This window comes from Tetrao urogallus (assembly GCF_951394365.1).
Source record: "Tetrao urogallus genome assembly, chromosome: Z".
Lineage (NCBI taxonomy): Eukaryota > Metazoa > Chordata > Aves > Galliformes > Phasianidae > Tetrao > Tetrao urogallus.
In genome coordinates this window covers 74,055,533-74,199,542 of record NC_136816.1, presented here as the reverse complement: position 1 = coordinate 74,199,542, position 144,010 = coordinate 74,055,533, and the positions used below count along the sequence as shown (strand labels likewise).

The following is a 144,010-nucleotide window of genomic DNA, read 5'->3' as shown; positions in this document are numbered from 1 at the left end:
GGCGACGGGCGGAGCGCAGAAGGAGCTCCGCGGGGACACGCGATGCTGCTCCGCTCCGCGGGACCGCGACGAACGCGCCGAGGCCGCTCCGCACGTAGGGCCGCCGGGCTCCTTTTTTAATCTCATTTTTCATCCTTTTTTTTTTTTTTTTTTTTTTTTAAAAAAAAAAGAAGTATTTTTTTAATTATAATTATTTTTTATTTTTTTAACTTCTCCCCCACCTTCTTCCCTTCTCCCCCACCCCTCCCCAACTCTCTCCCCCCGCCCCGTCCCTTTGCCTCGCCCTTCTCCATTTTTCCGCCCCTCTCCCTCTTTTAGCGCGGCGCGTTGATGGGAGCTGCGGTCCCCGGCAGCCCCAGGACTCCCCCGGGCTCTGTGCTCTCTCCGCAGCCGCGCAGGGCCGCTCCCCCCAGCGCGATGCGCCGCGGAGCAGCGCTCTGAAACCGCGCCTATTCCTCCCGTTTTCCCCTTTTTCTCCTTTTCTCTCCTTCTTTTTTCTAAAGGAGAGCGGCACCCTCGGGTTGTTCTCTTCCCCCCCCCCCCCCCCCCCCCCCCCCACTTTCTTTTCCTTTTCACCTCGCGCAGCGCGGGCAAACCTTGTGCTGCTTACTCCTCTCTCCCCCACCCAAGTAAAGCGCTGTGAAACTGCGCCGCTTTCTAACCATTTTTTTTTCCTCTTTTTCCCCTCCATTTTTTAGTAAAGGAGAGCGGCATCCCCCGAACTCTCCCTTACTTCCCCGCTTTTTCTCCACTTCACCTCGCAGCGCGGTCACCCCTTGCGGTGCCCACCCCCAAGCAAAGTGCTGTAAAACTGCGCTGATTTCTGTCTTTTTTTTTTTTTCCCATTTTTATCTTTTCGTATTTTTAAAGGCGAGCAGCACCCTCCCGCCGAGCGCTTTCCCCCCCCGCTTTTTTTCTTTTCACCTCGCGCAGCGCGAGTACCCCTCACGCTGCGCACCCCCCCCCCCGCCGTCAAAGCGCGGAGCCTGGCGCATGCCCCAGCCCGGCCGGGCCTCCCCCCCACTCGCCGCTGCCCCCCGCCTCGCCCCGGCTGCCGGCCCCTTCATGCTCGGCGCACGCCATGCCCGTGCCGTAGCCGGGGGCCCCTCCTCACGTCCCGCATGTTCAGGACCAAACGCTCGCTCCTCGTCCGACGGCTCTGGCGGAGCCGCGCACCCGGCGGCGGAGAGGAGGAGACGGGCGACGGCGGACCGCCGGCCGAGCCTCGGTCGCACTCATGCGGCGGGGGGGGCCGGGGGTGCTGCCCGGCCAAACCCGCCCGCGGGGGCGGCCGGGGGGCGGCGGAGAGCGAGCTGAAGGCGCTGACCCACGCCGTGCTGAAGCGCTGCAAGGAGCGGCAGCTGGAGGGGCTGCTGCGCGCCGTCGAGTCCCGCGGGGCGGCCCGCACCCCGTGCGTGCTGCTGCCGGCGCGCGGAGAGGCGCGGCTGGGCTCGCAGCGGGACGCGCTGCCCGCGCTGCTGTGCCGGGTGTTCCGCTGGCCCGAGCTGCGGCACGGCGCGCCCCTCAAGAGGCTCCGCGGCTGCTGCCAGGCCGACGGCGCGGCGTCCACCGAGCTCGTCTGCTGCAACCCGCACCACCTCAGCCGCCTCTGCGAGCTCGGTACGGGGCGGGGGGGTCTGGGGGTGACATGGGGATGGGGTGAGGATTGGGGGTGGTAGTGATGTGGGGATGGGGTGAGAATGGGGACGGAAGTGGCAGCGATGTGGGGATGGGGATGGAGTGTGTCCTAGAGATGGCATTACACGGGGATGGGGCTGGAGACTCTTCTAGGGATGGGGACAGGGATGGAGTTGGCAGTTATGTGGGGATGGGGATGGAGGTGGTGATGGGGATGGAGTCTGTCCTAGGGATGGCGTTAAATCGGGATGGGGCTGAAGATTATGGCATGGGGCTGGGGATGGGGTATGTCCTAGGGATGGAGTACGTCCTGGGGATGGGGTGTTTGTCCTCGGGATGGGGTTTAATGGGGTGGGAATGGAGGTAGTGAAATGGGGATGGGGCTGGAGGTAGTGATGGGGATGGGGACAGTGATATGGGGCTGAAGTACGTCCTAAAGGTGGAGTATGTCCTAGAGATGGCATTAAATTGGGATGGGGCTGAAGTATGTCCTAAGGATGGGATATGTCCTAGTTTAGGGTTTAATGGGGTGAGAATGGAAGTAGTGTTGGGGGTGGAGTATGTCCTAGGGATGGCGTTACATGGAGATGGGGCTGGAGATAGTGATATAAGTGATATGGGGCTGGAGTATGTTCTAGGGATGGGACATAATGGGGTGGGAATGGAGGTAGTGAGATGGGGATGGAGGTAATGATGGGGATGAGACTGGAGGTCCAGGTGGGCATGGAGTACGTCCTGGGGACAGGGATGGAGGTGGTAGTGATATGGGGATGGGGTATGATGGGGTGGAGACTGGGGTGGAGGTAGTAGTAAGGGTGGGACTGGAGGTGCTGATGGGAATGGCATATATCTCAGGGTTGGGGATGGAGGGAGGTAGTGATATTGGGCTGGAGCTGGGACGTGTCCTCGGGGTTGGGTATGTCCTAGGAATGGGATATAATGGGAATGATGGGGCTGGGGTGTGATGGGGCTGGGACTGTGGTTGGGGTACGGCCTGGGGATGAAGGTGGTAGTGATGTGGGGATGAGGTATGGCCTGGGGGCGGGGTTGGAGGTAGTGGGCTGGGGTCAGGGATGAGTTATAAGCCTGGAGCTGGGCTACGGCCTGGGGATAGGGTTGGAGGCAGTGATAAGGGGATGAGGGTGGGTTATGGCCTGGGGCTGGGGTTTGGGTTGGAGGTAGGGATATAGGTCTGGGAATGGGAATGGAGGTAGTGATATGGATGCTGGAGTCAAGGATGGGGATGGGTTATAGGGATGGGGTAGGGAATGGGGATGGGGTTGCAGATGGAGGTGGGGATGGAAGTTCGGATGGGGATGTGGAGGGTAGAGATGCAACCAACTTTTTTTTCCCTTTGATACCAATAATAATTCTTAGCCCCTTAGAGGTGTGGGGATGTGGGAAGGCAGTGGGAAGGGGGATGCAATCAACTTGTTCCCTCTGAATAGTGATAGTAACGGTAATATAATAATTATATAAAAAAATCCCCATCTCCGGAAAACTTTGAAATGTGGGAATGGGGATGCAGCCAACTTTTTTTTCCTCCTAAAAAAAAAAAAAAAAAAAAAAAAAAAAAGAACCCATAAGAATGATAATCCTCAATCCTCCACAAACTTGAGGATGTGAGGATGGGATTATGGATGGAGGTGGGGATGTAGGAATGTGTTGGGAATGCAGCCAACATTTTCCCCCCTAAAAAACCCAAGAGAAACGATAATTCTTAAGCCCCCAAACTTGCGGCTGTGGAGGTGGGGGTGTGGGGGATGGGGATGGCAGATGACTTATTCACCCTGAAGACCCGATTAAAAGTACAGTTCTCAACCCCCAAAAACCTGGGGAGGTGGGAATGGGTTCGGGGATCATGGAGTGGTTTGAGTTGGAAGTGACCTTTAAGATCATCTATTTCCAACCCCCTACTATAGGCAAAGATGCAACCAATGTGAAAATACTAACAATTCTAACCCCCCCCCCCCCCCCTCCTCACACACACGCACACAGAATGGAAAGCCGAAACAACTTGGCGATATAGGAGCGGGGTCACGGGGATGTGGGGAAGGAGATGGGGATGTTTGAATGAGATCAGGAACGCAGCCAACTGACCTGCCAACCAAAAAAATACCAACCTAAATCCCAACCCCCCCCATGTGGGGTTGTGGGAATGGGGGATTCCCCCCAGCCCCCGAACTCTTCGCAATGCACCTTTTTTTCCTCTTGTTTTCCTCCTTTTTTCGTGTCCCCCCCCGGCTCCGCGCCCCCCGCAGACGCGCGGCAGCGCCGGCGCCAGCGCCGCTTTGTTTACCCGACGGCCGCCCCGTCCCGTCCCGCCCGGCGCAGCGCCGGGAATGCCGCTATCGCAGCGCCTATCGCCTATCGCCTGTCGCTGTGTTTGTTCTTTCTCATGGCACGGCTTTTCATTCTCTCGGCTTTTTTTTTTTTCCTTTTTTTTTTTTTCCCTCCTTGCAGAGTCGCCCCCTCCGCCCTACTCCAGATATCCCATGGATTTCCTCAAGCCGTCGGGTGAGTGCGGATCGTGGGTGCCCTGGGGTGAAGGTTGGGGGGGTGGGGGGGAGGGAGGGAAGTGGGCAAAACGGGTTGAAGTGGGGGGAAAACGGATTGGAAGTGAGGGAAAGACGAGTTGGAAATGAGGATAAACGTGTAGGAAATGGGGAGAAGTGGGTAAAAAAAGGGGGGGAGACGGGGGTTAAAAACGGAGAAAACTGATTAAAAGGTGGCTGATTAAAAAGATGGGTTAAAAGTGGAGGGAAATGGGTTAAAAGGGAGGAAAATGATTAGAATGTGGGGAAAGGGGTTAAAATGGAGGAAAACGTGTTGAAATGGGGAAAACTGTGTTAGAAATGGGGATGATTGGGTTAAAAAGGGGGAAGCGGGTTAAAAATAGGGAAAACTGATTAAAACAGGGGAAAACCAGTTAAAAATATGAATAAACGGATTAAAGGGGGGGGGAGGGTAATTGGTTAAAAATGGAGAAAAGTGATGGAAAATGTGGGAAAGTGGGTTAAAAAGGGGGGGGGGAACGGGATTAAAAATGGGGATACCTGGTGTAGGGAACCTGCTTTGGCAGGGGGGTTGGACTCGATGATCTCTGGAGGTCCCTTCCAACCCCTACAATTCTGTGATTCTGTGGATAAACAGCTGAAAAATGGGGGAATATTGATTAAAACTGGGAATAAGGGATTTAAAGAAACGGGAGAAAACAGGCTAAACATGGAGATAAACGGGTTAAAAATGGGAGAAAGCAGGTTAAAGATGGAGATAAATGAGTTAAAAATGGGGGAAAGCTGATTAAAAGTGGGGATAAATGAGGTAAAATGGGGGAGAACAGATGAGAGATGGGGATGAGCAGGTTAATACGGAGGGAGAAGAGCCATTTCTGGTTAGAAACGTGGGGAAGGCAGCGCTGCCTTTGTCACCGCGATGGCTTTGGGGCTGCTGTGGGACCTTGGCTGCCCCCCCAAGCAGCGGGGCGGGAGGAATTTGGGATAGGTGGTGATGGCTGTGGCTGGCAATGAGATGTGACACATGGGCTGGGGGAGGCGCGCGGGGCTGCGGGGGCATGGAGCTGTGCTGTGGGCTTGGGAAAACGAGGAAGAGTTGCCGGGGAGAGTCTGGAAAATGGGGTTTTTGCACTGCCGTGTTGGGGTGGCAGAGGAAGCCCACCTGGGGTCGGCAGCAGCAGTTCTGTGTCAGCTCCTGCTTGGCAGCACGTGGGGCTGAGCAGGGGAGGGCTGGGAGTGCGGGGAGCCTGGGGGAAACGCGCGTCCCTGTGTCCCCACATCCCTCTATCCTTAAAGATGAGCGTGGCTGCTCAATGTCCCTGTGGTGATGCCCCTTGGCGGAGCGATTCCAAGATGTGTTTTCGGAGGGCGGCGCTGGGTTTTTGTTATGGTTTTGCCTGGAGTTTGTAGGGTTTATTGCCTTTTTTCTTTTCTTTTCTTTTCTTTTTTTTTTTTTTTCCTTTTGGCCAGAAGAGCAGTTTCCCTGCAATCACTGCTCTGCACTTCCCTGCAATCACTGCTCCGCACTTTTCGGGCCTGGCTGCAGGAGTTGGGATGAGCCCCATGGGATTGATTGGAATTGACCTTTTCATTTTCAATTGTTTTCTCAGAAAATGAATGGAGGAAGCCCCAGTGTCACCGTGACCTGGGTCCCGTGGTGGGGTCTCATCCTGCCCCATAGCTCTGCTGGGTTTTCCACTCTGCGAGGCTTTGGAGCAGCGCAAAACTGTAGGGGAAGGAGTGGTGCTGCTGTTGGGTTGCTGAGCATGGGATGTGAAAAAACACGAGGGGAAGGCAAGTGGGTTAATGGGAGAGGGGATGATGGGAAGCTCAGCATCCCGTGCCCCGAGGCCTCTGGGATTCGTGGTTTTGGGACAAAGCGGTGTGATTTTGCCAGGATGAGGGGATGCTCCCCCTAGAAGTGTGTGATATCTGGGCCCGTTCCTTGGTAACCTTTGTTTCTACCCATCCACGGGATTAAACTCTGCAGACTGCTCTGCCTGACGGGCAGAAGGATTAATGCTGGGATCAGTCCATTAGCGGGGTTGAACTGTCCCGCCTGCCTCCACCAGGGCCTCGCACTCAGCAGCCCGGCGACATATTTATTCATTAGCAAGTGTTGACATAAGGTAGCAAAATGTGTGTAAACAGCAAAGCCGCAGAGCAGGAATGTGCCATTTCGAAAGGAAAAGTGATGCAGATCGGCCAATAGGAAGTGATTAACGCTGCCAATCGGAAGCACGGCAGCAACTGGGTTACTCACCGAAAAGCCCTCTTTTTTTTTTTTTTTTTTTTCCCTTTTGAAAGAAAAGCCCATTTGGCAGTTGAACTGTGACCACGGGGCGCGTGGAGCTCGCGGTGTGTCGGTGCAGGTGGTTGGGGTTTCCTCTGCAGCTTGGCTTTGCACCGAGCCGTCCGATTTTGTGTCCCAGCATCTGCCTGTCCCCGTTGGTCCTCCCTCTGCTCCCACCTTCACGTTGGGGTTTTTGGGTTGGGTCAGCGAGTGGCGGTGGGACAGAGCGATGCTGTTGAGCTGGTGTGTGTTTGGATGCCGTGCGGGAACCCTGGGTTGGAGCAGTGCCTTCACTGGTCACTGGGTAATCGGATACTGGATGTCCAGTGGGCTTTTTGGAAAAAGCAGCATTGCCTGTGGAGGTGGGAATGTGCTCCCAGCATTTCTCCATCCATAGAATCGCAGAGGTTGGAAAGACCTCTGAGGTCAAGTCCGGCCTTTGACCCAACCCCATCCTGCTCGCTCATGGAGTCATTGAGGCTGGAGAGACCTCCAAGGTCATGAATTCCAGCCATACCTTGATAACGGTGATGGAAATATGGAGCTCTGCATGCCCCATGCGAGTCAACACGGCTCCTGGTGGAGGTCTCCACTACATGGTGGGATTGCCACCTTCTTGGAAGTTCTGAGGGGCCATGTCATTGGCTTGAGGAGAGCAGGGCTGGCGCTTGTGCCTTGGGGTTGTTGGGGTGGATTTGATGTTAGTACACTTCAGCTGCTGTCCACACATCTCAGGGTTGGTCTAAATGATGACTTGTAACCCAAGGCATTCTCTGCTTCTCTGCAGCTTTGCATAGAACAAGAGCTGTGTTAGATGTGAGATGAGCAGTAGTGCCCAAAGGTAATCCAAGCCAGTGCTTTGTCCCATCCTTATGTGGGACAGGAGCTGCTGGGATGTTGGCAGTGCCCCCCTGTACTGAAGGGAGCTGGAGGTTGGGTAACCTCTAGGTAGGAGCTGGCACCTTGCAAGAGTGGGATCTGAGAGCTGTAAAGCATCGATGAAGGGCTGCTGTGTCTTTCCTTTGTGTGTTTTGTAGTGCTTTGGAAGGCTCCGAGTCTGTCCCATCAGGGACCTGTGGGATGGTCCTATGTGGGGACCACATCTGTAACCCAAGCAGCTGAAGTCGTCTCAGAGACACAGCTCAGGGAATCTTCTGTCTGGGTTGGAAAGGGTTAAATAAAAGGGGGGGGTGGGAGGGGGAAGAAGCGAATTTCTTTAAAGAACAGCAAACACTTCAAGGCATTTAGAGAGTGTATAGTGTGCAGTGTTTCACAAGTAAGTCCATTTCCTGTCTCCTCTATTGTTTTCAGCGTGATTAAGTGTATCCTGTTAAACTGTATATTCCTGTGAGGGCTGCGACTTCACTCTGATAAAAGGAGGTTATGCACACAGTGTGTTCTCTTTTTTTTGTTTGTTTTGTTTTGTTTTTTAATTTCATTGAGATCTCAGGGATGAAGTCTGGAGAAGTGACTTATCAGTAGGAAGAGAGCTGGGCTCTCTTCGGTGGTGGCCCTTGTGTTGAGATAGAGCAGTGAGCAACGGGGTGTCATTAGGAATGTCACCCTGATGAGGCCAGATTCCTCCAGCAATGTACCAAAGGACTGGATGATCTGTGATGGCCCTTCCAACCCGATATTTTGTGATTCCATGATCTTACAGAGCCCTTCCAACCCGATATTTTGTGATTCCATGATCTTACAGAGCCCTTCCAACCCGATATTTTGTGATTCCATGATCTTACAGAGCCCTTCCAACTCAACATTTTGTGATTCCATGATCTTAGAGAGCCTTTCCAGCCCAACCATTCTGGGATTCTAAGAACTGAGGATTTAATTTGTCTTGCCTTCACCCCCTTTCAGGCATAGTGTTGCCTTGGGGTTTTCCCTCCTTGGCTGTGATGAAAAAGCTGTAGGATCAGGGGGCTGGTGTTGGCTGTTGTCACCTGGAGCAAGGAGAGGAGATGCTTGAATGGCTGGGGATGGAGAGGTCCAAAACCTTGGGGATGGAGAGGTCCAAAACCCAAGTAGTGCAGCACAGGTTCAGACCAATGAGCCATCTCCCTTTCAGTTCCCACTTTGGCAAGCCCAGCTGGTGACTACTTTGGTGCTCAAAGCCACGATTTTGGCAGCTCCATCACAAAGACAGCCCCATGTCCTACCCTGGTGACTCAGATGGAGAGGTGGCCGCCGGTCTGTCATTTGTTGCCGCTCTGTAATCAGCACGGGGGCAGTGATTAAGTGCTGTGCAGAGTCTTGATTGAGGTGGGTGGATGCCTCTTGATGAACTGCCGAGTCTGTGCAGCCAATTAGTAATCGCTTCCTGTTGAACGCTTCGGAATGTGCACGCTGCTTGCAGCTTTGCTTGGAGCCTGCAAAGTAATTCATGTATACTGATTCCTTCTTCTTTCCCTCTGTTACAGCAAGTTGTCCAGACTCTGTGCCTTCCTCCACTGAAACAGGGGGAACTAATTGTCTAGCCCCTGGGGGGCTCTCAGGTAAGACGTTTCTCCTTGACCCTACTCGGTTGTCTCCACTCGTGTCCTGTTGGGTCCCTTGGCCAAGGGTTTTGGGGGTATGTTGGGAAAAGTGTTCTTTGAAAGAGAATTTGGTTTAATTTCACATGCAGAGGATGTGTTGAAGTGCCGGGGAAAGCTGCCCGTCCCCAGAAGTTGATGTTTGCTTCGTATTCCAGCCTCATGCCCCATTGATTTGGGAGCGAGGTGTGTTGGAAGGCTGAACGGTGTTGGCGTTGCTTTGGTCGGGTGCAGGTGTTTTCGGAGCAGCGTGGTGGTCCCTTGCAGAAGGGGGTGGTGTCCTTTGCCTGGCAGTGGTGGCACTGATGTCCTGTCTCCAGGACAAGAACCACACCTGGTCACTGCCTTGGGCTCTGCTCACTGGGGCTCTGGCGCCCAATACTTCACGCATCTTTACAGAGTGCATTGAGTTTCTCTTGTTTCCCAATCTTCCACCTCCTCCGGGCTTGCAAGTGCCATCACGCAGTGTGTTTTTTAGAATGAACCCTCCTTGGTTTTTCCCAATGTGCAAAGCCCCCAGCACCCCGTTTCCCTCCCACATCTGTGGTTGGACTCTACGCGCCGACGTTGCCGGGATTAGAGCAGTTGTGCTGAATGTCTGACGCCATGTACCTGCAGTGTTGGAAGGTGCTTCCTTTCTCGGGATGTCTCTCTGATTTACAATTTGTGGAGCACTGATGCACCACGTTGCCCTGAGATGGAATTCCAGAAACACGTCGGCTGTGCCGTCCCTCTCTCCAGGAATGGCTTTTGGTGCGGATGGCTTTAAGCCGGCCCTGTTTGTTTTTCTTTGGGTGTAATGTATACCCCGGCTGTTATTTGAGAGGGGAGCATATTGTTTGTCCAAGGGCCCTAATGAGAATTAATCAAACAGGGGGGGGGAGAAGGAATGGAGCAACTTGTCATTTTTAGCGTTGGGCTTTCCTTTTTTTTTTTTTTTTTTTTTTTTTTTTTTTTTTTTAAATTGGAGCCTCTGGCTTTAGGGAAGAAAAAAAGAGTCTGGAAAAAGAAAGGAGACGAGAAGCAAAACAACACAATAAGGATGTTGTTAAATAGTTTTGTTTTGGTTGTTGATATTTTATTTTATTTTTTTCCTTTTTCCTCCTGATATGTGCCCGTTGCGGAGGGGAGGAGAGAGCTCAGTTCCACAGGATACCACATGAAATAAGCAGAGGAAGCACTCGCTTTTAGCAGGGGGCTTTCTGCAAGGGCCGGCGATTGATAACATCTCGTCTGGCTGCTCTGTGCTGGAGGGAAGGAGGGAGGGGGCCTGGGCTGCAGGAAATCACCCGGCGTGCTCCCCAGGGCTGGCGGGGGGGGGGAGTGGGATGGGATGCTCTGGGGTTGTGATGAACAAACCCCAAAGGAAGGCTCCTTCCAACCCCCCCCCTTCAAGTGCAGTTGTTTTTTTATATTCCTCATGGTTAGATTTATTATTATTTTTTTAAATCTAAGGCTTCTTCCCCACCAGAAAAAGCCTGGAAACAGACCCTTTTATGATCATTGCTCACTCTTTTCCCTCCACAAATGTAATTGTAGCCATTGAGCTTAATGAGGAGCTGATAGGAGAGTTCGCTCACGGAGGGACATGGTTACCTACACAGGCCATGAAACAAAGCCGAGTGCCTCCAGATGAAAGAGCATTTGTTTTGCATTTGCTCTGATTTACTGGCATCTCCGCTCCACGCACAGAAGTGTAGCACTGAAAATTCCCAACTGGAGGGACCCAGTCGAGAAAGGAAAATAAACACTGCTTGCAGCAATTCTCTAAAGCCAACTTACTCCTTTTTTCTTTTCTTTTTTTTTTTTCTTTCTTTCTCTTTTTCCTTTTCCTTTTTCCTTTTCTTTTTCCTGGCATATTTAAATTAGCAGAAGAGTGTGTTTGAAGGGGACGTTAATGAGTCAGGGCATTGTCAGGGCTCTTTAGGGCAGACGTGGGTTGCAGGTTCCTTATGGAGAAATGCATCCTCCTCTGCTCTTGGAGATCCCAGAGCTTGTGGCGGCCTTACAATGAGGAGCTTTCATAAAAGTGATGAAAACCCATTTCTGGAGGTTTGGAAGCTGGGCCAGTAGGGATGTGATGGAGAGATGCAGCTTTGCAGCACCATGAATGCAAGGACCAAGTTGGATACAGCTGGGGAGCAGTTGGGTAATGGTTGGATACCAAATGGAGTGGGCACCAGTTGGGTACCAGTTGAGTAGAAGTTGAGTACTGGTTGAATACTAAGTTGGGTACCAGTTGAGTAGACAACTCGGGTACCACTAGGGCAGCACATTAGGTACCAAGGTGGGTATCAGTTGGGCACAAAGTTAGGAGTCAGTTGAGTACCACTGGGTGCCAACTGGGTGCCAGTTGCATACCAAATTCGATAGCCGTTGGGTACCAGTGACAGGCAACAGATGAGTGGCCACATCCTGAACCACAAAGGGATGGGTGGAAAGCTCAGTTTGCTCTCCTACCAGGTGGAGTTGTGTTTTCATGTTGTCAGCAGCAGCGTGGAAAGGGACAGAGTGCGAGGGGTGGGGACAAAGGGAGGGGACACAGCCACATGATGCCTCCGTGACCTCATTGGCGTCAGTTGTAAATGGGGGGGAAAAGAAAGAGAAAAAAAAGGGTGGGGATGAGGTTTGTTCCAGAGGTCAGAACCAGAGGAGAGAACCCGTGGAACGTGCGTGTGGCATGACTGGGCATTGTGCAGCATCACTGCACCCACGTCCCTTCATGTTGATCCATGGCACAGCCCTGGCTCTCCCACTCTCCAGCCCTTGTCCCCCACTGTGCTGCTTTGTATGGGGCTTCCCTCTCTTTTTTTCTTCTCTTTATTTTTATGGGTAGTCTTTGCGTTGCCCATTGGGTGGTTGTTCTAGATGGTCTTCAGGATCCCTTCCAACCCAAAGCCTTTCTGGGTGCTCCCAGCTCTCTGTCATGTTGACACAGAGGGACAATATCCCACTGGGGATAAAAATAATTCCTGCAAACAGGAGGCAGAGGGTGGCTCTTCCTGGGTTTGGAGCTTGCTCCCAGCAGATGGGTTTTGGTGAGTGCTCTGCTTCCAAACAGAGCATGTGGGGCTGGTTCTGGGGGATGTGGTGGGCACAACACCCCTAGAAGCCCCAATCCCAGCGGGGAGCTCCCAGCGCAGGGGTGGGACTCCCATGGGTTGTTGGAGGAGATGGGAAAAGACCAGCAAAGGCTGGAGGCAGGGAGCAGACCTTGCGTGGTCTGATGGAGCACTTCCTTCAGATCTGCTCCGTCTTGGCGGCATGCGACTGAGTGACATTTCATTATGGGATGGCAGGCAGGCCTGGAATGTTGCACTATGCCTCTGATCCCCGCTGGTATCTGCTCTCAGGGACCAGCACCTTGCCCAGACCCGCAGCTATCCGCCAGCGGTCCTACATAGCTCCGGTCCCCCCTTCCACCTCCCCCCAACACAGACTTTATGGCCTCCTGTGAAATGCCTTTATTTACAAATGGGCATCCTATTATAATCTGGAATTGAGACATCTTCCTGTGCAGCTTGGGTTGTATATTTGTCCCAAGGATAAACAATTGCTTGGAATTTTTTTTTTTTTTTTTTTTTGGAAGGGGGAGGGGGGGAGAGTCACTTATTCTTGATTTATTTGTGAGCTTACATCCTCCTTTTAAATTTTTTTTTTTTTTTTTTTTTTTGGCTGCATCCAACGCTGCACAAAACTGCTGCACCCTTTCCTCCTGAGCCTCCCAGCAGAGCGTGGCCCCCGTGCTGCAGGGCGGAGGTTATCAGGGGTTAATGCAGGATGACAGCGCTGGAGCCGGCGTGCTGCAGGCTGCCTGCCAGGCGAGGAGCCTCGGGCTGCTCAGCATCAGCTGACCGCGGCACTGTCGGCCTGGCACCGACTGCTCCTCTGCTCTGGGGAGAGGGGGGGGAGATTCTATGGGGCACTCAGCCTGTAGGAGCCCAAAGGTGGTCAGCACCCGTTGGGTGGTGGCTTTGGGCTGCTCTGGAGAAGGGGAGTGTTGGGGATGTGGGCAGTAGGCACGGTGGGGATGGGTCAACAGTTGGACTTGATGGTTCTTGGAGGTCTTTTCCAACTCTGATGATTTTGTAGTTCTGCTTAGGAACGTTGTTAGTGGGTATGAGAGTGGTGGGTCAGTAGTTGGGCTTGGGGATCTTGGAGGCCTTTTCCACCTTTTGTGGCTTGATGACTGTGTGATTGTATGAGCGGGCACGGTGGTGATGAGTTGAGAGTTGGACTTCTTGGAAGTCTTTTCCAACCTTAATGATTCTGTAATCCTCTGAATGGGCATGGTTAGGATGGGTCAGTGGTTGGACTTGGTGGTCTTGGAGGTCTTTTTCAGCCTTAGCGATTAGGATGCTCCCTGAGATGTTCTCCCGGGATGGGTTAAAACCCAGAGGATGGCAATGCATCCCCCCCACCCCACTTCCCAATTACATGGTGCCTTGGGGGTGGTCTACACTAAGTTGCAGAAGGAATCCCACAGCGAGCCGTGTTGCAGCCCTTTGTTTGCTCTCACTGCAACAAAGGGAATTGGGTTTTTGGGGGTGATTCTCAGCCCCCTGTGGTGCCAGTGTGGTGCTGATGGTTCAATGGTTAGACTTGTCGGAGGTCTTTTCCAACCTCAGTGATTCTGTGTGTAGGCATGGTGGGGGCAGGTTGACAGTTGGACTTGATGGCCCCATTGCTGTTTTCAAACCCTAATGATTAGAATCATAGAATCATGGAATTGTTCAGGTTGGAAAAAGACCTTAAAGATCATCAAGTCCAACTGCAGCCTAACCATCCTATCCTAACTCTAACATCCCTCTGTTAAATCAGAATCATCCCTGAGCAGATTCTGTGATTCTATGTGGCTGTTGAGTTTTCTTCTGTAGCCTGGAGCTTTTGGGGGGAGGAAAGAGGGTAGAAAAGTGGATTTGGAAGCGTGGAGCCAGGGAGGGGTGTGTGCCTGCACTGGCAAGCAACCCAAACCACTCTGCTTGCAAAATAAAATGTCCCAATGAGCAGCGGAAACCCGATCGTTGGGGACATTGAAACCGAGACAGGACACAAACACTCATACGGGGCAGGAGCCATTCCATCCCCACTATCTGCGTGCAGGTATCGCTTACACTATGGGAACAGTGACATTAACCCCACGCACCGACCCGCCGTGGGTCACTGGGGCTACAGCTCCCAACGCCAGCACTGCGAGCGTGGTGGTTGGGTGTGCGTGGCAAATACAGGGCAACGGGGACGCGCTGAGGTCCCCAGACCCCCTCTTTGGCACAGGGCAGATGTTGGGAGCCAGGCCCTGTGCGGTGCCAACCCCCAGCAGATTGAATGACCCACGCTGCAGCCTGGCTGCCCGCCCACTGTCACAAAGGAGCTTCCTTCCCAGTTTATTTTCAGCGCTGGGATATTATTAACCGCTGAGGCACGGTCTCCGTTTTAACGTCCCCATGCAAAAAAAAAAAAAAAAAAAAAAAAAAAAGAAATCCACTTTGCTTGTATGGCCTTCTTGTCCAAATCCCGTTGGCTTGTTCCCCAAATGGCCGCTGGCTGCTCTTTAGGAATAGGGTGGCACTGGGAATACCACTCTGTCTGCCCTTCTCTCCCACTGCTTCTTGGTTGTTTTTTTTTTTCACTGGTTTTTGGGTTGCCGTTGAAGTGCGTGATGATAACTTTCACCCTGTTAACGAACAGGAAACATTGGGACAGGACAGGAAATTACATCAGGCTTTGGGTGAAAAGAGCCAAGAAAGGGGAAAGGAAAAAAAAAAAAATGCAAGAAAACAGCGCTATTAGTGAAGGGAAAAAAGTGCCAAGGAGGAGGAGAAAAAGAGAGGGAAGCAGAGAAGGAGGGACGCAACCCTACGGAGCGCAGCTTGCAGCCGGAGCGCTCTTGTTTTATTTTCATTCTGTTGAAAAATATTTTACTAGCGGGGTCACCCCTGCTTGAGTGCTCCACTTCAGTGCACTGAGGAATCGTTTCATGGCTGCTCTCAGCTTCCTTCCCCAAACGGTGAGGCCGGGGAAGCGCTTGGCTCGGAGGCGCATTTTGGTTTGGCTGCTCAGCTCTCCAAACTGGTCCCCACCCAGTGTCATTATCTTGGTTTTAACTTGCAAAAAGTAAGAAAGAAAAAAAAAAAAAAAGAGAGAGAGCAGCTTGGTAAGAGCTGGCTCAGCCCTTCTCTGCCTTTCTCACTGCCTAGGATCCATCATGGCTCCGGGTCAGCAAAGTTGAGTACATGGTGTTGGAGGATGTTGGGGTGAACCTGGGAGTGGAGATGAGCTCCTTCCCTTGTGTCCCTCATCTCATCTGGTTGGGGGGAGTCAGCACCTCATTTCTTGCCCCTTTTCCCCCTTCATCTCCTCTCCCAGTTTCTGAAACCTGCTGTCCATTTTTCCGCATCTTCTCCTCAATCTTTTCTCCTGCTTTCCCATCTTCAATGTCCCATCACTGTCCCAGCTCATGAGCACCCATAACCACCTTGGAGATGGAGTGGGACATCCGGCATGCATCACAAACCTTTTCTTGACAGCCTCCATCCCTGCAGGTGTTTGAGACCTGATGGGGGTGGTTTGGGGTTGGGCTTTGGGATCTCAGAGGTCTTCTCCAACTTTCATGATTCGGTGACTCTATGACTTTCATGGGCTTTTTAGGGCAGAGCACAACTCTTCATGATTTTCCAAGACGTCCTCTTTGCACATGGCAGGTGGGGAGGTAGATTTCTCCCTCCAAAAAATGGCTCCGGCTGTTGGGCCGTTGGAGCATTGTTGCAAGCATATCCGTGGATATGATATGTACGTAATAAGGGAGCTGGAGCTGACGAATAGTAATTTTCTTTCTGAATAGATTCTGTTTGTAGGAATGCCAGCGCTGATTCAATGAGCGCCGGCTCACGGCAGTGTGCCTTGTGGCCACGTGGCTCTGTGGGTCAGAGCTGCCGCATAGCCTCCCATCCCATCCCCTCCCCTCCATCCCAAATCTCCCAGGTCCGCATTTTTAAGACTGAGAGACATGAATCTGGGGAGGTGAGGGAAGTTCAAACACCTTCTGCTTTCACAGACAGGGGAGTTGGCGCTTGCTCCGTTGACTCGTGCTGACGAACCAATGGCACTGCCTTCGGAATGCTACAAATTCCTGGGATGTGCCACTGGTGGGAAGGTCCTGGTTGCCGCGTAGGGAAGCTCCATAGGCTGTGGAGCCCTGTGGGGTTGCTGCACTCTCAGTTTGTGGGGCAGGGGGCTGAATAACCCCATAAAGCCATCCTGTGAGCAGGAATCGGATAGCAGTAGTTTTATTTGGAAAAGGAGAGGGAGCTGAGGTTACATCACTGTGTTTGAAGCGATGGATTCGTTTTCTTTGGAAGCTGGGCCGAGACGCTGGAGCTCACGAGAAGGAACAAACCCATAAATCTTCACGCCCAGAGCCCTGCGGGTTCGCTGTGCTTTGTCACAGCCCCACAAGAGCCAGCGTGGAAAATGTGTCGCGGTGTCACCGCCGTCACCTGCGGCTTTTGGGGTGGGAGGAGCAGGGTTTAGGGCTGGGAGGATGGCACAGTGCATGGGATGTGGGGACAGGTGGCCCCAGTGCCACTGTGCAGCTGGGCAAATCCACCTGCGGCACGGGGCAAGCAGCTATTGGGGTTCTTCATCTGGGGGAAGAAGGCTTTGGGGGGGTCTTCATCCATGAGCAAGCAATTTTGGGGGGGGTCTTCATCCATGAGTAAGCAGTTTTGGGGGGTTTTTCACCCCTCGGTGCTTCATGGCTTGGGACAAGCAGCTGGCCCCATCCATGCCAACCAGGGGTGCCAGCTCCACCGCAGCGCCAAGAGGGTTAATTACTTAACGAACGTAATATTTTCTCTAATTGCTCCGCATTATTAATCCCAAGCAAAGCGAGAGGCGCAGGGAGGGCTGCACAGCCGGGCAGCTCCCGCCTTGTCAGCTCCAGCCAAGAACCCTTCATCGGCCCTCGGTCTCTATGTTGGCCAACCTGGCGGTTCCGTGCCAGTCCATCCGTCTGTCCATCCATCCCTATGCCCCAGCTCCATTGAGCACCAGGGCTGTGCCACGTGCTCCTAGGAGCGGCCGTGATTAGATTACGGAGGCAGACAGCAGTAATGATTAACTCGCTCCGTCTGCGCGCTGTCTCCAGTCTGGCGCGGGGTGCTTTTCCCCCTCGCAGGGCCCTGGCCCCGCGGCGGCGATGAAGCTGTAAAGCCAGCCGGGAGGAATGAGGGGGGAGAGAGCCGCTCTGCAGCGGATCCGGGAATGGAATTTATTGGCAGGAATGCAGTAAATGCTCCAAATGCCAGCCCCGCTCCACCGTTTTCATAATGGTTACGCAGCGGGGCCGGCGGGGGCACGGCGGCGTGAAAAGGACTTTTGTTCCGTGTTTCCATGTTTTGCAAAAGCCTCTCCCTGCCCTCTAGGAAGGAACGCGGTGCGGGGTGGGTGGTGGGCTTCTTAATTTTTTTTTTTTTTTTTTTTTTCCTTTTTTTTAATCCAAGGGAAACGTCTGTTTTTGCTCTTGCAATAACTTTGGGGAGAGCTGCAGGTCAGCGTGCTGTGGGGAGGGGATCTTTTTTTTTCCCCTGTGGTTGCAAAGGGATGCTGTGTGTGTGCGTATCTGTGTGGACTACACTCAGGAACGGATCCCACCACACATCTGGGCATTGAGTGTCCGTGTGGAAACAGTGCCCCGCTCTGCTCCGGGTTTAGGAGGGCTTCTACAGCCCTTGTAGCATGCAGCCTGCAGAGCTTCATGTTGTCGGTGAGGGGATGACACATGGGCAGCCACCATATCCCCACACTGGAAGCCAGTTCCCCAAAATTGTGGGTCATGGTTGGGTTGATGGTGATGGGTTGGGGTTGTGCTGGGTGATCCGAGTTGGTCTTTTTCAACCTTAATAGTTCTGTGATCTGGGAGAGCTGGGAGCTGTGCTGGGGAGGGTCACGTCCTACCGTGGCTTTGGTGGCTGTGATTTATGCCTGTGCTGGAAAGATGACGGGCAGGGTGCTGTCACCAAGGCAGCAGTTCTGGCAAGCTTGGGGCTGGTTGGCCTAGTTGGAAGCCAGGAGCTCTTTGTGTGCTGGTTTCTCCTTTCTCTGAAGGTTGAGGTGCAGAAGGGGTGTGCCCCACTGAATCCAGGCAGGGAGGTGTTGGCTCACCAACAGGGTCTGGGGCCAGTACCACCCCCCAGTGGTTGGTGTTTAAGGAACTTGGGGATGTGCCACCTGGGGGCATGATTAGTGGGCATGGTGGGGATAGGTTGGGGTTAGGCTGGGGGGTCTTGGAGATCTTCTTCAAACCTAATGATCATATGATTCTTTTTAGGGTCACGGTCAGTTGGCATAGTGGTAGGGGTGGTTTAGGGTTGGGCTGGAGGATCCTGGAGATCTCCAACTTCAATGGTTCTGTGATTCTGTACTCACTGAGGTTTGCTGAAATCTCCCTTATTGGCATTAAAATGAGATCACACCTGCTTGTACAGAATGCACTGCCAGAGCATCCCGGAGCCCTCAGGATGCAGTAGGACACATGTGGTGCCAGTGGGGTCTTGGGAGAGCGTTGCATTAGGATGCAGTGTATCTCATTCTTTTGGCTTGAATTCCCTTGGTCATTCCTTCCTATCCCCAGGGCTAGTCCCTGTCCCCATGGGGGGCCTCCTCCTTCTCACCCCATCCGGGCAGGTCTTGGCACGTGGCACAGGGAGAGGAGGGATTCCCATTCTGCTGCTTTGAGAAAAAGGAGCAAAGTTTCCCACACCTTTGAGGGGTGCAGCAGGAGAGGCAGATAAAGAAGGTTCTTTAAATTAAAACTTCAAAAATAATTAGGCTGACTGTATACTAAACAACAGCAAAGAGGCCCATTTACTGTAAATATTATGAATGGATTTGGCTGCCTTCTCCATCCCCGCCCTTCCTCTAAGGCTTTTCTCTGAGCTGAGTCGAAATTCGGCCTTCAGACAGCGCACTACTCTATAATTTGCATGGCTGATGAGGCCCCGAGCCTGGTGCAGAGGAAGCTGGAGTCAGCTGGCTCCGCTCTAACCGCTGCAGACGGCAGACGGGCGCTTCTGGGGTGTGCATGGGGATTTTTTTCCCCTTGTGCTGCAGCAGGCTCAGCCCAGTGGCTTGAAAAGAAAATGGGCACAAAGAAGGGTTCTTCTCTTCTCGGGTAATTTTTAGCCATGGTAATTGATTAATCACCGTAATTAGACAGTAGCAATGACTAATAGGATGTTTGTGAATCAGATTTCTGGGTTGGTGGACTCCGTGAACCCAGCAGTTTCACTTGTGCTCTTTCTTTGCTGTTCCATTAGTGTGCATTGCAGGGTTTGGTTTCTTCAGTCTGTGCTTGAATTAAGCCCCAGTGTTTGGGGACAGGTTCCAGCTGGGCATCCCAGGAGAAGGGTAGCCCATAGTGCCCCTGCGTTGGGCTGGAAGCCATAGGAGATGTCCTCAGGGACCCACTCTTTCCTCTTCCCACTCCATTTTTGTCATGATTTCATGAGGGAGTTTTGCTGCCCTGGTGAAGGTGATGGGATTTCATGCATGGGTCCCCATGGGATGCCTGGAGTTCCCATGGAATACAGGACAGAGTGCTCCCATTAGTGCATTGCACACTGCTAAGTGAGTCCAGACCAAAACCCTGGTTGGAAACATTGGGAAATCCCAAATTCTGTCCCAGTTCTGTGAACAAAACCTGTGTGGGTATGGATTTTGACACATGGTTGACTTGCTTTGCTGGGATCATAGAACCATTAAAGCATTTGGGTGTGCAACTCTCCAATAAATTAAAGAAACCATCTTAAGGCTCTTTAGCCGACATCACTGCTGTATAGGTTGGGTTGTAAGAATAGCCTAATTAGACAGAGACACAAATGTAAGGTCTAGCCTGTCTATCCGCAGATTAAGGGCTCCCTAAGCAGCCACTGACACGATGGGCTGGAATGGTTCCTAAAGGGATGTCAGGGTCTACAGTGTCAGTAATCTGCAGATTAAGGGCTCCCAGAGCATCAGGTCTGATTGAGTGTTGTGGTGTTTTAGGGCCTCAACATGGTTCGTTGGATGGGAGCATCCCTGGGGGGTTGTCACTGTGGAGTGGAAAACATATGATGAACTCGCAGTTTGCCTTACAGAAACCAGGCCAGCCATCAAAAGCAAGGGAGCTGAGATAGAAAAAGGGTTGGGGTAAACGTTCCCCTGGGCAGTGAAAGCTCCAGGAAAGGCCTTTTCTACAGTAGTGCCCTTTAATTTTGATTTCTCTTTACTCTTACAAGGCGTACCTGGAAATCTGTCTTTGAAGGACTTTTCTAGACTTTGGGGTTTTTTTTTTGTTTGTTTGTTCCCCCACTTAAGGACCTTGTGAGTGACCTGAGAGGCTAGGAGGAAAGGCACTTTGCCTATTTCCCTTAGCTTTGACTAGCTCTGGGCTTGCTTAGTGTTCTCCTTGTTTCAATTCTTGGTGGGTTCCTGAAGAAGGGCTCTGCCTAATTCATCCTTTCTCCCTCCCTACCCTCTCAGTTAGGTATCTCCATCCTTTCCACCTTGGTGAGCAGCAGAAGATAGGGGGACAGCCCAGCCCCTGGCTCACCAGTGCCACTTGAGGTCAGGCAAAGGGGATTATTGGGCACAGTGTGCTGAGCTCTGTCTCATCCTCAGTCCTGGCCAGACGACACATTGCGCTGACACCAGCCCAGCCCTTTTTTTTTAAGCTCAGATGCCCTCCGCATGTGCTGACATAAAGGAGGGGAAGCATTTGCTTCATCTGGTCTCAACACTATGTGCACGTGTTAATTCATCTGCTGCTGTTGTTTGTTCCCAGTGGGATACTGGTCGTGGGTCTGGGGTCACCACCTAACTATTCCTCTTGGGTTATGGTCATGGGTATGGCCATGGGGCCACCAACTGGTACGTGGGGCCACCACGTACCAGTTCTTGTTGGGTTATGGTCATGGGTCTGGGGCCACCACCTTCCATTTCCCATTGGGTTATGGTCATGGGTCTGGGGCCGCCACCTTCCATTTCCCATTGGGTTATGGTCATGGGTCTGGGGCCACCACCTTCCATTTCCCATTGGGTTATGGTCATGAGTATGGGGCCACCACTGTGAGTTGGTTGGGTGAGGGTACCCCAAAATGGGCAACCCTTTGTTCCCGTCAGGGCTGGTGTTTGGTGGGAAATCCCAGCCCAGGCATCCCAGAGGAATATGGGAGAGGAGGGGGGTGTGGGTGGCAGGAAGAGCATGGGAAGACCCTTGGGGGCACAGCTCTTCAGCCACGTCGATCAGTTCAAACACTTCTGCAGTCGGGTAACGTAATTAACGCGTAGTCGTAACATCACTGGGAAAAGATCCAATTAGGGGCATTCAAAGGCCTAATCAGGAGCGGTGGTATTCCCAATTCCAGATAGCAGTGACGAGGATGCAGATAGCTCCTGACTGGATCAGATGGGAGCAACTGGGCGGGCCCACAGCCCAGCGTGCGCTCTGCTTGCTGTTTTCATTAGAAGTCACTTGATTACAGGAAAACCTTTAGCTATGTCAAAACAAAACAAAGCAAAACAAAAGATCCCCTTCCCACCTCCCCCCGCTGGTGTTTGTGAACTTGGCACCGAGACAGGGCTGAGAGCTGGAAACCTATGGAGGCTTTGGCTTCTCTGCCTCTGGGCTGCAAAAGTTGCTTTAAATTCCACCTAAATTCCCTTTTCTGAGATGAGCTAAGGAGTCTCAGTTCTTCCACGGTGAAAAAGAACTTTTTCTTCCTCCTGCCCTCATTTTCCATTATTATATTTGTTCTTTACAGTAAGTTTGCACAATGGCCTTGGTCCTGATGGGGCCCCCGGGCAGCTGTCGTGCAGCCATAGAAAATAATAATAAACCACCGATAGCAGCGGATGGAGGGGCACTTAATAACGAAACAAGGGCATGCATGTTTCCAGCATTGAGCAGCAGCATTGCCTGTTGGGATGTGGGAGTGCCCGGAGCTCACTGGGACTCTTCTAGGCATTTAGCTTCGAAGGGATGTGTGTGCTCCGAGGACCTTGTAAAAACTGTGGTTTTAACTCAGTACAGGAATCCTGAAGAGCTGCTCAATCTTTGGTGTCCTGGCTGTACAGCAGCCGTGGTGGTCTGAAGGAGATCTGGCCACAAATTTCCCAAGATTTGGCTTCTTTGTGCCACAGATTTTCCAGTATATTTTTACTTTTTTTTTTTTTTTTTTTTTTTTTTTTTTTCCCACTAATTTCCCACAATTTGGGGTTTTGTATTGAAAAGTTTCAAAGATTTCCCCCCCCTCCCCCCACAAATTCGCCATGGTTTTTGTTTTTATGTTAGTTTGCAGTAGGGTTCACTGCTGAGAAAGGGTCTGGTTCCAGCCATGGCATTGGTTTTCTTGTGGTAGGTGGCATGGGAACATGAGATGAACTCAATGCAATGTCTTGGGGTATTTGAATCATAGAATGACTGAGGTTAGAGAAGAGATCAGGTGCGACTGTGAACCTATCCCCACCATGCCCACACACAAAGAATGAAGGTTGGAAAAGATCTCTTAAGGTCAAGTCCAACCACTGACTCTCCCCATCTTGCCCACTCATGGAGTCATAGCAGCACTAAGATTGGAGAAGGTCTCTAAGGTCATCGAGTCCAACCATCAACCGGTCACTACTGTACCCCTGTGATCAGAGAAACATGAAGCTTGGAGAAGATCTCCAAGGCCATCCATTCCAACTGCTGGCCCATCACCACCCTGCCCACTCACAGCATTTTCAGGGTCGGGAAAGACCTTCAAGATCCCCAACTCCAGTCCACCCCCACTGACCATCTCATCAATTCCCACATCTCCACAGTTCTTGGCCACCTCCGGGGCCATTCTTACCCCTCGCTATGCTTGGGGAACAAATGTCCATAAGCAGCATCACTGCATCATTTTTTCCTTCTTTCTTATGACCTCCTCTCTCGCCCCGCTGACGCCATTGGCTTTTCCCATTCATTCGTTCAGTGGGAAACACGGGTGCCAAGAAAAGAGGGGAGCAGGGAGGTCCCAGCAGTGGTGAAAAGCAGCACTGGTGGGGCTGGCAGAGGGCCTGGGCCTGTGTGATTCCCATGGCTGCTGGAGCAGACACCCAGCCAAGAGTGGAGCCCGTGGGCGGAAGGCGCTGTGCCGTATTTACACCGCACTGTCCAGAATCCCGGATTACCTAAGCCTTGTCCGTGAGGTCTGCTCACCCCGTGCCATTGAAAACCCGAGTGGGATTCATTCATGAGCTCCAGCCCTCCACAGAGCTCTGTTCATTCATCGCCAGGGCGGTTGGCTTCTGCTTTTTTTCTTTTTTTTTAATGCAATTAAATACCTCTTTGTACGTAGGGCTGAGCCACTCGTTAAGGGGTCTTCTCAAACGTAAGCACAAACACGGGGTGAAAAAGGCCTTTCTGCCCCTCTCCCCCCCCCCCCCCCCCACCTCCTGAAAGGGATGCTTTTATGTTAAAGAAAATAAACAGAGGGATTTTAGCAGGTCCAACGCCTGCTGCAAAATTCCCTCCACTGCTGTAAAGCAGAACGCGTGCAAGCTGCAGGCACCAGTGGCTGCACTTACTATGGAGGGTGAAGGCAGGGGGGAGTTGGTGGGGGTTAGGTTTTTATATTTATTTATTTATTTTTACAACCTAGCTTTGCTTTCCCAACTCTTTAAGCAAACAGTGAGTTAAAACATCTTGAAATATCAAATACAAAATGAAAAAAAAAAAAAAAGAAAAAAAAAAAAAAATTGAAAACAAACCCCTGGGAAGGGTGCGGCAAGGGAGGGTGGGGGGGCACAGCAGCATTTACATCACCCTGCATCATTCTGTTTTTAGGGGGGAGGGTGTGGAAAAACGCACTGCTGGGGGTATTTCTCACTGCTACCCCCCCCGGCACACCTTCCTTTTTGGGCCATGAGCCCCCATGACTTCCAGTGACTGCAGAACTCTGTTCCTTGCTGGCACTGAGATGAGGAAATGAGCGTTGCACGGCTGCGGCGCTGGAGCTGCGTTTTGTTGTTGTCTTTTTTTCTTCTTGTTTTTGATTAAAAAGAAGGCTGTGCCGGAGGAGCAGCAAGAAGTCGTAGGCGAAAGACACAGAAAATACTGAGAATAGTGACCTTAAGTCTTGGGGTGGGGAAAGAGGGTGCTGCTGGGTCACCCCCATGCATTCTTGCAGCATGGTTGCATTTTGGGTTTTTTGTGTTTTTTTTTTTTAAAGTGCAATTATAGAGATGAATGGTTCCCAGGTCCCAACATGCCTGCAAGGACTGGGAGGGATTACAGAGCAGCACCGTGTGTGGATGCTGCATCAAGGAAAGGGGTTTGGTGCTGCTCAGCACCCCTGGCCCCCTCCCCTGGTACTGTAACCCCACTCCAGAGGATGGAGTGAAGACAAAGGCAAAGGGAACCAAGTTTTGGGTGGCTTTTGTGGCTTTTGGGGCTGTTTTTCTTAACAGCACGCAGCTTCTGGCCTCCACCCCACTGCCTTCCACTTGGCCTGGGCTTCCTTCACCTGGCTCTATGAAAGCCCCACAGTGGGGCAGCTGAACCCAAGGGTGGTGTCCCGTGTGCTGCTTTTGGAAGCACGTCTTGTTTTATCACACTGGCTCTGCACAGTGGGTGGTAATTTGTTCATGGAGATGGGCTGTAGAGTGTTAGGTTGCACCCTTGGTATGCTCAGTGATCATAAAATCATCACAGAATGGTGGAGCCACAGAGTGGGGACCTCGAAGGTCACAGAACTAGAGAGTAGTTGGGTTGGAAGGGTCCTTGAAGATCACAGAACGGGAGAAGTGTTGGGTTGGAAGGGACATCAGAGATTATGGATTGATTGGGTTGGGTTGGAAGGGGTCTTAGAGACCCCCAAATTCCAACCCCTTGCCTTGAGTAGCACCATTTCCCACCAGAACAGCTTGTCCAAGGCCTCATCCATCCCGGTCATGGGCAACTCCAGGGTGCTGAGGTTGTCAGGGTGTGTGTGGAGAGCATTGTGAAAAGATGGAGCTCATGACATCGCATCACTTTTGGATCAGAACGCCTCCACAGTCCTCAATTTCTCCATCTTTTTGTCTCCCTGTAGATTCCCAAGTTCTACAGGAGTCAGGGGATAACTCACACTGGTGCGTGGTGGCATACTGGGAAGAGAAGACACGCGTGGGTCGGCTGTATTCTGTCCAAGAGCCCTCCCTGGATATCTTCTATGATCTACCTCAGGGGAATGGCTTCTGCCTCGGGCAGCTCAACTCGGACAACAGAAGCCAGCTGGTGCAGAAGGTGCGCAGCAAGATCGGGTACGGCATCCAGCTCACCAAGGAGGTGGACGGCGTGTGGGTCTACAACCGCAGCAGCTACCCCATCTTCATCAAGTCGGCCACACTGGACAACCCCGACTCCAGAACGTTGCTGGTGCACAAAGTGTTCCCGGGTTTTTCCATCAAGGCTTTCGATTACGAGAAGGCGTACAGCCTGCAGAGGCCGAACGACCACGAGTTCACGCAGCAGCCGTGGACTGGATTTACCGTGCAGATCAGCTTTGTGAAGGGCTGGGGCCAGTGCTACACCAGACAGTTCATCAGCAGCTGCCCGTGCTGGTTGGAGGTTATTTTTAATAACCGATGACACGAGACGGAGCGGACTCACGACATTTATACTACTTTGCTGCTATTACTTCCTTCTGAGTGCTTGCTTTTCATGCAACCTTTTTGTTTTTGTTTCGTTTTGTTTGTTGTTTTTTTTTGGTGTTTTTTTTTCCCCCTATTTTGAGAAATAGCTTATGGAAAGATTTTCGCCTGGGTATTTTGATAAACAGATCTATTTTTTGAAAGTGCGAACGACCAATAACTCGAGAGGAGGGCGCGTGGGGCAGGGAGAGATCGCATATGATCATCATTTCCCACTTCCCAAAGGATTGTTCTATGTGATGGATGGGTCGGGAGCCACTTGCTCTTGGGTAGCGTGAGGGGATCCTTCTATTTTTCACGCCTCCTAGTCCCAGTTCTGGTGGCACCCGACCAGTACCTCTCCCCAGCAGTGCTAACCCAACGTAGCCCCACCAATGGTGCACAAACTTCCCACCAGGTCTTACTCCACCCGTGTGGTTTTTGCCATTGGATTTTGCCATTGGGCCGTTGCTGTTGTTGGGTTCACCTCCCGCCCATCCTTCCCATCCGCCCATCTTTCCGCAGCGTTTTTCCTGTCATCGTGGATTGATACAAGGGGAGAAAATGGCGATGAAGAAACTGTGCACGGCCCGTGCTTTGTGGTTGGAGCTGAGATGTGACGTAAGCCTAGGAGAAGAAACAAACAGACAAACAGACAAACAAACAAAAAAAGAAACAAGCAGCAAAACAAAACAAAAACAAAACAAAAAAATGGGGAATAAAAAAGTGTTGAGGATAGTTGGTCTGTCGGAACCTGTTGGATCAGGTTGCCCCAGCACCATCGTATCTGGAGACGCCATTGTGCTTTCATTTCTTCTTGAATTCATACACACGTATGATACTTTTACACTGTTCTTAGCTCAATGAGCATGTTTAGACCTTAACATAAGCTATTTTTCTAAATACAAAGGTTTAAATGAACAAGAGAGCATTCTCATCGGAACATTGGCATCGTAGTGCTTTGGAAAGAAAACACACACACAAAAAAAGGACTCCTTGAAAAAAACCTGAGATTTATTAAAGAAAAAAAAAATGTATTTTATGTTATATATAGATATATTATTACTTGTAAATACAAAGACGTTTTATAAGCATCATTATTTATGTATTGTGCAATGTGTATAAACGAGAAGAATAAGAAAAGATGCACTTTGCTTTAATATAAATGCAAATAACAAATGCCAAATTAAAAACAAAAAAACAAAAAAAAACAAAAAAAAAAAAGAACACGAGATTGGTGTTTTTTTCTATGGGTGTTCTCATCCAGATGAATGTTGTTTTGTTTTTTTTTTTCTAAAGGATTTTATGTTCCATTAAAAAAAATAAAAACGTACACTTGACCCTTGGTGCGGAGTGGCTTTGTTAGAGGTGGGGAGATGCAGCAGGAGGGGTGTTCCTGTTGCTTGCCATTTCAGGTTGAGCTGACCCCCGTGGCAGCAGCCCAGTGTTCTTCCTATGCCATCCTGTCCCTAAAATACGATGGCTTTCATGCCAGCGTATCATCTGGGTTGCTCCACAGGTCCATGGGTTTGACTGGAGCTGTGCATCACATCCAACATGTCCTCAGCAGGAGAGCAGTTCCTTTAGCTGATTGAGCTCCTGCGTTTGGTGAAGGCAAATTTCTGAGTGGAAACCACCGGCCCCGTGGAGCCTGGAGGCTTTGGAGAGGTGCAGCATCCGTGTCTTGAATCCTACTGGCCTTCACGTGGTGGACAGATGTGGTAGAGGATGAGTCTTTGTGAGCATTAAGAGCAGGTTGACCCAGTACTGCCCCTTTCTGTTCAACATTCCCCACCCAAAGGGATTTGTTGAGATACAATATTCGGTCTGCTCTGAATGGACTGTGCCTCATCTGGGTTCCTTTCACTGAGCCCACCAACCAGCTTCAAAATAGCTTTGGGTCATGTGGATGTACCCACCTGCCTTGCTTGGTGTGCCCTAGAGATGCCCAAGAGGGCAGACATAGGTGCATCTTCGTCTGTGGTGCAGTTTGCTTCATTTTGTTTCCATTCTGTGCCATCGGACTTAAAACGCTCAATAACCTCTTGTATGTCCAGTGGTCAAACCAGCAGCTGGCTGGGTCTTTGGTTGGGTTTGGTTGAACCTTTTGTTTGTATCTTTGATTGGAACTTTGGCAGCACTTTTGTTTGGAACTTTGATTGGACCTTTGTTTGGTTGACAGGTTGGATGTCGTGGTGCTGGAGAATGAGCTGAAACACCCCAAATAGTCCTTCACTTTCTGGGTCCTCTGCTTAGACTCGTCTGTGAAAATATTAGACACAGCATCACTGCTGTCTGAAAGCCAAGAGATAATCAGCACAACTACAGCTTTTCAATACTTCTGCAGCTTGAGTTAAAATGTTCCAGACTTCACCTCCTGCTGTGCTAATTTTAGTCCTCTTTCAGTGAAAAAAAAGAAAAAGACAAAAAAAAGTAGAGGAAAATAGTGCCAGAAGGCTGCTGAACACCAGCTCATTTGCTTTCCCATCTGCTCATCTCTAGGGCTAGGAGATGCAAAGTCAGACACAGCTGTGCAGCCCCTCTGTAGCTCCTTGCGAGCAGTGCCATGTCCTTGATAATTCAGACATGTCCCCTATGAATGAGCCCCCCAGCTCCTTGGACACCCGTGACAACTGTCCAGCAACGTGGTGGTGGCCCCAGACCTCATATCGTTGTGCTCTGCACAGCTTAGCCGTGGTTCCCACTCCTTCAAAATCACCTTACTCAAAGCTCCTGCACTTAAGAGGCTCAGACAGGAGCTGGCTGAGACAGACTCCAGTCCTGATCTCTCTTCCCCAACCCCCCCCTCCCCCCCCCAGAAAGGGATTAATCTGGAAATTTGGGATGGCTGAAATCAGTCCGTTCTGGTGAGCTGTAATCTTGCTCTGCACCGTGGCTCCAGCTTAATTGGCATTAAAATGTCCTAATGATATCCTGCACCACCGTAAATTACAGCACGATTGCGCTTTTTTTCCCTGCGTTGCCAAGTAGTAATTAAAGAGTGCAATAAAGAAGGGTCAAAGCATGCTGCTTTCCGCTGATATATCATATGTGGAATCTGCTCAAACTGTCAACTGCTGATGAAAGATAGTGCCTGTGATGGGGACTGCAAGAGACATGAGGGAAAACTCCACTATCTTGAGACCTTTGGAGCAAGTGGTTTCCATGGGGCAGAGCCGTGATCCCTGTTTTACTTGAGTGATGCTCTATATGGAACTCATTCCCCATCTGCCCTGAGGACTCCAAGGAATCCGTGGGCTCTTGTCTCACAAGTTCATTGGGTGAAGGGACCCATTTATACATGCATTGGGTGAAGAGACCCATGAAAACATCTATTGGGTGAAGGGACCCACTGAGTCGTCCATTAGGTGAAGGGACTCATGGAGACACCTGATGGGTGAAGATATCAGCTTGGGGACAGACCCCTGCTGTCACCAAGCCTTGTGATCCTGAGCTGAGTTTGGTCCCAGCTACATCCTGCAGGTGGCCAGATGAGAATGCCAGTTTGAATGTGCTCAAAATGTGGGGAAAATCTCATTCCAGCCCCAAAGGTATTTGTCTTGCTCAAAGCTCCTACAAAACTGAGGAACAGGAGAATCTCAGATCCCATCACTTGACCAGTGAAGGGACATAACCCATGAACATAACCCATGGGTATAACATATCTCTTGAGGCTCATCAGCTCATTTCAGAGCCAATGTCCAGGGATGAATGGGTCAGAAAACAATCTTGGCCTCCCATCAGCAAGGCAAACTGAGGCTGAGAGCCTGAAAGAGGAGGAAAACTGAAAAGATCCCCATTGCAACCAGGTGCCCAAGCAGAAATCTGGTGTTAAGGCATTCTCTGAAGCATGGGTGATGTAAGTGAATCTAAGTTTCTTGGTTGCAATGGGAGCGAGGCAGCAATGTGTGGACAGAGTTCATGGATGTGGGGCTGTGGGCAATGAGTCGTTGGGTTCTGCTGCAGAACCAAAGGGCACAAAGCACTCATGCAATGAACCTGAGCCTCCAGGGATGTTTTGTGATGAATCTTTTGCACTGTCAGCCTTGCTGCTCCTGCACCAAAGCTCAGGGAGGGGTAGTCAGGTTCTGGAGATGAATTTTTCACCTGATGTCTATTCTTCCTGCAGGAAGGCAGAGCTCCAGATTGGGATCTGCTTTGTTAGGGGAAATCCATCTCCTGGTACTGCACTGCTCCTGGCTTGGGGAACTGCAGAAAACACCAACCCACGTGCACCACAGGGGTCAAAGAACCACAGCGTGGGTGACTTGGAAGGGACCTCAGAGCCCACCCAGCCCCACCTTGTACCACGGGCTGGTTGTCCCCCACCAGATCAATCTGTTGAAGCATTGTTGATGAGTTCAGGCACAGGCAGAGGCTGACAGAGTGGTGCTGGCACTCACAGCGTGACACTTCCCTTCTGTTCTCCGCATCATTTGGGTTACAGAAACCTCTCTGCTGCTCCTGGTCTTTCCGTATGGGGCGTTGTGCCTCAGGGTCCAGTGGTGTGCTGGCAGGCGTGGGGAGCTTCTGGCGTATCCCACAACCTTGAATGTCATCCCCTATGTCCCTACACCACAGGATCATGGAATCGTTGGGGATGGAGAGGACCACTCAGATCACCCATAAGCGAACACCCACTGCAGACGTTACGCTCCATCACACTCTGATCTCAGTGTCTCAATATCAGCACTGCGTCCGTCAATGGCAGGGGTGCACTGCAGTGATCACAGAGCCACTGGGGCTGGAGAGGAGTTCTGAGATCCCTGTGTCCTATCATAACCATCCTCCTGTCTCCACTGACCACGTCCCCAAGCACGGGGGTGTAGGAAGCAGCACAGGAACCATAGCATCGCCCGTCCACCTTTGGTGTGCCCTCTCCTACCCTCTGCTCCATTCCAACACAAGGTTGCTTTCAGCTCTCGTTCCTCTCAGCTGTTTTTGGACCTCATAAAGAACACTGCAAAAGCTGCTGTTAATTAACATTCCTCCAGCTGCCCCCCCCCCCTCCTGCTGCCCCTCCTTCAGCCTCTCTCATTTTTTGTGCCTCTCTTCAAGTGGAAGCTCTCCTGACCCCTCACTGTAGGACGTCACAGGGGTGGCACACAGGGGGGACACACGGGATGTCACGCATAGGGGTGACACACGTAGGGGCGGCACACACAGGGATGGGACATCACAGGGGTGTGCACAGAGGACAGAGGCCACCCGCTGTCCCACGGTGACCCCGTGCCGGCGCCCTGCGGCGGTGCCCGTCCGTCCAGGCTCCCTTCCAGGCTCGTCATGGGACTCCCAGCAAATCCCCTGGGGCCATCTGATCCCGGGGACGCCAGCACCCAGCGCTGCCGGCGCCGCTCAGGGGTTTTCCATGGTTCAAGGTGCCAAAGTTCATTGATAACGGCGCCCGGGGGCTCGAGTGTCACCAGTGCTTGGGGTGGAAATGCAGTGCTGTCGGGATAGGATTGCTTGGAATGATACGAAACTTTGAGTTCTGCTGGTTAGGAAAATAAAACCCTGTATATACTTGGTTGCATCGCTGCTGAGGGATGTCAGCAGCTCCCATTTCACGGAGCAGATGATGATGAAACTCCATCTGCAGCCCCACGGAGACGAATGCCACACATTTCCCAGTAGTCCCGGAATGGCCATCAGATGTGTCAGAGTTAGGAGCCGCCCAGGGGACTGCTCCTCCAGTAGCCCCATTCCTGGAAATGAATCTGCACGCTCCCCAGAGCCAGTGACAATGGGAGTTGCTGTTGGGTCACAGAGTAGGCGACCAGTGGTGTGTTGCAGCCCCACAGACATGCTGGGAAGGGGCGCATGGTGTTGGGGCCAGGGATGTGGCGGCTGAAATTGCCTCCCCTGTGGCCCTCCAGCATTTCTGCTAGCAGAAATCACAGAAAGCACAAGTTCAGAAGCAGAGTGCCCTCCCTCCTCACCTCCCTCCCCATGAACCCTCTTGAACTTGGGAAAACCAAACCAGCACTGGGTTCACATTCCGTTCACATTATAGGTAAAGTTCAACCTCCTCCTGATTTTGGCCCAGAGGTTCCCAGCAGAAATCGGGCTCTGGGACTGCACCGGTTCCTCTTCACCTCACTCACCCTATGTCTCACCAGGCAGGTGGGGCAGTAAGCATCCCAGCCATCCCATCCAACCATCAACCCATCCCCACCGCCATGCCCACTCGTGGAACCACAGAGGTTGGAAAAGACCACTGTGGCCATTACATCCAACATTTACCCATGCCCGTCGTGCCCAACCATAGAACCACGCCATCTTTCAAGTTGGAAAAGGCCTTGAAGATGACCTTGGGGCAATCAGGTGGAGAAGAGTGGGTACAGACTCAGCATGTCTCATGCCAGATCCCTTCTCTCCCTCCTTGGAGGTCTCCCAAAGCACCTGAGCTCCCTGCTCTGGGTGGCCCTGGTAGGACAGTGGTGGCACCAGATGGACCAACAGCAGAAAGGCAGAAATCTCCATTGGAGGCACCGGAAGGTGTGCATGAATTGGAAAGATGTGGACCAGGGATGGTTGTCTGCGCCCAGAAGATGAATACCACAGGGGAATCTCCGCATGCAACATGATCCCAAGTGCTTTTCCCCTCCCCTAAAAAATTACAATGGCTTTACCACCAGCACTGAGCGTGCCTCACGCCTGTGCTTTAGCTTTAGCCGAACACAGCCTGCACCTGCGAGCCTGGGTCTGATTTCTTGCAATGCTGTAAAACACAACACCCTGGGGTAGAAGTTACCTTTGCAGTAAAACAATGCATAGGGTGAATTTCGCAACCTGCACTTTGTGTCTTTTTTTCCCCAGAGCGGTATTTTGCAGCATTTGCCCTCAAACCAGTTCTCCTTAACGCAATAGATGCAATTAGCAGCAGACAGGTTGGTGTAACCTGTCCCTGATACACCTTCGTTCCTCTCCCCCCTTCTCCTTCAACCCTCATTTACTGGAACAGAGCTCTTCTAGGAGAGTTTGAGTTTATTGGAGCTTAAAATGTAGAAATGCTGGAAAAGTAAAGTTTCAGTTTCAGAATTGAAATCTGAGCTCTCCTTACGAGTGGGGTTGCTGGATAAAAAAGAATTCCTACAGGTTTTGCAGGACCGTGGCCCGGGCTATGGGATTTGGGAGGGATGAGCCCCAGCTATGTGTCCTGTTTGCCAGTGACCACAGAGAGGACACAGCACATGCAGAAGTTCCTCATGGAGGACTAATGGACCTCCAGGATCCAGATTGGGTCCATCCCAACCCCGCAGAACCTTGTTTTGTTGGCACCAGCTCTGGGAGAGGGACAGGGGATGCTCTCAAGGCCCACTTCCACAAACAGGAACACACCATGGGAAGGCTCTGCGTGAAGCTATTGAGAAGGGCTGTGCTAATGAAGTCCAAACACTTTGCTTAGATGTCATTGCTACAGCAACATAAAATACATTGAAATGAGGCACTTTGGTGAAAAGCTTGGGCAATCTGGGACAGAATGGAATTCTGAAATCTCGGCTTTTTTCTTCAGAGGGTCTTTGCATATTTTTGCCATTAATTCTGTGGCAGTGCTGTAATGGGTGTGAAACTGTGAGTTGCAACCTCAGGGTAAGGTGTATTTCCCTAGAATCAAATAGAGGATTGGAAAAGCCCTCCAAGATCCCCAAACCCAAGCCCAGCCCACCCCAACCATGCCCACTGACCATGTCCCCAAGTGCCACATCTCCACGGCTCTTGAACACCCACAGGGATGGTGGCTGCACCATCTCCCTGTGCAGCCTATGCTGCTGCATCACCACTCTTTGGAGAAGAAATTGTTCCTGATGTCCAACCTGATTGTCCTGCGGTGCAACTTGAGGCCATCACCTGGCATAAAGCTGACGCAGCACAGACCCACTTCTGTTTTTCCCCTGCTCTACCAACACCGTAACACAACGCAGAGCCTTCGGGTGAGCTTTTTGGTGGCAACTCCCACCTGGGGATTGCTCCTCCCACTGCCCCTGTTTGCTCGGAGCCCAGCGAGCTGCACGCGGTCACGTAGGCATGTTGCAAGAGGCACTGCCACTCTCACACAGCAGGAGTGGATCAGCGGCATCCTCCTGCCGTAGCCCGGCAGCCGATGACACAAAGCCCTCACCTCGAGAGACCCACGGCTTCCCGACCAAGGCGCACACCTCCATTGGCTCAAAAGCCCCCTCTAATTGACTCCGGCGACGTTGAGACGGGTTTTCCACAGGAAACTTCTTGGAAAAACCACAGCTTTATTTCTTTATTATATATATATTGAGTAACAGGCAGAGCGGTGCATCGGGTCGCGATGTGCTGCGGGGTTCCCCCGCCCTATCCCCATGGCCAAAACCTACTGGGAAGGGGCACCACCGAGCAGCGTTGAGCGCCCGAGTTCCAACACAAGCTGTAGGATGGATGGATGGAGCGATGTTTCACACCAGACACTGTGATTTCCTTTCTTCCCCCCTCTATCCTATGTTTGAAGCTCAACACCAAAAAATGATGGCACGTCCCAACAAAACGATGGGAAAACGTCAAGCTCTACACATTTATTACTCAGATGACGTGTTCTATAGCATACGGTGGGTCTGATGTTCTATCAAGAAGACTGCATTGCCACAAAGAGTTGTCAGCTCGTCTCTGAAATGCTGAAAACGATGAGTTTCTGTTTTCTCTAGGATGAATATCTAGTCTTTATGCTCCCCAAATCCTTTCTCCTTGTTGTTTGTTTTTTTTTTTTTAATTTTTTTTTTTTTTAAAGCGCTTCATTTAACAAATACGATTAAATTAAAAATGGTGCCTCTTCAAATGCAAATAAATACATTAAAAAAAAAAAAAGAAAAAAGAACTGCTAGTGTGAACTTCTGCAGGACATTGCTGCTCCCTTGGCGATGGACGCGGTCCTTTGTGTTTGTTCTCCTGATACTGAGTGTCACTGGGATGGGCGAACAGCTCACACCAAGAAAAGTAAAATTAGTGTAAAGCCATCAAATACCCAGCAGGGAAATATTTCCAAGAGAGGGATGTTATAAAATAAAGCAGGAGAATAAACTGTAAGTTCTTCTGACAAGTATTCCTCCGAAACTGTCAATCACGCCAACTGATCAATCCCCTTTGGGGGATGAGGGGAACCAGGCAAAACACCCTGCCTTTTTTTCCCCCGTTTTTGTTCCACCTGCATACAGACAAAAGAGTTCTCCAAATGGGGCTGAACTCTCTCATGGGGGATCTAAATGAATTGGTTGTGGGCACCAACACTAAATCTCTGGCAGTTGTTTGGCAATGGGAAGGAGGATGCTGGGGGCTGCAGTTTCGGGACATCGCCGTGGTGCCAGCCCCACTTTTGGCCAAAAGAGGGTATTCCGCACCCAAAATACAACGTTGCCCACACTGTGCCCCCACAGTGAGGGACACCAGCAGCAGAACGTAATATTGGGGGGAAAAAAAAATGACATTTTTGGTCAACTCCTACATTCTCACGCATCAACGGAGCGAGGGATGTAGTGAGTGACCGAGCGGTCTGTGGTGGGATGAACATGGATGGATTTCACACAGAAGTTCTTTGATGGGAAAAATCCCGGTGCTGGAGGGCAAATCTCCCCCTGGGATTTTCTCCTTTTTTTTTTTTTTTTTTTTTTATTTTTAAATTTTTTTTTTTTTTTTTCCTCTTTAGATTTTTTATATATTTTTTTTTTCCTTCTTTTTTCCTTCTTTTGCTCCAGTCAGAGAGCAGGGTCCAAGGGATGCTGTGGTGAGGGCTGCGGGGAGGCTGCCAGCTCAGATCCTGGTATCAGTCCTTCCATACAGGCAACCATCTCTCTGTTTCCTCAGCATTTAGGACCGCTGAAGCTCTTCTCCCCAGTTCCTCTCTCGTACTCCAGGTGTGGATCTGCAGACACACCAACAGGCAACCAACCGAACGGCTCCCAGCGCTCTGAACCATCTAACCAAGACTCTCACTTCCTCAACACCTTCACGTCAAAAGTCTCTGCTCTTCCAGCTCCCCAGAGATCCACAGAACCACGTAATGGTTGGGTAGGAAGGGACCTTGAAGATCACAGAACCATGAAACAGATGGGTTGGAAGGAACCTCCAAGCCCACCAAATCGCAGTCTACAAACTAGGTAGGAAATGCAGCCAGTGAGAAAGCAGCAGGAAATCTGTATTTTCGGCTTCTCGTTGTTTTCCTCTTCTTTTTCCTCCCTTTTTTTTTTTTTTTTTGCCATATGCTTTTTGCCTTCTCTCTGCTGGTTTTCCAAGAACACCAAGTCTTCATTTCTCCCTTGCCCTGTACATGAATAGGCCTGACTATAACAGGCCTGCTCTTAAATGTATAATTACAATGATGACAGTAATTACAATAAAGCACTCTTTCAACAGAAACAACAACAACAACAAAAAAAAAATTAAAAAAAAAAAAAAAAAAAGGGCTACTGTTAAGTGGATGGGAGATGCTGCAGCATAGCAGCATCCCGTGTTCTGCACAGCTCCTAGCTCAGGGCACGTGTTTTTGGGTAAATCTGCGAGGTTTCTGGCAAGAAGACTGTGGATACGTTTCTCCAAAAGTGGCTTTTGGGCTCTTGTAAAATCCTTCTCCTGCTTCAGCATCTTCATGAAACCATTCGTGAGCGGAGGGTGAGCACTGCTGCCCCATCTCCGCGCGGATTGCAATTGTCCGTTTTGACGGTCATAAAATAAAATAGAATAAAAACACGAGAAAAAAAACAAAACCCAGTGCAAATCAAAAAGCCATCCTATGTGCCCATCGAAATCCGGAGGAGACGGAGCGGAGGTGGGGGCAGAAAGCTGAAGAGAAGAGGAGGGCGAAAAATAAAATAACGAGAGCTCCGCTGCACAAAAGCCGTCAGTGATGAGTGTCTGTGTAGTGTGTGCCACGCTTTGTCCTCCCCAGACATCTGCTGTGTGCTGCCTGCTGCCAGTTGGCCGGAGCCGGGCGGGGGGACAGCGTGAAAACAATCCTGGCCCCATTGGGCTCGCTCCTCCGACTCACCGTCGTCTTTCTAAAGCCAAACAATAACCCGGCGGGACACGCCGATTTCAGAAAAGAAAACCCTACAACAAAAACACGGCAGGGAGGAGGGGTGGCACTTGGCGACGAGGCTGAAAGAAACATGCTTCTCCCTCCCCACCCCACGAACATAATTCTCGAGCATGCTGGGGTTTGTCTGCTTGGGTACATTAACTGGAATCCCGCTAAGGTGCACGTCTTCTCCTCGCCCCTTCCCACCCCACCCTGCCCTGCCCCTCAGGCCGTCAGTTTTTGGATTGTCTTGTTGTAGTACTGCGTGATGGTGGGCGTCAGCGGGTTCCAATTGTTGGCGTGCAGCTCGATGACCTCCAGCAGGAGGGAACGCGTCAGCATGGACTCAGAGGGACACAGCATCTTGTCGCGGGCCGCAGCCAGCAGCTCCGTCATCATCTCAGGCAGCTGCTCCTCCAGCAGCCGGCCGGTGCTCTGCAGCTGTCAGGAGAGAGGGGGCAACAGCGTTACGGCTTTGTTTTTGTAGAAAGGCAGTATCGTTCAGGGTGAAAAAGACCATCAGGTCCAACTGCCAACCCACCGCCACCATGCCCCAGTAGTCACACAATCAGTTAAGGTTGTAAAAGAATACTAAGATGATCCAGTCCAACCGCTGAGCCACCCACACAAAGGCCATTTAGCCGTGTTCCCAAACAGAAGCACAGAATCGGGAAGGTTGGAGAAGGCTTCCAAGACCCCCAAGCCCAATCCACCCCACCATGTCCACTGACCATGTGCCCAAGTACCACATCTCCATGGTTCTTGGACACCTCTGGGGATGGGGACTCCACCACTTCACAGGGCAGTCTGTGCCAGTGCCTTACCATTCATTCCAAGAAGAATTTTTACTATTTCCTCCTCTTGTTGGAAAACAGAAATGCTGCACTACGAGTGAGGTTACGAGAGGGAGGAGTGCATGGTTCATTTCCCACCAACTTCAAAGGCAGCAGCACTGGGTGCTTTGGAAAAATCCCACCTAGAACTCGAGCTATTGTCAAAACACAGCATGTGCTGTGATGTGGTGCGCAGCCCTTTACCTGATCCTACATTTGCTGCTGATTCACAGCTGTCGTCTGCCCCGGTCACTAAGCAGGGCTCTTCTGGATGTAGAACAAATCCCTTTGCATCGCAACCAGCACTGTGTTTCCAGCCTTCTGAGCATGGCCACAGGCTCCTAAAGCAGCCCCAGAAACCCCAACCTCAACTTTGCAATCCCACCTGTGCAGTATAGGTACCATAATTTCCCTACAAAGCACAGCAAAGCTCTCTGCATAGCCCACCACTGCTGCAGGAGGCAAAAGGGACAACATGATGTGGAGCTTCCCTACCTCCATGGAGCAGCACAGCACGGCATCCTCCTTCACATCCTGAGATTGTAACAACTGCAAAAGAGAGGAGATTGGAGATTAACCACTTCTCTTAGAGTACTGATGCTTGCTGAGAGCATGGGAGTCTCCCTGGTCCCTTTCGACCACCTTATCCTTGAAGCACGAAGGATCTCCATTCACCTTTTGGCATTTCAGTAGTGATTTTTTCAGCTGCTTCCCCACTGGAGCCAACCCCAGACCCAGCTCTGCTCTCCCAGAACTCTGCATTCCAAACACAGCCCATAGGCACAAGCAGCTTCTAAGAGCACCCCAACACGATGCTACAGGGTCAGGCCACAATGGCATGGGTCAGTGGCAAAGGGCAGCTCAGCCCGTCCATCCCCAAAAACAAGGAGCTGTGAGCAAAGCTGGGTCAAAAATGCACATTTTTACAGAATCACAGAATCATAGAATGGCTTAGGTTGGAAGGGACCTCAAGGATCATAAAGCTCCAACCCCCTTGCCACGTGCAAGGCCACCAACCTCCACTTTTTTTTTTTTTTGATAGTGCATGCTTCTTTGCTTCTGTCTTCACTTCACCACTGCCATGCACACAGAGTCCTCATTTCAGGCTTTCTGTTAAAGCCACAGGAGACAGAGCAGAACTGTACTGGCTGATTTTTCTGCAGATAAAAACTGTGATGTGGTGCATTGCTGTGGCAGACTCAACTGATTTCATTCATCTCTGAAATTCATCAAAAAAAAGGCAAAACGTGGAAAAGTCTTTGGACTAATTAAACTTGCCCATGAACAACACAGCTCAGTGGCAGTGAATTTGCTCCGAAGTCACACATCTTACTGAACACACTGCTCTGCTTTTCAGCCTCAGTCATCTCTTCTTCCCACTTCCATTTTATTCTGTTTCCTTTCTTTTAGAAATGAACACGTTTACAGCTCCACCACCACTGGAAAACGAGAAGTAACTCCAGGAATTATAGTAGGTCTCAAAGCTGTATCTTCGCTCTCTTCTGTTTTCAGCAGAAAGCACTCTGTTTTGAAGCTGATGTTGACAGCATCTGGACAAGCACACGGTCCCATCGGTTTGATTTCATGTTAGACAAATACCCAGCCAGGCCCTGAATGCATGCAGCAGTTCCCTCAAGTTTATCTTTCCACTGAATTGTTTGGGAACAGTGGTTAAGCCCAAGCCACAAGCTCTGAGATAAGTTCTCCTAAACAGTTAACAGATTCTTTGCAAAACAACCCAAGAGATTACATTAAACCTTCCCCCAAAAAAACAACAGCAACAAAAAACTATTTCTATTAGAGATAAATATAAACAGGCAGCAGCCCAGAAGTACACTTCAGCAGAGACTGGGATGCTACCACTGCGATGTCCCTGCTGTGATGCCACCACTGAGATGTCACCATCAGGATGCTTCCCCTGGGATGTCACCATTGGGATGTCACCACTGGGATGGTACCATTGGAACGTCACTGTTGGGTTGCCACCACTGAGATGTCACCATTGGGATGTCATCATCAGGACACTGTTGGGATGTCACCACTGGGATGTCACAATTGGGATGTTCCTAGCAGCTCACACTATCAGGGCTGCATGCAAGCGCTGAGTGTGCAAACCCAAACCTGAGCAAACTGCAAGCCTGATGTGTGGCTTTTGCACAACCAGACCCTGACCCTAAGCAATGCCATTAATTGCTTGCAATCTGATTTTTATTTACTTAAAATATTTCAAGGTAAACACACTATACTTAGTAAATTATCACTCCCACGTTGGAATTATTATTTATTTCACTATTTATAACTGCTCCTCCCTGTGGTGCCCCAACCCCACTGTGTCTCGCACCATTCCCACTGGCTGCTCAGCCCCACACACTTTGGGTTTACCTAGCAATCATCCCCTTGGGGCTGAGGCTGTCTGCAAGAACACTTCTCCATGCTCTTTAGCCGGTTCCCTGTATTGGGTGAAGCCGTGCAGCCAAAGCAGCAGTTGCTGCTGGAAAGCAGACAAAGAGTCTGCTCGATTTCCTAAGAGTGGGGGCCGTGTGCCAGGATCTGCCCGGCTGGTCACATAACACCCGGCCACGGTTGCGAAAGGCTTCTCACTTCTTCTGCTGGTGCTGGATCGAGAGCTGTGCAGACTGGTGGGAGACAGAAGGCATCGTGCTTCCATCCCTGCAAAGCTCCAGTTCTCAACTATCTGTGCTCCACTGAGTGATGGGTAAAAAATGGCTCTGGACCTGAAATACCTTGAGGGTCTGTTCCTGGAAGTGCTGTGTGTGATTGGGATTTCCTGGGAGCACTGGGCACTACTGCTTATCAAATCTAAGGAACTCTACCGACAGCAGATATGGGTACAGCTGTGAATATCCACCAGCAAAACAAAGTAGCAAGCGCATATGCCTTATTTCTCTCCACTCACCAAGATGGGCTCTGCAGAAGAGCTGAAGATTTTGCATCACCCAGTCCAACCTCTCTGTTAAAGCAGTATCCCCCAGGGCACATCCCACTGGGTTGTGTGTAGATGGCTTTAGATGGGGCCCTGGGCAACCTGGTCTGGTGAAGGACAACCAGCTCATGGCACGGAGTTGGAATTGGATGGGCTGTAAGGCCTCTGCCAACCCAACCACTCCTTAGTTCTATCGTTCTAGGATCTTCCAGGTCCCTTCCAACCCAACCATTCTATGGTACTATGATTATCCCCTATTCCTTCCTCCTCTGCTCCCAAGGCTTACCTAGCATCCCTGTGCTCCCATTATCCAGGAGAGGACAAGAAGGACCCAAAACTGCACCTGGGCTTCATCACGTATCACCAGTTTCCTCCTTCCAAGTGCTGACGGACTCACCTGAATTTGTTGCAGTCCACTGGATGTAAGCCAAACTCCCCAGTACTCCAGTGCACATCCCAAAACTATTTGGGTTCATTATCCACTTTCTACCAAGATAACCCACACCACAGCAGTGCTGACGCAGAGCTCTCAGGGTGCCCACACCACGAGCAAGATGGAGAACCTGCCTCACTTCTCACCAAATCATGAAGGCTGGGTCATGCTCTGCAGCTCTTCCCATCAGGAGATGCATACATTACCCTCTACAGCTGCAATGACACTTTTCCTGTAAGGCTTTGCACTAATTATTGTGTATGACAACGCTTGCAGAATGGCATAAGCAGCGCTGGCCACAAACTGCCTCTTAGCATGCAATGCTTTGGGACGCTTCAGTGATGACTCCAGTGTGAAAGCAAAGAGGATTTTCTGACCTCCTGGAATGATGACCCAGAGGCATGGGGTGGCTGGGGCTTCTCTGGGAGCAGCACTGAGCAGGAGTTGGTCTGTCTGGGTGGCACGGTTTGGTGAAAACAGACTGGGGAAAAAGCAAAGTGCAAATGTGGGCTCTGGGGAGGAGTAATTAACACTCCATCAGCACAGACAATTCCAGGATTCCTCCAAACAGTTCCCTGAAAAAGTATCAACTCCCCATTGCTAGGCATCAGAGGAACTTTTGGAACCAGAAGACACAAGTAGCATCTTCTCTGATGCTGAGGTTGCCTAAGCACGAAATGAGATTGGGGGAATTCCTTTCCATTACAGAACTGATGAGGTAGGGGATGCATAGGGCACACTGTCTTCCCACCCAGCCCCACTGCAGACTGAATCAGCAGCAAAGGGTGAAGCCGGACACGTTTGGAGGAAACAAGAATAGCCACCCCAAAAGCTCTGCTACTCCAGCCTCTTGCCTCCAACCTCGATACAATGAAGGTTCCAAGACCACTGCAGTTGCACAAGGTGTACCCCACACAGGAGTATCAGCCCCTTTTGGAAGATGCTGATGGCAATTCCCACTTGCTTCACTGGGAAGAGGCCACCAGGATGGGGCACTGCTGGCCTCGCAGTGAGTTAGGGACCGTATCATGCTGTATCTGAGACAGCCTGAAGGAGCTGCTTCTACTTGTCTTACAGCTTTTAGCTGAGGAGGAGACTTCTGTTCTCCTCTTACCCAACCTGGACATTTTGGGATACTGGAAGTGATTGGAGAGTAGGAGATTGGTTTGCCTACTGCACTCAGCAAATGACAACATTGGTTCTCCTCACTGGGCTCCCGTGGAGCTCCAAAAAGAGATACTTAACAGCAAATTGCATTAAGGCCAGAGAACAAAGCCTGTGCCCAGCCGTGGGAAACTCCTCCTCCTCCTTCCCACTGCAGACAAGGGAAACCATGAAGCATCTCTCTCCCCAGATCTGGGACAGCAAAAGAGACTTCTCCAAAGATGGAAACCATGGAGACAATGATGAAGGCAATCTTGTTGCTCATCAGGTCAGACCATGCATCCCAGTGGTAGCCCTATTGGGTGGCTCCCCTTAGAAAAGAGAGGTGGAAGGCATCGCCCTCACCTTGGGGACACATCCATTGGGACTGTCTGAGCAGAACCAGAGGTATGTGTGCGGGTGAGGTGGAGTGGGAGAGCCACTCTGTCAGCCTCACCCTGCCTGGCTGCAGCCATAACAGCCCTGGGAGCAGAGGATGTGACCTCATCCCAAAGGGAAAGAAGCGGCGAAAGCATCGTGCTGATTGCACAGGGCCCACCCTTGGCTGCTGGACACTCCGGTGCTCTGCTGGCTCTTCACGTGCTTGTGGACACAAATAGCATCACAGAACATCCTGAGCTGGAAGGGATCCATAGGAATCACCGGGTCCAATCCCAAACCCAACCCTGTGGCTGACAGCGGTGTCCCAGTGTGAGGAGGTGGGACCATCCCAGGGGATGGCACCTGCTCTCATTGCTCCTTCCACCCTTTTCCCAGGGAATGAATGGAGGCTTCCCCAGCAATCCCCTAGGGCAAGGAGACAGCAGTGGCCCCGGTTGTCCCTGGTGGCCTTGCTTCTCTAAATTTGGCTCTGCTTGCGAAGCTGTTCATAGTCCAAATCTATATCCATAATGGAAGATATAGAAGAGAGCAAACCCTGGGGTGAGCAGGGATATAGATGGGATTTTCTCTCTGGCACCAAAGCCCTTCCTTGTCTGAAACACGGCACTGCAGTTCCCATGCTCACTGGCTGTGACTGAGTCCTGCAGCTTTCCAGGAACACAAGTTCTGGTGCACAAAACATTGAGCTGAGCTCTGGGTATCACCATTTTTGTGTCTTCATCTATTCCCAAACACCAATTGCTTTCCAGGGGAGACACCTCCTAGGCATCCCCCTCAACCCTGTCCTTGGCCAAAACAAGGAGCACAAATGAAGAACCGCATTTGCCGTTCTGTTTTTGTTTGCCCCCACGGTCCCAGGGGCTCAGCTCCATAACCAGCACGGCTTTGTAGGCGACATAACTAACTGTTAGTTTCTTCCTTCCTCCTCATGCCCAGCTCTTCCTCCAGGACTCATTTCTCCCTATTTTCTTGGGTCAGCCCTGGCCACGTTGGAGCTCCAAGGCAGAAGGGGCGTGGGGTCAGGATCTGGACCTCTCGTTGCCTTCACTGCGCAACAGAAAAAGCCAAATTCTGCCTCGCTCTCAGAGAATGCAATCCTAAAACCCAACCTCTTATTTCACTGCCAGAGAGCTTCCAAATTCTGATGCTTTTTGAAAAGGGAAAGCCATTAAAATAAAACCCCCTCCGTGCGACAAGATGTGATTTTCTCTCCCAGCAGCACCGCCCTGCGGCTCGGCTGCAGCTGAGGGAGGTTCTTCCTCTCTTCCTCTGAAGGAGACAGCGAGAGACAGTGCCCTCCAAAGTTCAGACGTTAATTACCACGTTGGAATACTTCTCTAAATTACACAGCGTGGCCCCAGGAGATAACAGGCACTGAGAGGGGGAAGGGAGTGGATGCTGTCTGTGTGCTGCACTGCAGCTCAGATGTGGAGGCAATGAGACGGAGCAGCCCCCTCCCTGCCCTACACCTCAGGCTTGCAGGGAGTGGGGAGACAGGAGGGAAGCACTGTTCCCAGCAGTGGAGGCAGGAAACACATCATCCCCCAGTGTGGGACCCCAATGGGAACCTCCAGTGTTATGCGGACCTCCAGTGGGACCCTTCCTGTGACATGGGGACCCAATGGGATCCTCCCCGAAAACTGTGAGTCCTCAGTGAGACACCCTCAATGCCATAGGGACCCCAATGGAACCCCACACTCAAACTGGGACCCCCTCAATGGGATCACTCTCAATGGCATGTGAACCCCCCAGTAGAATCCCCCAAACTGGGGCCTCCAACGAGACCACCCATGCCCCAGTGAGACCACCCTCCATGTCATGGGGACTGCCAAAAGGACTCTCCCCCCTCAAACTGGGACCTCCAGTGAGAACATTCTTGACATGGGGTGGGACCCCATTAGGACCCATCCAACATGGAGACCCTCTCAGTGTGGGATTCCAATAAGACTCCCTCCAGCTTGGGCCCCCTCATGGCATGGAGACCTCCAGTGGGACCCTCCAGCATGGGAACATCATCACGAGATGTTTAATTAGCCTGTGATGAGCTGCTTTCTGACATGTGCTTAGAATCTGTCCCAGCAGTCCCATCCCATGCACCCATGGGTGCTGGGAGCACAGTGCTGAAGCAACATGGCAGCTTCTTGGGAAATTAGAGATGGGGAAGATGCCCAACATGAGAGAAAGGTTCAAATATGAGGATCTGATAGCCAGACTTAATGATCCTAAAGGATCTTTCTTTAATGATTCTACAATACTGGAGCTCATCAGCTTCGCACCAGGCTGTGAGACCACTGAGTGTGTCTTGGAGGAGATTAGGAATGATCCGCATGGATGTGCCTCACCTCCTGGATCTATGGAGATTTACAGATGAGAGGAGAGCTTGGTTGTCTACTGTGTTCATTTTAACAAGCGTTTGGGTTCTGTCTCCCAGTATCCAAGTAGAGGTAGACAACCAGGTTAGTTAACCTGGCTGGATGGCTGGGGGCGGAGGGATGTAAGGCAACCATTGGGCTCACTGCAGGACCTGTCCTTTTTAGCACCCCTACTAACAACCTGGAGGAGGTGAGGTGCCCACTCCTGATAAGTCTGGAAATGACACAGAATTGCAAGAACCAGTCGACATGCCAGCCAGAGGGAATCAGCAGGCTGGAGGATGGAACAACAGGAGCCTTAAGAAACCAACGTTCCAGGAGAGGAACACGGGGGCAGGAATAGAGTTATAACAGGGCAGGAGGGAGGCAGAGCCCTGTGGGACCCCACTCCTGGAGGAACCATGTACGTCACTGCCTGCAATCTCTGGAGCTGGTTTTTCCACTTTCTTGCTTGCCTGCCATAGGCAACTGCTGAGATTCCCTGGATGTAAATCCAGCTCTGTCTGCTGCACGGCGTCATACAAACAAACAAATACATCCCAAGCAGCGCTCGGCACCAACTCTGAGCTGGAGGCAGCTCAGCTGGCAGTGGGCTGGCAGCAAGGTGGCAGCTCCCAGCCCAGAGGCACCTCCTGCGTTGGCACCCAAACAACATCCCATTGAGGATGGGACAGAGATATGGAAGAATCCAAACCTCTTGACACCGCTCATCCCACGCTGATCCCATACAGCACAGAGCTGGGTGAGGAGCAGCCAGCCCAAAATGAGCCTCAGTGGGACAGAAGTGCTCAGAACCAGTTAACAACAGCTGGGATATAGCATTACTTACCATCTCTCTGCCTGCACCAGCCACAGGGCACTCGTCAACCACACACATCCCCGTCGACGGTACTTGCTGGTCCCCAGTCCTAACCCATTCTCTAAACTTTCCTGACTCAGCAGTGAAGAATAAACGTGGTTGAGCTGCAGGAACCAGAGTCCTTCTGTTGCTGGTTCCCTTGTTGCTGGAGCAGAGTGCCCCACATTGGGCACGGGACAGAGGCTGTGGAGCAGCGAGGATGTCAGCACTACCGCCTGTCATCCTTCAGGGCAATGGGGATTTAAAGAGACTGACTTGGCATTTCTGCATTAAGCTGGGACCACACGACCACAGGGCTGGGAGACCACAGCAGGACATCCCTTTCACTGTGGACACCAAGCTCAGTGGTGGGGACAAAGTCCTAAAAGCTCCCCGTGTTTGGTAGCTGCCATCGTTCTCTGGTTCTCATCTGTCTCATCTGTCAGAGGGGCTCTCTCTAAAATTCTCTTCTCCCCATAACCCTCAGGTGCCAACCTTGGGGCTGGGAGACCTACTTCCCTTCTCCAGTGCTATGACCCAAATTTCCTCTGCTCTGATGCACACCTGCTCTCATCCCTACTGTCCCCACGCTGCTCTCATCCTGGCGCCTCACTTTGAACTGGCTCTGTAATTAGTTGTGATGTTATTAAGTTTTTATCAAGGGAAAGGAAAGGAGCTGGGGAGGAAGCTCTGCAGGGGAAGGGAAGAAACATTCCTGCTGTAGCCATCAGGAACTTTCCCCTTCCTCTTCTCACTCCCTCACTGACCTTTGGCTGAGTCTGCCAAAACCATAAAGGAAAAGGGGAAAAAAAAATAAAGAGAGGAACTAAAAAGCAAGAGAAGCAGGGAAGGATAGGCAGAGCAGAGACGGTATCTTATGTTGCCTTGCCCCTGATAATGATTTATCACCAGAGGATGGGTGGATAGATGTCCTTTCCAACCCAACTGATACTATGGCTCTATGAGAACCCAGTGCTGAGCTACCACACAGTCAAGGTCCCAGCCCTGTAGTCATGGGCCAGTCACTTTGGGGCATGATGGAGAGCTGAACAGCTCTGGCTCGTCCACATCAGCTGAGCTACGAGGTCTTCATCTCCAGGAAATGGAACGGCTTGGACAGAGCTGTCCTCTTAGGGAACAGAGAGATTAATGTTTAAGAAACAAGCTTCTGCATGACATCTTGATACAGTTAGTAATAGCTTTTTATGGAGCTGTTCTGTAGCAAACAATATCTGTAATATGCGAAACTCATGTCTTTAGGGTGCCACCATGCCCCTGTGTCCCCAGTATGACATGAGCAATGGTGACATCACAGCAAGGGCAGACAGGAGCGTGTTGGGAACAATTCTGGCAGAAACAGGGCTGGGATGTGTCATGGCTGCAATGGGAAACAGGAGCAACAGGAGCTCTTCCCAATGAGGTGACGCATTGTGCTGTGGGAAGAGAATTTGGGGAAGTTCTGCTGTTCTTAGAATCCCTCTCCTACCTCCTCTGCGAGACATCTGTGCCTCACTGTGATGCCCCAACCATTTCTCACTGTTACACTCACTGTCTGTGAACTCTGCCCACAGTACTACTGCAAAGACAAAATGTTTATTAAGCGTTTGCATTCAGAGAAAATTTTCCATGCTAAAAGTCATTCCCAGCGATTTCTCTCCCTTACTTTCCCTTGTTCAAGATCTACCAGTACTGGACTGACAGTGTGGGAGTAATGGCGTAAGGGAGCTTGCTCTTCTCTCTTTCCTTTCTGTCTGCCTCATCCACTCATTGGCATGAATGCCTCCAATCACAGAACAACTGAACGGTTGGGTTGGAAGGATCCTTGAAGAACACAGAAGCACAGAACCATAGAATGGTTGGGTTCAAAGGGACCTTGAAGATCGTCCAGTTCCAACTCCTGCAGCAGGCTGGCTGTCCCACACCAAGGCTCCATCCAACCTGACTTTGGGCACTTTCAAGAATGGGGCATCCATCTGCCTTTTAGAAGTTTTTATAGCTCCTCTGGTGAGGATTTTGGCAATGGTGAGATGTGCCAACCTAAACACTGGGCTTGCAGTCCCAATTGTGGGGTTTTGCCAACCCTTTGAAAAAGAAGTCTTGCATGGACCATGCGGTTTTCATGAGCAAAATCACAGTGGACAGAAAAAGCCAAGTGCCCCTGGAGGCATCCATACTGCTAGAGTGAGAATCGTTCATGTGGGGAAAGCGAATCTCCAGGAATAACAGAGCAAACACAGAACTGTTAAGGTTGGAAAAGACCGGTAAGATCATCGAGTCCAACCCTAAGCCACCCCCACCATGCCCAACCCATCACTACGACATCTACAGATCACAGGCAATCCGGCACTGCAATTCAATTGCTTGAATGAGGACAACTTCTGAAGGCATTACCTCCCTGAGGCAGGTGTAGATGGGGCACACAAGGACTCGGAAGGGCTCCCCGGTGCTGCTCCTCATGGTGCCAAAGACCTCACAGAGGAAGGTGATGAAGCCAAGCCAGCGCTCCACGTCCCGCTGCTGCAGCTCCTCCCTCATGGTGAAATCCTTCTGCAAGAGGGATGGAGACAACGGGCTGCATTAGCAAAATCTCATTGCTGGGAAGAGGCGACAGCTGACGGGATGGAGAACTGGGAGGAAATGGAAACTCAGGGTGGGGGAGGAAGGCAGACAGACTGACTCTTTGGTAACAGTGGGGAGATTGCTCAATGTGAGCACAGTGGTTGGGATTTCAACACGGTGAAGCCACCAGAAAGTAGATAGTATAGAAACAACACCGAGATCTGCAATATCACAGCTCACGGTGCTGGTGGCCTCCTCCGCCCTGCCCCTCCCCTCGGATGGACATGGGGCATTTTTTTCCCAGTGCACAACCAACACTGAACAACAGCAAGCGGAAGGACCTCAAACATTAACATATGGGGAATGTGATGGGTGCTGTTGGCTGCGTTGAGTGTGGTGGTCCAGACAGACATCAAGTAGAGTCCCAGCTCATCCAACCCATGGACACCAACCACTCTCCCAGCTCGCTCAACCCACAGATACCAAGCAGTGTCCCAACCTGCCCAACACAAAGACACCAAGCAATGTCCCAACTTGTCCAACCCGTAGACACCAACCAGTCCCAATTCTCACAACCCATCCCAAATCCAGTGTCCCAGCACCCCCCTGGGGTCTCACAAAATGATGTGTCCAGAAGACAAAGGGAGCACAGCCTTGATAGAGAAAGGTCACCCTGCCCTGGAGCCAATGGTTGCCAGGCCCAAGGAGTATGAGAGTGCCATGATTTACAGAGCAACATCAGGAGCAAAGTAGCTCCTCCAGGCAGGGAGGAAAAAAGGCTTTGCACAAATGCAGGACCTGAAAAGGGGTGAGCGTGTTGGAGATGTGTGGCAAGGAGCAAGGAGGAAATGGAAAAACAAATAAAACACTTTCTGAAGGCCCCCAGCACCACATGGGTGGCACAGGAGTGTATGCTGCTCAGAGTCACAGCCTCTGCAAGACATCCCATGTGGTACCACTTGTCTGTCTCCATTGTGACCCTGCCTTGGTATTAAAAATCAGTTGGCACTCCAGAAGGGAAGACCAAAGAGCAGGACAATTTCATTCCCAACAGTGCATTCTCAGTTTGGCTGCACAACCTCTTAACTCCAAAACCGAATAAAGAAGCTAGGTTCATTTCATCTCCTTTTACACTGACTGGCTGAGACAGAGGCTCAGCTGCTCACAGGGCTCCAGCCATGCATGGGAGATCCAAAGAAGGAGCTATTTATACATTTCACTACAAAAGGAAAAAAAAATAATATTTGCATATGCAGGAAAAAACCTAGTAACACCACTGAACCACTGCTTAACCACACAGTGGTGACTCACTCCTCTCTACGCCTGTTTCTATTGGGCAATTTCCCAATGTGTCTGCACTGAAATCAAACACTGCTGGGCTGTTTCGAAGTCTCCAGAGGAGTCTGCAGAGCTCTTCCTTCCGTTGTCCTGGGGTGAAGGAGTTACTGGCCAGCTCAGGTTATCACCCCGGCGTTACCCAATGGCTTGGAGTTCCCGCTTGGCTTTCGAGTGGAACAAAAAAAAAACCCAACCAGAAATGGAGAAATGCACGCCTGACATCCCAAGAAAGACAGACCCAGCCTGATTCCGCTCATCCTCATTTCTTCATTGGGAATGTTTCCCCCAGGCCTTATGGGGACTGACCTCCCTCAACTCTATCCATGCTGCATCACTGGAGCGTGTTTATCTGCAACCCATTTTTATGTGAGTCCATCTGCGCCCAGGAAAGCACGAGGATAATTTCAGTGACAAGTCAACTTGGAACAACTTTATTTAACGTGGCAGCACCCACGTTCCTCATGTCCCAGAACCATTCTGCAGCTGAGCGATCCCTTGCATCTGAGCTGGGGACCACAGAGTGGGATGAGGGAGGTCCCCAGGGCCAGAAGGAGTGTCCTTTGAAAAAGTGTCCTTTTTCAGAGGTAGGGAGAGGTAAAAGAGGTAGGGAACCCTTCAGAACCGTGCTGAATCTCAATGGCATCACCACTACCCTGCCCCGTGAACTTTGTTTGCTCTGGAAATGCCTCTATTAAAAAAACACCATGGATGGGCCTGCCCCATGCTTGTGTGGTGAGGTCAGTGCAGCGAGCATGTCCTCCCTCATCAGTTTGGCTGTATTTTTAAACACACACAGTATTACTAATTTGGGGGTGCCCCAGCCTGTTGATCCGAGTGCATTTATGGGATGACCTTCCTCCTTGTGAGCTTCTGCCTGCACTGGAAACAGCAAATGCTGTAGGGCTCTCATGTCACTCAACCAAAGCCCTCATCTCTCCACGTGGACGTACCTCACGCAGTGCTGTTGTGTGATTCACAGGTATATCCCAACTGGAAGAGACCCATAGGGTTCGTGGATCCAACCTCTGTCTCCACCCATCACCACCCAAACCCAAACCCAATGTCTGAGAGTGGGGTCTCAGTGCTCCCTGAGCACTGGTGGCTCGTGGCAGTGACCACTGCCCTGAGGAGCCTGTTCCACACCCTTTCCACAGAATCACAGAATCACTAAGGTTGGAAAAGACCTCCAAGATCCCCAACCCACCCCACCATAGCCACTGACAATGTCCCACATGCCAGATCCCCACAGTTCTGGAACACTCCATGGATGGGGACTCCCCACCTCCCTGTGCAGGTGGCCCATCAATCCCTGGCCACTCTTTGGAGAAGAAATTGTTCCTAATATCCATCCTTAACCTCCCCTGGCACAACTTGAGGCCATTTTCCAAACTCCCAGTCAACAAAGTTCCGTGAGATCACTTAGGACCAGAAGGAAGCCGCAGCAACCACGAGGAGAGGAGCAGAACCCCTTCTGTTTTGGTGGTCAGCAGCAGGCAGAGGAGCAGCACTGTATTTCGAGCATCAGATCTCAACTTCAAAAGCTGCAGCCCAAAGCCATCCCTGGGGACTTGACCACACTTTTTAAAGCCAGGTCCCAAATAGCTGTGCACCACCAACGCACGGTGGCTGCGTTAGAGGGCAAAACTTGACCATGGCATAAAAATGAGGGTTAATTTCAGTTCTACCACCTTCTGATGGAAACAAATCCTCTGCACTTGGGCTTGTTGCTTGGTAAACACCGGGCACTTCCTCTGGCAGCTCTGATGTTTACTCACTGCCAAGGAGGGAGGAAATACTGAGTCAGAAATACTGCAAAAAAAGAAATATAGAACAGTGAGGTGCTAGTGATCGGTGTGACATGAAAAGCTGTGCTGAACACTTGGTGTTACTGGAAATGTGCTGCAAAGGTTGGAGCCCTGAAGGGCTCTTTGGGAAGGGGCTGAGGTAATAATAAGGGCAGGAGGAGGGATGGGGCAGATGCAGGGTTGATGCATGCAGGAGGAGGTCAGGAAAAGCCTGACAAAGCCTTGGTGGCACAGGGGATTGATCCAACTTCTCGATGCTCGAGGTCTATTTTCCAGCCTTGCGTGGGCTTCTGTCACCTCCATCACTCTGATTTCCTGGGAACAATGTGCTCATTTTCCTCTGCACAGTGTTTTGGGGTGTGTGACTGAGACATGCAAATCAGAACAATTAGTATTACTCCAACAAAAGAGCTATTGACATTTAAAGCAGATAAACCTTGTAAATTGCAGATGACACCCTGTGCCCAGCCTCGCAGGTCTGGCCTTCACCCAGCTATGAGGCACTGTTCTCCCACAGGTTTCATCACTGTGTTTCCTTGAGCTGGATCTGCACCAGGAGAGCACAGATCTTCCTCCTCCCCGTTGCTTTGGTCACTTTGGCAAGAGCAGAAGATACAACTGGTGACGTGGAGCTGGCTCCATCATCCCTACTCTGTGCATCTGTCTGGTCCTACTCCTGGGACCACCTGCCCAATCTGGGGACCTACCTCATGATGGATTGCAGTGATGCTCCTGAGGTTCCCAGTTAATTATTAATTGGACAAGTTTAAAAGCACTCGAGGGGGAGCGGAGTAATGGATCAGCAAACAGCGAAGCATTCCTGTTGATCTGGTTGCTGTGACAGATCTTGGAGCACTTTCTCAGTGATGCTCTGAGGTGGCTACGAGGGCGGAGTAGCCCAGTCTGGCCACAAGGAACAGCAAACACCATTTAGTGGTTGTCCTGGTATAAAAATCTTTGCTAATGAGTCTCTGAGTGCGCATGCTGGAAAACACAGTGCCCTGAGGGTCAGCAAATTCTACAACTGAGGTGTAGGAAATCTCATTTCTACCATAACACATCAGCATCTCTGCAGAGTTCCAAACCTCATATCTTATTAATGGAGGAGTTCTTTTGAAGCTTCAAGTGGGGTAAAGCTCAGAGCACAGCTGCTCTGGAAATGTATGAAAGAAAGAGAAGGAGGCACTTTAGGCACCCTGATTGCTCCATCAGGTGTCCTCCACTGCCACCCAGGCTATGTTAGCAAACATGTCCTCCTCCAGAAGCCAACATGTCATCCACTGGCACCCAGGTGATGTTGGCCAACATGTCTTCCTCCTCTGGTACCCAGGTGATGTTGGCCAACACATCCTCCTCCAGTTGCTCTCCTTGTTACTTAATTTTTAGCGTCACCCTACCGAGGCACCTCTCTGGGCTAATGCTGGATTCAGAACATGTTTACCACTGCTGCATAAAGCCCTTGCGTTTCCCATGAACCTGGACCTGACTGTGATAGCCGATCTTAATCACAAGCCCCCAAAGCCTTGCCAGTCTGAGAACAAAGGTATCCAAGGTCTCTGAACTGCTCTGTTTATCCCAAGAAACTCTTCACCCAGCAGGCTGACCTGTGTCAGAACCGCAGGAACACACAACAGCAATTTTCTTGGCCTTCAAATATAAAAAAAAAACTACAGAAAGACCTGGGAGCCCACAGGCAGACATCCAGATTCATAGGAGGACAGGTGTTCCCTTTGTCTGCCCAGAGCATGACCAAGGAGGGAAGAGGAGGAGATGGGGTTAACAGCTCTCATCCAGACATATTCGTGGCACCCAAAGTTCGTGTAACATTTCATGCCGGGACCCTTTTCTAAATTCTTTTGGTCATGGGAGAAAATGCTGCAACTGTTTAGTCTACGGGGAGCGGTGGCTCTGGCCCAGCACTTGGCCGCTGCTGAGCAATCATGCCGGCACCTCCAGCCTTATCTCTGCTTTCTGCCTGCCCCTCTGCACCCACAGCCAAGTGTCTGCTGGGCATGGGCCACAGTACTGCTGCTGGTGACAGTGCCAGAGGATCCACGTGATGGGGACGAGCAATGACCAACACCCATGGTCCCAAAGTGAAGTACTAGCATAGTAAGAATGTCACCATCCAGCTCTATTTACACAAAAGATTGCAGAAAGTCTTCCTTGTGTGCTAATGTTTATAGATCCTACGAAGGATCTGTAACAGGGAACTTCTGTTACAGCAAATATTTTCCTTGGCTGGTTTTTTTTGTTTTTTTTTTTTTTTCCTTTTTAAGGATGAAAAAGATCAATTAATCTGTTCCCAATTGCTCCAGTAGATGATGCTGGTCAACACATCCTTTTCCAGTGTGGCCCAGGTGACGCCGGCCGACACATCCTCCAGTGGGACCTGGATGACATTAGCTGATATGTTCTCCACTGGTACCCAGGTGATGTTGGCCAACACATCCTCCTCTAGTGTGACCCAGGTGATGCTGGCCAACACATTGTCCAGTGGGACCCAGATGATACAGGTAAGCACGTCCATACCCTACACACGCTGCAAGCTCTCTATCTCCAATTTCACTTACTGGTTCTCACAGCCCAGAGGTGATACCAGTGCTTGGTTTCCAGCAGTGCCAGACAGCATCTTTCCATACACTCCTTCCATCCTTCTTTATTAAAAAAATAATGCAGTGCATCTTGCTCCTCACCTGAGCGCACTGCACGCTTGCTCCCTGAGGTTGCTGCTGATGGGTCAGGAACCAGCCCTGGGAAATCCCTCACTTCACCCCACTTTGGGGTGCTGAAGGGTGGTCCCCATGTCTGGTGATGCTTTGTCAGGGGCTCACATCAAACACCTCAGTCCTGGGGGCACAGAGACATTGCCAGCAGCTTGGATCCACCTCTTACACTCAAACACATTTTCCGTGCCCCCACGGTTATTGATGGAGGGGGCCAACATGGGAGCAGGGATTTCTCAATCCTGCAGCAGTTTGACCCGGATTGATGCAGGGCAGTGGGAGCAGATGGCCTGGCAGGCTGCTCCATTAACTCGGCTGAGTCCCTGGGCTGGCAAACCTCATGTCCTGAGGATGGATTTGAGCCTTTTAAGAGAAAATGAGTCCTCTCCCCAACAAAACCAGTGAGATGAGAGCAGCTTTTAAGACTCCATCCAGCCTGGCGCAACGAGTTCTTAATGTTGGGAGAATCCCTGAATTTCTTTGTGTTTGGATGGATTTCCAAGCTTTTTTCTACTTTTTTTTTTTTTTTCCCAGGGTGGGGATACCTCACTCAGCCCTGAGTATCCTCACCCCAGCAGTGAGTGGGAGCAGCTCTGGGCTCCCCAGCAGGCAGCAGTTGCCTGGATCTGGCTGGGTTTGCAGGAAGGCTGTGGGCAGGCTGCACAGTCCACAGTCTCCACCTAGAGCCCAGCAGAGCCTCTGCTCAGTGCTGCAGGATCCGTCCATGCCTGATGCACCAGGAGCACGGGGAAGCTCCATGCCCAGCCTGGGGGGGGATGCTCTCCTGGGAGATGGTGGGACCCCAAACCACATCCTGAGCTTACAGGGGGGCTGAGCCCTGCCATGGCCCAGCTCACTCTTCCCACATCCCCGTGCTCAGCATGGCAAGCACTGCCCTTTGCATTCTGATTTATCAAAGGGAACCAATAAGAACAATTCAGGTCGGAAAAGACCTTCAAGATCATAAATCCAACCATCAGCTGTCGGTTGATTCTCCAGTACTAACGCCACAACATTCCCACACAAAAGGGATTCCAGCTCAATTTGACTCTTCTGCAAAGTCTCGTGTCTTACAGAAGACAAGACCAGGCTTTGCAACCTTCCTGGCTGTCTCCCTCCAGAAGTGCTCCCTCTGAACATCCCCAGTCCAGCACAGTTCACACAAACACCAGTGTGAGTCACACCAAAAGTCTCAGGATTTCAGTTCAGGTTTTGAAACCAGAGAGAAGCACAGAACCCGAACCGTGGAACAACTCTTACTGGAGTGTCAGGAGGTTAAGCAACCAGAACCTCTCAGGTCAAATTCTGTGTTTGAACAAGCATAAGGCTGAAGAGCACAGAAGAATCCCTGCAAGGATACGCAGGAGGGTTTATAATTGGGTATGCATTAGGGTATGCAACTGGTATGTAAGGGTATGTAAACATGTATGCGGTAGAGCATGCAGAAGGGCATGCAGAAGTGCATGCAGAAGGGCATACAGTTTGGTAAGCAGTAGGGTATGCAATGGGGAATGCAACTGGGCATGCAGAAAGGTGTGCAACAGCAATAGCCCTTCTGGCCCCTGGCTCTGAAGTATCTCCAAGCACAGAGGCTTCATCCCAGGCTGAGTGCACGTGTGATGGGTTGTGCTGGGCACTGTGCAGGGATGCACCTTCCATTTCTATTTTTTTTGTTGTTGTTTTTTTTTTTTTTTCCTAAGTATCAGCCTTCTGTTTGATGTGTTGTTGGCCGGGTTGCTAAGGGGAGCAGTGTAAAATTACAGCCCCAGTGATGTCCTCTCTAATAATATACTCCGCTCTGCATAGCTCGGATGCAGACACATCTCAGCTATAAAGAGCACGGAGATTTCACCAGAGGAATACTCCAACTAATGTTACATGTGGAGGGTTTGTGGAAACTGCTCGACACCTCCCCACCAAAGAGAAAAGCACCACGGCCAGCAGAAGCCAGTGGCTGATGCTATGACAGGCCAAAATCTCCTGCAGGAGCCTTCAATTTATTAAATACAGAGGGACCTACAGAGGGGCAAAGAAACCACATATCTATCCACCAAGACATTTTCCATGCCACTGTCCCCCAAGGTCCCCAGTTCAGCTGTGTCCATCACAAGGGCTCACACAGCCCCAGTTCACTCCTGGTAACAAAACAAACCCAACGAGGAGAAATCCCACATGGAACTCGACAAAGAGAAATCCCAAACTGAACCCAACAAGGAGAAATCCCACACCAAACTCAACGAGGAGAAATCCCAAACCAAACACAACAAAGAGAAATTCCAAATTGAACCCAATGAAGAGGAATTCCAAACCAAATGCAATGAGGAGAAATCCAAAGCAAACCCAATGAGGGGAAACTCCAAACTAAACCAGGCCCAGCGCCAAGCTTGGGGTCAGCAGCATCTTCCCAAAGCTGCCCAGCCACCCACCCCATAGCATCCCAGTGGGTTCCCAGCATCCAAACTCAACAGCAAGCTTGAATGTGGTACAAAAACACACAGAGAGGACAAAATGTAACCTACGGTATTCCCAACATCCATCCTCTTGTTTCACATCAAGGCAGACACCACTAGACTCTGGCACCCTAGATTCATTGGCCCTGTCTCAGCCAGGAGGGGCTCTTCAGAGGAGCTGTTAGCAGGGAGGAGATTCACAGCCATTTTGCTCCTAACAAACAAGGACAAACAAGTCCATCCTGCCCAGCCCTTCAAAACAGAGGCATCTGCCAGCACCATATGGGGGAGCGTGGCTCAGAGCGGCACCGCAATCCCGATTTATCACACCCTGGTGCAGTGAGCTCCTTAGGTCCAGGGATTGGATTAGTCTGAAAGGTGCTGGAGAGACAAAAATCCAGCCCCGGAGCAAATGTTTTATTAGAGGTTTTTAATTAATGGGAAATGATCTAGAAATAGCTGTTGGAAAACATCTGTCCGATGGTGGCGAGGTCACGGCTGGAGCTCGGCAATAGAGGGTTTTTCTAAGCACTGCCAACTCCTCAGTTTCACAGCTTCTGTTCCCTGGACACGGTTCCATCTCCAAACCCAAATGTGCCACAGAAAGACTGATTTGGGGCTGACCAGAGGATGCTTCAAAGCTGTGTGGGTGCACTGATTCTTCTGCTTGGAAAAAGAAAAGAGCCAACTGTTTGCAGAATGTCACGATGCTTCACTACCAAAACAAAGTGCTTTTCTCATTTCTGTTTGATTTCTCTGCAGCTCTCCAAAGCAGGCACTGTGCTCCCTCCCTGCACCCTGTGCACGGCAAGCTGAGTTCTGTGCCCCTGGGAAGCACTCAGGGACTCTCTGGAGAAATGAGATCTATTATTTATCCTGCTCTCGTGCCACAATGAGCTGGATGTGAATCCATTCATTACTGCACACAGTGCTGCAACACACATCAGCTCGCTGGGTCTGCTGGAAGGGGTTTCCATTATTGTTCCTTCTCTGTCTGTTTCCCTTGTTGATAAGCATCACCATGACACAAGACCAGATAATGACCTAGCCTAAAAGACCTAATAACCAAACATTAAAACCCCTTGATGTTTAAAAAATGACAAATATATTGGTTACTTGCTGCTCAGCCATAGAATTGAACTTAAGAAGTCCTCCTTCACTGCACTCTTAGGAAATACAAGCCATGTTGGCCATGGAGATCCCTTTCCAATGACACTGTGGCTTCTGGGTGCGGAAGGAGCCATCCTGCCCTCCATGGTGTGCTCTGGTACCCATGTCCACCCTCACGTGGATCCCCTCAACTTCACCCCCACCCTCCTCATTCTCAGCCCTTCCAGCAGCCAAAGCCTCAAAAGCAAGGGGCTCAGAGAAAAACATTGGGAGATACAAGAAGAAATACAAGTTGGCTTTTGCGACGCACGTGTCAAAGGTACCTGAAGAAAGCAGCAGAGCACCCTGGCTGGAGGATCCAGAACTACTACAATACAAGAGGGAAACGATGGCAGAGGGAGATGGAAGACCTGGCCATGGAAAAAACTGATTGCTAGTGCAGCAGAGCCCTGAACCTGACAGACAATAGAGTATTGTCTTATCAGCTTTCCTTTCATTTCCACGTGGAAATCTGTTGCCAAAAATAAATGCGTTTCTAGACCAAGTTTTAATCTCCAAAAAAAAAAAAAAGAAGAAAAAAAAAACACCCAAGCACAACCAAACATCCCCACTGAGCACTGCTGATGTGGGTGCTGCTGCCCACAGACCTAGAAGGCAGTGGAGATGGCAGAAGACGACAGCTAGCCATTAAGGATTGTCACCAACAAAACTGGAGGAACACTTCCCATCACGTGGGCTGGAAAGGAATTTGGTGAAAGCCCAGCTCCTGCCCAAAAGCACAGCAGGAACAAGCGGCGTGAAGCTGCAAGCACCTAACTAGATCACTCCTTCTCTTTACCTGCAGCATGTTGAGGAGCAGACTCCGGAACTTGGTTCCTTCCACCATGAAGAGGGCCATTTTGTCACAGAGCTTGGCAGCCGTGGAAGCAAAGCTGCGGTCTGTCACTGCTTTCTGGTAGATGGTTTTAACTATCTCCCCAAGCATTTCCTCAGAGTTGGTGGAGTTCTGAGCCTCCTCCATGAAGGTGGTCAGCTTGGAGTCAACGTCACTGCTGTTGTTACGCATGCTGTTAAGGATTTCAATTAATTTGTCCATTTTGTTCTTTTCAGGGTGGGTGGTTTCCACTGTGACTTCGTCCTGGTCCGTGAAAAGGGAAAGACAAGGCGTCTGTTACACAAGGAGAAAACAGATAGGTCAGCCCTTGTCCTTCCACAAAGTGCAAAGGGGGAAAGGGGTTGGGAAGACATACAGACAGACCCAACAAAATCAGAGCACCCCCACCTCAGCACTGAAAGCAAGCAGTGTATGAGCCCCCACCCATAAATGCTTGGTTTCCTCATTTAGCCCACTACTCAATCCCAGATTCTTCCTCATCAGCTCAGGGAGATGTGCTCAAGGCTCCAAACTGGAATGCCCAGCTCAGACTGGCATTCTGCCTTCTTCTGAACACTTAATCAAGCATTTGTCCATCCCTCCCCATGCATCCAGCCTGCTCTGGTCTGTTCCCTTCTCCTCCTGTAGTTCAGTCTTAACATATATTGCACAGAGTAAATCTGGAGCCATTTTTTGGACAACCCCAGTGCCAACTGACAAAGCAGTTGTGTTGACTGCACACACCCAAAAGTGGGTGCCCAAAGGAAGTCTTTCTTACAGGATTCTAAATCCACAAGACAGGCACTGAAGTGAATACTCCGAAAGTCTCTGCTCTACTCCCGTTGCTTTAAATAACATAAAAATAATGGACAAAATCTCTTCCTCCCCCTTATGCCACATACATAAATAGTAAATGCACATACACTCAAAGGTGCACATTCCCAACATGCACTCCCATGGAACTGTATATGCTCAGGTTATTTTTGCTGCACATTTTGAAAATCTCATTGGAGTTACCCCTGTGAATGCACTTTCCAGTCTGAAAAGAGAATCTCAAGAGAAGGAATTTGAGTTGCACAGGGGGCAAATGGAGATATCATCTCCAAATTCCTCAGAAATCTGAGTCTGAATATTGTTTCCAGAAAGGATTTCTCCTCCGTCATTTGCAAGCAATGGTTTTGTTATTGTTGGGTTGTTGGAAGGAAGGGGGAAAGATAAGGGAGTTTCAATTCATTACTGAGATAAATGGATATCAACTTGAGAGTAGCTGACTCCAAACATTCAGCAAAGCACAGTATTAGGCTCTAGTTCTTTAATTCCAGACACAAATTGCCGTTTTTAGACCTCTTTGGGAGCGGATGAGCCCTGCAGACTGGAGGCAGTCTGCTGAGATCACCGCTGAGGAGGGAGAGCCCACGTGGTATCTTGAAGTGCCCCATCCTTGCAAGCGATGGAAGAGTTCCTGACCTTGGAAAACTCCCCTTAGGAGCAACCTCACTGAGTGAGCCTTAATGCTGCGTCAATAAAGGGCCTCCCAAAGAAGCACAAAGACACTTCAAGACGAGCAGTGACACCAGGAGATCAAGAGAAGTTGTGTGCGCTCGTGGAAAGGTCTCCCGAGCCCAGCCCACCTCTGCATGGAGCACGGCCAACCACCAGGCTCATGGAGAAGGGGAAAGCCAAAGTTCCCCTAAGAAATAATACCTTTTCTTTTAGTCTCCTCCGCAGCCTGTCTTTAGAAGACTGAAGCAAGTTGATCTTGGGCCTTTCCCCAACGCGCTCGTGAATGCTGTCCTTCCTCTTGGTCTCCACCTCTGGGCTGTATGGCTGGGACTGCTTCTCCACCGCCTCCGGACTGCGCTGCGCCTCCACGGGGCTGTGCCCTGTGCCAGTGGAGGTGTCCTCGATTTTCAGATTCTCAGTCTCTTTGGTGCTCCTGTGCGTCTCTTTGTCATTGGGCGAGTGCTTCTGGTTGTGGTGCCATCGCCGGTTCTGGCTGTAGCCGTGGTGGCCTGGTCTACCAGAGGAGTGAGGGGCCTGACCTCCTTGGTAGAGCTTCTGGTGATCTCTGTTGTGTTTGGTGCCACCTTGCTGATGGTCTGCGTGCTGCTGGGACTTGTTCCCACCAGGAAGTCTCTGTTGTCGCCTGAAAAGTCAAAGGAAGACGTTAGTACACTCTTTATGTGTGGACTGGTAGAAAAGCAACAAGAATGAGGGACATCTTCTCTGAGCAGGGTACTAGAAACCATATTTATCCATAAAATGGCTGAATTCATGCCATGTCTCCATCCCCGGAGGTGTCCACGGCCATGGATAGAGCCCTGGGCAGCCTAAGCTGGTTGGAGAGCACCCACACCACTGCAGGGGTGGGGCTTTAAGGTCCCTTGCAACCCAAATATTCCATAGTTCTTTGGTTCTATGATCACTAGATTATCTTCCAACTCCGTCATTTTACGGTTCCATGATCTTTAAGGTCCCCCCAGCCCAACCATTCCATGGTTCTTCAGTTCTGTCATCACTGAAATCCCTTCCAACCACTCAATGATTTTTCGGTTCTGTGATTCTTCAAGGTCCCTTCCACCTAACCATTTTGTGATTCTAGGATTCTACGGTAACACGGTTTTGGTTTCTAGGAATATCTCTCCTATGTCTCTGTGTGAGATACTTCTTGCTTCCACACTCTGCCAGGGAAGAGTTGGCCAGCCCCAGCCCAGCAGTGGGACATCACATAGGGAAGCAACGTCAGGAGTTCTCCAGTGATTTGCTGGAGAGACAAGGGCCCAACCAAGCTTCTTGTTGCCAAGACTGCAGCTTCCCATAAAACCCAATAGCCTAATGGAAGAAACACTTGGGCTGCCCCTTTGCTTTTGAATCCTATCTTTGGCTTCTACATCCAACCATCTCCAGTGATCTGCCCAGCTTGATCAGGGCTCTCAGATGCAGCCACTGCTGCAGAAAGAGGGCTTAGAAAGAGGGAACTTTCCTCTTGTTCCTCCTCCAGAAAGCTGGAGTGAGAGAAAATTCCTGCCAGCAGATGTGGCTAAAGCATCTTGCACCCTCCCACTGAGCTTGGACATCACACGCTTCTACATGGGCTGTCAAGACAACATTATCATGGCTTGCAACACGTACACACGTGAGCCGAACAGTGGAGGAAGAGCAAAGGGATTTTGTCACCCAAAGGGTGAAGCTTTGGGCCATTTAATTTCCATAGTAATTCAATTAACTTCCCTGAGTGTGCAGGGAGGGGCCGACCACAACTCTACCAGTGGCTCAGCCAGCCCCAGAGCCAGCTGTCAGCTGAGCTGCCCCTCCGCTGAGCTCTAAGGCAGCCACAGGAGCTCCAGTCCCACACTGGGAAGCCAACTGGCTCCCAGCACAAAGCTCAGTGCTGGTGCTTGGCTGCAGCACGATGAACACGCAGATTCTCGATGGCAGGGGAAGGAATCTGTGTTCAGCCTCAAACCATCAAATCCGGTTTTCAGAGATATTCAACCTGTTTTCTTCACTGAATGGCAGGGAATGAAAACAAAACAGAAAAAAAAAAGAAGAAAAAAAAAAAGGAGATGGGGAAAGCTTTCCTGTTTGCTGGAGCCTATGAGCGTTTTATGAGTACAGATCCTCCACATAAAGTTTTCCTGGCATTTCTTTGTTTCCTCTCAGCGACGCAATCATACAAACCGCTTTGTAAAATGCATATAGAGCAATGCTTATTAAGAGGGGAATGTCAAAATAAGAGCTAGCAGTACCTCTGATGGAGCACTAAGCCCTCACATGCTCCAACGTGCAGGAGTACTGCTGATGCAATTCAGCATTCCCTCATTGTGGTTTTGCTCTTCTCTTGTCTTCAGCATAGCAGTTAACTGTTTGGGTGCACTTTCAGCTTTGGGTGTTTGGTCACACGTATTTAGATTACAAATATTGCACCAAAATGGTAAAAGTTGCAGAGATAGGAAAAGAAATCCACGCTCAAGTCCATGCGGAAGGGGAAAGGTTATTCAGTTTGGGGCTTTAACAATGAGACAGGGAGAGCAAAGGCAACAAGGACAGCTGAAAGACAAAATTCACACGGCTGGGGCAGAGCAAACACGAACACAAACCAAATCTCTGCAGTCCCTGACCACAGGATGGAAAACACCAGAGTTAAACGAGTCAGGGGAAAAAAAAATGCAAGAACTAAAAGGCGAAGGAAGGAGAATGGCAAACAAGAAGCAGTGTCCGTGACTTGGCAGCAGCCTCGGGTCGAGACAACAATCCAGCGTTCCGGCAAAGACTCGTTCTGTGCTATTATCTTCCCAACACCCCAGCAAGGAAGAAAAGCCAAGAAGAAATAAGACTCTCTGCTGCAGAATGAAAAGCCAAAGGAGGGAGGAAAGGGCCCAGAACTCAAACTTTTATGTCTGCAGAGCATTGCAAAGCCTGGCGGACGGGGATGACCATGGTGGAAGAGTTTCCAGGAATGAGATCTTGGGAAGGAGTGGGATGAGAGCTTGGAGAAAGGCACATGATGGACACGAGAATGGGGATGACCTGCAGCTGTTGGTTGGGGCAGGGGTTCATGGCTTGAAGGCTTTTGGGGTCCATGGATGGGATGGATGGCCCGTGAGAGATGTTAGTCCTGAAGATCAAGAAGCCAAGCCGAGGCACCTACACCCTTGGGCAGTGTTCATTCTGAAGTGCTGCATTAGGACTGATCAGTTGTGGTAGAAGACTGATTTCCCCTGTTCGTCTCACCCAAATGTTTCGCTGAACTGTCTGGGTGAAAAGAAATCTCTTCAGTCTTCCCAGCGATGACGGCATCAGCCTCTTCCCAAGCAGATGAACTCCTAAAAACCCCAACACGAGGCCCAAGGGAAAACCGACAGGCGGTCACCCCATTGCTCTGTAGAAAAAAACAGCCACGTAGCCTTCCTCAATTCCATGCTCCACCACAGAAGATGTTCCTGCTGCATCCCAGAGGTTCCCAGAGGTTTTCTGGGCCATGGAAAGGCAAACTGGATTTCTGCAGCTACAAGAAAATATCCCAGAGCACACCGTTTTCCTACCTGCTGCCTGTTTATTTAATGCTGAAGAACTATTTTCAATGGCAGTTTAACTCAGAACTTCCACTGGGTCCAGCGGGACTGGGAATTTGGGCATCAGTCGATGTGGAAACTAACGAGACATCCAGAGCTATGGAGCAACCACGGAAGTGCAAGGGAAGGCAGTCGGGATATTGGAAATTGGATGGTAGAATTTGTGCTATTGTTTCTCCCATGACTTTTTTTTTTTTTTTGGTAATTAACAAAATGAGATACCTTTCAACAGAATTTAGATCTGACAAATGTTTGCTCTGCTGTAGGAGCCTATGCAAACAAATCTAAGGCTTCAGCTGTCTCAGTGATTACCAGCCTACGTGCTCAGAACTACAGGATTCCTACAAGTTTGACTACATCGCTTGCTCACAAGGAGAGAGGCAGGAAGGCACAAAGCTGGGGAAAATAGCTCCAGACATGTGCACAGCTGTGGTCTAACACACAGTTGCTCTGTCCCATCAGATCTGCTCGTATCCCTTGAGCTACACCCGTCCACTGAGAGCCACTCCAGCTTGTCTGGAGTGTCCAAAGCCATAGGACAGCACAGGGTTATATTCTCCTGGTGGTTGCATGCAGATTTGCTTAGGCAATTGCTGGAAATACGGAGAGGTAAGGAGCTCCATCTCCGATAGCACTTGTGAAATTCACCCGGTTGGGTGGAACTGACTGCAGTTAGTCAGCAAATGCCATTGCAAGGCATTGAGATTTGTTGCCAAAATGGACTTTGTGAGATCTTCCACCCCCACAGGGACACCAGATCCCACTTATTTGTGGCACCCCTCAAAGAAGAGCTTTGGATCAGGCTGCAAATGGAGAATGTGCAGAGTTGGCTCTATGGGTTGGAAGGACACCTTTCTCCTTTCCTCTCTCCCACCTTCACTTGAAAATCCCACGGTAATCCTCCATTGATAAGGAGGGAAACTGAGGTTCTTGGAGGCCATGATTATGGGATGCATCAACTTGCCCAACCCCACAAAAGCCTGGGAAGCACTTAAACATATGGATTGGCAGGATGAGTGCTCCAGGTGCTATCTCGTGTTGTATGGGCTCTGATGCTGTACAGGCACATGTAACAATAACTCAGTGATGTATATTGCTATTGCTCAGTGCAGGGAGCACTACAGCCCAGCCCAGACATGGCTATGTTCTATTCTTGCTATGACTGAGAGTGGGAAACACTCAAATAGGCTTGACGGTTCCACACAATTTAATCAAAAACCTCAAAATTCCCCAGAAAGCAACAACCACCAGCTCCAAGCATGAAGAGCACAGAAATTCCGTGTGCTTTCCCTTTGGCTTTCTCTCTCAAACTGGTTTCACTTGGCTCCAGTTTCATTTTTATTTGCATTTTTCTCGGAGGAGAAGAGTATAAGATGTCATGTTCACTCCTGAAAACGAAAATGAAATTGTTCACATCTCTTTTATCCCTTTCTGTCACTAAGGTTCAAGTCTACCCCAATCACCAGGAACAGCCCGAGCGTCTGGGCAGACATGCTGTTTTGGAAGCACAGAAAATCCACCAGTCAAAACCATAGAAACAAGGAATCATTAAGGTTGGAAAAGACCACTAAGATCTCAAGTCCAACCCCAACCCACCCCCACAGCGCCCACTGACCATGTCCCTCAAGGTGGAGGGGATGGGGTTCTAAATCCCCCTTTGAGCACTACAGACACAACACACACTTGAGGTCTTACACACACACATCTCTGGAAACATACAACGAACTCCACAAGACCAGCACAGCCAACAAAAACGGCGTTAGGTGGGTGCAGATTGTCCTGACGTGGTTCACAATGAAACCACGTGGCTGCGGGGAAAGGCAATGGGAAGTCGTCAGACAAGTCACCCAGCTGGGATCAACTCCTCTCTTGTTTTTTGGGGACATCTTTGTTTGCTGGAGGTGGTTGTGTTTGACTTTTACAACAGAAGTAGACTCGCCATAAAAGAAAAGGGAAACGCTGGAGGGCTTCATACAGAGAAATCCAAGGAATTCAAGTGGGAATGCAGTCAAAAAATAGGGCTGATGTGAGGCATGGCTCCTCATCTTCTGCTATGGGATGCTGACTGCTCTGGTCTTACTGGGCTGGAAGGACATACACTAAGCCCATCTGAGCACTGAGCAGCAAATCTGGCTGCTTCCAAAGTCCCATGGAAGTCCTCACAAGCTGCAGTGCCTGGCTGCCTGAGTCAGCTATTTTCTTCTGAGCTTCATGGAAACGAATCTTCGGGAGGAATTTAAATAGCTGTTTTGCAACACCAGCTTGGGAAAGACATCCTAAATGCAGATGGCATGTGAGATAGCTCTAAAACAGCTCTTTAAACACTTTGCTGGATCTCCCACAAATCATTAGGGACATCCGGACGTGGCCCATTGCACAAAGTGAGCAACCAGGGAGGAAGACAACCCCAGACCTCAAGGCTGGCTGCCCGGGTGGGTTTAGAAATCACTGCAGTGACTGAATGTAGAAATTGCTCGGAAATGGTTTTCTTCATAGACTGTTTTGCTTGGAATTGTGTTTTTGGATTTGTAGTGTGCCGTAAACATTATAGCAAAAATTACATGAAAACCATAGGGAAATACAGAGACAAGGAAATTAATCCATTTTAGCTGAAGCAGTTCAGAACTGAAACATAACCACAGCGTGGAATGCTTCCCAAAAATCTGCTGAGCTCAAACACACACAGATCCTGGACTACTGGTAAGAACATGAGCAGAATGGATATAGATTCATCCTTTGCTGCTTTGCAATAAAAGAGCTTATATCCCAGACTCCAGGCTCCCTCCTGTAAAAATACACCAGGACCATTCGGTTATCCCGAGATCAGCTAATCCTAAGAGATGTAAGACGTAAACCCACGCCAAGATGCATGGCTCCCAGACACAGCCCCATCCTTCCACGATCCCGTCCCCAAAGGCACAACCTAAATAGCACGCATGGACTCCACCTGCTGCCTTTTTGCTCAGCTGTCCTCCTACAGACCTCCGTGACTCTTTGACCTACAGCAAGGAAACATCCTAGGTTTTTCCATATCCTATTTATACCAGAGCTTTCGAGTGAAGAAATAAATGTCTTTCCTCTAGAAGCTAAAGCAAGATTTGACAGGACCCCCTAACAGCTGTCCAGACACATGAGCTGACCCCAAGTCCATGGCAAGCAATGACTTCCATTGTATGGATGTGGTACAACACCAACCCAAGGAGCTGAGATGCTTTAACTCACGTGTACCAGAAGCCTTCTGCTAGCCCTCAATGAACTTCTTCAGAAAAGATGTTGGATTTTCTGGCATTTAGCACCATGGAGCTTTAGGAGCTGGGACCAATCTGGGTGTTGACTTATTGATGATTCCAAGGCAGCCTTGCCCAAATGGCATGTTTCAATACGTCTGCCTCCCTGTCAACAGAGGAATTTTCTCCTGTTCTCCCCACCCCTGCCTCCCTTCTCATGACACCATCAACGCTTGTTGTGTCAGGGAATGATCCAGCCTGAAAACTGCTTTTGTCTTGGATGAGTTTCCCAGCCTGGCTGATGTGGATGGGAACATGCAGCCCGGGGTGATGGATGGAGCTGGGTCACGTTCTGCAGCTCCAGTGGAGCAGCACTGCCTGGGGAGCAGCACCCACAGCTTTAAGCTGGCACCATCTGGAGCACGGGAATGGTCGGAGCAATCTCATAGCATCACGCAGGGAGGCGGGTTCACGAAACATTAGCATTGCATGTAACGTTTGCCCTGCTGTGGCTCTAGCAGGAAGAAATGGAAACCAAACAGTTAACAAATATCCAAAAATAGAGTGGAGTTCACTTGTCTTTTTTTTTTTTATTTATTTAATATGGAGATGAAAAATCCCTGGGTGATTTACGTGCCAGCAGAGATATTAGCTGCATATAATAGATGCAATATTTTTAATACTAATATTTTGGGCAGAGACAAGAGTGGGAATGGAAAGTATTTCCAGTGCCTTGACTTCTTTATTTTGCAAACATCAGTTGCTAACTGGGGTCAGACAGAAAGATTGTTTCTGCAACAAGAACCCAAACAACTTGAGCTGGCAACTCCTTCCCCCCGCAGCCGTGCCAGGAGGCCCTGGGTTTGCAGGACCAACATTCCCACAGGGCTTGCAGGGAGGAGGAAAGGTGGTAGATGCTCTGCTGCTGTACATTTGGGGTAGAATTCTATGTAAAATGAAAGCATTTTTGGCATTGAGGAGCTGGAAACGCTCCGTCAAAGAGCAGCAGAGGAAGGTGCAGCCGCAGCCCTTTCACTGCCTTGTCCCTGGTGTGCTCCGTGGAAATGGGGATGTTCTGCTGAAAGCATGCTGGGGCGGTTTCATTTCTGATTCTTTTCCTAGGGAACAGCTCTGGGATGACTCCGCCGTGACTCTTCTCAAGGACTTTCCAGGCAGGCTGCTTGAAAATCAGCAGGTCACACTGCCATCTACCAAAGCAAACCACAGTATCTTGTGTGCTGGGTGATTCCGGAGTAAGCACTGGTCTCACTTGCAGAACTGCAAACCCTGCCTTGAGTGCTGACTCTTGCTTTGTGTATACAGCTGGAGAGTGAAGGTAGGCACAGCACTTGGAAGCTAACTCTCGTGATACCAAAAGAAGGATGGTTCAGGATAAACAAAAGATTATTTCTTCACATAACACACAGTTAAACTGATGTAGTATATGGTATTACGTGAGCTATATGCTCTCCCCATGCTCCTCTTGGCATCTGCCGTCACGGAGTCACAGAATCACAAATGTTGGAAAAGATCACTAAGACATCAAGTCCAACCCCCCACCATGCCCACTCATAGGACCATACAACCACTAAGGCTCGGAAAGACCTTCAAGATCACCAAGTCCACTCCCAAGCCCAACCCCACCATGCCCACTGCCCAGCGTGCCAGTGAGCATGGAGCCAGACGTTTTGGCATGCCCAAAGGCAGCTCCTCGACTGGCAGACCACCGATGCGCGACCACAGCCGACTGCAAACGGAAAGCGATGCTGCAGCACAGAGTGCACGTGCTGGGCCTGTGGCACCATGCAATACAGTGAGCCATCTCGGGGCTGGGTGTGGGATTTGCAGCGTAACGCTTTGCCAGCAGCACGGGCAATTAGCAGCGCCCGGCACACGTGCAGTTGTTCATTAAGCAACGCAATCACCCATCTGAGCCCTTTTAGGAACAAACCACCAAGACAATATTGGGCTCTGGGGGCCTGCAGTTCAGACAATTAATTTAGTGCAATAACTCACGGCCATGCTGCAGACAATCAAAACGAATGAAACCATGATCTGTCTGTAAACTGCCTGTAACTAACACCTCGCTGATGCACGGCGCACCACCGCCAGCCGTCCATTTCCGTGGCACACAGGCAGAGTGCTGACTGTATCTGGGTACTTCCACGTGTGTGAGTGATGATCCAGCTCCTGGATGGCCACTGATGGGCTCGGGGTGTCTGCTCTGGGCCCCCAGGTACAGCCTATGGTGGCTCCATGTCTTGCAACCAGTGGCCAACAAGGCACGGAGGAGATGGGATGGTGCACAGGATTGAAATCTCCAGCCAGGCACTGCCACAGAGTCACAGAACATCCTGAGTTGGAAAAGAGACACACAGGGACCACTGTGTCCACACAGCACACAGATCCAAACCCTACAGCTGAGAGAAGTGTCCCAAGGCTCTGTGAGCTCCAGCAGCTGTAGGTCACCATGAGGGAGCTGCAAGGTGTGAAGAGCTATAGGCCAGTAGAGATGCAGGGCCATGAGGGCTGTATGGCCACAAGGGGCTGTAGGGCCATGAGGAGCTGTAGGGCCATGGTGGGCTGTAGGGCCACGGTGGGCCGTAGGGCCATGAGGAGCTGTAGGGCCATGGTGGGCTACAGGGCCATGAGGAGCTGTATGGCCACAATGGGCTGTAGGGCCATGAGGAGCTGTAGGGCCATGGTGGGCTGTAGGGTCATGAGGGGGCTTTAGGCCACTATGAAGACTGTTCCAACTCTTTCATCTCCTTCCCTTCCTCTCTCCTGTTCCAAAACCATTTGTTGAAGTCAATACAGAACTGCAAATCGTCTTGCTTGCCGCTAGTTTTCGGCAAACACACAGTGTGTCTGAAATACTGTGCTTTGTTCCAGCGAGGAACAGCAATTCTGCACCAAAATAACGCCTCGATATTGTTGCTTTCTGTAATAAACATCCTCTCCACTTACGGCGAACCCCTCAATAAATGGCTCTGTAAGAACAAAAGACATTTCTGCATTGTTTCAAGTTCTCTTCCTTTCTGAAAACCTCAATTAAAACAGTGAGAAAGCCAACGCGTCACTTCTATACTCTGTAATTATGAACTCATTTCCATTCACTCTCCCAGCAGGAGAGCTTTGTCCTGCTGACCTCTGGGAACGGCTCCTCTGAGGCTTTTCCAAAATCTCCCAGCACTAAAAATGACACGTTAATATCAACCATGAAAGCAAGCTCGCCTTCACGTTCACCCAAAATAATGTGTAATCTTGAAAGCACAGAATCATAGAATGGCTCGGGTTTGGAAGGGATATCAAGGATCATGAATCTCCAAGCCCCCTGCTGCATTCAGGGCCACCATCCTCCACATTTCATAGCAGCCCAGGCTGCCCAGGGCCCCATCCAACCTGGCCTTGAACACCTCCAGGGATGGACGGGGCATCCACAGCCTCTCTGGCAGCTGTTCCAGCACCTCACCACTCTCATAGCAAAGAACTTACCCTTGACATCCAAACTCCATCTTCCCTCCCTCAACTTCAAGCCATTTCCCCTTGTCCTGCCGTTATCTCCCCTTTCCAAGAGTTGACTCCCCTCCTGTTTGTAGGCTCCCTTTAGGTATTGGAAGGCTGAATGTGAGATCTGAAATCCATGGCAAGTGGTATTCCTGCAACTATTTTTATTTGTGAAACATACCCGACCACGAATAGAATAGCATGGGAGAGGCTCTGGAAACAACTCTAAAAGCAGAACGGATATCAGTGGAACACAAGACGCCCGCTTGATGTAAAGAGTTGTCACATCAGTACCTTGCATGATAAGCTCTAAGTGATGCTCGGGCTTTTCTTACCAATCCCATCAATATTTCCAGCACAAAAGCCTAACCTCCCACACTTCCAAGTGCTGTGGCACACCTATATGTATATATTTCTCTCCTTTTAACCTTTAGGACCAAATCCAAATGGCACAGCTTAGCTAGAGACAAGGAGCCAGCAGCTCAATGAACAACACCCAAAATCCTACCTCACTCCAAGGATTTGAGGAGCTCACGTTTTATCCGAACTGCTCAAATTGTGCCCACAGTGCCTGACCTGAGATGCCACTGCATTGCTGCAGACCCCTGGCTTACCCATCTCCTGCCTTAAGACACACCAGACTGACGAGCCATGTGTCCACCCCCAGTTACCCACCACTGGAGGAGAAACCCTGCAGAAGGTACTCCCTGTTAAGATGTCTCCTCCATGAGATGGGAGAGGATGGGCTGTCCAGTCTCAAGTCTACATTCTCGCTGAAGACAGAACAGAAATAAATCCCAGTGATTTCTCTGTAGTGAGATGTTTTGGTTTCATTGCTCCCACAGCTCTGTCTTTTAGACTTGCCTGCCTCAGGTCAACATGGGAAGGTGAAATAAAGCACAGAAACCTGTTCTTACCCTTAATCATCTTTGCCTCTCCCCTTCTAGGCTCCTTCTAGGAAACCTCTGTCCTTTTTCATCAGGGGTCCCAGAACTGGACACAGTCATCTGTTTGAGAAGAACCATCCTCCAAATGCCAATGACTGCATCCCCACTGAGAATTAAATCATAGAATGGCTTGGATTGGAAGGGACAATAGAGATCATCTAGATCATCTAGACCACCTAGCATGACATGGGCAACCTAGTTATGGACAGTATAGTAGGATCCAGATGTCAGCATCACTGGGAATGCCCTACAGCCCTTTGGCTCCCAGCCCATCCTGGTACAGGTCCCACAATATGCTCTGGCATCCAAAATAGCAGCTGTGACCATGGAGGTGAATCCCAGCAGTCTCTGCTAAAGGTGGGAGCTGCAGGGAGGTCTCCCACGTGCTCCATGAGGCATTAGTAACATTATAAAACCCCAAGCTTACCCAACAGACCTCAATTTCTGTTGAGGTTTAGTAACAGTGAAGTGCCCTGATGATGGCATGCAGGTCTTTCAATCAGCAGCAGGGACACAGAAAAACAACCTGCAAAGCCTCCTGATGCCATAAAGTCTACTGGCAGCTAGGCAATTCAGGTTAAATTTAGCCTGCAGTACAGAGGTCACGTCAGTCGCCGAGATCATAAAAAGAAAAGAGAATAAAAAGTCCTGTGTTGTGCAGGCTTTATGTAATGCCAGTGCTGCTCTCAATAGAGAGGTGAACCCTGCAGCTGGGAAACGCACCCAGCTCACTCCTGCCACTGCCTCATGGCATTAAAACAAAGGAACAATGAAAGGAAAGGATTACATTTGCTCAGATGGGCATCTCTTTACCCCTCTGTACCATACCTGTCTAGGCAGACCAGGCTGGTGGAGGAGGTGCACGTCTCCCAGTTCTGTTCATGTGGACTCACATGTATTTTTTGACTCTCTGTACTATTTTGGGGAGCAAGAAAGCAGCTCCTAGGTGGTCAAGTCCAGGGCTGATGTTAGAGACAAGCTTGATTGATCTTCAGATAGCTTCTGTGCAGCTGCTGGACCTTCTGCTGGGATTACTGTGCAGTCAGACCACCACAGCCCAGCTCCTTGTTGCTCTCCTTCCCTTGGTAGCAGTCATGGCAGATCTTCTTCCCAGTCTGCATCAGGTGGCCAGCTGTCATTTACTTTTCATCGTGGCAGTGTGGCTGTTCAGCAGAAACAGCTCATGGTCCTGCACTGTGCACCCTGCGTACCTGAGAGCATCTTCACTGCTCCCAGCCTGCTGGCAAGGCTGCACAAGCAGAGATGTGCAAAGAAGCGTCTCCTTTGGGCTCTGAGTTTGTTGTGACTTCCCTACATCCTTGTATCAACAAATAGGGAAAAAAAAAAAACAAGTGGAAACTTTTGCTTTCCCTCTCCTTATCCCAAAGGATGCTCTGGCACCGGGCAGCTCTCTATGCTCATCCTACTATACCTCCACCCCGGTGGAGAGATTTCACCCTTGCAGAACTGGGTTGGGCAGAGCTGATTCCTGTCATGTTTTATTGCAGGGTAAAGTGGTGGAGTGCCCTTTATGGTGTTTTGAAAGGAAATTGTACAGGAACAATGTCCCGGGCAGTGTGGCTATTGAAAACCCTTCACAAAGGGAGTTTGCCACAAGAGGAAAAGCTGCTTAATCAGTCCAACTAATCACCGTAGGTGGTTGAGAGTCCCTGAGGGTCCGTAAAATCAAATAGAATGGGAAAAGAAATCTATCACAGCTTGCCTGCACTTCTCCTGGAGCCACCGGCGGATCCGGGACGCTCCCTGCCTGGCCCCGAGCCTGCGGTCACCATCCTCTGGGCTGTCCCCATGTAGCACAGCACTCTTCCCAGCGGTGGGGATGTGAGGATGAGCCCTTGAGACGTCCTTCACTGGTGTGGTGGCCACGGGATGGGACGGTGGGGCTGGGGACAGTGAGCAGGGCAGGGTTGCCCACCCTCCCGCTGTCACCCCAGGTGACCTCGAATGGCTTTCGGCGTCTGCAGGGGGGGGTCAGCGGTGCTTACACAATTCTCAGGAAGAGGAAACTGTCCCTGACAGCCACCCGCAGCTCTCCGGGGAGGGAGGATATTTCTGCCTCCCCTAGATCTCTCCATCTCATTAGAAACAACACCCAAAAAAAAAAAAAAAAAAAAAAAAGGTCCAAAGAAGAAAGAAAAAAATGAAACAAAGCAGCCAGGCTGTTTTTTTTCCTGATCATTAAAGTGTAAAGCCAAGTTAAACGTAGGAAGCGAATTGGGACGGTGAGAGAGAAAATTCGGGGACGCTTCTGGAATCTCGTTATCAAAAGCAATAGGGGCACGCTGAGGAGAGACAGGGAAAGCTCCCACCCTCTATACTGCGGGAGGTCTTTGGAAAGAGGAGATGAATAACTCACACCATCCTCTACGAGTCATTACCCTCCACTGCACAAAGGCAGACCACCAACCCCCCACCAACAGCCAACAAGAGGCGACAGAACCAATGGGACGGCGACGGTGCCAACTTTTTATGAGTTCCCATTCCCCAGCAACGTTCCCCTGGAGCAGTCTGCTTCCTGAGGTGGTGATCACAGAACGGCAGGGGTTGGATCTCTGAAGATCACCAAGTCCAACTGTCCCAGGGCTTTGGCTGGCTGGGCCCTCCATCCCCAGCCATATTGACCTGGGATGCCACAGAGTGGGTTGGGTTGGGGTGGAATGGAGGACAGGGCTTGAGAGAATGAGTCTGTTGTTCTCCATATCACAGCCCCGTGGAGGTCAAACCAAACAGCCTCTGCTGTTGGCTGGGAAGGGTGGGTCTTGTAGCAGCAAATGGCAGGTTAGCATTTGGGACAAGAAAAAAAAAAAAACAACCCACTGGTAGCCAGGAGCTGCTCTCATGGATATCTGTGGCTGACATCAGTCTGTCACCTAAAATGTGCCAAGCAGACCAAAGTCAGCATTCCTCGGGTGCAGCCTGGTTCAGCACCTTTAATCTAATCTCCCTGTCTCTTCTATGCAGCAGATGAAGCACGCACTCCTTGGCAAAACTAAAAAATTACTCATGTAATGTAAAACCCTGGGTTCCCCTAATCCAGCTATGCCCCTGGGATGTCACCCTGCCACTCAGATATTTGTTCTGGGGTGGTACCTTGCCCCACATCTCCCAGCAGCAGCCCAAGGCAGCTCTTTCCAGTCCAGCAAGGCATCATACCTCAGTGCAGAGAAGAGACCCTCATGTTACTAAATATGCAACTTAAACAACTATATCATTAAATTAACTCAATAGGTTGAAAACATCATTGGCACAGGAACTCAGCTGCCTGCCTTGTTAGCACATCCCCTCCTTAACGCAGACGTCTTGCTGCAAGCCCTGCTCGACCTATTCCAAAAGCGTTCAGTGGAAAGAGAGGAAGCAAGCCACAAGATTCAAAGCCTTTACAGACAACACTTTGCTGTTGCCTCTTCTAAAGGAAGTGTGGGGGTCTGCCTGTGCTGGAATATATAGTGCTGTGTCAGATGGACACTCCATTTCCCAGGCCTTAGCGCTCCTGGAGCAAGAGAGCTGCTGAACAGCAATATTCACAGAAACACAGAACCACAGAACTACAGAATGGTTGGGTTGGAAGGGACTTGGAGATCATAGAACCATATGTCGGTTGTGTTGAAAGGGAGCTTGAGGATCACAGAACTGTAGAATGGTTGGGTTGGAAGGGACCTTGAGGATCATAGAACCATAAAAACGAGTTGGACTGGGGGGATCTTAAAGCCCCCCAGGTCCCATGTCTGCCATGGGCTGGCTGCCCCATTCATGGCACTGGCATCTCCAGGGATGGAAGCGTCCATAGACATTCCACGAGACAGCGGGGAAAGATGTGCAACAGGGACGAAAAGGCTAAAAAGAATTTTAAAGAGAGGTTTTCGCTTACCTCCTGTCGTTTCTCCTCCTTCTGAACAGCTTTTTGGTGTGTGCGATTTCAGCTTCATGAGGCAGCGGGTGGTAACCCTAGAAAAGAGGGAAAAGCAATGTTCAGCTCCAGGATACAACAGGCACTGGCTGAACCCCTGGGGAAGGGATGAGTGCCATCCACCGATTGGGCTGACCAGGGCAGTAGATGTCTTGCCCAAAGCAAGCTGGAGGCAGAGGTGCAGTTTCCCCACCTTGTCCTCTCCCCAGTGAAGGTGCCAGGTCACCCCATGCTCATTTGGTGTTGGTCTGGTCAAGTGAACTCCGTATTACTGCCTTACTACAAGCATCATGGGGCCTCATTAATGTGACCAAAGAGTTCTGAGGTTCCTGGAGGAAAGTGCAAAGCATTATTTATTTTCCAGGGACTACAGAGCTGTCATAACTGCAATGATTTTTATTTATGTAGCATTGTATTTCCCAGGCTGGCAATAAAAGCCTCGTAAAACTCACTCCTTCTACTTCCATAGCGATCTGTCTTATCCTTCAAGCCGGTGAATCAGCCTGGACATCACTGAACAGAGCCTGGAAATCCTTGATGTCAAGCTGCTTAAAATTATATTGCAGCTTTTCCATTACTGCCCACTGCGGTTTGCGCCCTTCTCACCCATCTGGTCACTATTTTATTTTATTTTTTTTGCCAAATGCATTGGAGGAGCTTAAGCCTCAGAGACCTTTGCTCCTCTGAATCACAGAATTGCTCAGGTTGGAAAAGACCTTCAAGATCATCAACTCCGACCTCAGCCTAACCATGCTACCCTAACTCTGACGACCCACCACTAAATCATGCCCCTGAGCACCATAACCAATGTGCTTGCAGTTAGCTGATGATACCAAAGCGACTGGGAAAAGGAAAGGAGGGAGCAGACCCACTGCCCAGTCTTATCATCTGTCCTTATTTAAGAAACAAGGCAAAAAAATAGCACAGTACTCAGTGAGACTGCTTCCAAATGTTTCGCCATCACAGCTGAGCTTGGGGTATTTTTAAGAATTTAAACTGCATGTCAGAAGCATGTGCAAATACAAATACCCTGAAAACTGAAACTATCTTTGCAAAGCATGAGCACACAAAGTGCCAATTTCCTACAAGCTGCCACTACATCTCAAGAGCTGCATTCTTGCTCGTTCCAAGCAGAAACCATAGGTAAAGTGGTGCCACGCTGCTCCTCCTCATCCCTTGGGCATCCAGAGGGTGTGAGAGATGGGTTAATTCTATGGGAATACATCTCCCAGCCCAAAGAGGAATGGATTAAATCCATGGGAATACATAGTCCAACCCAAGGAGGGGTAGGTTAATTCCAAGGGAAGATGTCTCACAGCCCAAGGGGAGATGGGTTAATTCCATGGGAAGATGTCCCCCAACTCAAGGAAGGAAGGATGAATTCCAAGAGAATGCATCCTGCAGCCTAAGGAGGAATGAGTTAATTCAATGGGAAGATGCCCCCCACCCCAAGGAGAAATGCATTAATTCCACGGGAAGATGTCCCCCAGCCCAAGGAGGGATGGGTTAACTCAATGGGAATGCATCCTCCAGCCCAAGAAGGGGTGGGTTTATTCCATGGGCATCTTCCAACCCAAGAAGGGGCGTATTAATTCCATGAGAATGCACCCCCCCAATCCAAGGAGCCTGAACAGAAAGTGCCCATGAGGAGAAGCAGGCATCCCGCTCCCAAGCTCAGTGGTTCCCTTCTTTAGTCCTAGGCATGAGACAATGTTTTGAAAAAAAAAAAAAAAAAAGAAGTCACAGGTCCCTACTCTTGTCTATTTCAGTGCTTAAGCAGAGCTAAATTTGGAAGGGAGAAAAGTCAACTTTTTTTGTGTGTGTGTGTGTGTGTGTGCAGGGAGCTGATGTAAAAGGAAATATCGGCGACTTCCAAGGAGGGTGGAGTGCCTGGAGAAGGCGAGGGCATGGGTTGGGTGCAGGCCAGAGTCCCAAGGGCACGGCACACACTTTTATGACATCTGCTTGTTCTTCACTTTGTCTGCAGGCTGCTCCCCAGTGCAGGTTGTGCAGTGCAGTGCTGGAAGCTGAACTGGCTCACTGAGGACAATGTGGGTCTGCAAGGGCTCTTCTAATTCCATAACATATCCCGAGTTGTGCTTGCAAACAGATGCTCTATGAAGGTGAAACCCAAGGGCAGAACCAAAGAAACAAGTTTTGCAAGGCAGAAGGCCACCCTGTGCCCTGCTATGGGTCCACAAGAAGACCTACACATGACAGGCATTCTTTGCTCCTGCCCAACGCAGAGATGGTTCACAGCTTGTCAGTGGGCAGCGAAACTGCATTTGGTCTCCAGACCACCACGGTTTTATTTTGATATTCGATCACATGTGGCTTGAGAACATAACATTTCAGCGCCACCAGTTCTGGGAGTGAGAGGTGTGGGAAAAGAAAAGAACAGGGAGCCCATGGTCTTCAGAACCACCACTAATAGGGGTCATGCTCAGTTTGGAGCAAAACAGTCCGTGGTTTACATGGTGGTCAACTTGGAGAAGAACCTGAGAATCCAATGGGACTTCTCGTTTATGTACACATACGTCAAATTTGAATTCCACATGTAAGGAAGACTAGCAGCTCTGTGAGAAGAGGGTCTCTCTTGGCCAGTCCCCTGGAGATCAGCTCTCTTGTGATGGGATGTTCATTCTGATGTCTTTGCAAAGTGGCTCTTAGAGAAGAGGTGCTAGCCTCTGGCAAGCACTTCTCCATACGGCCTGATAGTGACAGGACAAGGGGGGGGGGGGTAAGGGCTGGGGGCTGTGAGGACCTTGGATCTCTTCCAACACAACCATTCTGTGATTCTACGGTTCTACAATCTTCAAGAACCCTTCCAACACAACCATTCTGTGATTCTATGGTTCTACGATCTTCAAGGACCCTTCCAACACAACCATTCTGTGATTCTACGGTTCTACGATCTTCAAGGACCCTTCCAACACAACCATTCTGTGATTCTACGGTTCTACGATCTTCAAGGACCCTTCCAACACAACCATTCTGTGATTCTACGGTTCTACGATCTTCAAGGACCCTTCCAACACAACCATTCTGTGATTCTACGGTTCTACGATCTTCAAGGACCCTTCCAACACAACCATTCTGTGATTCTATGGTTCTACGATCTTCAAGGACCCTTCCAACCCAACCATTCTGTGATTCTACGGTTCTACGATCTTCAAGGACCCTTCCAACACAACCATTCTGTGATTCTATGGTTCTACGATCTTCAAGGACCCTTCCAACCCAACCATTCTGTGATTCTACAGTTCTACGATCTTCAAGGACCCTTCCAACACAACCATTCTGTGATTCTACGGTTCTACGATCTTCAAGGACCCTTCCAACCCAACCATTCTGTGATTCTACGGTTCTACGATCTTCAAGGACCCTTCCAACACAACCATTCTGTGATTCTACGGTTCTACGATCTTCAAGGACCCTTCCAACACAACCATTCTGTGATTCTATGGTTCTATGATCTTCCGGATCTCTTTCAGCCCAGATATTCCATGGTTCTATGATATTCAAGGTTCCTTGAATACAACACAACCATTCTATGATTCACTGTTTCATCTCTGTTGTGTTCACATGTGCCTAACACAGCCTGACTCCCAGAATATGAGACCTGACCCCATGAAGTGACCTTGTTCACCCCATAAGCCCGCTCAGACCTTCTGCAGAAGATGCTCACAGCTCTGAGACAGCCGAGCATTAAAAGATGACCCAATGGTGAAAGAAACAAAAGGCTGAGAAAAGCAGGACAGATGGAAAGAAAAACAAGGCTGGGGCAATGGGAGAAGGAAAAAAAAATGATCCGACTGTATCAGACCACATGAGATTTGTCTCAAGAGCCTTCGTGCCCTCAAGAAACATCTCCACCCCTCCTTATCTTAAGCAAACGGTGGCAGAAGGCCTGGGCTGAGCAAACAGGTCGTTAGGCTGGCAGTGCATGCCGGCAGCTTTGCTTTGTTTTATTGCACCCCAAGCTCAGGGTGGGATTTGTTTTCTGAGGCGGTGGGAAGCGATGGGTGGGGTTGGATTTATGGAAGATGCAGCCATCTCCCTGCATGACAGCAGCAGAAACACTGTGGCTAGAGGCAGGACGAAAAAATAAACAAATATTGTACTTCCAGAAACACACGAAAATCATGCTTGCAATGTGTCACAATCAGGCTTTCATCCATGAATATGATGGATCATTTGCTGAAGATATGGGAAGTCTGGGACAGCACAGAGATGCAGATGTATTTATTTCAATTTTATTGTGCCAACTCCATGCTCTGGTGCTTCAAGGGATTGCATAGGCCATCACTGAGCACATCCAGAAAAAAATGCTTTTAGAGTCAGGCTACACACGGGATGCATGATGGGACCAAGAGGTGCCCCCATGGGATGAGTGGTGTGGGGACCGACCCCATCACCATGGCTAGCATTGGCCACGACTGCTGGCACTCTCAGCAAAGTCATCTCCTGGCAGAGTGCTCGCCTGGACCTCTTCCCCTTCCAGGAATTCCCACTCAACCAGCCTGCCATCCTCTCTCCTCTCTGACACGAGGGGAATTTTCTGCCTCTTGAAAGAAAAGGGCCGTGGCACCAACCAAAGCCTTGACCTGATTTGGAAGCCATGGAAAATACCTAACAATGGCAGGAAGGGCCCTGTAAATGATTTCCTCTCCATTAAAATTGAAGTGATAAATCTGTTCCTTCAAATTGCAAGCTATTCATTTTTCCTGGAAGGTGCTATTAGAATAGCTGCTTCTGAATAAGGAATCCATCACTGCTCTTTTCTGCACAGGACAAGAGTGGCTTGGGTTGGGCTGGAAGGGATCTTAAAGACCATTTAATTCAGGACCCAGCGCCAACCGAAGAGAAAATACAACATCTTTATGCCACGCTCAGTCATCAGAACCAAAGCTAGATTCAGCAACTGGGCTGTCCAAAGGGATGGAAGCAAAGATCTCAGAGGAGGGATGCTCTGCACACCATGGAGTAGGACATGCCTGCCCAGTGAATCACGGCACAGTGCAGCACGCCCATCACATAGAAGGCAGAGGAAGTTGTTTGTTGGGGGATGTCCTGGTTTGGAGGATTTCCTGATTAACTGCATCTTTGGGGAGTGTGCCATAAGTGCGCACTGCCAGCAAAGGCTGAGCGTGGAGGCGCAGTGAGTGTGCTCTGGCCGTGAGCGCCGTGGAGATTTTTCACATAAAAGGAGTTGGGACACAGACGAGCAATGGGGATCAGTATGGTCACAGCTAAATATCATCCCTTAGTTTCCACTAAAAATTCTGACCTATTTCCTACAGGGCTGCCCTCCCACACCGCCCCGGGGACGCAAACTCCTGTGATCCCATTTGCTGAGGGCAAGTTTATGCGGCCCCTGTCCCAAATCCGGGGATGTTCTGATTAATTGGAGACTTCACACATGCAATCCCAGGGCTTCGACTCTTCCCACCTCTCTTCTCCGGAGTTTGCTACCAGTTCCTCCCAAGGTGGACACCCAATTAGGTGGAAAATTAAATACATGGTGCCAACTTCACCTCACTGCATGCAGGTCTGAGATAAAAAGGTAGGTATAAGGAACAGTTTCCTCTCCTACGAGCAGTGACGGAGTGGCAGAGGCTGCCCAGGGAGGTGGGTGAGTCCCCATCCCTGGAGGTGCTCCAGAATTGTGAAGATGTGGCATTCCGGGATGCGGTCAGTGGGCATGGTGGGTGGGTTGGTGATCTCTGAAGGCTTTTCCAACCTTAATGATTCTCTGATTCTAGAAAAACAAAAGCCAAAGAGAACAGCAGAACAGCTCAGGGTGCCCATGTGGGACGAAGGCTGCAAACGCAATTAAAGATTAGAATGATTCATTAGAGTAATTAATGAGCTGCCCAAGGAAGAGGTTGAGCCGCCCTCTCTGGAGGTGTTAAGAAACATTTTGGTTTTGTACTGAATGACACAGCTTAGGGGGACGTATTGGTGGGAGGTGGATGGTTGACTGGATGATCTTGGAGATCTTTTCCAACGTTGGCAATTCTGCGATTCTATGATACTGCAAGTGAAATGCACCTTGAGCCTTCCTCAACACCTTCTGCCAGGGGCTGACAGTGAGCTTTCTGGGGTCTGTTCTTAACGCTCAGCCCTGTGGCTCCTGAGTTAAACGCAGTTCAGAGCTGATGAAACTTGAAAATCAGGGTGGAGCTGCAGAATGCGCACAGAGCCAACAGTGCAAGGTGACACTGGAAGCGTTGGAGCCAGGCACTCCAGATGCAGAGACACAGATATGTGGTGCCATAGGAAGAATATAAATAACAGACAAAAGAAATCCCCTTTGTTACCAGAATCCACAAACCCACCATCGCTCACAATCTGACTTAGGAAACAGAGCTTTTTCCCAAGCAAAACGGGAACAATACTTTGTGACTGGAAGTAACTCTGATTGTTTTCACTGGTGTTATTTTAGTGTTGTTTAGGTTTATTGTTTATTTGTATGCATTTCCTCTAGCCCGGTCATGTTAAAAACAAGCCTTACTGTCAGCAGTAAGTCCCATCCAGAAATAAATACACGCATCTAGTAAATGCAGATACAAGTGCAGCACTGCTTGCACCCTTGCATGCTGCAGCATCATCTTCAGCACTCAGTGATAGTCCCAGAGCAGATGGATTTAACTCACTGGACCCCTGTTCTTGCTCCCTTCAAATTTGGGGTTCAGCCATGGAACTCTCCCCAACCCACTGCTGCCACCAACTGCATTGCTGACTACCATCACACTGGGTGACAGTGACAAAGCTGCTGGAGGTTGGAAAGCCTGGGGCTACTCATGGGTAGCCCAGGCTGACTGTAAGGAAGGACTGCACTGCTCCAAAAAGCCTTTCCTGCATTCTGTTCGGCTGCTGCTAATCTGGGGGTGAGGGAGGAATGGCTTTGGCCTGTACAATGTTGTGACGTTGCCATGGGAATATTTGTAATTTCAGCTATTTTGGTCCCTTTGGGACCGTGCATTTCTTTTAAGTCTATTCTTCCTCTGAATGTTCCACATTCCCAAACCTAGCTTTCCCCATCTCTTGTCTCCTTCAAAGCCTATAGATCCCACTTTGCACACCCAGATACGATGACCTCCCTTCCTGGTGCACCAGTCAGCCTGTACCCTGCTGGCGTGTGGCACGAGCAAGGTCCCTCATAGGACCGCAGGCAGAACATGGACTTCCCTGCTGAATTTTTGGTGATCTCTCAATGGATTTGATTGGACTCCAGAGGGTTTTGGAGCGGAGGTTTGTGCCTAAGAGAGCTGGCTTATCTTGCTGTCATCCACACCCTGTGCTGCTGAAGTCATGGGGACCCCAACTACAACAGGGTCACACTGATGGCTGTCCCTTCTCACAGACTTCTCACAGGCTCAGCAACGGCACCTTCCTGGCTGAAGCAAGCTGTGCAGAACACCAATGTCCTTTCCTCCTTCAAGCCCCTCACACTGTGCTTGAAACATTCTCACACAATAGAGCAGGGCGGTTGGGGTTCGATGATCCTTGAAGTCCCTTCCAACCCAAGCCATTCTATGATTCTATGATATTCCTGTTTCCAGGCTCCCAAGACGCAGCCAACACATTTTCCCTGGGACCACACCACAAAGAAATGTTTTTTTCTCCTTTCCTAAGTCTCTGCTTTGGCCAGCTCAGACCAGAGAGAACAAGAAAGGATCCCATGGCACTACCATAGCTCAGAACATACCAATATGTGCATACACATTGGTTTAATTCTGAAAAAACCTCACTGTGCCCTTGGAAAAGTCTCACTCCATGCCCCGACTATCTCTTAGTAAAGTCACTTTGGATCTGGGTAGCAAGAAAAGCAAAACTGCTATCTGCTTCACAGCAGTCTCCAAATGTGACGTTTGTAAATGCATTTCCACACACACATACACAAAATCCCAAAAAACTGCTTTTTATCCAAAATCTACTACAGGACAGGTAGCAAGAGGGTAGAACCTGCTCTCCCACATCTTGTAATGGATGAACCTCAACCAAAGACACAACAGCTCCTACTCTCCAGGCACCAGTCACACAACAGCCTTTCTGCCAACGAAAACATGTGCTATGACAGCTTTCACGACGGCTTTCAAGAGATGGCCAATGCTTGTCCAATTCATTTTGCATCTGATGAAGTGCCTGCAGGCTGTTTTGTTAGAACCGAGAGGGGACAAAGAAGAACCACTAATAAAATACAACAAACGAAGCGCACCACAACTCCTAGCTAGGGCTTTTTTAGTTCTGTTGGGGGTAGGAGTCTTTCTTACAGGGATTTTTTTAGCTCTGTTGGGGTTATAAGCCTTTCTTGTAGGGCTTTTTTATCTCTGTTGGGGTTATGAGCCTTTCTTGTAGGGCTTTTTTAGCTCTGTTGGGGTTATGAGCCCTTCTTGTAGGGCTTTTTTAGCTCTGATGGGGTAGGAATCCCTGGTAGCAGGACTGGATACGTGGTGGTTAATATGGGAGCTCAGCACTAAAGATTGGGAGAGGTCTGAGCCATTGGTCACAGGGAACTATAAAGAACTTAAATGAGGTTGCTGAGTGCAGCACCCAAAGTAGTTTTGAGTACCTTTGCTTCTATCCGGTTCCTTGCCCCCCTGTTTCCAAGGGTGCAGGGAGGGCAGACAAGGCCACAAGCCCTTCCAAAATCAATTTATCAGGCGCCTTTGTGGCTCGGCAGCCTCAGCCCTTATCAAGGCCAAAAAGATACATGTAAGAGGTAAGATCCATGGCTCTTGGCCAGGAAGAACATGAAGAGAGGAGCACCACTGTCTCCAGCAAACCCAAGCAACAAAAGCGACCAGAAAGGAAACAAATAAACAAATGAATAAATAAGCAAAAAAACAAACAAAAAAAATTCCCACCAGCTAAGAAAAGCTGGAGGTTAATATAAATTCCATGGGTTGGAGAGAGGGTGGGGGGGGCTGGGAGGGGATATTGAGCTGCATTCAAAGACTCAGTGGCTGACCACGCTTCTTTCGTCTGGCAACTGTGCGCTCCCTGAGCAGAGTTATTGAGGAAGTGAGACGAGCGCTATATTTGTTCCAGCTGCAGACTTCCCTTAACCCCTGGTAGTGGTGCCTTCAAAAAAAAAAAACAAACAAAAAAACCCAACTCTGCTTGTTTTCTGACTCTGTTCGTTTCCATGCACGCCGTGGTGGCAGCTGTTAGCTTTAGGGGTTGTGGTGTGTAGGGTAAAAACAACGGCAGGACCCTTGTGATAGCAAGGAGTGCAGGCTGGATGAGCAAATGGGGGATGAAAGCAAGGAACGAGCTTGGGGTAGGAAAGAAAAAGATGGAGATGCCATAAAAGCTCGTGGTAACGCAGGAATCCTTTTGGTTGTGTTAGTGCAGCCATGCAAATGCCTGCAAAGATTTATGTGTTAGGTCGTGTATCTTCCCGGCTTCCTCTACTGGTGATAAAACGAGGCTCTTCCATCCCACTACAGCTCTTCTTTCTCGTAATCAAGAGGAAAAAAAGCAATCTTGGAAATGATGCAAAAGGATTTCGCTGTGAGAGCAGCAAAACGCAGAGACGCTGGAATTGAAATACCTGCTCAGGGATGAAATCGTTACCCTTCTCCCCAAAAGGCGAGTGCACTGCTCCTGCAGTACCCAACGTGGAATCACCCATCAGCGCTGTGACATGTTGGAGGGTGCCAGTGCCATCCCCCTCCATCACAGAGCAGCCCGCCCCGGCGGGACATCGGCAGACCGCTCGCTTTGCCCGAATCTGCTCTTCAAGCCCGCTGTTTGCCTTGGCCGACAGCCAGCAGAGCACTTAGGTACATGCTTAAAGTTAAGCACAAGAGTAAACAGATTGAAGACGGTGGGACTTAAAATTAAGCACACATTTGAAGGATTTGCTGGCTAAGGGCCTTAGCCCCGGTGTCTCATGTCTAACTCGGATGATTCTAGGCTTATTGGCTCCTCCTGTCCTCACCTCCCCTCTATCGGACCAGGCAACAAGCAGTTTTTGTTTTACCACTATGGGAGAGGTTGGCTTTTAAAGAAACCTCATCCACGGGCAAAGTATGCCTTTCATTAATTATACCTGCCTGTGAAATACCTTCCAGAAATCCCCACCCAAACAAAGCCTCAGGAAAGGAAATAACGGAAATTCTTGATGGTTTCCATGGGGAAAAACGATCCCAACTGGTGAGACGAGGAGCACGTAAGATGAGGCTGATGACTGCTCCTACTGTACACGGCTCCCGACCAGGGACAGTCCTTAAAGGACCAGGAAACAGTGCATTGCCGTCCTGATTTCCCAAGCCTCCTTGAGAATGAGCCCTGGATGTTGGCTCTCTGTGCACGTTCAGATCGTGCCTCACCACTCCACAAAGTCTCTGGTGCATGACGGGTTGGAGCTGGGTGATCTCTGAGGTCCCTTCCAACCCAACCACACTGTGAAGCACTCCATGACTGATCTTCTGAGAGGCCACTGGGCTTCTAATGGTCTCCCCAGACTCCTGCTTGACTCTCTGCCTTCCATGTCCTTCCACGTGAGCTTTTTTCCAATTCCATCTACCCTTGCGAGAAGCTGCACAGGCAGGACACAGATATATAGGCAGAAAAGATGAGCAGAAGGCTGGAAACTTGGACACAAGAGACAGCAAAAGTTTGCTTTCGATTTCTCCAGAAAGAGGACTGATCCTGATCTCATCAAGAAGCAGTAACTTGCCTAGACCTGACAGAAGACTCGTGGAACACCACCAAGTCCTGATCTCCCAACCCACCCCCATGGCATCCGTTTTCAACTATCCTCTGCTCCATTCCAATCTGCTCCTCAACAGTCAGTTCTTCCCAACACGACCACCTGATTTGACTGTGCTACTGCTACTGATGGCAGTAAACATCCAAGGAACTTTGGAAAAGCTCATGTGAAAGAAGCCTGGATTATCCTACCCAAGTTCCAAACTGCTCCAGATCTTCAATATCCTCCCACCTGGCCAAAAAAATTTTCACCCAGCCTTGTAATGGGCTGCATGGAGACCCCCAAACAGGGGAAGAGTTGTTACATTTGCCTGTCCTGACTCCAGTAGCCCTCGGGAGTTGAGGATGGACAGAAAAAATACAAACTTATTCTTGCATATGCTTCTAACACTCGCAATACACTTTCATAGCCTGGCCGGCGATGGTCGGTCGTGCACTATTTCCTCTTCCAGACGAGGAAGAGCAGCGCAAGAATTCCATCACCAGGATCGTGGTTGGGCGTTTGCAGAGGAGGAGGAGGAGAGCACATGTTGACACCACGGGGAAAAGAGTCACGGCGCTTTTCGGATCATGTCGGGTCGCACGTACGTCCACGGCCGGCCCCCGGTTCTCAGCACGGAGGTGCAATCTTGGAATGGCGACTTCCTCCAGCGCTTCAGGAAAGCTCTGGAGCGTGAGGAAATCCTGAGCATCGCCACCAACACGTTATCGACACAGCGAGGAGATAATAACGGCAGGAACTGCCTTGATGCGAAATCACCGTCGTGATTCATGCGACTGCTCGGTGCCAAGGCCTGGCAAGCTGTCACACGTGCTGTCCACCAGTCATTGCAGAAGAAATAAAAATAAACAGAGGTGGGTTTCTACCCTCTAGCAAATGAATTAGCGCACCGTGCGGTTCATTGTCCTGACCTCACCTTCTCACGAAAGTCAACAGATCCCACCGTCTCCTTTGGGAAGGTCTGGCAGATGTCAAATGCCACGTGGCTGCCCTGCTGACATCTGGAAGAAGCACGGCTGTTTGTGATGGCAGAACACGGTGTGCTCTGCGATGGTACTTGGGGCTGCTGGGTGAGCGCTTTGAGTTCAGGAGAAAATTATAGTAGAGAACTGTAAGGGCTGGAAACGACCACTAAGATCACCTAGGTCAATCATCAACCCGTCCCCACCATGCCCACTGACCACATCCCTCTGCATGACCACAGAAAGCACAGCAGTCCTGCAGCTCCCAGGCACCGAGGGATGCAGGTGCCTTGGTAACCACCCCATCGTTCTGGTGAGGAAGGGGGAAGGTGCTGCTGTGGCACGATGGAGGAGTGCCTGTGTCAAGGCTGGGGCACGGCAAGGGGACAGGGCGCTCCCCATGGTGTGAAGATAACACAAAATGCCAAGGGAGACAGCAGAGTCCCCATCCCTAGAGGTGCTCGACAACTACAGAGGTGTGGCACAGGGGGACATGGCGTGAGCACGGTGTCGGGGTGCTGGGGTTGAGATCTTGGAGGTCTTTTCCAACCTTCATGACTCCTTGAGATACTCCTGAGAACCTTCTCCACGAACGCCTTCTCCAACGTGCTAGTGCTACGCCAGAAATAGAGGCTCCTACCTCAGAGACTCCACTTTTGTTTTTTTCTTCCTCCCTTTATTATTATTATTATTTTTTGCAGTGCGGCATTGCTAAACTCGCAGGGCTGCTCCAGAGTCTCTCTTTAATGTCACATGCACAGCTCGAGTCCCCAAGGCCCCAGCAGAAGCAGCCCGGGATATTTGCACATACCCCTCACAATGGAAGGAAGAGGGTGTAGGAGGGAGGATCAGGCTGCTGACCCCTTTATTGTTCTTGGGCCAGAAGAAAGCTTCCTCCTGGCTTAAGAACCACGGCGCTGAAAAAGTTTTCCAGCCAGAGCAAGTCGTATGGAGTCACTGGGTTTTCTTTTTTTTGTCTCTCTCCTTCCCCTGCCTCCCCCCTTCGGCCGAGCGACGGGGAGTCACAGGGTTGCGCTCCATTCACAAAATACCTGCTGCACATCACGTAGTCCTTCCCCCCGGCGGCGCAGAAAGGCGCTGGAGCTCGGGCAAACGAAAATAAACCATTTTTCTCTACAGACTTGAAGAAAATAAAAAATAAAAGAGGAAGAAAGGACCCCGCTCCCAGACTGACGCCTCCAGCGTGCGTGCGCCGGGGAAGGGGTGGGCGGGGGGAAGCGAGGCGACGATATGAAGGAAAACAAAACCAGCAAATTCTGCTCAGAAAGGATTAAATGGAGGTTTTCCAAAAAAACAGCCCGCCATTATATAATGAGGCTTAACTCGGAGTCACAGGGGTCACACGATGCAGCAGACTGGAAAAACCGAAGCGCGGCGCAGCCTTCTGATTGTTAAGCCGGGCACAAAAAATTGGAAGGAAAAAAAAAGAAGAAATAAAAAAACAGAAAAAGCGTACAAGGTGTGTGCTCACGTACCAAAGGATGTATTTCCCCTTCACACTTGGCTTTTTCTGCCTCAAGTGCATTTTGGCCCTTCTGATGGCCAGGCATGGAGCTGCTTGGCCTTACCCACATAGAGATAAGGCATAGCCTGGGACGACACTGTGCTGCTGGGATGGCAGCAGATCCCCAAAGCACACCTAGCAGTGCAAAGCCCGAGCTTTACAACCAACCAACTGACTTCCTAGATAAAAATGTGCACGCAAGGAGTTGACTTTTTGAAAACAGGTGGGGTGCACTCCTGGTCGAACCCAACCTTGCCAATGGTGACGCTGTTGGTTGCATCCAACCTCGCCAAGGATGGCCAAGCACCAACGCTGCACGCAAACCCTCTTTGGTTCTCCATGATCTTTCGGATGGGCTTGTTGTGCAACCACAGCCAACATCTTGACTCAAGCTCAGGCACAAAGGCACCACCTGGGCCTGATTCCGTCTCCCCAGAACCTTGCAGTGAGAGTGATTCGCCTCACCCAGCACCTTGCTTGGTGGAAATCTGCATGGCATCCCAGATCCTTGCTTTCTTCTGAATTGTAACAAATGCAAATTTATGAATCATTGGAGAACTGGCTTTGGTAAAAGTTATCATTGCAAGATGACCATTAAAGGCCAGCACAGGGCATTTCTATTATTCTCATCTACTTGGTAAAATCACATCCAGGCAACTGCTGACCCCAAACCTCAATATTCTTACTTAACAATATGCAGCAAGCCAAAGTTAAGGAAGTTGGATTTTTATATTTTATTTATCCATGGCAAAGCTGAAGCACAGGCAGCCCACCAGCTTTAACAACTACTGCCACTCAGATGCGGGTGCTGGGGTGTCAGGGATTCCTACCCAGGACCTCCAAGCTGAAGTGCTCAGTATCTGCTGCAATATCTGCTTGCTTTGCTCAGCCAAACGGAAACAAACTGCTCCTGCAAGCATACATATTTGCTTTCCGTTTGGAGGGGAACCTCAAAAGAATATACAATGAGAAATGAAATAATCAAGAGGGCCACAAAAGCAGGAAGAAATGAAGCTTTATCATTCTCCAGTGGTTCTGCTGTTCAAACACTACAGGAATTAAGAAAAAGAAGAGAGGGGAGGGGAGATGAGGAAGAGAAGGAGAAAGAAAAGAGAAACGCAACAATGAGGAGTTCTCCATGGCAGTACCAGCAGGTGAAAGCAGGGCAGAATAATCCTGCCTGGCCACAGGACCAAGAGCCACCAGGACAGCACTCTATGGCCAAGGGATGGCATTTCTGCAGATCTCTTTGCAGACCACAACTTCACCTTGCTTCTCCACACACGTGCTGCCAATGCACAGCACTGAAATCATACATACATTTGTATCACATTTCTTCCACTATTTTTATTAATCTAGATTAGAACCTTCAGCCCAGCAAATCAGTAACAGGAATTGGAAGATGGTTCACCCTTCTTTCCATTGGCTGTCCGAAATCCCAGTTGGTGACACTGCCACAGACAGGTGAGTGTCCAATCCCGGATTGGGAGGCTTGGGAGGTGCCTATGAACATGCAACGGGCGTTGGGTTGAATGACATAAGGTTACACACAGCCCACAGCCAGGGGTGCAGCTGGGGAGACCTTATGGTTCCTCCAAAAACAAATATTCAGTGGCTCCGTGAACTTCAAGATCCCTTCCAACCCTAAACTTCATGCTTCCGTGACCTACAAGGTCCATTCCAACCCTACATTCCATGCTTCTGTGACCTTCATGATCCCTGCAAACCCCACAGTCCATGATTCTGTGACCTACAAGATCCCTTCCAATCCCACATTACATGCTTCTCTGACCTTCAAGATCCTTTCAATCCTACATTCCATGCATCTGTGACCTACAAGGTACCTTCAACCCTATATTCCATGCTTCTGTGACATTCAAGGTTCCTTCAAACCCTACATTCCATGCTTCTGGGACCAACAAGGTCCCTTCCAACACGATATTCCAAGCTTCTGTGACCTACAAAGTACTTTCCAACCCTACATTCCATGCTTCTGGGACATACAAGGACCCCTACAACCCGACATTCCATGGTTCTGTGACCTACAAGGTCCCTTCCAACCCTACATTACATGATTCTGTGACATTCAAGGTCCCTGAAAACTACACTCCATGGTTCTGTGACCTTAAAGGTCCCTTCCTATTCCACATTCCATGCTTCTGTGACCTACACGGACCCTTTCAACCCTACATTCCATGCTTCTGAGACCTACAAGATCCCTGCAAACCCTACATTCCATGTGTCAGTGACATATAAGATTCATTCCAACCCTACATTCCATGGTTCTCTGACCTTCAAGGTCCCTGCCAACTCTACATTCCATGCTTTTGTGACCTACAAGGTCCCTTCCAACCCTATATTCCAAGCTTCTGGGACCTACAAAGTCCTGCCAACCCTACATTCCATGCTTCGGTGACCAACAAGGTCCCTTCCAACCCTACATTCCATTCTTCCGTGACATTCAAGGTCCCATGAAACCCTACATTCCATGCTTCTGTGACCTACAAGGTCCCTTCCAACCACACATTCCATTGGTTCTGGGACCTTCAAGGTCCCATGAAATCCTACACTCCATGTTTCCATGACCTTCAAGGTCCATTCCAACCCAACATTCCATGCTTCTGTGACCACCAAGGTCCCTTCCAACCCTACAATCCATGCTTCTGTGACCTACAAAGTACTTTCCAAACATACCTAAACTGGTTTTGGGACCTACAAGGTGCCTGCCAACCCTATCTTCCATGCTTCTGTGATCTTCATGATCCCTGACAAACCTACATTCCATGATTCTATGACCTACGAGGTCCCCTACAACCCCACATTTCAAGCTTATATAACATACAAGGTCCCTTCTAACCACACATTCCATGCTTTTGTGACCTACAAGGTCCCTTCCAACCCCACATTCCATGCTTCTGTGACCTACAAGGTCCCTTCATCCCCACATTATATGGTTCTGTGACCTACAAGGTCTACTCCAATCCTTCATTCCATGCTTCTGCGACCTTCAAGGCGCCTTCCAACCCTACATTCCATGCTTCTGTGAACTTCAAGGTTCCTTCCAACCACACATTCCATTGGTTGTGAGACCTTCAAGGTCCCATGAAATTCTAAATTTCATGTTTCCATGACCTTCAAGGTCCCTTACAACCCTACATTCCATGCTTCTGTGACCTACAAGGTCCCTGCCAGCCACACATTCCATGCTTCTGTGACCTACAAGGACCCTTCCAAGCACACATTCCATGGTTCTGTGACCTTCATGATTCCTTCCAACCTTACGTTCCATGCTTCTGTGACCTTCATGATCCCTTCAAAACCTATATTCTATGCTTGTGTGACCTACAAGGACCCTTACAACCCTACATTAAATGCTTCTGTGATATACAAGGTACCTTCCAAACCTACATTCCATGCTTCTGTGATATTCAATGCACCTTCCTACCCTATATTCCATGGTTCTGTGTCCTTCAAGGTCCCTGCCAACCCTACATTCCATGCTTCTGTGACATTCAAGGTCCCTTCAAACCACACATTCCATGCTTCTGGGACTTTCAAGGTACAATCAATTAGACATTGAATGCTTCTGTGACCTTCAAGGACCCTTCCAACCCTACCTTCCATGCTTCTGGGACCAAGAAGGTGCCTGCCAATCCTACATTCCATGCGTCTGCGACCTTCAAGGTCCCTTCAAACCCGACATTACAAGCTTTTCTGACCTAAAAGATCACTTGCAACCCTACATTCCATGGTTCTGGGACCAACAAGGTCCTTCCCAGCTCTACATTCCATGCTTCTGTGACCTACAAGGTCCCTTACAATCCTACATTATATGTCTGTGTGACCATGAAGGACCCTTAAAACCCTACATTCCATGCTTCTGTGACCTGCAAGGTCACATCCAACACGACATTCCATGCCTCTGGGACCTACAAGGTGCCTTCCAACCCTACAATCCATGCTTCTGTGAACTTCATGATCCCTGCCAACCCTACATTCCATGTTTCTCTGAGCTTCAAGCACCTTTCAGATCTACATTCCATGCTTCTGTGACCTTCAAGGTCCCTTCCAACCCTGCATTCCATGCTTCTGTGACCTTCAAGGTCCCTTCCAAACGTGCATTCCATGCTTCTGTGACCTACAAGGTCCCTTCCAACCACACATTCCATGCTTCTGTGACCTACAAGGTCCCTGCCAATCACACATTCCATGCTTCTGTGACATTCAATGTCCCTTCAAACCCTACATTCCATGCTTCTGGGACCTTCAAGGTCCCATGAAATCCTACATTCCATGCTTCTGTGACCTACCAGGTCTCTTCAAACCTACATTTCATGCTTCTGTGACCTTCAAGGTTCCTTCCAACCCTACATTCCATGCTTCTGGGACCTACAAGGTCTCCTCCAACTCTACATTCCATGGTTCGGTGACCTACGGGTTCCCTTCCAACCATACATTCCATGCTTCTGGGACCTACAAGGTCTCTTCCAACTCTACATTCCATGGCTGTGTGACCTTCAAGGTCCCTCCAACCCTACATTCCATGGCTGTGTGACCTTCAAGGTCCCATCAATTCGACATGAAATGCTTCTGTGACCTTAAAGTTCCCTTCCAACCCTACCTTGCATGCTTCTGTGACCTTCAGTGTCCCTGGCAAGCCTACATTCCATGGTTCTGTGACCTTCAAGGTCCCTTCCTACTACACATTCCATGCTTCTGTGACCTACAAGGTCCCTTCCAATCCTACATTACATGTCCGTGTGATCTTCAAGGACCCTTCCAACCCTATATTCTATGCTTCTGTGACCATCAAGGTCCCTTCCAACACGGCATTCCATGGTTCTGGGACCTACAAGCTCCCTCCCAACCCTACATTCCATGTTTCTGTGACCTACAATTACCTTTCAGCCCTACATTCCAAGCTTCTGTGACCTACAAGCTCCCTTCCAACCCGACATTCCATGCTTCTGTGACCTTCAAGGTCCATTAAAACCCTACATTCCATGCTTCCGTGAACTTCAAGGTCCCTTCCAATCCCACATTCCATGATTCCGTGACCTTCAAGGCCCCTTCCAATCCTGCATTCCATGCTTCTGTGACCTACAAGGTCCCTTACAACCACACATTCCATTGGTTGTGAGACCTTCAAGGTCCCATGAAATTCTAAATCCATGTTTCCGTGATCTACAAGTTCCCTTCCAAACCTGCATTCCATGCTTCTGTAACCTGCAAGGTCCCTGCCAACCACACATTCCATAGTTCTGTGACCTACAAGGTCCCTTCCAACCCTACCTTCCATGCTTCTGGGACCTACAAGGACCTTTCCAACCCCACATTCCACGGTTCCGTAACCTTCAAATTCCCTTCAACCCGACATTCCATGCTTCTGTGACCTTCAAGGTCTCTTCGAACCCTGCATTCCATGATTCTGGGACAAAGTCCCTGAACCCTACATTCCATGGTTCCATGACCTTCAAGGTCCCTTCCAACCCTACATTCCATTGGTTCTGAGACCTTCAAGGTCCCATGAAATCCTACATTCCATGTTTGCATGACCTTCAAGGTCCTTTCCAATCCCACATTCCATGTTTCTGTGACCTTCAACGTCCCTTCAACCCTACATTCCATGCTTCTGTGACCTTCAAGGTCCCTTCCAACCCTGCATTCCATGCTTCTGTGACCTACAAGCTCCCTTCCAACCACACAATCCATGCTTCTGTGACCTACAAGGACCCTTCCAACCCTACATTCAATGCTTCTGGGACCTACAAGGACCCTTCCAACCCCACAATCTACTGTTCCATAACCTTCGAATTCTCTTCAACCCTACATTCCATGCTTCTGTGACTTTCAAGGTCCCTTACAACCCTACGTTCCATGCTTCTGGGACCTACAAGGTCCCTTCCAACCCTACATTCCATTGGTTCTGAGACCTTCAAGGTCCCATGAAATCCTACATTCCATGCTTCTGTGACCTACAAGGTCTCTTACAAACCTACATTCCATGCTTCTGTGACCTTAAAGGTCCCTGCCAATCACACATTCCATGCTTCTGTGACATTCAATGTCCCTTCAACCCTACATTCCATGCTTCTGTGACCTACAAGGTCCCTTACAACCCTACATTCCATGCTTCTGTGACCTACAAGGTCCCTTCCAATCCTACATTACATGTCTGTGTGACCTTCAAGGACCCTTCCAACCCTACATTCTAGGCTTCTGTGACCATCAAGGTCACATCCAACACGGCATTCCATGGTTCTGGGACCTACAAGGTCCCTGCCAACCCTACATTCCATGCTTCTCTGAGCTTCAAGCAGCTTTCAGATCTACATTCCATGCTTCTGTGACCATCAAGGTCCCTGCCAACCACACATTCCATGCTTCTGTGACATTCAGCGTCCCTTCCAACCCTACATTCCATGCTTCTGGGACCTACAAGGACCCTTCCAACGCCACAATCTACGGTTCCATAACCTTCGAATTCCATTCAACCCTACATTCCATGCTTCTGTGACCTTCAAGGTCCCATGAAATCCTACATTCCATGCTTCTGTGACCTACAAGGTTCCTTCCAACCCTACATTCCATGCTTCTGGGACCTACAAGGTCTCCTCCAACTCTACATTCCATGGTTCGGCGACCTACAGGTTCTCTTCCAACCGTACATTCCATGGTTCTGGGACCTTCAAGGTCCCTCCAACCCTACATTCCATGGCTGTGTGACCTTCAAGGTCCCATCAATTCGACATGGAATGCTTCTGTGACCTTAATGGTCCCTGCCAACCCTACTTTCCATGATTCTGTGACCTTCAGTGTCCCTGCCTTGCCTACATTCCATCATTCTGTGACCTTCAAGGACCCTTCCAACCCTACATTCCACGCTTCTGGGACCAAAAAGGTGCCTGCCAATCCTACATTCCATGCGTCTGCAACCTTCAAGGTCCCTTCAAACCCGACATTACAAGCTTCTGTGACCTAAAAGATCACTTGCAACCCTACATTCCATGGTTCTGGGACCAACAAGGTCCTTCCCAGCTCTACATTCCATGCTTCTGTGACCTTCAAGGTCCCTTCCAATCCTACATTACATGTCTGTGTGACATTCAAGGCCCCTTCCAACCCTACATTCTATGCTTCTGTGACTATCAAGGTCCCTTCCAACATGGCATTCCATGCTTCTGGGACCTACAAGGTCCCTTCCTACCCTACATTCCATGCTTCTGTGACCTTCAAGGTCCCTTACAACCATACATTCCAAGCTTCTGTGACCTACAAGCTCCCTTCCAATCCCACATTCCATGCTTCTGTGACCTTCAAGGTCCATTAAAACCCTACATTCCATGCTTCCGTGAACTTCAAGGTCCCTTCCAATCCCACATTCCATGATTCTGTGACCTTCAAGGCCCCTTCCAATCCTGCATTCCATGCTTCTGTGACCTGCAAGGTCCCTTACAACCACACATTCCATTGGTTGTGAGACCTTCACGGTAACATGAAATTCTAAATCCATGTTTCCTTGATGTACAAGGTCCCTTCCAACCACACATTCCATTCTTCTGTCACCTGCAAGGTCCCTTCCAACCACACATTCCATAGTTCTGTGACCTACAAGGTCCATTCCAACCCAGCATTCCATGCTTCTGTGACCTACAAGGTCCCTTCCAACCCTACCTTCCATGCTTCTGGGACCTACAAGGACCTTTCCAACCCCACATTCCACGATTCCGTAACCTTCAAATTCCCTTCAATCCGACATTCCATGCTTTTGTGACCTACAATTACCTTCAAACCCTACATTCCAAGCTTCTGTGACCTTAAAGGTCCCTTCCAACCACACATTCCATGCTTCCGTGACCTTCAAGGTCCCTTCCAACCCTACATTCAATGCTTCTATGACCTTCAAGGTCCCTTCCAATCCCACATTCCATGATTCTGTGACCTTCAGGGTCCCTTCCAATCACACATTCCATTGGTTGTGAGACCTTCACGGTAACATGAAATTCTAATTCCATGCTTCTGTGACCTACAAGGTCCCTTCCAATTACACATTCCATGCTTCTGTCACCTGCAAGGTCCCTTCCAACCACACATTCCATGGTTCTGTGACCTACAAGGTCCCTTCCAACCGTACATTCCATGCTTCTGAGACCTACAAGGTCCATTCCAACCCAGCATTCCATGCCTATGTGACGTACAAGGTCCCTTCCAACCCTACATTCCATGCTTCTGGGACCTTCAAGGTCTCTTCCAACTCTACATTCCATGGCTGTGTGACCTTCAAGGTCCCATCAATTCGACATGGAATCCTTCTGTGACCTTAAAGGTCCATTCCAACCACACATTCCATGCTTCTGTGACCTTCAGTGTCCCTGGCAAGCCTACATTCCATGGTTCTGTGACCTTCAAGGACCCTTCCAACCCTACATTCCATGCTTCTGGGACCAAGAAGGTGCCTGCCAATTCTACATTCCATGTTTCTGTGACCTTCAACGTCCCTTCAAACCCGACATTACAAGCTTCTGTGACCTAAAAGATCACTTGCAACCCTACATTCCATGGTTCTGGGACCAACAAGGTCCTTCCCAGCTCTACATTCCATGCTTCTGTGACCTTCAAGGTCCCTTACAATCCTACATTCCATGCTTCTGTGACCTACAAGGTCCCTTCCAACCCTACATTCCATTGGTTCTGAGACCTTCAAGGTCCCATGAAATCCTACATTCCATGTTTGCATGACCTTCAAGGTCGTTTCCAACCCAACATTCCATGTTTCTGTGACCTTCAACGTCCCTTCAACCCTACATTCCATGCTTCCGTGACCTACAAGGTGCCTTCAAACACTACATTCCATGCTTCTGTGAGCTTCATGAATCCTGCCAACCCTACATTCCATTGGTTCTGAGACCTTCAAGGTCCCATGAAATCCTACATTCCATGCTTCTGTGACCTTCAAGGTTCCTTCCAACCACACATTCCATGCTTCTGTGACCTACAAGGCCGCTGCCAACCACACATTCCATGCTTCTGTGACCTACAAGGTCCCTTCCAACCACACATTCCATGCTTCTGTGACCTACAAGGTCCCTGCCAGCCACACATTCCATGCTTCTATGACCTACAAGGTCCCTTCCAACCACACATTCCATGCTTCTGGGACCTACAAGGTCCATTAAAACCCTACATTCCATGCTTCCGTGAACTTCAAGGTCCCTTCCAATCCCACATTCCATGATTCTGTGCCCTTCAAGGCCCCTTCCAACCCTGCATTCCATGCTTCTGTGACCTACAAGGTCCCTTCCAATCACACATTCCATGCTTCTGTGACCTACAAGGTCCCTTCCAACCACACATTCCATGGTTCTGTGACCAACAAGGTCCCTTCCAACCCAGCATTCCATGCCTATGTGACGTACAAGGTCCCTTCCAACCCAGCATTCCATGCTTCTGGGACCTACAAGGACCTTTCCAACCCCACATTCCACGGTTCCGTCACCTTCAAATTCCCTTCAACCCGACATTCCAAGCTTCTGTGACCTTCAAGGTCTCTTCGAACCCTACATTCCATGATTCTGGGACAAAGTCCCTGAACCCTACATTCCATGGTTCCAAGACCTTCAAGGTCCATTCCAATCCTACATTCCATGCTTCTGTGACCTACAAGGTCCCTGCCAACCCTACATTCCATTGGTTGTGAGACCTTCAAGGTCCCATGAAATTCTAATTCCATGCTTCCATGACCTTCAAGGTCCATTCCAACCACACATTCCATGCTTCTGTCACCTGCAAGGTCCCTTCCTACCCTACATTCCACGCTTCTACGACCTGAAAGGTCCCTGCCAACACTACATTCCATGGTTCTGGGACCTTCTAGGTTCCTGCCAACCCTACATTCCATGCTTCTGTGACCTTTATGGTCCCTTCCAACCCTACATTCCATGGTTCTGGGACCTACAACGTCCTTTGCAACACTACATTCCATGCTTCTGGGAGCTACAAGGTCTCTTCGAACCCTACATTCCATGGTTCTGTGACCTACAGATTCCCTTCCAACCCTACATTCCATGGTTCTCTAACCTACAAGGTCCCTTCAACCCTACATTTCATGCTTCTGTGACCTTCAAGGACCCTTCCAACCCTACATTCCATGGCTGTGTGACCTTCAAGGTCCCGTCAATTCGACATTGAATCCTTCTGTGACCTTAAAGGTCCCTGCCAACCCTACCTTCCATGTTTCTGTGACCTTCAGTGTCCCTGCCAAGCTTGCATTCCATGGTTCGGTGACCTTCAAGGATCCTTCCAACCCTACATTCCATGCTTCTGGGACCAACAAGGTGCCTGCCAATCCTACGTTCCATGCGTCTGCGACCTCCAAGGTCCCTTCAAACCCGACATTACAAGCTTCTGTGACCTAAAAGATCACTTGCAACCCTACATTCCATGCTTCTGTGACCTACAAGGTCCCCTCCAATCCTACATTCCATGTCTGCATGACCTTCAAGGTCCCTTCCAACCCTACATTCCATGGTTCTGTGACCATCAAGGACCCTTCCTACCTGACATTCCATGCTTCTGTGACTTACAAGGTCCATTCCAACCCCACATTCCATGGTTCTGTAATCTTCAATTTCCCTTCAACCCTACATTCCATGCTTCTGTGACCTACAAGGTCCGTTCCAACCCTACATTCCATGCTTCTGGGACAAACAAAGTCCCTGAAACCTACATTCCATAGTTCCATGACTTTCAAGGTCCATTCCAACCCTACATTCCATGCTTCTGTGACCTTCAAGGTCCATTCCAACCCTACATTCCATTGGTTCTGAGACCTTCAAGGTGCCATGAAATCCTACATTCCATGTTTCCATGACCTTCAGGGTCCCTTCCAACCCTACATTCCATGGTTCTGTGACATTCAAGGCCCCTTCCAACCCTACATTCCATGCTTCTGTGACCTTCAACGTCCCTTCAACCCTACATTCCATGCCTCTGCGACATTCAAGGTCCATTCCAACCCAACATTTCATGCTTCTGTGACCTTCAAGGTCCCTTACAACCCTACATTCCATGCTTCTGTGACCTACAAGGTCCCTGCCTACCTACATTCCATGCTTCTGTGACCTTCAAGGTCCGTTCAAACCCTACATTCCATGCTTCTGGGACCTACAAGGTCCATTACAAGCCTACATTCCATGGTTCCATGACCTTCAAGTTCCCTTCCCACCCTACATTCCATGCTTTTGTGACCTTCATGATTCCTTCAAACCCTACATTCCATGCTTGTGTGACCTACAAGGACCCTTACAACCCTACATTAAATGCTTCTGTGACCATCAAGGTCACATCCAACCCTACATTCCATGCTTCTGGGACATTGAAGGTCCCTTCAAACCCTACATTCCATGCTTCTGTGAACTTCATGATCCCTGCCAACCCTACATTCCATGATTGTGTGACCTTCAAGCCCCTTCCAACCCTACATTCCATGCTTCTGTGACCTACAAGGTCCCTTCCAACCCAACATTCCATGCTTCTGTGACCTACAAGTTCCCTTCAACCCTGCATTCCATGGTTCTGTGACCTACAAGGTCCCTTCAATGCTACATTCCATGCTTCTGTGACCTACAATGTCCCATACAACCCTACATTCCATGGCTTTGTGAACTTCATGATCCCTGCCATCCCTACATTCCATGCTTCTGTGAGCTTCAAGCACCTTTCAGATCTACATTCCATGTTTCTGTGACCTTCAATGTCCATTCCAACCCTACATTCCATGGTTCTGTGACCTTCAAGGTCCCTTCAAACCCTACATTCCATGCTTCTGTGACCTTCAAGGTCCCTTCCAACCCATCCATTCTATCATTCTATAGTACTATAGTTCTAGCACACAACCAACTATGCAGTCGCCATTTCTAGAGCCGGTATATAAGTGCAAGGAGTGTCTTAGAAAAGAACACAACGCAGAGTTCCTTTTGAAAATCTTGGTCTATGGATAAAATAGATAGGAACAGTGCATGGGTTGCTGCTTACTGAGCTAGGTCTGCTCCCAGCAGGAGCACAACGCGTAGTTCCCTGCACAATCTTTATTTTCCCATGAATGAGACACAGGGGCGTCGCATCCAGCACTGAACTCCCCAGTTAAGGGACAGTCTTTGACCGAGTCACCTTGCATTTCAGCAAGCCCTCATCCTGCCACCAAATAGCCTATATTTACACCCCGGCTATATATACACATCTCCCTAGGCAGCACGTCCATGGCGCAGAAGGGGATGTGCTAACCTGCTGCCTGCAGGCAGGAAGCGCCTTGCTGGAGCTTCTGGTCTCCTTCATTGTGCTGCCGCTATTTCCATCACAGCAGAGGAAAGGCAGCGCATGGGGGAAGCATCTTCTGGACAAGGAGAAACCTTCAATGTGGCAGGAAATATTTTGTTAGACATGGGCTGACGACAACCTTCATCGGTAGAACTGATAGGAGCTGTGCTGCTGCAAGCTCCTCTGCCAGCAGGAATGCGTGCCCGTCCTTCTGCTTCTTGGACAGAAATCCTTCTGTTTCCCTGTATTTTATCAAAAATTATTTCACAGAGAATAGGGAAGGGGATAAAGATGTGGAAGTGTCCAAGAAATCTGCTTGGCCAAAGAGGAACTCAGCTTTTGTTTGGGATCTTTATAAACTTGGGTTTTTTTTGTTGCCGTTGTTCTCCTTCTTTCAACAGCTTTTTAAACTTCATGCTGCTTTGCAAATGAGTTCGGGAAAATACTCAGCAGAATTCAAGGCAGTGCTAGAAAAGACCTCTCAGGTTTCTAATGAATCCTCTGGGAAAACAAAGGAGATGTAACACCATTTAGAAGTTAAAATAAAGTTTGGGCAGGATTTTGGGGGCAGGGAGTAATGTTATGGTATATAGAAAGGACTGGGAAAGAACAAAACCTTTCAGGCTTTCTTTAGCTGCTACAGAGCTGCATGGAAACAAACCTTTTTGAAAGGAAAGTCCGCTAGAAGCCTGAGCAAAGCCTGGGCTGCTCTCTGCTGGGCTTGAGCCAGAGTTCAATATGGCCATGTCTGAGAGCCTCAGATGTCCACAGCATTGCTCTTTACAATCCAGTCCCCACACACAAACCAGCAAATTCCCTGGAAGACCAATTCTCAGGTCTAGAATTACTGGTGAACTCTGAAAAACATAATAAATATCGGGAATTCTGTCCCTGTCCTGCAAGCACCACTGTCTCATCCTCTCTGTTCATGCCCACGCAGCCGGCTGCAGTGTCCACAGCCCCTGCTCAGGAGATGCTGCATATTTCCCCTGTTTTTCCCTACATGTTTTTCCTTTCCACTCCTTCCTCTCACCAGAGCTTTAGTTGCCACTTGCTTACTGCCAGGCTCTTTTCTGCATCCCACCACAGCTCCTCCAAACCCCACCGATTCCCATAGGTAAGCCCAGCCTAGAGCTGCAGCTCCATCCTGTCCCAAAGATAAGCTGTAAAACATCCCGAATTCCATCACTTTTCTTGTTCTTAGGGCAAAACAGCACCTGTACAACTGGGGTCTGTAAAGCAGCAGTGGTTCAGCAGTGGATGTCACTGCAGTCCCACTGCCTCCTGCTGAGGTTGGCACATCCTTCTGCACGGGGCGGATAAAAGACAGAAGGTGGACAGGATGAGCTCCTGTAACCAACGGGCAGCAGCACCTTCCAAACAAGTGAGGACCTCCCAGCACAGGCATCACCGCTCTTCGGTGTGAGGAAAGCTGTACGGCACCAACTCTTGCACAACACTGCAAGTCCACACCTGCAGGAGCCCTGCAAAAGGGCCAAAGGGCACAAGTGGAGGTGCCGGATTTCCAAGAAGAGTTGGTGTCGCTGTGGCTGCAGAGCACCTCCCACCCCTGGGCGCAGGATGGGCGCGAGACGCTGCATTTTGACGCTTGGAAAAAAAGCCCTTGGAATGAAGTCCCGCTTCCTCTGCACGGAGCGCGCCCCGGAGCCGTGCAGCGGTGCTGCGGTGCCCTCTAGTGCCGCACGGCGCACTGTCCCGGCGGTCACCGAGCAGCAATCCCGAGGCCAAGCTCCCTGTGCCGTTTCTTGGCTGCTCTGGATTCCCATCGCACCGCAGCCAAGGCGTCACAGTGACTTCACCTTCCAGCTGCCAAAACCTGCAACCTTCAGGGCTGTGAGATCAGCCATCCTCAGCCCTTCCACCCCCTGAACAGGAACCCAGCCTGCCCACCCAGGGAACGGACGCACCCCACCTTCTCCCCCTCCTGGCAGCATCTCGCTGTAGGTCTGAGAAACAAAAGACCCTCAGAAAGCAAAAAACCCACTGGAAGATCTTCCCTTTTCAGCAGGTCTGACAGAAAACATTGTTTTTATAACTGCTTTAGGGCTTCACAGCAGTTTTGCGCTACTGCCAGAACTGCGGTTTGTCCCTTGCAAGGAGCCTCGAGCTGATGCACTGAACGCAGATGGCAACCTGCCTTCTGTGGTCAACCCTTGCTCTACCACCCACTGAAGGGCTACAGGCCACCATGTCTCCCCCAGCCCACTCCTTTTCCCAAGGAAACGGGCCTCGCCAGTTGGGTTCAACGCCACGGCAGAACGGATTGCAGGAAGATGAGATCTTACTGGAAATCACAGCAACGAAGGCTTTTTGCTCAGCAAGCAGGGGTGTGAGTCTCAGTGCGTTGTGACCTATGATCAGCCATGGCTCTCTGCCAGGGGCTTTCCGCAGCGGCTGTAGCAGTTGCAGTATTGGAAAGACCCTTGGGAGATGGGAAGCTGGCTGGTGAGACTGAAACCTTCTCTGAAGGCGGTGCTGTGCCCACACGCTCAGCAGGAGCTGGGGAGGGAGGCAGGAGGAGAGAGATGCCTCCCCAGCTTGGAGCTCCCACTGAGACTCTTGTTTTTTACCCTCAGGGCAGCTCAGACGTCTCTATAGACTACAGAAGAGAAACTAGCACTTGTATTCTGATTCCAAGCACACGATGGAAAGGTTCAAAAGATCAGAAAGAAAACTGAATTACATTAATCTCACAGAATCATTAAGGTTGGAAAAGACCTCCAAGATCCCCCACGTCCAACCCCAACCCACCCACTGACCACGTCCCCAAATGTCACATCTCCACGGTTCTGGAACACCCCCGGGGACACAGACTCCACCACTCCCTGGGCAGCTGCACCACTGCATCACTGCTCTTTGGAGAAATCGCTCCCAAAGTCCAACCTGAACCCCCCTGCTGCAACACGAGGTCACCACCACTTGTCCTGCTGCTGCGATCCAGAGGCAGAGGCTGACCCCCACTTCGCTCCTTGCTTTCAGGAGCTGCAGGGAGCGACGAGGTCTCTCCCCTGAGCTCCTCTTCTCCAGACTGAACCATCCCAGTTCCCTCAGCTGCTTCCCATAAGACCTGCCCACCAGATCCTTCACAGCTCCACTGCCCCTCTCTGGGCACGCTTCAGGGCCCTGATGTCTTTCTTGCGATGAGAGGCCCAGCAGCGAACACAGCGCTCGGTGTGCAGGGCAGTGAGCCGCAAGGCAATAAAGATGTCAAACCAAAGGATGCCAACACTGTCTTCCACATTAATTCCCCTTGCCCTGCCACTACCTGCCCACGTGGCCAAGGGCTGCAGGCTGTACGTTGCCCCCAGCACACACAGCCATGTCTGAAAGCCCTTCTGACTGGAGAACACTCGTCTTCACATCTTCTTCCACTTTTTGGCAGCGCTTGGGCAAACGAGCGTCCAAATCCAACTGCAGATCCTACGAGCCAGGGGAGACAAAAGAGGAGCGAGCAGGAGGGCTCTGCCTGCAGCTCCCACCAGATGGCAGAGCAGCTCCGAGCAGCGGAACACCTTCTGCAGCGCCGAAACAAAAGGCTGCGCCGAGCATTTCTCTCTCGGTGGCGGAAAGAGCATTTGGAGGACGGTTAGTTTTTCCTATTGCTTTTTTTTTCTTTCCCTGATTCTTTTTGTTCCACATTTCTTTTCTCACCAAAAAGACACGGGTGTGCCTTGCAGCGTGCTGTTGAAATACTGCTGATAGGTTCTACCACCAAAACTCAGCTCTATGGATCAATGCCCCCATATCCAGAATATTCTGCCCCACCCATCAAGCGGGTCAGTGAAAATAGGAGTAAAGATAGAGATATGAGGTTGAGTGTGTTCTGGAAATTAGCCCTAATTTCATGCTGTGCATGACACAGAATTTCCAAAGCAGCCTGTAAGACTCACTGCCCCTCTGCAGTCTGGTGCTCTTACTGCTGGAGCTGCTGCAGAACACCCAGCAGAGCAGAACCTTTGTAGCAGAGTCGCACTGGAGGATGCTCGTTCTCCATCCACGAAGGGCATGGTGCTAAGGTGTGCCCAAAGAGCTGGGCCAGGAGCAACCCACGAGACCTTAAAGCACACACAGAACAAGGATTTGTGCACCTCCGTTGGAAAGAGACTGTTCTGGGGATAGGACACAGTGAGGCAAAGCCCCCCAGAGGGCAAATGATTTCCTTTCATATGCTCACACTGCATTTTCCCCAACACTCCCACATACTGCATCCCAAATTGCTATCTAAAGTACCAAAGAGCAGCATGACCACCTCTCCACAATCACCTTCACATCCAGCGCATGACACATCAGGATTAGAGCAGCTGCCAGAGAACATTTCACTTGTCAGTGCTGAACAAGACAAATCCCCACCACTAACTGTATGGCTCCTGGTTCCCATGGGCACACAGTGCACACCAGGGTGGCTGCATCTCCAAACCACGCCGTGTTTTACTAAAATACTGGATCAAAATAAAATACAAAGCACCAAACCAAGCGTTTCACTGTGTCTTCCAGCTCGGAGCACATGGTACTGGGCACGGCCGGTGGCCCCACCAATGCAGTCCCAGTACATTGGGAAACTCCTTTTGATTCTTCCATTATTCCAATGGTTCCCTGGGCAGAGCAGCCTCATTCTACAGAGTCACTGGGTCGTTATCAGCAGGCCCCAGTGTTTTTTCCCCTGTGACCTAAAGCCTAGAAAGATTAAGCACATACGAGAAAACAGCTGCTTTCAGGACTGGGGCACTGGGAAATACTGAGACACAAACCGACCTCTTCGACAGCACTGCTTCCCCAGCGCTCACTGTGGTCATTTAACCACAAAAAGCAGCTGCAGGGACAGATCTAGAGAAGAATCAGGCTGAGAAAAGGAGCAAGTGCAGTGGTGCTACACACAAGGCACGTGCACGGCAGAGGAACACCTGGACCAGCACGTGGTTGCTCCTGGGCAGCTCTTGGAGCCTGGTGCTTTCAGAAGCTCCTTTTCTAAGATCTGAGCCCTGTGTAGACATGGGTGACTTCTGCCCACATCAGCACCCACCTGCCACGCTGGGAGGACCTTCTCGATGTCGTTCAGATTGATGCTGTCACCATCCTCATATTTCCCTTTTCCAAGCCTATGGCAGAGAGAGAGCAAAGAAAAACATGAGCAGTGAAGCCTCAGTGGAACCAACGTTAATTCTCTGTGACGGCACACAGGGATGAGCTTTCCCTGCAGAAGGCTCTCATAAAAAGGTCTCTGAAGTCATTGTGTTCGTTTCCAAAACATGCTCACTTGGGCACAAGGCCACTGACACCAAATAAAACGCTGCCTCTGCCCTGTCACCCTGCACCCCATCCACAGCACTACAGCACCCTTGGAAACAGTAGCAGGTCCTTCATATGCACTGTGCCATCATGTCAGCATTCCCACTGCAAAGAAGTTCCCTCCTTGCTGGAGGGCATCACCTCACTCGTAGCTCTGGGGCTGGGATAGCTGCACACACGTGGCACTCACCCTTCCCTGTCGATGTGGGGCAGTGGGTGTTTGGAGGTGTTCCGGAGCTTCCTGTGGAATTGGCTGAAATCTAGTTTTTCAGGCTGCAGGTCCCACGTCGCACCACTGGGGGAGGAAAACAAAGAGGGACAAAGAGAGTGAACGGTCTGCTAAGTCAATAAAACCACGCTAAGAGCACAGGAGCAAACTTGAGCCTGCAGACGAGGACAGCTGGTGCTTTGGATGCACCACCTGTGCACTGTGATGCCACAGGCCTCCAACTTCACACTGCAGTGCTGTGCTTTTTTTGTGCTGCTTGCACTGAGTCGCAGTTTTGATGCAGATGCATCATGAAGACCACACGCCTCGTTACCTCTATTTGCTCTCTGTACCAAGAAGATACTGCAGCAGGGGCTGCCCCAGCCTGTGCAATGCAGATGCTCTCCCCACTCCAGCAACCTGGAGCAAGTATCAGTGAGAGCTTGACCCCTGCACAGCAGTGTGTATCACCAGACAGAAGGCACATTTCACTGCTTGACTTGTTGCTGCTTGGGCAGGGAAGCACGCTTGTTTTTTCTCATGCTGAAGCAGCAGCTCTGCTCAGCAGCTGCAGAGCAAACACGTGAGCACAGCAGCAGTTAGTGAAAGAGAGAAGGCCAGGAGCAGAGCTCAGAGCTCAGCCTCGCCTGTGCAGCTCTCAGATGATTGCCAACAATTCTATCAGTGCCTTTCTGAGACGTTTGGTGGCAGGCCTCTCTTAAGCACACACCATGCTTTAAGTACATTCACAGAATCATTACGGTTGGATAAGACCCCTGAGATCCCCAAGCCCAACTCCAACCCACCCCCACCATACCACTGACCACATCCCCCAGTGCCACATCTCCATGGCTCTTGGACACCTCCGGGGATGGGGAGTCCACCACCCCCCTGGGCAGCTTGTGCCACTGCATCAGGGCTCTTTCGAGTAGAAGTTTCTCCTGATATCCATCCAGAAAGTTGTTTGTCAGTGCTTCATGCCATGGGCTATGTGAGGAGCAGCGATGGAGGCCACGTGGCAGCACACACCTGAGCACCAACAAGATGGCCCCACGCACAAATCTCTAACATCAGCTTACCTGAAGGAATCAAAGGTGTTGGCAGCCCAGATGTCAGTGCCCAGCATGTCAAGGGAGCCCTCCTTGTTGCCATTCTAGGAAGGATGGAGAGGTGGTTACACGGCGCAAGGCTCTGCTTTGCACCCAGCATTCCCCACTTCCACATCGAGAGGCCTTGCTATGACACACAGATCCCTTGCTAGCTACAAAAGTGCACTTCGAGGCAGGAAGGGGAGGTTTCAGCCTTTGGGACACAGAGCTATGGACAACACAGCGCAGACATGTGGGCTGACGTTGGCCCCATCCTCCTACCCAACATCCAGTGTGGGCCTGTGGACCCAAAGAAACACAGACCCAGAGGGCAGGCTGGCATTCTGACCACAAAACTCCTGCTGGCTGATGTGGAGAGACATTTCCAAGGTGACCTGTCCACCCAAGGTCAAGAAGGGCCACCAAGAGCCAGACGTCCAGGGCCACAGCCAGATGGCTCCTAATGGCTGTCACCAACAAGCACATGGACTCATTTAGCGAAGCACAAGGTGAAAATCCTCTGCTTTTCATCACTGTGGTGACTGCTTCTTCAAAGAGCCATGGTGACACAGCTCCTCCTTGCTCTACTAATGCCTCACAGTAGGACACAACCCCACACCGAAGCTCCAATTCTTTCCCAATGGAAAAGCATCCAAGCCAAAACCCTACATTGCTTCTCATCCTTCACAGCCCTTCTACAATCACCAGGCCCCACGTGTCCTCCCCACAAGCAGAGGGCTGCCCTCATCACCCTCCACAAGCAGACAACAGCAAAGAGGTACAGCATGTTGGGTTTTGTAAGGGCCAGTCACGGAATCAGACTCGACTCAGACTCACGTGGGATGGATATGCTATTTCCCATTCACAACACACTTACTTATTACCAATACTTCCCAGCAAACAGGTTTGTCTCCTCGTAGACACAACACTCTTGCAACACAGGCACAACCACTTCTGTACTTACACCACCACGTGAAGCTTTCCTGAGGAACTGCTGTTTTCCAATAACACAGAAAATAATGAAAAAATAATTTAAGAAAAGACAATTTCTACATGAAGTTCCAGACTTCAAGGTCTTTCTCAAGACCAAAGATCTTTGGTCTTTATTCCTTCTTTGGTTAAAGGCATCTTTCTTGCAGACATACCTATCTCTCTTTCCACTTCCGATTAGCACAGGATGCTTAAACACCTGTCAATGAACCAATTGCAATGGGATGTCCCAAGAGCTAAGCATTTGGGCTCAGGGGATAAGGATGGGAGCATGTAAGCAATTGCCATGAAAAAGAGGCCAATCAACAACCAAGATACTAAACAGCTACAATTTCTGACAAGGTGGGAATGGGTTCCTAACAGCACATTGCAGCCAGTTTGGACCCAGCTCCCAGCAATTAGTGGAAATTGCAGGTCTGCTTCACATGCAGGTACAGGAGGAGGTCAGAGGGGGGTGAGTGCTCAAGCAGTATCTGGGCTGCAGCTCCTGGTCCTCCCAGCCCACGTCCCCACCTCCTCTCAGGGATGCTCCAGGTACCAACCCAACTCTGTGACAAAGGTGACCGGGGCCCAGTGACAACGAAATCTGTCACTGACCGCATCACTGTGGTCATTCCAAGTCCCTGCTGATGACCTGACTTGGTAACCAGGTTGTGCCTCAGGTCACCAGCAGCTCCCAGCATGCTGCTGAGACTGCCATAGGTCTGAAAAAGCCAATCCTCAATTCCAGGAGAAAAAATAAATTGCGTGTATTTAAAAGAAGCAGCTCCTTGCTCCCAGTTCCCCTAGGAACGCAATTACAGAGGCGAGCAGTTTTAATATGGAGCTCCCCACGACCCAACCCTCAGCCTTAGATACTAATTTTCACAGTGAAGGGGAACTGCTGCAAATTAATTGAGCCAACAGCAATGACGACTGAGTGACGCAGTGGTGAGAGTGTCATCAGTGCTCAGAGACAGCAGACATCCAGTAAAATGAGCCCTACCCCCCAGAATGGTTCAAATGCACTTTCATAGCATCTGTCCTCCAGATCTCATAAGCACACACTCAGGTGACCAAAACCTACACCCAGAATACACAGTGATGGGGACAGAGCATGCCACCCGCCACGTGGACTCTGCCTGTTTACTTACACATGCAACCTCAGCAAATTCCCCACAAAGTCAGCATTTAGATGCAGGCTGCCCTTTCTTTTTTTTCCCAGTGTCACACCGGTTTCTCCTGCCACTCCTCATTACCATTCCCCAGCAAATCTCTGCAAGTGCCAAATCATGCTCCTCGTGGCACGATTGCAACATGTCTCATCGCCATGCTTTGCACTGATAGAGAGCAGCACCAAGTGATCTCAGTGCTGTGCGTGGTATAAACAGAGGGATTATCCTCTGGCACGTGCTACTGGAGCACAAGTCTCCTCCTCATTCAATCCTCAGCCCCAAACCACCGCTGCACCACTGATGTTTCTTCACGCTTTCCAGGATGCTTGAGATGCAAGGATGGACCAGGACTTTGAATGCTAGCCACGGCCTTTGGCACAACCAACACTCATGCATGCAGATGGAGGTCCCTGGGCTGAGTTCAGGCAGAGAAAGGCCCTAAAACCACGTCAGCAGCCAACTACCAATGTTTTTTGCAAGGCAGGAAAGCTGCCCACCTAGCCCTGGAAAGCTGCTGGACTCAGGGTCATACTGTTCAATCCTATGTCAACCTCTAACAAAGACTCACCAAAAGCAATAATTACAGGCATCTCTTAACTTCCCAGATCAGAAGTACTCCGGGATTTCAAGGGGAAAAAAAAGCAAATCTCCTTTGCGCTCAACCACCCGGCTACAAGCTTCTTGCCCAACGTCGAGGCACACCTTAGCAGAACCCGAGGCCGAAGGACAGCTGCATTCCTCAGCAGTCAGGCGATGGGTTGTGCACAAGCAGGGCAGCCATCTGCACACCAGCACGCGCCACAGCCCACACGGAGGCACACACACAGCGCGCACCACTGGAGGCCTCCGAAAGACAGCAAGCACAGCACACGATGCCAGTGCCCAGCTCTCCCCACGGCTACCAGGTGTACCTTGGTGGTGCGCCTCAACTGGCTGCTCCTCCCAGACCTCGATCCAGAGCCACACCTGGAGCCTGACCCTGGCCGCGATCCTGCGCTCCCGCCGCTGCTGTGATCCCAATCTTCCTGGAACAACAAACAGCTGGCTTGAGTCAGTGTGCCACCCCACACCCAGCAGAACCGCTCAGCCGGCCCAGGAGGAGATCTGCTGCTCCTGAGCCACGCACGCCTGCGCCTCGAGAGCCGTGCCCACGCACCAAAGCCCTGCCTTTTCTTGGAGCCCTTTTATACGCCTGGATGGAACCTTCTCGCACTGCAAAGCGACAAAAAATGACCGTAAAGATTTAACTATAGTAAACTAGTTTGTGCATCGAGAAAAACAATGCCTCCTACGGCTCCACGACAACTCACTACATACGCCCTGCATCCCCTGAAACTGCAGATACATCCTTAATTCCTGCCAACCCCAACCCCATGCCCCAAATCAACCCTTCGTTTGCTTCTTGCCCTTGCTTAGCCTGCTCCCCTTACACCTGACCATACTTGGGCTTCAGCAGCCCAACACTCCACCCCAGTCACTCCTGTCCCTTCAGGGCTTGTCCCTGATGTCCTCCTTTCTCCTCACACTTGTTCTGCAGTCAAACACCCCACAGCTTTCTTGTTCAGTCAGCGCCCCGTGGGACAAGATGAATAAGCCAAAACCAGAACAACCAACCCAACCACCTCTATTTACCCAAACAGCATAAGGTGCTTGGGGAGAAAAGGGTTTTTTGTTAGGGTAATTGCTCCTGAAGGTTTCCTCAGAGGCTCCCAAAGGGCTTCAGGAGTGACCTGAATGAGATGTGAGATGATTAAAAATCCCCAAATCAAAGAGTGCAGAATATTCAACTCTTATTACGCCAAAAATTTGAAAGGTGAATAATTCTGGGCAAAGCCCATGTCCTGGTTGGGTCTCCTGTGTTCCTCTACCTGCTGGTGCTTTACCCAACACAAGGGACTGGAGGGAAGGTGTTGGATTTACCAAATACGAGGTAAAATGCATCAGTGCCCATTTCTGCACGGCCCCACTGCATGCTGCCCATCCTCAAAGCCAGAAAGCACAAACACCTTGTGGCTGCCATATCCCCAAGTCAGCACTGACTCCAAAAGAGGGGAAGCCAACCAGTTTTTGAGCTGTGCAGAGAGCAACCATGAGAAGCTGTGGTTGTTCCCACCAGCTGTAACACCGGTGGCAGGAAGCACGTTCTTTCCTCCTCAGCACGATGCAACCCGAGCGTGCCGGTGCTTTAAATGCTCCCATCCTTTTTCCCTTGGGACCCATGTCCCCAGAAGACAAGGACTCTCCCAGCCTCCTCCAACACCCTGATGATCTGCGAGCTCTCATCCCCGGCTCTCAGCAGGCTCCAGCTACCACTCCAGGTCTACATTCACCACCAGGAGAGGGAATCTCCATCCCAAATTTTGGGGTTGGAGACCAACACCTCCTTGGGAGGGAGACTGCCAGCAGCTGCTTTTATCCATGCAAATCCTCCCGGCCAAACTCTGCATCCCCTTAGGAACAGCGAGGCTGTATGCGTGTCAACCCTGCCAGCCACCCTCTGAGCTGTCACATCCAACACTTACATTTTAATTAGCAATAATCATATGTTTCACTCACACTGCAATTTTCACCTTCGCGGAGCTTTGCGGTGTGAACTAATTAATCCTGCTTCCTTTGCCAGCTCGAGAGTTATTTCTTCCTGGTGCTTCGGTGCACACTGGAAAATCTCATTCGCAGAAGGGGAAAACTTTCCCTGATGAGCATGCAGTAAATGGAAATTCTGCAGTCCCCAAGCGGTTGTCCTCACTGGAAAGGTGAAGTTTGGTCTGTTGGTGAAGCCACCGCTGAAGACAGCAGTGGATCCCAAAGGGGATTCACGTTACAGAACATCTCCCACGCTCAAAGCACAGCCTAAGGCAGGGCAGAAAAAGGGTCTTTTTGGGACATGGGCCTCAAGCTGCAGATCTGAGATCTGCCACCAGCATCAACCATCCCAACGCAGCACCTACAACCAAGCTGGACGGTGTCCTACAAGTCACCAAGGATTTCAGGCCCTTCTAGACAAATTCACGAGCGTGCATTCCAATTTTTTTTTTTTTTCCCATGGAAAAATAACTATTTACAATAGAAATAGTTATTTTAACATTTTAAAACGTGGGGAAAACGTTTCATCTGGGACTAATTTCCAGCTTCTTTATACTCAATGCGTAAAGCTACAACAAAAACAGAAAATCACCCCTGTAAAAAAACACCATGAAGGAAAAAACAAAAACAACCACGCACAAAAAGAGCAAGCTGTTACAACAATGAAGAAACAATTCCCTTTACAAATAACTTGTGTCTTGAGGGGGAGTGTTTCTTGACTGCTCGATGCCTGAGATAAGGGCACACTTACCATAGCTCCTGCTCTTAGCTTTGCAAGTCCTCTGTAAAACAGCTGCTCAACAGCTGGTTAAAGCAGGTCATAGAGTCACAGAAGCATTGAGGTTGGAGAAGACCTCCAAGACCCCCAAGTTCAACCTCAACCCATCCTCACCATGCCCAGCAGCCACGTCCCCAGCTGCCACATCTCCAGCACCTCGCTGGGCAGCCTGTACCAAGGCATCACTGCTCTTCAGAGAAGAAATTGCTCCTAATATCCAGCTGAAATTCTCCCTGGTGCAAATTGAGGCCATTATCTCTCAGACTATTGCTGCTTTCCTGGAAGCATTTCTAGTCAGCTGGAAGCACCTCCAATACAACCAGGGATATGAAAGTCACATCATGCCCTCAATCTCAAACGTCTGTTTTTTATAAAACGTGTTAAGCCAGCGTATAATCAAAAACCCAGAACAGTCCTGGAGCCAAACAGACTCCAGCAGGGAAGGTGACAGTTTCACTTGTGCCAGGACAGGCACAGACACGGATATTCTGGACAGCAAAGATCACCCTCGAGGAGTTCTGGCTGTAGAGTGGCACCAATCTTCAAGTTACCATGATAAACTTCCTAAACAGAGGAATGGCCACGAGAGACAAAAGGTCCATCTGCTTTCCCTCTGCAGCAGCAGCAGAATGCACAGAATTGAGGACCAAAGGCACCAGTGACATCCAACGCACCTCCTCTTAGCACACGCACGTCCCAGACAAACACTGATGTGCCAAAACCTGGAGGGGATGGAAAGTTATGGAGAGTGTAAGGAGTATGGAGGGGATAAATCAACCCTCCCTTATAAAGGGTGCTGCCAGAAGCCCCAGAGCAAGCTGAACCTACACATGAGCTGAATGGTTTAATTCCTTCCTGGGCAGCCACGATGGAGCAGATCTGCATTCACTGCACAGAGAGAGCAGCAGCAGCAGCTCCAGAAGGAATGCCACTTGGTGACCGGTTCTGCCAGAGCTGCTCCTTGATCACCTTTGAGGGCTGGTCACCTCACCGAGAGCTTTAATTGCTTCTTCCCGAGGCAGGGCTGCACCGACCTGTATTCCCTGGCAGAGCCTCAAAGTGACTCCCTGACTTTCGCCTTCTCTTTCTCTGTTGTGAGTGAGACAAAGCAAACAGCTGTGTCTGGCTGCACCCATTTGCCCCAACAGCCCTTCAACGTGACAGCCAAGCACAACCCAAAAAACGCCGTAGAAACAGAGTCAATCATCTTCACATGTTAACACCACTTCCTACGGCTGGAAGCTTATCAGACAGGGGTTTTCATGTTCAAAAGAGTCACTGGGAAGCATCCTAAGGGACTGGCGTGGGTCTGCTCCAAGCCCACCCCACCCCCAGCACTCGCACACCCCCATAGCTGCATGTCCCCAGATGCCCCCTGCCTGCACAACGCAGGGACACGTCATGCAACATTTCCCATGAGAAGCATTTTGACACCAGCACAGCACTGAGCACCTCTGAGTCGCTGAGGATTCACATGGACGAGCTTTGGTTTGGTGGAGGCTTAGGAGCTCCTCCTACCTTTAGCATCATCAAGGCTTGGGTTCACAGACAGCACGACCCTCACCTGGAGAAGCCCCCAAGGCACCTGGTCATGCTACGAGTCCCCACGGCACGTGGAAGGACATGGAGACGGCCGTGGAGCTGCTGCCAGGCTTCTCACGCCCAAGAGCTCCATGGATCTCTCCAAACACAACACACCACAAAGCCTTTTGCTTAACGAAACGCCCTCAGGAGTAGATCAGAGCTTCGGCCCCACGAGGGGAACGCAAATAGTGTACGACATAAAATCTTCCCAGCGGGTGTTTTTAGATAAAAAATAAAATCTAAGCATGAGAAGATTTGAAATGCTGCCATTATCCAACCTTCTCTCGTGCATCCTGGCACAAGCAGTACCTCGTATGTACCAACAGGGTACGTCTTCACCCCACAGACCATTGGTTTCCACCCCAAAGGACCCTCTGGGGGCACTGCCCAGCGCACTGCAGGATCACCACAGGGCTCAGTGCCATGCTGTGCAGCAAACCAAAGCGCTCCCGGGAGAACTATAGCTGAGCAGAATGGAAATGTGAGACTGGGCTCCCCTCAGCGCACCAGGACTTCATGCAGCTCATGTCAGGAGATGCCCCACGAGCACCAAGGCCTGGGCTTTCCTCCTCCCCGCAGCCTCACTGCACAATGCGGAACGCCCAGCTGCCCAGCTGGAAAGAAAATACAAAAACCAAAGAGTTCCCCTTTCCAATAAGAAAATCTCAAACCCCTCACAAATCGCAGTGAAAAACAAAAGGTAACATCATCCCTCGGGAAACGATTAGCTGGCTTCTTGTTCCCGAGCAGGTTTGAAGAGGGAGTGATAATTCGCATGCAAGACAAAAACCTCATTAATGTTTTTTTTCTTTCCACGCTACCAATGAGAAAAATAAGCATCCAGGAAGAGTAATGCACTGAGCCCCACTCTCACCAGCAGCGATTCAGCTGTATATCCATAGCAGAAAGAAAAAGGCTGCCTGGGCAGCAGAACAATAGCGTGTAGCTCCTCTCTGGTGCCAAGGAAAATTTGTTCCTCGCTGTTAAAGGAAGCCCAACACGGAGAGAGATAATTACAAGCTCTGCTGCAGGCTGGGAGAGAGCCCAGACGTGGGGAAAGCAGAGCACAGAGCGCAGCCTGGGCATACATGGATGTTAGCTGTGCTCTAGCTTCCCCTAGGGCAGCCATTGCCAATAGTTTGTGTATATATATATATATATATATATGTATATGGCCATGGTATGAAGGAATTGTGCAGATATCTTGCTGGCCATCAGTATCTGCTGGGGGTAATCCCAGGGCAGACAGTGGTCAGCCACCCCTAGTAACCAGCTAGCTGTTAAACTGATGAACTGGAGCTCACCTTCGCATACGTTCTTTGGGATTGGTAAATCTTACGTAGAAGTACGGTGCTTTTGCATAACACATCTGGCAAGATGCTCATCTCCTTTTGGTGGCTTTTGGTGGCAGAGCAGAGGGAAAAGGTGTCTCAGAACGATGGGATGGTTGGGTTGGGAGGGTCCTTAAAGACCACAGAACTGGTCTGATCCCAGAATAGCTGGGTTTGAAGGGAATCCTAAGCATCCCCAACCCCACCCCAGTCACGGGCTGGCTGCTCCTCACCAGCTCAAGCTGCCCAGGGCCCATGCAGGGCCTTGACAGCTGCGGAGATGGGGCACCCACACTCCTCTGGGCAGCAGTGTCAGGGCCTCACGGCCATCTAACCTAAATTTCCCCTCTTTTTAAACCATTCTTCCTTGACCCATCACTATCTGCTGATGTGAAAAGGCAGTCCTTCTCCCTCAATGTACTGGAAGGTCTCCCCAGGACTCCCTCTTCTGCAGACCCCCAGCTTCCTCAGCCTGCCCTCAGGAGACGTGCTCCAGCCCTCCAAACATCTTGGTGCCTCCTCTGGGGCCCTCTCTGGCAGCATTCCTGCGCTGGGGGTCACGATGCAGTGCTGCACTCACTGTAGCTCCTGAAGCACACTGCCACTCCCCCAGGCTCGCTGCTCCAGACAGCGCCGCTGGATTCGAGGCGAGTCTGAAGCCCAACAGGCGCCCCTCCAGTTCCCAGCACTAAACCTGGAGGTGTTTCATCCCAGAGTTTGAGGAGATACTGATAAACTGAGGTGTGCAACCACAAAAAAAAAAAAATAATGTAGCCATGAAAGAGAAAGGATGAAGATGCAACCATGTCCGAGCCACAGCATCCCAAAACACTGCTCCTGAAGAATGCAAACGTAGAACCTGCATGCTTTGTTTCCACCAAGACCAGTGCCTTTGCTGGGTCCTCCTGAAGGAGGAACCATCCCAACGCTGAGCTTGCAGTACGGGCTCAGCATTCCCAGGCTGTAGAATAAGGGCAAAAAGCAAAGCTCTGGAGAGGAAAAACTAAATGCTCCCCTACCTGCTTGTGCTGGTGGGACGACGAGCCCTTCCCTCTGGATGGGGAGCAGCTGCCATCGAGCTGCTCACTGCAATCTGCCGTCCACTGCAAAAGGGATAGAAAGGCATTGTGTAAAATAATAGCCAGCCTGGGGAAACTGCTGCATCAGCCCGCAGCAAGCATCACCCAGCAAACAGCACCGTGACTGTGCTGGGATGTGGAGCATCCACAGCTTTCTCTCTGCAGCACCAGCTCTGTTCCAGAACAACAGGGCTCCCTCTGACCAGCAGGGATGATCCCGAAGGCACTGGCTGGGAAATGCTCTGCACGGCGATGGCCACAGGAGGAACAATGGCAGGAAGCTGGAGATGCTGCTGCAGCCATCACCGGGCTGCATCGTTACAGAGGGTTTTAAAGATGGGGGGTGGGAAAAAAAGTTGTGCCTTTCTGTTCTTTTTGTCGTTCTCTGCTTTTAAATGACACAGAAGGCAGAGCTGCTGACTCAGCCAATGCATTACAGAGGTGTCTGTACCAAAACAACTCAATTTGGGGTCACTGGTCACCACTCCACAATGAGAAGAACAGCCACAGCATAACGCTGGAAGTAATAATAACGATAAAGTAACTTTCCCTCTGCAAAGATGAAAGGTTCTGCTTCATCCTTAAGCCATTTCGATTCCCTGCCACAAGGAAGCAGACTGCGGAGCCTCAGCAGCTCGCTCAAAGTCAGCGATTAAGTGGCAGCAGAACCCTGCAGCTAACACAGCTCTCTTGGTCTCAGTCCAGTGCTTAGCCACAAACCCATCCTTCCTCCTGCAGCCCTCGTTAAAGGGAGCCTGCTGCCTTCAGCCTGGCTGACAAAACAGCTCGCCCGTGCATGCATGCTTACTGCTTTGATAGGAGCACTCAGGAAGGAAAACAAACGATCCCTGGTTATTTCTAACAGAAGTCTGAGGTATGATGAAGGTAGGAAAGCGAGTATCTTTTGGACACAACAGATAATTCCTTCTTAGCGTACGCACGGCTTGATAGCAGCAGGTGACACATGTAAATCAGCCTCGTTTCTTGTCCTACGGATAGCCAGCAGCTGCTTTCAGGTCATGCAGAAAAGCCACAGTCCCACTGCCACACACAGCAGGACGGATTTGGCTGGAACAGCAGAGGTGTGGGCACACCACCCCATTCCCAACAGCACTTGCACCTCTTGCTCAGGTGTAATGATGCCTTTTCACCTCACAGACACTGTTCTTTGTTGGAAAGGGCAAACTGTTCTACCACTCCATGCTGTGCCTCTTCTGAATCACAAAGCAAAACTCTGCCTGTTCATTTATTTCTAATTCAATAGTATTTCTCAACTTGACACGCTGACAACAGCCTGTTTGGCCTGAAGCCCCTCCAAAGCATCACTTCAAACACAGCCATTTCCTGGCCTCGGGTTAAACAAATGCACTGCTAAAGTGCTTGGGATCATCTGAATTTTCTAATTCACCTCTAATGACTTTGATCCTCAATTTGCAGAAGTCCTCTACTGAGCAAAACCTACTTTCAAAGGTTCATCTGACAAGCAATATCTTTATGCCAGGGTTGGGCATGGCACAGGCTGCCGAGGGCAGCGGGATGTCCCCGAGATGCCAGAGCTCACAGAGTGGTTTCCCACTACTCTCAGCCATAGGGTTTGGGTGGTGCTCTGTGAGACCAGGGTTTGGATTCAGTGATTGTCACAGATCCCTTTCAATACAGGAGTTTCTAGGATTCTATCACAGAATCACACAATTGTGGAGGTTGGAAAAGACCTCCAAGCTCCCCAAGCCCACCATGCCCATTGACCATGTCCCCAAGTGCCACATCTCCATGGTTCTTCCCCATCTCTACAGGGTCAGGGACCCCATCGTCTCCCTAGGCAGCCTATGCCAGTGCCTGACAGCTCTTTGGAGAAGTTATTCCTAATACCCAACCTGATATGCTCATCCTACACTCATCTTGTGGACGAGATTGCTTGTGTATCTCTGCAGAACAAGCACTGCCTTGCCATGGCACTTCTCTGCCACTGGGACAGAGGGATCCTGCTGCAGAACCTTGCACCCCATCCACTATTACACGTCTACCAGCACACCACGACACCAGGGCATTCCCTCAAATGCCACCGCCAGCTCAAGAGTTAAATTTCTCCTTGGGTAGGACTTAAAAAGTCAATTTTTAAAGGGACACAACCATTGCTCCTAATGAAACCACCAAATCACACCTGCTCTAAGCCATCCCTCTGTTTTCTGGATGTAGTCTGTGGGGGAAGAGGCATTCACCCAGTCCCAAGGGACACCCAAAGGGCACCCATCGCTTCCAGGCACACATGTTCATGCTGTACACTGTGTACAGCACACTCCACTCGAAGCAGAAAGCACAGAGTGGTCAAAAACCCTCAGGGCACATCCCAAGGCCACTTCGCGATAAGCACAAAACGCAGTCAGCAGACCTTTACCAACCGTTGGCACCCTCACACGTGGCTGCCCCGAATCCAACGTTTCCTTGCATTTCTAGGCTAGAAAAGACCCTTTCGTGTGGCTCGGCCGCACGGCTCACGTCCCCACCAACCTGAGAGATGTTGGACTGCGTCTTCTCGCTCTCACCGTCGCCCTCAGTCTTGTCGGTGAGCAGCCCCTGCACCTGGTACTCCAGCACGTAGCTGTCGATGAAGCGCTCCAGCTCCTCGATCTCCTGCGAGCGGCTGCTGCCCGCCTCCGAGGAGGCCGAGGCCACTGACGAGTTCTCCATCCTTTCAGCTGTGAGCCTGCAGAGCGAGGGGACCTGGGGGAGGAAAAGGACGGAATGTGAGAGCTGCTCCTTGGCTGCTCCCCTCTCTCTTCTCCTCCAGGCACAGCCAACAGGCGTGCCTTCCGCTTTCCCTATACCTGCTAATTAGAGAAAGCAGCCAGCTTGGGCCTTGGCTGCTATTCTCCTATGGTTTACTGCAGGTTGGACGTGTTCTGCTGTATTTCTGCATTTCCAATTCATAGTAACCGGCCTGAAGATTCACTTCTCTCCAGACATCTCCAAGAGTTCCCCCTTGCAATGATGTTTAGTAAAAAACAGGACAGGGTTGGGTGAGATGCTCCATCCCGCCAAGTGCAGCAGGACACCACAGATACCAGCACACAGATGTTCCAGCACCCAAAAGGTCCACCTCGATTACACTCTTATACCTAAGGACCACATCAGACATTCTGTCTGTCCTCCTCGCTACAGAAACATGACAAGTTTGCCCAGAGCAGCAGGGGTGCCTGATCCCCGGGCCACGGATGGACCCTGAGGAGCCTGAGCTGGTAGGGGGCAGGCGGTGGGGTTTGCAGGGCCGTGAGATCCCTTGTAATGCAACCATTCCTTCTGGTGGTTCTGTGATCTCTAATGCCCGTTCCAATCCAACCCTTCTGAGTCTCTCTGATCTTTAATGCCCATTCCAACCCAACCGTTCTACGGTTCCGTGGTCTTCAAGGTCCCTTCCAACCCAATCATTCCATGGTTCTGTGATCTTTAAAATCCCTTCCAAGCCAATCGCTCTGTGATGCTATGGTGTAATGAAAAGCTTCTCCAGCAGCAAGCCAGCATGACTGCAAGCAGTCCAGCGAGGAGGTTTGGGTGTGGAGGTGAAACAGCAATCACACCAGAATCTATTTTTAACACTCGTTCAAAATGGATTAGGATAAAAAAGAGGGGAAAAATCCTGCAAAATAGCAAAGAATGCATCTGTGAGGAGACCTGCAGATAGCATGGCCAAACCTCCAGAGAGCGACAGCAGCCAAGGTCACGGAGTGCAATGCATGCAGATTTTAGAAACGCTCATACTGATGCTCAATGAAAACAAAGAACAAAGGAGGACGAGGCTGAGCAAATACAACTGGATGCACGTACCAAAATCCAAACGCCTTTCTGCTCCCAGGAGAGGACCACCACCGCCCGGCCCACGTTCAGGACGCAGATTTCATCCCCCTGCCCTCCCTTGCTCTGCACATGTAGGCTGGTTGGAGATGGGTATAAAATTACCCAGCAAAATCCGAGTGAGTCACGTGCCATCCGGATGGGAAGGAGAGAAATCTGTTCCCAGCTTGTGCAATTTGCAGCTCCCGAACTATTTCTCATCTGTCACTGCTGAACAATTGCAGCTTCATTTGGAAACCGCTGAGAACGAGCAGTTCTGGCCTAAGGATTTCGTCTGCTCAAGGAATTATTCCCAAATGTGCCCAGACTGTCAAAAAGGCTCATTATGGAGATCAACATCGCACATTAGCTCCTGAGCAAAATCATGTGGCATGTTAAGAAGGAGAAAAATATAGAAGAGGAGCCCCAGAGAGAGCATGGAGCCCCAGCGGAGGGCATGCCTCTCACCCCATAGCTAATTAGTGCCAATTAGCAAATGAAAAGCGCCAGTTATTAAATGGAAAGTGCTACAGAAGAAGAGGACATCCGGGACCAGTGTTCTGGTCCCCAAGGGCCACACCAGCATGGAGAGGTCCCCACGGCCCATCAGCGTTCTGCTCGTTAGCAACAGGAGAGGTGGTGGAGTGAAAGGGACTGGATTTATCTGAAGCCAGCAAACAAGCACAAGGCTTTATATCCCAACCTAGCACAGCCCCTGCTTCGGGCAGTTGGCTGTTCTCGAGGTCTCTAGGCTCTCCACAAGCTGCCAGCAGCTCCAGCCTTCTGCTTTGGGATGTCACGGGTAAGGAAACCTCTGTGGCTGGAGCAGGTTTCCCAGTCTCTCTTGGATGAGAAGATCTTGGAGGTCCTTCCCAACCTCACTGACTCCATGATCTCACCTCGCCCTTGTACAAACCAGAGGCTTGGAAACAAAACCCCAAACTCACACAAGAGCAACAAAAGCGCTGCAAACTGAGAAGACGACTGAGAGCTTTTTGGAGAGCAGCAAACCCTTGGACTTACGTTGGTGTAGCGCCTTCACCGGGGATTCCCAGCCCAGATACACTCCTGTATGATAATTAATAGGAATCAAACTCAAATCTGGATTTTTTTTTCCCCATGTTTCTCCCTTCTGCCCCCCGTTCTGCCAAAGAACAAAGCCTGCAAGCTTTTGGGGTCTAAAAACTGCCCTCCAAACCTTTTCTACAAAGCCCGTGCACTGTTCCTTATTGCTATAAAATATGAAAGTCTACAGATGTGCAAAGCGATTATTACAAGTTAGCAGTGATTAATAATAATTACACATTACAACGACGTTAATAGCTATTATCGTAAAGAGTGATCTAAACGGGGCTCTTCCCCTAGCCCTCCATTTACGCAGTTTCACCCTTAATCAGCAAACAAGCATAATAAGATCGAGGATTTTTTTGACATCCATACATGCATCCAACAGACAGCATTCACACAACAGCACCCAAAGGTGCTCCAGGCTGAGCTCCAGGAACCAAGAGGCGAACAGAACGAATGAACCCACAAGAAGCAACGGTTGGAAAACCTGCATCTCTTGGTTACGTACTCTCCATTAAACCACCCCTGTGCTCATCCTCCAGTACTAAAACGTAGCTCGATGCAGCAGCGAGCTGCTCCTAGGCAGGCTGACAGCTTCCAGACCACGACAAACCTGTCTGCCATATGGGATCCGTCAGCCCATGCCTTGCTTGGAATGGGAGCTGCTTCCCATAAAAGGAGACTGCAGTGCAAATGCTTCACGTACCACTGCAGCCACCTCTGTGCTGCTGGGAGCTGCTTCCACAGCCCCTGCCACCCTCCTGGGTGGCTTTTCCCTGTTTCAGTAGCACTGCATTAACCACATTTCAGCACTCTGCAGAAGACCCTCCTGTCTGCCATGCAGGGTTATCTCACACCCTGAAGATGCTGTGATTGAATCCTCAAAGTAAGCAATACGGCCCCAAAATCAATGTCTCCTTCCTTCCCATCAGCTTCCTCACCTGCCCACACTTCTTTCTGGCAAGGCAGGGCACTTGGTCAAAGCCTCCACCACCTCCCTCACCCTGGGTGTCCTGCCCAAGCCATATTTCTGTTTTCATGGCTCTCTTTGGCCTTCAATTTTCGGTTTGACATCTGCATTTCGGTCAGGCAGTAAAACCTGACCTTACCTCACCTGAAGAAACCCCTTCCTTTCTGCTGTCTTTTCACAGTCGTGAAGTAAACGAGCCACAGTTCAGAGAGCAGTCCCAGACAGAGATCTGCTCCACCAGGCTCCAATCCACTGGACCCCAGTAAGGCTCTCCTCCATCAGATCCCAGCATGTCTCCCCACTACTGGATCCCAGAAGGGTTTCAGTCCACTAGGTCCCAAACAGGGCTCTGGATCCCTAACAGGTCTCCACTCCGTCAGACCCCAATTGGGCTCTCCTCCATCAGATCCCATTAGAGCTCCCCTCCAACAGACCCCAGCAGGGCTCCACTCCATCGGACTCCAATCAGGGCTCCACTCTGTCAGACCCCAACAGGGCTTCACTCCATCACTTCACAACTGGGCTCCCCTCTGTCAGATCTGAAATAAGGCTCCCCTCTATGGGATCCAAAGAGGACTCCACACCACTGGACCCAAGCAGGGCTCCCCTCCAGTGGAGGCTCCTCTCCATCATATCCCAAAGAGAGCTTTGCTTCACTGAAACCCAACAGCTCTCCTACATCGAATCCCAGCACAGCTCCGCTCCACTGGACCCCAACAGGGCTTTCCTCCACCAGATGTGAAATAGGGCTCTGCTCCATCAAAACCCAACTGGGCTCCCCTCTGTTGCATCCCAGCGTGGCTCCCCTCCATCGAACCTCACCATGGCTCCACTCATCAAACCCCAAATAGGGCTCTCCTCTATTGGGCCCAAATTGCAGTGGCGTGTGCAGAAGGATCCTGTTTGGGATTGGAGCTCCTGTTCATTGCCACAGCCCTGGCTCGCTTCTCACCCCCTCCTTTCAATGAGCTCCTGCAGCAGCAATATTTTCTCTTTTAACGTGGCAGAATTCCATCAACAAGTAATTAGTGATATGCCTTCCTCCAACAGTGACAGCATAGTGATGAGCAAACAGAGCAGCTCCGATGTGCGGAGTGGCAGCAGCGGTTACCATGGAGAAGTAGGAACACTGCACCCAGGTATCACCACATCTCAGACAAGCATCACGTGCAGGCTTTGGATTTGCTGCTCCAATATCCTTCAGGATGACAGCACGTAAAGCACAGCACTGCCAACGGTTCCATCTCGGAGCTGATTCTTTTCTAATTACGCCCCAAACACCTTGCAGCGAGCGGCTGCTGCTGGATCCGGCCTTGGGCTTTTCAGAACGGCTGCAGCCACGGCTGGCTGAGCATTTGCTATATTTCATCATCTCCCTTGGTTTCTGCTACCTGGCGATGCAGAAAAGCCCCACTGACAGCTGAGACGCCCAGCAGCTGCCACATCTCGGTGCCATCGACGTGCCCGGCATGTCACCGAGCAGCCAGGTGCCACCGTGAATCAGGACGGAGCCATTCCCATTAAAATAAACACAAACAACGAGGAAGGAGGAGGGGGAGCTCCCTGCCCTGTGGGGCTCCAAAGCGCCAGCTCTGCTCCCAGGATACGAGGCAAGAATCCCCTTGTGCTGCGCCATAGGGTCCAGGTGCCGCCGCGCAACCTCTGCGGTCTGAGAACGTCCCCACATGGCTGCAGACAGGAGGGGCTCACCTCACCTGACCTCCTCGCCACCCCCACCCCAATGCCACCGACCTTGGTAGCAGCAAGACAAAGCCAGGAGGGTGCCAAGTACAAAAGGGCACCGGATCTGACCCAAACCAGCTGCCGATGCAGCAACCCAGTGCAGAAGGGAGCACGGAGAGGCAGACAGCTGCTTGCTTCACTGCTGCAAGACATCTCCTGCAGCTGGGGGGTGGAGTGGATGTTTTCCCTTTGTTACACAAAACCAAACCCCTCTTCACCCTCACAAACAAAAAGCCTCGTGTTACGTCATATCTGCGTGCTCCACTATGTCAAATCTGTGCGCCTTCCTGCCTGCAGGGAGGATGGTACCTTTGGTGTGTGCTGGGTGCTGCGAGAAAAAGAAAGGGAAAACCCAGCAAGGAATCAAAGCAGAGCAGACGTGGGATCACGGGCACATCAGGGAAGGTGCTCTTGCATGCATGGAGAGGGCATCTGCACCTCACAGTGCAAAATTCCTTGGCTGGCAGAGAGTGTGCCTCACATCCCAGTGCCACGCTGCTCCCAAAGTGTGTATCCCATACATTCAACCACACATTCCTACCCCACGCTCATTCACCCTTGCACATGAGGTCTTTTGCAAATAACCCAAGGGGGACCATTATCAGAAAGCAAATCTTTTCTTTCTGGGCACTGAGGCAATATAATGGGCACTTGTGCAGTGAAAAGCCCCGTAATCCTAAAAGACACACATCCATCCCCCGTGGGGATGTCAGCACGGCATGGCGGGCCCTGCAGCAGCTCGGTGACCTCATGGAGGGCACCCAACCCATTACGACACACACAGTTTATGGCGGTGAGCGTTCCGTGCATCTCAGGGATGCAACTCACCCCAGAGCAGAGGACAGCATCCCCTGCTCTGCCCCCAGCTTTCCTGAGTCTTTTAAGTGCCTTCAGTGCTAAGAGACGACTGCAAGAAAGCGGCAGCCAGGACGTGTGTGTCCACAAGACCTTGCCAACATTTCAGTGGAAAAGAACAAGGATTGGGAAAACGGGCAGTTCTGTACAGACAGAATGAGGAAAGGTCTCCTACGGACTTATTTCACCTGTCCCTGGGGTAGGACACGTGGCACAGTGTCTGACCCTTGCACACTGGAGCGCATCTGACCTCAGCTGGCTGCCAAATCCTTCCCTTCCCTGGGGCTGACGGTATCTTCCATCGCTCCGTTCCCAATCTGTGCCGTGGTCTGGATGTGCTCCAGACAGCAGGCTTCCACCCACAGAAGTGATAGCATTTCACAGAAGGGACTTTTATTCCAACCTGATGAATAATCCCAACAAACCTGGCTCCCTGAGAATGAACCAGCCTAAAAGGCACAGCTTTGCCACAGCCCAGACTACTGGCATCAATCCTCTGGGCCATTTTATAGGAGACCGAGGGTTCGATTCACCGGTTCGTTATTTTCTCCATCCCTACAGGGATCGGTCACACCTGCTCTGTTTCCCATAGATAACAAGCCGCCGCCTGGCATTAATGACCTTCCACCATTAATGACCCTGTATCCATGATGAAAAACCTGTGAGGAAGCCCTGCATCACCTGAAATGTTCTCCCAATGGATCTTCCAACAGTAATTCCAAGAGCGAACGTGAAGCTCAGCTGGACCACCACACTGCTCCAACGATATCCTGGGAAGAGGCCACAGCTCACAGTGAGCAGCAGGTGCTGAGAACAGCAGGATGTCGTGGCCACACATTGCCAATCCCACAGCTCAGAACCTGCCCTACTGCACCCCACTGCGACAATGAACCAACCCAGCCCCTCAACAACCCAGCGCCACCCTTCAATGAACCAGCCCCATCTTTCCACGAACCAGTCTTTAAGGAGCCAACCCCATCCTTCAACAACCCGACCTCATCCTTCAGCAACCCAATGCCGTCTTTCAATGATCTGACACCATCCTTCAATGTCCCAACCCCATCCCTCAACGAACTAACCCAGCCCTCAACAAACCGACCACATCCTCCAATCCCACAAATATCAAGCGGAGGAACTCCCTGGACAGGAATTTTAATGCAACACTGGCCAGCCACCAGCCTTTGTTTTGGGGCTGAAAGTGCATCTGTTTGTGCAGTCACTTCCAGACTGGCACAGCAGTCACCACGCGTGTCCCCAAAGCCCTGCTGGTCCCTGCAGTGCCACCTCCTGCTCATCCCTGCGGTGATGATGCCGCAAGTGTCGGTGCAGCCATGTGCATCAGCCTGGGGATCGCTGGGTTTGATTAACACAAGGTAAATGAAGCTCAGCTCAGAGAAGTCCCAGCGGATGGGTAAGGACAGGAAGGTTTTCATTAACGTGAAGCGAATGTAGGTGACAAACAGGATGAGTGCACTTTGCTTATCTGTGTCATTATTGCAAATAGCTGGTTAGAGGACACGTGTGTCTCTACAGCCACCTGTAAAACACACATCTGGGGCTATTGGTCCACTTGCTGCAGTCCCTGCTCCTGGAAGGTGGTACCCCCAGGGAAGCAGCCATGTCACTGCTGTCCCAGCTACCCTGTCCCCAAGTGTTCTCTTCCTACGAAGCCCTACATCTCACCTTTCTCTCCAAGCCCCATTACTTTGGCATACATGGGATGGGCTGAAGCCCCAGCACCAGAGCCAGAGAGCAGCATTGGGGCTGGGGATTGTTGTCACCTCCACTAGCTGGGCTAACTCAAAGGGAAGTGTCACAGAAGATACGAACCCACAGCCTTTTTGTCTTCAAACTCACAGGGATGTGGCTGATGGGAAGGAACAGGCACAACCAGCACTCTGACCTGGCACCCACGCCTTGTTTGCTTGCTTCTCATCCAAGGTCAAGCTTATTGAAGCAGCTCAGATAATCTCAAAGCAAACTTTAACTCTTGAGTGGAAAAGGGAGCGTTTGGGGAAACATGGAGCTGCCTGCAGGGAGAGCCCGACCAACCCTTCCCAATACCAGGGGACTGTGCAAAGGACTGACCTGGGGGTCACCTACACGAAACCCAAACGGGGTGCGATGACTGCAAACACAGACTGGCCAGAAATACTTACTTGGTAAGTTTGTCTTGTAACTCAACCAGCTCACAGAAAGGACCATGAAAGCCGAAGCAGGCTTCCAAGATCCCCAAGCCCAACCTCAACCCGTACCCACCGTGCCCACTGGCCACAAGTGCAGCATCTCCATGATTTTGGAACACCTCCACGAATGGTGACTCCACCACACCCCGGACAGCCTGTGCCAACGCCTGGCAGCTCTTTGGAGAAGGAACTGTTCCTATCTTCCTATTTACAGAGACAGCTGAGGATAGGGCCCACCTTTGAGGAGCACTGCGCCCTGAGGAACCCAGACAAGGGCTCACCTTCAGGAAAAAAATGTAAAAAAAAGGTAAAAGGGAATTTGCTTATTCAAGCAACTGTTAACAGCACACACACAGAGCCACAAATGAAGCAGTTAAGCTTATGAAGAGACTGAGAAAGGCACTTCTGGAATAAACCATACAGTACACTTGGCCAAGAAAACAAACCCTGCGTCCAACCTCGGCTTACTGTGAGCACTTCATAGGAAAGTGGGAGGAATGCAAACAAACAGCATTACTGACCCAGCACCTCAGCATTACTGACCCAGCACCTGGGTGCTGAGTGGCACAGGGAATGCTGGGGCTTGGTGCTGGGCTCTCCCAGTCCCACTGGAGTTTTATTCTGAGCAATTAATGGCAAAAGAGGGGGGAAAAAAACACACACACACAAAAAGTCACATCACTTGTCTTCCCACAGCCAATTCGGCTCGGTGAGTTCTAAATAGCTTTGGTCAAGTCAAAGTGTTGGAAAGAGTTCTCCCTATTTGCAGGGTTTGGTTCTCTTAAACAAAGGATTTTTGCTTGCTTTTGTTTCTCCGCTGCTCTCCGTTCAGCAGTGCAAAAATATCCGTCACATCCTGCTTTGGATTGGACGAGGCACCTCAACTTGATGCTGCCTGCCACCGATGTTCCAATGGAATCAAACAGCTCCATCCTGAGTGAGCGCAGCTAAGGTCCCTCAAACCCTCTCTGGTCCTCACAGCCACCTCTGTCAGAGCAATTCTTCCAAGGGCCAATTAACAGAAAAAAATACAATGAAATTAAAAAAAAAAACAAACCCACACTCACCACCAATTCCTTATTCTCATCCCCGATTCTCCTGTGTAGGAGAGCTCAGAGAATCACCCAGCACTGAGCATACAGCACAGTGCAGATCATTCCATGCACTGCTGTAATCCGTGCGTGTTAGCAGCTAGAAACACACAGGAACTTCAGGCAAGTAACAAATGTGTCACTTCTTTTTTTTTTTTCTAACTTAAATAAGAGGGAGATGGGAAGACCCCCGTCCCACCCCTGCAGGGAGTGTGGGCTGCTGCAGCCCCAATTGCTTTTTCAGGCTCCCTGCTCAGCACGAGAAGCTCCTCCTGGGGCTGCACTGAAAATATTTACTCTGCCACAGATAGCAGAGAGGCCACAGAAACCCTGCTGCAGATACGGCCCAGCTGCGGATACGGCCCAGCTGATGCCTGCACACTGCTCCCCTGTCCTGTTCCAGGTCAAACTGAGGATACTGAACAGAACAGAGAGGGAAAAAAAAACAGGTTTTGGGTGTGGTGCTGACTTGCTCTTTGCAGGCAGTGCTGTCGAGGAGCTGCTAACCTCGCTGATCCCATCAGGTGCTTTAGCACAGGGCTTATCACTAAGCTCTGCCCAGCATGGGGCACAGGGCTATAAACGGCTGCTGTCTGCCTAGCTGCCCTGCTGGGCCTCCCCAGATGTTGGGGAGAAACAGCTGCTTGGGACTGAACTCACCCAAGATGCAAGGCTTTGCTGTTCTGCCCTCCACCTCCCAGGCTGGCCTCCATTTATCCGCGCTGATGGTGCTGTTAAATCCTGCCGACATGCTGCAAATCCCTGTCCTACTGGAGGAGAACATGGCACCTTTTGGAGGTAACCAGCCCCGGTCAGTGCCCAAACCAACCCTTCTGTAAATGGGGAGGGCGGAGAGGGCAGGGCAGCGGGAGGACCACAGATGGTGCACAAAAACCCAACCCTGCAACCGTGAGCAGGGCAGGGAGCTCCAACACACCATTGTCACCCGTCACTGAGGCAGAGGGAGGACTTCATCCAGCACACGTGTGCTTGGGGAACAGAATGGGGCTGGGACGATGTGGGGTCGGCCCCTTGGGTCTGCAGGGTCATGCAGTGAGGTGCCTAAAGGCCCAGTGGGACACAGCGGGGTGTCCAACCAGGCCAGGAGAGTTGATTCACAGCTGTGTCACCGACCAGGAGAGAAGTCCTGCACTTTGGCTTGCCTTGCTTGAGTGAATGGACAACATTATCAAAGGAACGACAGGAGATCAAGCAGCAGCTTGGAGGAAGACTCGTGAGAGCCAGTGAACCCTGCACTAACAAGGGAAGAGCAAGATTATCATAATTAGGTCAGCTGGTGATAAGCTTTCTCAGAGGCACACATGCCCACGAGCACTGCTGCACTGCCATAAAGTGGCAACGTCCCCATGGAGCCAATAAAGCCAGACACAAGGCTTAACCCAGGGACAGCTGCCCCAGCCCAGCCTTCCACAACAAGGCACAAGGTCTCTCCTCCCCCTTCATCAAAGCCAGAAGGAACTTATTCCCAGAGGCAAGCAGCCAGGAGGTGTAGGCTGAGCTCTGGGAGAAGGGCTCGGGTCAGAAGCACAACAAGTGAAGGCTCAAGCTTTAGGAGGCAAGGAAGCAAAGAGGATGACCTCACTATAGGTACGAACAAGCTTTTCCCTGTGCAAAGGGAGCTGGAGGTTTCATATCATCCATCTCTTCCTCCAGGCTGGATCGCACCAGCTCTGCCATCCCAGCAGCTTTAAGGCATGGCACAAGGAGATGAAAAGGCCCCGGCTCCAGCCCTGGAGCAGGAATTTGGCTGAGCTCACCTCCAGATGTCTGACACTGGCCCAAGCAAACAGGAAAGGGAGACCAAAGGGGAGGATGTGCACGCTGTCCTGCCCCTCCTCTTGCTTCCTCACCATCTGTACCATGGCAGAGTCATCAGCTGTTCCCAATTTGGCTGTGCAACCCTGCAGCCCAACCTCCAGCCCCATGTGATGCTGTAGGAAGTGAACACGTTGCTGCAGGAGCTCTCAACCCAGCACACAGCCTCCACCCTACACGCCTACCTGCCCCAAGGATGCTTCATGCAACCATTACTTCCCCATGCAACCATTACAGTCACTACAGATCCCTGCCCAAAGAGCAAGAGAGCTCCTTAAAAACACACAGATATTTCCCATATTACCCCTGGGTTGTGCAGAAGACCGTCGTGCTCAAGGCTGATGTTCAGCCTGCCAATCCCTCCCTCACCCTCCCAACGCTCTGATGCTGTCCTGCACCCCAACCTCTCTCCAGCAAATCACAATGCAACAGCTACCATTCCTCACACATTTGGAATCAAAGAGTTCGCTGCTTTTTTGTTAAAATAATTGCCTAATCAAATGCATCACTTCCAAGCTGACGCTCCCCCTAATGTTTTAATCAATAGATACAGATGCTCAGGAGAGAGCTGACGTGGCCTGAGTTACTGCAAGCACTGCAAGGACACGACCACGTCTTGTTGCTGGCATCACTGGGTGATGTGGAACCCAGGGGGAGCAGAGCAGAGTCAACAATGCCAAAACAGTTACGCTGCTGAACAACAACACGCCAGGTAATGAACGGCCTCGGACATCTACATGATTTGGTTGGAATTCTAAGGAGAACAAAAAAAACCAATGCTGAACGCAAGCAAACCAAACCCCAGCTGGCTTCCTGAAACACAGCCTGGCGATGGCCAGCCTCAGCTCCACAGCACAGCCTGCCACCTCCGTACAAATAGGTGCAAATTTCCAGTCCCACAGCCACTGCCGGGGATCAACTTATCACCAAGCAGGCTGGAATCACAAAGCCACTGAACCATTTAGGTTGGATAAGACGTCAGAGATCCCCAGGCCCAACCCAGCCCCCCAAGCCCACTGACCACATTCCCGAGCGCCACATCTCCATGGTTCTTGAACACTTCTAGGGATGGGGACCCCTCCACCCCCCTGGGCGGCCTGTGTCAACGCATGACAGCTCTTCAGAGAAGAATTTTCTTTTAGTATCCAACCTGAACCATTACTTCGTCTCCTATTGCTAGTTTCCTGGGAAACCAGATATTTATAAGCATCTCCCGTTCGACTTGAGTATTACAGCCAGCACTGCCATCAGAAAGCCTCCCCCTGTGTAACCTCCCTGGTACATGGGCTCCTGAGAGGAAAACCACACAAGGAACAGGGGAAACGTGCCTCCTGCATGGCTACCACACCGTACCCAGAAACATCTGACAGAACTGGATGGGTCTGCTTCAACAGAGACCTCAGTAAAGGTGACGTGTAACTCATGTCCTCAGCTCTTTGCTCCTTACTGCGAGATCCTGGGGTCACCAAGGACCTCTTATGGGAAATCCAAAGAGATACCTTTGCCACCTACAGGAGCTGCTCAGTATCAGAACTCTTATTAAAAACATGTGAAAGCCTAAAATTCACCACTCCCCAGAATCCGGCGCTGTCAAAGTGCGGTCAAGTCCCCACAGTGTGCATCACAGACCAAAGGTGAGGACAAGCTAGGCAGCACCAGCAGCCCTCCTGCTAAAACCATTGAGAAACACAGGCACGCAAGCCACAGACAACCCAGGAGCTGAAAGTCAAGAACAAAAGGGTGTCAGAATTTCCTAAGCAGGTCAAAAACGCCTCCTGGGTTTGAGTGTTTTGGTTTGGTGGGGAGAGGAAGGGCTCTGGGGAGGCTGGGTTTGTAGGTTCCCCTCGGAGCAAAGCGATGCTGCAACCAGCGGTGCTGGCTTCCAGAAGACAGCAATTAACCTGAAATAAATGCACTCTTTTTCTTGCAACGCAGCACATGGCTTGCCATCAGTTCTCTCCAAACCACCCCAGATGAGCCCATTCCCCTCTGCTGCTGTCAGGGCTCGCAGGTCCCCAGGCTGGCAGCTTGTTCTCCTCAAGCAGCGTGCTGTGAGGATACGCCTGGCACATCGTCCGCCCCCAAAAAGTGCCTTTTCTCACCCAAACACGGGGTGAGGAATCAGACAGGCTGCTATTGCATGGAGCGCTCATACGGAGTGGTGTGCGGGGAGCAGAGCCGAGCCGGCAGGGATGACTGTGCAGAGACAAGAGAGGAATGGCTGAGTCACTTCCTCCCCCACGGCCCTAAACAGAGTAAGGAAAATCGTTCTGTGAGCTGACAAGAAAGGAACAGAATCCCCAGAAAAAAAAAAAAGAAAAAGTGCAAGCAGTGATGGCGGAAAGGGAAGGGCAGAGCAGGTGGCCCCAGGTTGCAGCTGTAATAACAGCCATCACCAAGAAGGCAGCACAGGGCACGGCTTCCAACGCAGCTCTCATGAATCTGGTGTCCACCAAGCAGCTCCAAGCCCTGCACCCAGTGAAGATGACCACCAAGGGCCCGTGGCTGTGCAGGTCCCTTCCAACCCAACCATTCCACGGCTCTGCGGTTCTACAACCCCGTGCTGAAAAGCCACCTCCGTGAGAAGCCCCTACACCAAGATGCTCCCATTCCCCGTTAGCAGCCCACAGACAGCGAGGCAGTGCAGCCAGGTGCTGTCCTGTTCCGTAAATCCCGTCAAGGGCTTAAAACTTCTGCTCTGTGCAGCGCCAATCACGGCACATCCTCACCGCCTACTCAGATGGCAGGTGATGCAAAGGGGGTTAGACAAGGAAAATCCTATTGAATTCAGAGATTTGGGGCCATATCCTGGACTATCAGCTCTTTGGAGTGGATGTTTTCAGTATCCGTTGGTTCAGTGCCCCAAAGTGCTGCCATAACAAGAGAGGCAATAATGAGGTGTCCCACAAGGCACGGAACATCCCTGCTGCCAGCTGATGGAGGGGACCAGGTTCAGATCTCCAGCAGTATCTCTACAGATGACTCCTTCTTTGGGCTCAGCCTGGATTTTTTGCTTAAAAAACATTTTGTGAGGCTTAGAGCTGGCCCCACCATAAGCCTCAAATCCCACTGGGTGTCACTGAGGTAACCCACCTGCACCCAGCCAACATCACGGCTGCAGTCCCCCCCTGTGGGCAGGAAGAAATTGGGATTTCCTTCTTCCACCCATTTCCTTAAAGCATCTGATCTGCATTCCTCTGTTCACTCTGGGCTGAAATCAATCCTGGGGTTGAAACATTTCTGGGGGAACAAGAAGCGAAATCTCATCTGACTGCATAAACCTCATCTCTGTAAACAAAATAATAACAGTAAAAAAAGCACAGAAATGGGAAAGAAGCCTCAGTTTGAAGTGGCTGCTGCCCCTCCATAAATAAATCTCTCACCTCACGTAGCGCATATTAAGAAAAAAAGCCACTCAATGTTCTCCTTTGGGCTGATTCCTGGAAAGATGCTGTGTGCCCACCAATATTCAAAGCCTGGGAAGCACAGCCAGCACCTCAGGGTTTTAACAAAGCCCTGCATTGCTGGTGTGCTGCAGGATTTAGGGCTCAGTTAGGGGGTTTTCCTTGGCCAGGCCACCACACCACTGCTGTGATGGTGCAAGCTTCCACCCTTCCCAAAGCTCCTATGGGTGAATGATGTCCCCCAAAGCGACATCCCCCAAAAGTGACATCCCCCATACAGACAACCCCCAAACCACTAACCCCATGTTCCCAACATTGCCATCCTCTAAAGCAACGCCCTCCAAACTGTCAGCCCTCAAACTGACGTCCCCCAGAGCGACAGTCCTCAGTCTGACAGCCCAGACCTCTTGGCAGGGTGACCTCCATCCCCGTGAGTGGAGGTGGCTGGACAGAGGCAGCTCCACGCTGCAGCCCTGACCCGACGTCACAACACCATGTGCGCACGGCGAAAGACAAGAAATGCCATTCAGTGAAACAGGTACGAGCGCAAAGCCTCCAGCTGCCACCAAATCCATCAGCTGTAGCTAAGGACAAAGCACGGCGTACCTGGCTTGCTCCTGGTTGCAGGAAGCCGGGGGCAGCTGTGTGTCTGCTGTGCACACCTGTCCCTCTGACAGCTCCAGAAGGAGAGGGAAGGCTCATTTGCAATCAGGCCAATTAAAAGAGTCGGTGACGCCCTCCACAAATTGCTGCATGCTATGAGGTGCCCCAGCAGCAGGCTCCTTGCGGAGCGGTGAGGCGGGATGTGGTCCTACAGAGACCTGAGCGAGAAGCTGAGGTGGGTCACCATGGGTGGCCACAGCTCCTCCTGCCGTGGGGAAACCAGTTTGTTGGGTTCTGCCCTTTTGCTGTCTCTGCCCCCTGGGGGAAAGAGGCTGTGGGATGGAGGAGCAGAGAGAATGGAAGTGAAGCCTTTACTAAAGCACAAAGAACACTCCTGGTCACCGTGTGGTCCTCGGAGCCTTCAATGGCTACCGATGACCCCAAGGAAGAACTAAAACCTGATGGAGCAGCGTGTGTCCCTGTTCACTGCAGGGAGTTGGACCTGACAGCCTTTAAAGCTCCATTCCAACACAAACCACCCTACAATTCTACTCTACAGTAACTGCTTTGTTTCAGCAGGAAAGTTGGTGATTGGATGCAAAAATAGCTTAAAAATACCCAGTGGCATCTCCGTCTCAGCCTGAAGTGAATTTCAACTCGGGTCAGCAGCAAGGCATCTATATTGTAAATGCCTGTCTGTACACACTCAAGCGACATTATTTTGATTTGTATAAAAATATAAATACAACAGCCAGTCTCCCCAGAGAACAGCAATTCCTGGCCAGCAATGCTGGTCCTTCACTCCTGATGGCTCGGTAATGACACTCATGGAGCAGAACTTCTCCGAGGAGTTTCACAAGGACAACCAGAAGTATTTATGGACGTCACCTGCCCGTAAGCCCTAACAACACCACCACACATCTTTCAGACACAAAGCCCCAGCCTGAGCTGCCCCAAACGCACCAGAGGACGGCTAACTCTGAAACCTACTGATGTCAGATGCAACGCCAATGTTTGGTTCTGCTAAACCAATGCCAGGAGTCAGCCAAAGGCTCAGTCCAGCAGCAGGAACACAAACATACAGAGGTTTCAGAAGGGTCTGCCTGCAAGTCTATGCAGAATACGGGCAGAAATGCAACTGGTGCTAACTGCTGCAATCTCACCTTGTTCCTGTTAGTAAAAGAGAAGGGGAAAGGATAGGTGCTGTGAGGAACGGGGGACAAACCCCAAAACTGGGAACAGAGAAGAGGCATAGCTATTGCCAGCAAAATTCAGAAAGCACGAGCAAGTGCTGAACGGCATCTCCCCATCTCCCTCCCACAGCCTGCGAGGGACAACAACCACAGAGAGTGTTTCCATGCTTTGCACATCACCGTGCAAAGGAGGAACCATCTGTGAACCATTCCCATCCCAGCAGTGTGCAGGGCTGACTCAGCTCCAGCAGCAAGTGTGAGAGCAAGGAGCCACTCCAGGCAGCTCCCTGCTCCCGCTGCCAGCACAGCACCGGGCTCAGCTCATCTATCTCAGGAAGGACTTCAGGAGCCCCGGGTGCTGGGCTTCCTCCTGCAGCTCCGCTGAGATGTGCTGTTTTGCTGCACGTGGATGTGACGCGGCATCATTCTGCTTCTTAAAAGCAACGCTGGGTTTGAGAAAGGACAACAAATGGTGCCGGGCAATGTTAAAACACCTTAAGTGTGGCACGGGGCATCTGCAGAGCCTTTGGGCGCAGGTGCTGCAGAAGGGCCTGTGCTCCAAACGGCCAGAGGGATGTGATTTAAATGCAAACACTGCCTGAGCTGCCCAGAACAAGGCAGAAGGAGCGTAGATCTGCACCAGACTGCGGTTTTCCCAACTCGGTAGAGCTCTGACAGGGTGCCGCGACAGCAGAAACCCACGCTAGGGCTGTGACTACGGCTGAGGGACACGGCCAGTGGGCACAGCGGGGTCAGACTGTGGATGCCGGAGCTTTTCTGCCTCCTTCACAGTCACGCGGTTCTGCGACCACCCGGCCACGCCGCGACGCATCTGTGCGGGGACAGGGCAGAGCCCGGCAGCTCGGCGCCCGCGCCACCTCCGCACGTTTCTGTGCCGGCGGTGACCTCCAGCCGCGGCCCGGTGCCCACCCGAGCGGTGCTGGAAGGGCGGCACGCGAGAAGGGAGGCAGCGCGGGCAAGACAAAGGGAAGCGAGCTCAGTCGGGGTGCAGCGGGGCGCGCCGGGCGCTCACGGCCTCCTCCCCGCACGTGCAGGGGCAGCCCGGCCTCGGCTGCGCAGCACCGCGGGGGGCTGCCGCTCCTGCAGCGGGAGCAGAACCGCACGGCCGCTGCCCTCGCGCACCGCAGATGGCAAAAAACGACCCCGACGGAGCGATCCGTGCGGCACCGGGACCGCCCGGCCGCCGCGCACACCTCCCCCAACGCCCTCCGTCCCCCTCCCCCGCTCCGGGCTCGGAGACGGCGACCTCGGACGGAGCCCGCGGCTGTCAGCCATCGCCGCGTCCTTACAGACGCGGCGGCACGGGGCCGGAGGGCGGCACGCCGCTCCGCGCACGTCACGGGAAGGGGAATCCGGGGCAGCGACGCCCCGAGCCGGGCGGGCGGCCCGCTGCACCCCGCCGCAGGGCACGGAGCCCGCGGCCACGCGCACAAAGCCCCGCCGGCCGCCGCCCCCCGCGACCCTCGGCCGCGCCGCCCCCAGCCCTCCGCGCGGCGCCCGATCCCCCCGCGCGGCCGCGCCCGGCCCCCGTTACCGGATGGCAGCTCTCCAGGCCGGCGGGAGGGGCGCCGCCCGGCCGCCAGCAGCAGCTCCGCCGGAGGAGCCGGGCAGTGCCGGGCCCTGACGTACCGCCCGCCCCCCGCCCCGCCCCGCGCGGGCCCTGCCGGGAGCTGTAGGCAGCGGGGCCGCTCTGAGCGCCCGGATCTGAGCTGAGCGCCCGGCTTTGCCCTGCGGCCGCGCCCCGCGTTCAGCAGCCGCCGTGCCGTGCCTTGCCGTGCCTTGCCGTGCCTTGCCGTTCCGTGCCGTGCCGTTCCGTGCCGTGCCGTTCCGTGCCGTGCCGTGCCTTGCCGTGCCTTGCCGTGTCGTGCTGTGCCGTGCCTTGCCGTGCCGTGCCTTGCCTTGCCGTGCCTTGCCTTGCCGTGCCGTGCCTTGCCGTGCCGTGCCTTGCCGCGCCGTGCTTCCCGCACCGCCGTCACGAGGAACTGACCGAATCAGATCCCAGTGTTGCTCTCTGCCTTATTTTTGGCTGGACGGGTTGCCGTGGCGACCTGACAATGATGGGAAGGGGGTGCCTGGGATTGTGAGAGCTCATCGCTGGTTTAGGGTTTTGGCTTTGTGTCGTATTCCAGGCCAGGAAACCGCCTGTGTTGCATCCTGTGTGCTGTGCCCTGCCCTGCACGGGGTAAAAGAGGTTCCGAGAATGGACCTTATCCCTATGGAGACCTGACCGGCAGGTATGAGAACCTGGACCTCATACCTGGCAGGTATGAGAACCAGGTATGAAGACCTGGAGGGCGGTATGAGAAAGAAAGGGACACTCTTTTTTAACAGGGTCTGCTGCGATAGGACAAGGGGAAGTGGTTTCAAACTGAAAGAGGGGAGATGTAGACTGGATACAAGGAAGAAGTTCTTTATAATAAGGGCGGTGAGGCCCTGGCACAGGCTGCACAGAAAGGCTGGTGTTGCCCCATCCCTGCAGACAGCCGAGGTCGGGCTGGATGGGCTCTGAGCACTGCTGGAGCTGCGGGTGTCCCTGTGCACTGCAGGGAGCGCGACCTGATGGCCTTTAGGGGTCCCTTCCCACCCAAACCGTTCTGTGGTTCTATGAAGAAGTGACTCGGGAGAAGCTGGAGGAGGAGAAGGAACATCCCTCTGAGGGAAAAGATGTGGCTGCTGTGCTGGGTGCCGTGTGCCAGGTAATAACAGAGGATGACTCAGTGTTTGGGAAACGGAATTGGCTCTTGATTAAAGCGTGTGTAGGGAGGTGTTGGGAGTCAGGAGTTTCTCAAGTGTTGTAAGAGAGAGCTGAAGTGGGCTGGCTGGCAGTGCAGCCGAGCATTACCAGCACTGTCCTTGTATATGGAGTACCAGCATCGGTGCACAAAGGGAGGGCAGCTGGTGTTGTCCACTTGAACTTCTGCAAGGCCTTTGCCATGGTCCTGCACCACATCCCCATCTCTAGATCGGAGGGAGATGGGTACGGAATGTTTACAGAGCTCCCCGGTGGAAGCTGGGATGTGCTGCTCACCTGCTCCTCCCTCAGCAGCTTCAAGCCTGCATCAGCTTCACAGCTCATTGCTGGAGGCAGCATTCAGCATCCTGTGTTCTGCTCACTCACAGCTCCCTGTGCAGGATGTTCGCTATACAAACTGGCACTGCTGACATAGGGGGGCTGCTTTGGCCTTCCCACAGTGCAGCCCAGCAAATGCCAAGTGCTCAGACTCCTACAGGAAGGGAAGCCCCACGACACTTGGGTCCACAGCCCCACTGCTGCCATCAGAGAGAGCATTATTCCATCTGGGTGCAGCCAGCTGCGAGCAAATAGACCGCCTTCAGCATGCAAATAATGGGCCCACTGTAGCAGCAAGGAGACAGATGAGGTCTTTATTCCTGCTCCCAGGCATTTCTGTTGCTGAGACCTCTGTCTGTCTGTCTGTCTACCTGCCCATCCCCCAGGAACGCTGCAGCATTTCTTTCTCTGACCTCCAGTGCAAATCCTGTGGAGTGAGAGGGGGAAACTGAGGCAGGGAGGCAATGGGAAGTGCAGGTGGGACAGATGGCCCCCTGTACCAAAGTCAAGCTTTAGGGCAGGTGCAGAAATGCTGATCCGAGGGTGCTGAGGGCAGGGACGGGCTCCCCGCAATCCTTTTCTTTTTCTACAAAAAAGACAGTGCCATGGCTGTTTTCAATTCAAGGCTGAATTCACTGGGATTCAGCTGCCCTAGCCCCTCCTAGTCTGACCAGTTCCTTAAGGCCAGTGCCAAAGTGCAAGCATCTTGATTCTCTCATTGACCTTCTGTGCCTCCTGATAAGTAGCTAGTTCTAATACTGGGGCTTGGAACCAGGTGTTCTGTAAGGTCCTTTACAACCCAGCTATTCTGTAATTCCACAATTCTGTATTTCCTGAAACTCGACATAACTCAGCTGCATGATGAAGTACCCAGGCATAATTTATGCCTTTCCCATCCTGATGAAATCCGTGACAACATCTTTGTATTAAAGAGGCCGTAGAAATGCAAAGTCTGATGACACAGGTGAGAACAAGTCACTGCTTTACAGGACTGCCACTATTACAGCCCCGTGAGCGTCCACAAAGGTCGGGCTGCAAGGAGCAGTGCTGGTTGATGGCGGATCCCATCCACACCACCTCCCGCCTTCAGAGTGACAGTGATGGTCCTTGGCGGTGACATCTCTGATGCAGTGTGGATTGAGCCATCAGAGCAGCTTGGCTCTCTGCAGCGTGGTTGTGCCATGTCACTGGGCACAACCAATCCAATGCTCCGTGCCACCGATCGCTGGCAAAGCCTCACTGCTGCATCTCTCTCCCTCTGCTTGCAGACAGGGATGTTTTTCCACAGTCCCTTATTGTGGCTGTTAATTGCATCAGAGGATTGCAATGCTGCTGGAAAGGGAGGAGGTGCAAAGGCTGACAGCGGGGAGGGGACTGCAAATCCATGGGCAGAAGGAGCTCTGGGTGCAGGGTGCAGCCATGCAGGGTGTGAGAAACATCCACACAGAATGCAGTTGTTCAAGATGCAGCCTTGCAGGATGCATGCAGCCATGCAGGCTGCAGGATTCATAAATGCAGGATGCAATCATTTGGGATGCAGCCTTGCAGGGTGCAGGATACAACTGTGCAGGATACATCTACGCAGGATGCAGCTGTACAGGATTCATCAAGGGATGGTGCTAGATACTTCCAGGCAGAACACAGCCATGCAGGCTGCAGGATACAGCTGTGCATGGTGCAGCCATGAAGGATGCAGCTGTGCGAGGTGCAGAATGTCACTCTGCAGGATGCAGCCATGCAGGATGTGGGATTCAGCCATGCAGGGTGCAGGACACATCTGTGCAGGATTGTAGCCATGCAGGTTGCTGTACAGCTAAGCAGGGTGCAACTGTGAAGAAATGAGGCACAAGGGATGCAGCTGTGCAGGATGCAGCCATGCAGGGTTTGGAGTGCAGCCGTGCGGGGTGCAGGTTACAGCCCTGCAGGGCACAGCACTGCACAAGGCTGCTGGAAGACAGCCGTCAGGGTGGATGACACAGCACTGCTCTCCTGTCGGTGTGCAAAGGGCAGACACTTGGCTGGGCAGCGCTGGGCCTTCCATCGCTCTGTGTCGCATTACACACAGGCAGCCGTATCGACACTGCTGCCTTTTAAGAGCACTGTAAGCCCTGAAAGGCCATCAGGAACGAAGTAACAGTGAGAGGGAGCGAAGCTTTGAAGGGAATGCATGCTGCTGCAGAGCAGTTTGGAATAGCCCTGGTGCTGGGAATGCTGTGGGCTGGCTGAGCTGGGCAGTGCCCTGTGTGATGGCAGCATCAAACCATGCCCCAGTACAGACCCCACTGCCCCCCCAGTAAGGTCAGCGGGGAGGAAAGGGAAATGCCACTGCTGCCCGCTTGCTGCAAAACCTTTTCGAAGGAAAGGGCTCGACACGTTCCTGCTTTCGATAGGGGACAAGGAGATAACAGTATCAAGTCACAAGTGTGCCGTGGGTGTTGTGTTTTATGAATCAGAGTGCTGCAGCTTTGTATTTACCGTGCCTGGGTATGATTGCTGTATCACTGAGCCCGCAGAAATCAGTACGTGCATATATACACTATGGATAACCTCTGTGTACACAGAGGATGGCATACGTACACCAAATGTAAACATACGGCCAAATAACCTTATGAAAGGATGTTTCCTGGTAGGAAGAGCCAGAAGAATCTTATTCTATTAAATTTCTGCAGGAGATGGCAATTGGGATTGACAAGAAATGGTCAAAAAGCGCTGAGGTTCATGGCAGGACACGGAAGATGGACTTCACTGCATTCAGTAGCAAAGATTTAACAACAACGGTAATGAAGGGTGTGGGACCTGGGGCTGCGGTGGATTCCTCATCATCCCAGGCCTTTAATCAGAGTTGTTTCTTTTTTTTTTTTTTTTTCCTTCCTTAAGTATTTAATAGTGGGTTCTGCACTAGTGGTCTGGAGCCATCCTACAGGGGCTATAAGGTGTGGCTCCGTGGTTGCCGTTGCGGGACATGGGATGAGACGTGAGCAGGTCTGTTCCTGCTCTGCCCTGAGAAAATCACCTGCAGAGCCCTTCCCTGCCCAACATCCCGATGTGTTTAGGGGACAGCCCTGCTTTTCTCTGCCCCCAGCAGCACCATACCCACCCACAGCCCTGCGCTGTGCTGCGCTTCAGGGAAGGTGAAACTCAGTGTATTCTGTCAGAGGGCTGTCAGAAAGAGGCAGGTTTGTGAGCTGAGCAGCTGGGATGTTCTCGGCTTTGTATGGGTTTGTGCGATAGTCAGCCACGTGGAGAGCCAGCTCCATGAGAGCCGGGTCCCACCGCTGTGATCCTGACGTACCAGCAACCTCCCATCCCTTTTCTCAAATCTGCATCTCATACAGCAGCTGTACGAACCCCAGACAGATGTCTGGGCACACCAGAAACCAAGGAAACGTTGGCACATCAAATCTAATCCACATTACTGTGGGCGCATCCAGCAATCAAATGCATGGGATGCTGTGAGACTGTCACAGCGCTGCCCCTGCAAGGTCAGCAAGCTTTGGGATTTGGGATGCACAAAGTCAGCTCAATCCTTTGATGTCCAGGGCGCAGACCTTCGGTGGTGCTAATCACAGCACCATTGCATGGCTCACAAAGATGCAGTGAAAGCCCAAAGTCAAGGGGTTAGAAATGACTTTACCTTCAGGTATGAGGACAGAAAATCAGGAAAGGGGAAATAGAGAAAAAGTGTCAGTATTCAGGTCCTTAAGTTTTACACAAGGGCTCACTGGAGCTTCCTTTCTGGTATCTTGGAAGTGAGTGGTGTTTCTAGGGGAGACATCACACACTGCAGAGTCTTCAGATTTGAAATACAAAGTTTTCTCCTATGCCTGGCTATTTCACACGCTTAGCTTGAAAGTTTTTGGGGGGGGAAAGTTTTGTTACTCAGTGGGCACCAGGTGAGCACACAGTGTTTGCTTTGACTGCTACAGTCACAGCAGTGCCCCACCACAACATCCCACTGCAGCATCAGCAAGAGAAGGGTCGGCCATTCCCGTAGCCCATCCCGTGTTCTTGCATCCAGCCACCCAAAACCCCCTCCCTCCTGCACTCTGATTCTGCACCCCAGTGCCCTTGCACCTTGCCTCTCCCACGCCTCACCCCATTCCTGCTGCTCCCACATCCTGGTGATGGAGCTGTGCTGGGGTGTCCCCTGCTGGTTACAGGGCTCCCTTCTGCACCTTGTCTTCTCCTTGCTGCTCCCTGTCTGCACGCTGCCTATTACCTCTGCTGTGTGTTGCAACCCGCATGCATCCTGCTGTTCCTTGCAGCTCCCTGTCTGTGCCCTGCCTGCTACCTGCCTCCACTATGCTGCTCCCTGCAGGCGCCTTACTGCTCCCTGTCTGCCCCTGCCTGCCCCCTGCTGTTCTCTGCTGCTCCCTGCATCCACTTTTCCTGCTCCTTTCTGTTGCCTCCTCCATTCTTGCTGCACCGCACTTGCTCTCTGCATGCTCCTTTTTGCTTTTGCCCCGTTGCACCCTGATGCTGCCTGCCTGCTCCTTCCTGCTCCTTGCCTGCACCCTGCTAATCCCAGCCTTCTCCACCACTCCCTGCTGCATCCTGCTGTTCCTTGCCTACAACCTTCAGCTCCCTGCTGCACCTTGTACATACCCAGCTGCACCCTGCCTGCAGCCTTTTGCTTGCTGCTGCTGTCTGCTTCGCCCTGCTGCGTCCTGCTGCTCTGTGCTGCTCCCTCCTGTACCCAGCTGCTCTGTGTTCACCCAGCTGCTCCTGCTGGTCCTGCTGCTCCATGCCTGTCCTCTGCTTCCACCCTGCTGCTCCAGGCCTGTCCTCTGCTTCCACCTTGCTGCTCCCTTCTGCCTGCTGCGCTGTGCTGCACCCCCACTGCACCTTTCCAGCACCCCCCTGTGTCTGTGGCACAGCCTGGCCCACACCCCCCTGCACATCTGCTGCTCCTGTGTGCTTCACCACTTCTTGCACCGCCACTCTCTGCCCTCTGCAGCCGTCCCTGTCCACACCCACCTGCCTGCAGCCAGGGGTGCATCCTCACCCCACACCCTGCCCTGTTCTCGTGCACATTGCACATTTTCCCTTGCACCGTGGAGCCTGCAGACAGACAGGATGGGGTGGTGTCCCCCCAGGATATGACCAGGGCCAAGTTGTGACAAAGGAGGTGTCCTTGCTCATAACGTGGGATCGTAACTGGGGGATCTCTATGTCTCTTCAATCCAGAGTGTTTTCTTTATCCCAGACAGCCTGTGCTGGCGCTGGCAGCCACAAAGGGGTGCCAGAGACCGCTGCCTGCAAGCTGCCACCAAGCCCATAAATAAAAGAGTAAACTTGTCCTGAGGTGAAA

The 144,010-nt window shown here is 50.8% G+C and overlaps 2 protein-coding genes across 3 annotated transcripts; one reads left to right on the top strand and one right to left on the bottom strand.

The window, feature by feature from the left end:
* Positions 1 to 993: 993 nt before the first annotated feature.
* On the top strand, positions 994 to 25,614 carry SMAD7 (SMAD family member 7; the record flags this gene model as incomplete). The annotated part of the gene is made up of 4 exons (XM_079548381.1): positions 994 to 1,620; positions 4,102 to 4,155; positions 8,868 to 8,942; positions 25,076 to 25,614. The coding sequence occupies exons 1-4, from the start codon at positions 1,122 to 1,124 to the stop codon at positions 25,612 to 25,614; spliced, it is 1,167 nt and encodes a 388-aa protein (XP_079404507.1). The 5' UTR covers positions 994 to 1,121.
* An 11,301-nt stretch (positions 25,615 to 36,915) lies between these two features.
* CTIF (cap binding complex dependent translation initiation factor) lies at positions 36,916 to 119,519 on the bottom strand (the record flags this gene model as incomplete). Of its 2 annotated transcripts, none has more annotated exons than XM_079548492.1 (11): positions 36,916 to 37,131; positions 38,019 to 38,072; positions 48,047 to 48,202; positions 58,482 to 58,811; positions 60,222 to 60,663; positions 75,163 to 75,239; positions 105,771 to 105,846; positions 106,227 to 106,331; positions 107,324 to 107,397; positions 116,772 to 116,855; positions 119,340 to 119,519. In XM_079548492.1, 11 exons carry the CDS (start codon positions 119,517 to 119,519, stop codon positions 36,916 to 36,918), a joined length of 1,794 nt encoding a protein of 597 aa, XP_079404618.1. The 2 variants fall into 2 exon arrangements, with proteins under 2 accessions (XP_079404618.1, XP_079404619.1); XM_079548493.1 differs by having other exon boundaries at positions 58,482 to 58,781.
* Positions 119,520 to 144,010: the final 24,491 nt, after the last annotated feature.